The following is a 144,179-nucleotide window of genomic DNA, read 5'->3' as shown; positions in this document are numbered from 1 at the left end:
CCTCACGGGCTTATTAAACACCCATACCTGGGCATGGCAGAATGGGTTAGGTATGGCTTAGGTTCCCTGGCTTGGAGACTCCCACAAGGAATCACAGGAAGGACAGAGGGACAGGAAGAGAAGGTGGTGGAGGATGCCAGGATGGGTTTGCCAGGGAGAAAATTCAGTGCAGGGAGTCCAGCAGGAGCAGAGGCAGGAACCATGGAGGAAAGGGGCACACTGGCTTGCTCAGCTTGCTTTTTTCTACAACCCAGGGCCATTTCTCAGGGGTGGCACCACCCACAGTGTGCTGTGCCCTCCAACATCAATCATCAACTAAGAACGTACAGGTTCAGACATGTCTATAGGCAATTTCTCAATTGAGGATCTTTCTTCCCAGATGACTCCAGGTTTTATTAACTATAAACCATGCCAAACTTGTTTAAAGTGCAGGGAACTTTTGCTGTAAAAAAAAAAAAATGATAAATGTTAGAAGAAATATACTTATATTTGAACATTATACATTATGTTACTTTTGTGAGCAAAAATACAGTATTTTATTACTTTTGCCTTTATTTTTATTACTTTTACATCATAATCAAAGCTTTCCTTTCCTCCTATCCTACAAGTACCTCCTTCTAACCTACCCTCTCACCCATCCTCCCATCCTCCCTTTTTCCTCAGAAAAGAGGAGGCTTCCCATGGCTATCAACCAGCCTTGGCATATCAAGTTGCAGTAGGACTATGGCATCCTCTCCTATTGTGGTTAAACAAAGCAACCCCTTTAGGGGAAAGGGATCCAAGGCAGGCAACAGTCAGAGACAGCCCCTCCTTATGCTGTTAGAAGTCCCACATGAAGAACCAGCTGCATAACTGTTCCATATGTGCAGAGGACCTAGGTCTGTCCCATGCATACTCTCTGCTTGGTGGTTCAGTCTCTGTGAGCCCCTATGAGCCCAGGTTAGTTGATTCTGTAGGTTTTTTTCTAGTTCCCTTGAACACTTTGGCTTCTTCAATCCTTCCTCCTCCTCTTCCTAAGGATTCCCCAAGCTCAGCCTAATGTTTGGCTGTAGGTCATTGCATCTGTTTCCCATCAGTTGCGGAGTGAAGCCTCTTATAAAACAGATATGCTAGGTGCCTGTCTGTAAATATAGTCAAATATCATTAATAGTGCCAGAGGTGGGCACTCTCTCATAGCATCGGTCTCAAGCTTGGCCATTCCTTCAATTTCTGCTTCATATTTACCCCTGCACATCGAACAGGAACGACAAATCATTGCATAGAAAGTTTTGTGGCTGGGTTCGAGCAGGAGCTGTGGCTTGAGTTCTTGATCTTAGCCATTCTGAAGGGTTTAACATGCAATCTCAGTTATTATAATTTGCATTTTCCTCATGACTAAGGATATTGAACATTTCTTTAACTGCTTCTCAGCCATTAGCGATACCCCTGTTGAGAATTCTATGTTTAGATCTGTACTCCATTTTTAATTGGGTTATTTGGTGTGTCTGTGTTTGGTTTCTTGAGTTCTTTATAGATATTTGATACCAGCCATCAATGCAATGTAGGGTATAAAATGTGTTTTTATTTCAAAACACCACATCCATAAATATGTAAAGGTTTTAGGTGTCAGTGAAAATACTTAAAAGATATATAGGCACATACTCAAGCCATTTATCCCTTTCCCTGTTTTTGTGTAGAAGAAGATTAAGTTTAGTGGATATGTTACTAAGGGTACTGAAGATAGGCTTAAAGCAAAGTTGGATAATTAATGGAACAAGACTATGACTTTTAAAGTGTCCTCATTACTTAATTAGATTAATATTTCTGCAATGTGTTTTGATGAACACTAGTGCCTTGGAATGCACAGCACAGAAACATTCGTTAAGTGTGAAATAATGAATGCTAATTTGAGATTGAGCATCAGAAAGAGAAGTTGCTCAAAAGTTCAACAGGAGAAAAGCTGGTTTAATTTGATTTAGCTCAGGCTTACCTAAAATGTGAGTTTCCTCACATTGTTTAGGCACTTCTCTCTCTGAAATTGCAACAATGGTGTGTTTTAAACTGGCATATTAGTGAGAAGTGGAAAGTCATCTATTGAAGTCATGTCTGTCTCTTGACTCTCAGTGCACAGGGAGGCATATGTGTTCACTGTCAGGAGCACAGAGTTGAGAGGCCTGCAATCCACCTCAGTAAGGTCACTGGGAGATGAGACATGAGATATGACCAGGAGGTTGAGGAAAGACATCGTGCTTCATGGGAGAATCACAATGGAATCGTTCTTTTTTGAAGATGTAAGAAGAAAGCATTGCAGGCTGAGGAGATTTTGAAAAGCTCAGGGTGAGGATTTTATTAAAATCACTGATTGGTCTTTGGTTTTAGGTTAGGGTTATGAAACTGAAAGTTCTAAGATTTAAAATGTCTCTATGTAAAAGGAAACCTCTGCTCCATTTCATCCAGTCATCAAGTCATCCCAGAAGGCAACATTTGTAATATCTCTGTTTTATGCACAGGTTGACAATGTTGAGGATTAAACTGAAGCCTCCTGCATGGCAGGTAAACACAACTGACTACATCTTCAGGTTGTACATTTTCTAATTTAAAAGTTGAGTTTGGTTTGGGATGTGCATGTGGTGTATGTGCACAAGTGAGGGGGTTTACTCTGAATGTGCACACGTGTGGAGAGTTTTACAGGGGTGTATGTGCACACATGTGGAAGGTTTATTGTGCTGAGGTATATCCCTTTTATCCCTAAAATTCCCAATTCTTATTACCTGAATGGGTGCTGGATTTGGTCCAAAGGCCTTTTCTGCATCTAATGTGATGAGATGATCATGTGTTTTCCCTCTTTCAGTTTGCTTACATAGTGGATTCTATGTTTTGATTGTTGTTTAGTGAGCTATCCTTAATCTCTGGGATGCAGCCTACCTAATCATAGTGGATGTTCATTTTATGCATTCTTTGATGTAGTTGACAGGTATGTTGAGTCTTTTGCATCTATGTTCCTAAGGGAAAGAGTTCTGTGATTTTCTTTGTTTGTTGGATCTTTTGTAGTTTAGGTAAATGGATCCCTTCGCCTCATGAAAGGAATTGCACAATGTTCCTTCTGTTTCTAATTCTGGGATATATTGAGGAGTGTTACCTTTATCAGTTTGAAAGGATAGTAGACTTCTGTGCCAAAGTAAAATTTTCTGAAATTTTTGTTATTGTTTTTGTTTAGAGACCTATTTTTCAATACAGGGTTTTCCTGCCTAGATTTGTCTTGCCCTGGAATTGATTTGTACACCAGCAGGGCTTTGAGCTCAGAGAGGTTGATAGACATTTAGTTACTGTTTCTATTTCCTACCAGGTTATTGGTCTATTTCAATTCCTTGACTAGCCTTTATTTTACTTTGTTAAGTGCTCTGTATCCAGAAAATGATTTCTTTTAAGATTCTCCAACATGGTGAAAGGTTTTAAAAGCATGTCTTAGGATTCTCTGGGTTTCCATGCTGTCTGTGGTTATGTGCCCATTCTCATCTCCAATTTTGTTAGTTTTGATCCTGTCTCTCACCATGTAGTGAAACTGGGTAATGGTTTGTCATTCTTATGATTTTCTCGAGTAACGAACTCATATACCCCAGGGATATATGTGAGATTATTTTTCACCATCCATGAGTCTCAGAGACCATCTGGAAGAGGGGTGGAAAGATTTTAAGACCCAGAGGTCAGAGAGTTTAGAATAAAGCAGTGTCTCCTATATCTACATTACTGAACTCAGGAACTCACTCTGAGATCAAGGCAGTGACTATTCTAGCAGAGAAGAGAAAGGGTCTCACTGACCCCACCCCAAAGTGAGAAGCTGTTGACAGTTTGGTGGCTTCTAGAGGAGGCTTCAGGATTACAGGATCCCATTGTGAACCCTGAGATTCTGAACTGTGAAAACCTTTTTTTCAGGTGTGGAGTGGCTCAGCCCTAGCACCCACCTTTAATCTAAGAACTTTCTGTTTCTTGTAAACAGATGGCTGTGGTGTGGTTCAGCCCTGTCAAATAGCTTTAATCCAAAACCTTTCTGTAAGCAGGATTAAAGAAAGTTAACTCGGGAGCAATTCAACTGTAACAGCAATGCATCTAGAGATTCAAACTCTACTTTATTGGTGTGTTTAGGCCACTAGCTTTCTTGCATCAACCCCCCAACATTAAGTAGGAGAGAGAAAGTGTTAGTGGGTAGAGGGGACCCAGGCACCCTTACTTCTCCCGGCTATTTAGAGTCAAAGGGTTCTTTTAGGGCTCTCTACCTATCTCTGTCAATCACAGACACAGCAGCAGTCTCCTCCATGCTGCTGTGCCCTGGAGAGTTTCTCTCTCTCTGTCTGAACCACACCGGCACAGCATCTCTGGCCTCTGGTCTCTGCACACTGCTCCACAGCACAGGCCAAGAATGACCACCGCCACACACAGCACTTCTTCTCTTTCTCGGCCTCATATTTATACTGAGTCCTAGACCACGACCCTCTCTGTGCAGCAAGTGGAAGGCCCTTAGCAGCTGGCAAAGATCACACCCTCCAGGTGACAATTAACAGGTGTGGACAAACTATGGCCAACTAAAATCCCACTCTTGGAATGAAATTTAAAAAATAGAAAAAAAAAAAGAAATTTACAAAGAAACCAAACCTTCCTTTGCAGTAACCAGCTGACAGGGATTAACAGAAAGGCAGGACTTCTGAGGTCAAGGGTGTTTAAAGCACTATGGAGAAGGTGGTGGAGAAGAAGGTGCTTTAGCCTTTTTCCTCGGGACATGAACTGAGTAGAAAGGCCTCTTCCTTCTGGGAAATTGATTAGTCAGGAAGGTAAGCCAGGTGCTTTCATAGGGCTAGTAGTCTTTCACCTCAGCATATGGCTCCTGAGTCTTTAGGGGTAGAATCTAATGATTGGGACACTTGTTTTTAAACAACAGCCCTCTGAAGCTGGCCCAAATGTATTGCATTCAGGGTCTGCAAGCAGCTTTCCAGGAGGAGAGGCAGTGCCCTGTGACCCTCCCTGAACCTTCTGCTCCTCCTCTGCCTGCCAAGCCCTTCATCAGCATTCTCTAAAAGTTGCTCATCGGATATCTACACTGGAAGGGTAGATAGTAGCCTATCCAACAAGGAAATCTTATCTAGGCGAATGTAAGAGTGGATGAGGGTTCCTGCCTACTTTACCCATTGCACTATTGGTTATTGTTGTTTCTTAAGAAGGGCAAAGCTAAAACCCAAAAACAGATACATTGATCTGGATGATGAGGTCTGAGCATACAGATATTTATCTTACACGTGGAGCCTCCTACACTTGTGAGCAACCATCTCAGCCTGTTCTTAAGTAGTTCAAAGATTGAAAGGATCATTTAGAAACATAGGGTAATAGCCGAAATAAACATTTCAGGATGATCATGTTAGCATATGAAACTTATATTTATATTATATACACAGTGCTAAAACATTTCCAAGAAAGAATGATATAAGACTACAAGTCTTCAGAAACATTAAGAGTAGCATGGAAATCGATGTATTAATTTGGACAATTCTAGGTAGGCCCTGCAAGGGCTTAAGGAATCTCTGGCAATTCTGTCAGTGAGCATGTCCACAAACATGGCTTCAGAGGGGGATTTCAGGGTTGTTCATTACACATCTGCACTGAAGTTGTGTCTGGGTCATCACATTGTTAATCCACAGATGACTTGATGTTTCTGGTCAGCTCAGGTTGAGGACCAAAGTCAACAATGAGTACTCAAGTTGTCAGGACATGAGGGTTTGAACCATAATCTGGAAGTCTGTGCAGGTGATGGCACATATCAGACACCAAATCTGGTTGTTCTGGCTACAGTTTCCTCTGAGATCTTGCTGCTCACTAACACAGAGAAGATCTCTTGTCTTGGATCTCTTGAAAACAGCTGGACCCTATAACATTCCTGGATGGGGTCCACACACCAAGCATTCCAAAGTTTGCCCAGATGGTTTCTCTGCTGTGGTCCAGACTTGATGAAGACTATGTATTCTGCTTGTGGTTATAAACTGGAGCACAACTCCTGGGTAAGATGAAGACAACCCTTGAAGTTAAGCTGGACCCTGTGGACTCAGTAAAGAAGGAGTTGGCAGGACCCATTTGATGTCACTTTAAGGCCTTTGTCATTGTGTCATTCTTCAGACATCGACCTCATGGTGCTAAAGTGTGTCCATCCTCTCTGGCGTGGTGTGATACCTAAGTCAGAGTTGAGGTCAACTTGTTGTCCTTCATTTGTAGTGTTCCAGATAAGACCAGGACACACAGGGTTCCCTGGGTGCGGCCCACACACCCTTCTCCCAGTGTGCCCATGCTCTGTGATGTTTATGTGTGCTCCAGATTACTTAAAAGCCATGCTGTTGTCTTGAGACACTTGAGGTGAGAATGTTGTCTGAGGTGTTAGAATGGCAGGTACAGCCCACAAAACACACTGTACCAAAAGAGATTCTAGGTGAGTAATGATTGGCGTTCATTGCCAGGGTAGATGGCACTCATCAATGGTTAGTCCAGATTTCTGTTAACAATGCATGAAATTGGTAACTAATTAGGATGTGGCTGGTTTAAGAAAATCGATTGACATAAAGATAATGCCTGGTTTACACCAGGTCAGGGTCATGGTTTTGTCCATTTCAACTGGTCATTCAGATGTGGTTTTCCCTTTAAGGCCTGGCTCCTTGGTGGTGAAATGCATCCTGGGTAGGATAGAGAGGGTGCAGCCCACACACCCTTGTTGACAATATAGACCTAGGCTACTTGGGGTTCAGGGAGCTGCCAGGTGTCCTTGGAGGTCACACATGGTACTACACATGTGTTCATAATCAGGTCATTATCAATGTCTGCTTCTTGGAGGATAAAATTATTCCAGGTGTCAGTTCATTGAAACAAGGCCAAGTATGAGCCCATGGCTCTTGAAAGTTACAGAGAGGCCGAGAGCCATACCAATTCTGATTTTGGCCCAAGCCATTTCTAGGTTAGGGATAGGCCTTTGTCTTTTCTCTTTTGGGCCCAGGCCTCTTCAGGGATAGGGATAGGCCCAGGCCCTTGTCTATTCTCTTTTGGGCCCAGGCCTCTTCACGGTTAGGGATAGGCCCAGGCCCTTGTCTATTCTCTTTTGGGCCCAGGCCACTTCAGGGTTAGGGATAGGCCGAGGCCCTTGTCTCTTCTCTTTTGGGCCCAGGCCTCTTCTGGGATAGGGATAGGCCCAGGCCCACTTCTCTTCTCCTTTTGGCCCAGGCCTCCTCAGGGTTAGGGATAGGCCCAGGCCCTTGTTTATTCTCTTTTGGGCCCAGGCCTCTTCAGGTTCAGGGATAGGCCCAGGCCCTTGTCTCTTCTCCTTTGGGCCCAGGCCTCTTCCTGGATAGGGATAGGCCCAGGACCTTGTCTATTCTCTTTTGGGCCCAGGCCTCTTCAGGGTTAGGGAAAGGCCCATGCCCTTGTCTCTTCTCCTTTTGGCCCAGGCCTCTTCAGGGTTAGATATAGGCCCAGGCCCACTTATCTTCTCCTTTTGGCCCAGGCCTCTTCAGGGTTAGGATAGGCCCAGGTCCTAATCTCTTCTTTTGGGCCCAGGCCTTCTTCAGGGTTAGGGATAGGACCAGGCCCACATCTTTCCTTCTTAGCCCAGGCCCCATTAGTATTAGTGATAAAACCAAGCCCACATCTCCTTTTGGTTGGACCATGTGTTTCTCAGCTTTGTGGATAATTTCATGCCCACATTTTTTTTCTTCAAGTCTTCACTTCTTAAAGTCACAAAATTTTCTAGGCATACCCTTTTCTTAACTTTCCTAAATTGTGTCTTTCCTTAGAGGCACCCATGAAGCCCCTCATATGTATATTTTTGCATATTGTCATCCTTTCAGCCAGAATACTTGTTTTTCCTAAGGATTGAGGTACTGCATCCTTGTGAGGCCTCATAGATGTAAATATATTTCACCTTCATATATAGTCTATATTTTGGGGAAAAATAAAAGAAAGAGACATTAAATGATTGGAAGCTTTGTTTTCCTTGTATTTTAAGTAACTATGCTTTTGTTTTAATCTGAAGTGTGAGATTTCTGTTGGGCTATAGTTTGTCCACACCTGTTAATTGTCATGTATGGGTCATGATCTTTGCCAGCTGGTAATAGTTTTCCTTATGGGGCACAGACCCTGGTGTGGTCTAAGACTGAGTATTAACAAGGCCAAAAAAGAGACAGTGTGACATTCATTGTTGTCATGAGGTGTGTAGCAATTTGGAAAGACCAGAGAGTTTTGCAGTTTGGAGCAGACAAACAGAGAAATGCTTAGAGCACAGGGGCATGGAGGAGTCTCCTAGCTGTGTCTGCAAATGACAAAGATTGATAGAGACCCCTAAAAGATCCCCTTGATCCTAACTATCAGGGAGAAGTAAAAGGGGTCTGGACCCCCTCTCCCAACTAACCTATTCTCTTCTTACATGGGATTGGGGGGTTGGTGGAAGGGAGGCCTAAGCACCCCAAATAAAGTAGGGTTTGAAAAGACTGCTACAGGTGGCATTCTGCCACAAGTGTTCCCCAACATGGTTTAAGATAAAAAGGGCTAAGGAGTGACACCCAGAATGGTTTAAGAATGATGGGGAAATTGATTTTAGGAGCTCTACACAAGAGATGGCAAGTTCTGAAACAGTGAATGTGAGGTTTCAAGATGTCACTAAAAGTTTTATGGAAGCAGCTGCTGCCAGGTTCTCTCCTGATATTTTCCCAGGCGAAATATTATGTTTTGCTTTGCTTTCTTCCTATATTCTTTTTTTTAAATATTTAAATAATGATGGATGAGATAGGAAGACCAGAGGTGTCACTCAATTCTGTTGTTCTGGAAGGGATTACAGAGTTGGCAGTTCAATGGATAAGTTTATGGGTAGAAACTGAAGCTCTTGGAAAGCAAAAAGCTCCACTGAAAAATGGGAGTTTATCCTCTCTTGCTGCCTTGCCATACTCCATGAACCAGGTATTCAGAGTACTCCAAGGGGGGAGGGAAGAAAGGGAGCCCAACAGGCCAAAAGACCTCTGGAGCCAAGTGCTCCACTCTCAGCACAGGCAGCATCAGCTTCCCCAGTCTTTGTGCAACATATGCCTGCTAATGATGGTGGTGAGACTGAAAATGAGATGACATGGAGTCCAGTAGAAATGCTACATCGAAAGCAATTTATAAAGTCTATCATATGGTATGGAATGTATTCGATTTGGTTAAACAAATGTTAAATAACTAGACTATCAAATATAAACTTATTCCCCAAGATTTGAAAGGGTTGGTGTCACCTTGTGTTAGAAGCTGGTCAGCAGTGGAGGAGGAATGAAGCCATGAAATAGAGCAACAAAACATAGCAAGGGGCATAAATGTTGGTAAAGATCAACTGTTGGGTGAAGGGCGTTATGCTGACTTATGAGACCAAATCCATATCTAAGATGTAGAGATTGAACAATGTTGTGTTGCAGCTTTAAGAGCATGGGATGTGGTTGAGGAGCCTGGTAAAAGAACCACCTCATTTACTAAGGTAATTCAAGGCCCTGCAGAAGCCTTCACCAACTTCTTATAGAAACAGGGTTCAGCTCTGAATTGGGCATACCAGACACTGAGAGCGGACAGGTGTTGATAAGATCATTGCTTATGAGAATGCAAATATTAAATGTAACACAGTGCTTAGACCATTAAAAGTATGAGGAGCCCAAATAGACAAACGGATAAGAGGGACCACTGGCATTGCCTCTCAGGAACATCATGCCAATATCATAGGAGAGGCCGAAGCTAAAAGTCTCAAAGATCAAAATGCCCAGTACTTTAATTGTGGTAAATTTGGTTAAGTTCCAAGGAAATTATAAGGCTAAAAGATTCAAAGCTCAAAAAGCAAGAGTATTAACTCAGAGCAAACCAGCTGCATCTGGCTGCAATATTCAATTGCCCAGAATTACTGGAATATGTTGGCGTTGTAAGAATGGAAAGCACTGGAGTAATGAATGTATATCTAAATGGGATTCAGAAGGTCACCCCTCCTGCCACCATTAAACAGACAGAGGGGCCTGTCAGCTCAAAGCCTAAAAGCAAACATACACAGTTTATGAAAACAACTATTGGAGTCTTCCATGTATTGTAAAGGGAACACCAATTCCACAGCCTCCAACATTCTATACTGAGGCAAACAAGATGGCAATGGCAGGTTATAAATCAAACAAAATAAGCAAGGAGATCAAAATCCCATATTCTTCAGGCAAAAATCAGAATTGTATGTAATATCATGGTATTATTAGATTTTCCTAAACCTCTTAATATAATTACTGACTCTCAATATGCAGAAAGAGTTGTTTTGCATATAGAAACTGATGAATTAGTTCCTGCTAACTCAGAGTTAACTTTGTTATGCAATTGCCACAAGCCATCAGAAGGAGAAATTATCCAATATTGATTACTCATATTCAGTCTTCCACAGGTTTGCCAGGTCCATTAGCACAAGGAAATGAAGAAATTGACCAGTTACTAATAGGAAATGTATAAGAAGCTTCAAAATTTCATGGAAAAAAAAGCCATGTTAATGGTAAAACTTAAAGGAGTATAAATATGCAGTGGAGAAACACAGGGTGTGGCATTGTGTGGCATTGAGTATTGGTGTGTGGAGTGTAGCAGTTTGGTGAGACCAGAGACTGGAAACCAGAGACTGGAGAGCAGAGATGGTGTGGTGGTTTGGAGCAGAGAAAGGGAGAGAAACCATTCAGGATGCAACAGCATGAAGTAGACTGCTGTGCTTGTGGTTGTCAGAGATTGGTACCTAACCCTTAATGAACTTCTTTACCCTAAATAGCTGGGAGAAAATAAGGAGTCTAGGCCTCCTCTCCACAGGAACCTTTTCTCACTCTACTTAAGATTTTGGGGTTGGTGGAAGTAAGGAAGAGGCCTAACAACCCAAATAAAGTAGAGTTTTGATAAAGAGTACTACAAGTGGCATTCCACTACATTTAGACCTGTGGCTGTGTATACAGGAAAACCCTGGGTGTCCTTTTCTGGCATCTCAAATGTTCTCAGAGCATCATGACACTTACTACTGATATCCCATATGAAACAAGTCATACATCCAATACTTAGGGGAGAGAATGTTGGGAAAGATCCTTTCATTCCTCATGTGACTGTACATGGGATGGTTGGACCCGTGAGCACATGTGTAAAGACTGATGGTTCTAAGTTGTGAGACCCATGAGAGAGTCTCCAGAAGGCAGCACCTTGAGGCATTTCTTTCTTCTGTGGTGAGATCCCATGATGGAATATCACAGCTAGTTAGAGAAACAATAGATGTTAGTCCTCCAATGTCTACAGGTTGCCTTGCTAAGGACCTGGAGGCTGTGTCCATCTTCAGAATATGACCTCTTTCTGCTGTGTGGGGATGCTGTTCCATCTCACCAGTTATGCGAATCCACGCTCTGGGAGGGTGTCCCAGCGGTCCTTGCTACTGACCCTCTTCTCAGGTTCACATCTGTCCTGTATATTAGAAACCCTCAGACCTCGAATTATGCTTCTCTCACCCTTCATTAAAGCCACTTGACAAGTTCATACACTGATTTGAGTCACGTCTTCACCCACAGAATTTTCTGCACTGACTTACCTGAAAGGCATCTCTGCCGACCTCGTCCTGGTTTCAAACCCTAGCCCTAGCCCACTCTAGTAGGCTCTGATGCTTACAGACCTGGGACACACCCACAATCATGACAATGACTTTCATGTGAAGTCACAGAGGCCAAACCTCTCTCAGTTTGGGAAAGGTGAAAGGCTGCCAGGCACACAGTGTCTTTTGGACTGGTATTTGAAGACAATAGCTGAAGGCTTCACTTATGATTATTTCCTATTAACAGACTCACACCCAGTCCTCCTGTTCCTCCTAAGAAACGACTTTTGTGTCAAGCAAGGTCAGAGGGATGGGTCATCCTCACTCCAGTGAGCAACACCTAAGACTTGATCATTTCTGCTCTTCAGTTTATTAGCAAATTTCTCTTGTCATGAGACATGAAGTGTACCATCTTCAGCATTCTGGGTACCGAGAAGATTGAAAATTTGGCCTCCACACTCTCCATTCACCACCATTAAACACAGGGTTGAAGTAGGCATACCCAGATAGAAGCATATCCTGAAGTTGCCCTCCCTGACCCTACAGAGGTAGTCTGTGACTTCTGAGGATGTCATTCCCTGGAGAACAGCATGACAGAGAGCTTCATCCTGTCCCACTTTGGGAAATGGAGTCCTGTGATAGGTGCTGGCTCTGCCTCAGCTGCTGTCACCTATTCTCACAAATACAGGAGGACACTAGGAGAAAAGCACACCTGACACAGTCTCTGGCCCACACATGGGCACACACATTCATCCACAAATATGTTAATGCTTGTTTCCAAATGAAGTTATAAATATGAATTTAGATGGAGAGGGAAATCAGTGTGTGTGGCTGAGTAGAGAAGGGCCTGTGAGCTGAATGTCAAGATGGCTGTTTACAGGAAAGTTCATGTGTACTGCAGCCTGGGAGAAGGTCCCAGGGAAGCACTTCCCTCCCACTTCGAGATGCAAGTGTTGGCTGAGGGTGGTTGGTAGAAGCAGTTGGTCTTAACCTTCTGTGGGCTCCAACCGTGAGTCTTAGACCACGTACTCACTTGACAGTTTCTTCCAGAGGCCTCTCTTGATGGCTTGTGTATGGTGGCCTCTCCCTGAGACAGTATATGCATGGCACTCTGCAGACTTGCTTGTGCCCACTGAGGTTTCAGCTTCTTACCAGGTCTCCTGTGGTGTTACATAAGAAACATCTCAACAACTTCCTTGAGCCTGAGTCACAGCCATTTTGGTCTTTGCTTCTACTATTCCTAGCATGCCTTTGTACTTGAAGGCACACACATGCACACACTAACACACACAATTGCACCTAGATATATGCACAGTAAGTAATGTACAACTTAAATGGAAATGTGTAGAGTGTGCTGGCTTAGGTTGACTGCTCATAGTGTACAGGGTTAGGCAGAGTGTTGGTAGTCAGTGATTGTACACACCTTAAAATACAGCAATTGAGAGGCAGTAGCAGTTGTATCTCTGAGCATAAGGACAATCTAGGGGACAAAGAGAGTTCCAGGGCAGCCATGGCTACACGGAGAAACCTTATCTTGGAAAACAAGCAAGAAATATATACAATGTACAGAGTTAGGTAGAGTGCTAGAGTGCAGAGTCCTATAGAGTGCCTGCCTTCAATCATGCTGGGGACAACTCAGGGCAGAAATACAAGAGTCCTGCTGGGAAGAAGCTAACTCCCCTCAGAACCCCAGAAAGGAGGACTCTGTGGAGCATCTCCCACCTGCCCTGCACACTATGGCTGCCAGAGCTGACAGTTGCCCCTGTCTTGGGGCACAACAGCAGAGCTTCATCCTCTACCTGGCTATGGTCACCTGGGCATGATCATCACTTGGGCTCATTCTCTGTTGAGTTGTGTCATGTCAAAGTGTTTGCATGGCAAGTTCCTTGGCAAGCTCCCTGACAGTCACTGAACATGTCTACAGCTATAGCACAGGTGCAGTTAACTGTCACTTTGGGACATTGGGCCTCATACACTATCACCCTCCACTCCCCACCATAGAACACTGAGGTTAAATCAGGATTTCATCCCAGAAATCTGTATGTATTTGTCCTATCATATACCCCAAACTGTTTTGTACACCTGCAATTTCATTTGAATTTCAGCCCACACTGTAGACAGAGTTCCCTCACACCAACACCACAGCCTTTACCTTGGCAATGAGCTCTGGTATCAGGCAACAGAGTCCTGAGCACACCTGTCTCCAGCCTCTTCCAATGTGCCTGAGTGTGTTATGAGGAAAGACCATACTCTCCCACACTGTGCTGAGCACACATCAAAGTGGGAGGCTGTACTGTGGTGAGTTCCTCATCTTATTAACACAGCCTGAACATAGATTACTCTCTCATGTAACCATGTGAATATTTGTAGAGGAAGTTATGTGACATCTATGTACTTTCACACATATGGATGTGGACCTGCAGCCATGAGCAAACGTAGCAAGTGAAAATATGTCTATAAGTACAGAATGAGAGGGGAGAGGATTGCCGTGGTATTTCCTTTGTTAGGGACAGTGATGTTTATTTTTATATGTATCAGGTATCTGAATAGAAATGAAAAGTTTGCTACTGGCCAGGACTGAAAAATCACAGTTCAGTGCTAAGGGTTCTTTGTTTACTTTCCCTGGACAAGCAATGTGTGCTGGACAGATGTGGACATGACAACCTCAGGATATTATCCTTCCTCACCTAGGGTAGAGGACTGAGTCCCAATCCAGATACACCTGTGTGGCATCATTCTGAGGCCTCTCTTCCTCAGAGAGGAAGTCAAGTGATTCCTCTCCCTGTGGTCTTTAGAGGCCAGTCCCACTGCTATGGAACTTCTGATCCTGCTCTTCTGTTTCCTGCTCTTCCTATACTGAGAACCATCCCTCACGATTCAGTTCCCTCACAATCATGTCCTTATTTATACATGTCCCTCACCATGTTTAGTCTCCCCACCTCACAAAGACCCCAATGAAGAAGTGGCTCACACTGAGAGAGTAACTCACGTGATGAATTTCAGGTGGTGTCCATCCTAGGAAAAAGCCCACAGCTATGCAGACACAGGGGCTTGCTGTGAATCTCAGCCCTCCTTGCTGGACTCTGAGTTGTCCTCAGGCTAAGACCACAGCAATTCCTGTGGCAGGGATGTACCCTGTGAGGTCACAGAGACCTCACCTCACTTCATTCTGAGACTCACAAAGGCATCCAGGCCTCTGCTATCTCCGAGCTTGGTCCAGGCTTGTTGTCTATCAGCCTGTTATAAGCATCATTGGAAACAGTAGCTAGAAGTGTTTCTCAGTGACCCCTTCCAGGAATCATGTATCTCCTGTCAGCCCCCACTCCACCTACATCTTCCCATAGGTACATTCATCCTTGACAGGAGGAACAGGGTGGACATGCTTCTTCCTCAGTTCAAATGTCTGAACCTCACACTCTGCCTCATCATCCCAGATTCTCTTTCGCCATCGTGGTTTATTGCTGCTCCTTAGCCTACAGGATGCCATCATCTCCCCCTTGTATCTGGTTCCAGCAGTAAGCCTATCGCGTTTCCTACCTCACCTCCTTGCACCATCAATCTCAACCTGAGTTAGGCTGTGGGTTATTAGCTATTCCTTACCTGGCATGTCCACCCTCGCCCTCAGCTGCTTGCACCTTGGCCATAGCTCTCTACTCACTGCTGTGGCTTCCTCCCTGCTTCTCCCGGGAGCCTGAACTCCTGTTTCCATTCTATGGGACTCCCACTCGTGAATCTGGATGAAGCCTCCACTGCTCTCCTATGTCTGGCAAAGAGCATTTGATACAACTTTCTAAATATTTGGGCTTTTATGAGTAAACATCCGTGACTAACTTTTCTGTGGCTCAATTTGTACAGTCACCATTTCCTTCTTTTCTCTTAATCCCTTTGGAAACTAGAAAAGAAACCAATATCTAACTGTGACTGCTTGTCTCCCACACACTAGCCATCAAGCTCTACTTCACCTCTTAGGGGAAAATCCCAGACTGACCTTGAATTTCTGACCATCTGTGTCATCTCCAAGTGCTGAGGTTACCTGGGCTAGGGACACAACCCAGGGTTTTGCACACACTGGGCAAGTTTGACCAAGTGAGCTCTGCATTTGGATGACACACTTCTTTAGGACACACCGCTAACCTTGTGAATGTACATATTCAGTCATTCAGCAAATGTTTGCAGAACACCCACCTAGGCCTCTGACCTTCATACTAATAAAGTCGCTTGTTTTTCCCTCCAAGGTCTATGCTCACAATGTACACTAGAGGGCAGTGTGCTCCTCAAATACCAACTTACAGGGACAGCTCACCAGCGCTTTTCTGTATCCTTCATGTCCAGTCTATGAAGACTCCTAGACAACTTGCACTTTAAATGAGAAACGAAAGGCCGAGGATGTCTCTCAGGGGTAGAATACTTGCCTAGCATGCATCAGGCAATGGGTCAATCCACAGCGACCACCCCCCGCCAAAAAAAAAAAAACAGTTAAATACATTCCATCATGTCAATCAAGGACAGAAATGTCATAGCTCCCAAACAGATCTATTCAAAAAACACAACAGAGAGCCTTTATATTTTGGAGTTCTATAAAATTATGAAAGTAAAAGACTGTGTCCAGTCCAAATTTTTAAAAAGAAAACATCAATAATACAATGTCTTTAATTAAATGTTTACAGGACAACTAATTTAACCAATTGTTAAATAGTGGCTCAAAAAGATCACTATGCTTGAAAATATAATAGGTCTGATTTCATGAGGAGTGGAGTTTGCACCCCCAGAACCACATAAGAGATGAGTGTAATTGTGTCATCTGTAATCCTAGCACTGGAGACATGAGATAACACAGATGCAAGCAGATCCCTGGAACTTCACTAGAGCCCTCTAGCCAACCTAGCCAGTCAGTGAGTGCCAAAATCTCATGTGGAATGATAGAGGAAGACATCAGGTGCCCCTCTGCTCCCTGAAGTGAGGAACCCAAGGCAGGGTAGCTCTTACCCACTGATAAGGTCCTGACCCTGACTGGATGAAGCAAACGTTCCCAAGGGAGGCTGGTCAAGCAGCTAGGGTTCCCTGGGGGGTGAGGAGTCGTGTGTGAATTTCAATGTTCAATGTACATGCTGCCCTGCTGGGCTCAGGATTGGCAGGGGTGAGCCAGGTCTCCTCTCTGAAGAGCCCTTCAGGTGCCCCGTGTACCCATGTGCTTGACTTCAGATAATTCTTTTTATTCACTTGTTTTTATTTTCTCTGTCTGAGAGTTTTGCCTCCATTTGTGGATGTGCCCTTTGTCCATGCCTGGGGCTTGCAGAAGCAGCAGAGGCTGCTGGATCCCTGGAACTGGAGCTATGACACTTCTAAGGCTCTCTTAACTACTGAGCCAGCCTTCCAGTCCCAAGTTCAGATGCCTTTTACAATGAAAGCCTAAGCAGAAAACTGGGGTAGGAGTGACACCCCTCTCTCCCCCAGACTGTGGCTGAGTGTGGAGACCACAGCAGTTCCTGTGCACTAACCCACACAAGGAACATTTTGCAGGGAAAGCCAGGCCTGACCTCCATAAATCTGCCATATTACAGCTTCAACATGTAAGATGATTGTGGCTATTATGTTGAGCGAGTTAGAGGCTTTGAACCAATAGAACACATCTCTCCTTTTAGATGCAAACCATGTTCTAGTCTCTTATTTTCCAATTAATAAACATCAGCTCTAAAACAGAAACAATGTACATGAATGAATCACAAACACATTCACACCTGAGGCCAACTTACAAAGCCACTTGAGCATGTCTTTTTAAACACTCCACACAGAGAAGGGAATGCTGCTGAAGGTTTTGGAGCCGCCCAGGCCTCACTGGATCTCCATGGAGAAGATGAGTTCAGTAGCTTCACCCCTGCAGGCTAATCTTCGTGTGTCCAGCCACAGAGAAGCTGGTGGACCTTGAGCCACACCTGTCTGTACATGAAGGAAAAAAAAAGGCATCTTGAAGGAAGCACACTGAAGCTGTCTTCAGCCCAGGCCTGGGCTGCTCTCTGGACACACAGGAGGTGGCCTCTATTTGGGCCAGATGAATGCATGCCTTTCCTACAGTCTGCATGTATTGACATGTATGTTCTTGTTGGACCCTGAAAGCCTCCTGTTTTATAGACACAAATATCATCCACCCCAGGTCCCTTTCTTCCTCACAGTCAGGACTCTGTGGCTGTTTAAAACTTTTTCTTGGTTCACTGCAGAATTCTGGTTCTGGCCTTCAAAGGGAAGGTGCATCCCGTTGTGAAAGGGTCCTTAGAGGCATGAATGGAAACCAGGCAGCTGCAGCCACTGAGGAAAACCGATTTCTACAAGAGCCTGGAGCTCACAACTGTAGGGAGGGATGGAGAAAGAGAGACGAGGGAAGAGAGAGAGAAATAAGGAGGTTGTCAAAACATTTTCAGCAGTATAGTGAAAGAATTCAATGAGTGGAAATTTTCATTTAAGTTGTTGATGGCTTGTGAACACTGCCCCCTGCTGTTTATCTCTTGAGTTTGTAGTATTGCTTTTTGCCCAGTCTGAAAATGATAAAAGTTTTGGGAGTTTTGTTTATCGTGTGTTCCTGTGTTCCTGTGTTCGTGTGTGTGTGTGTGTGTTGTCCTTGCATGCACACGTGGACTTCTGGTTGCCAGAAGCTCCAAGATCTCCCGGTTTCTGCTATTCCATACTGGGATTATAGACACAAGCACTCACACTCAGATTTTTGTTTGTGTGCTGGGGATTCGAACTTAGGTTCTCATGCTTGCACAGCAAGTGTCCTTACCCACTGACGGCGAATATTCATCTCCCCAGCCCCAACAAGTGCTTTCTTTACGACTTCTTATTCTAGAGAGCCCTCCTTTCTCATCCACTGTTTTACAAACATGTTACCATGTCAACCCAAGAATCCAAACATGAGTGCCTAAGGCAGTTCCGTTCACAGTGTCCAAATGCAAAACATGAATGCCTATGGCAGTTTTGTTCACAGTGTCCAAATGCAGAGGAAACTCAGATAGCTTTTAGTGAGTGAATGGATAAAGTGAAATGTCGAGCACTAGAAATTAAAAAGAGATGAGTTAGCAAGGCACATGGGGCCCCAGAGGAAACTTCTGTGCATGCTGCTGAGTGAAAGAAGCTGATGGAGAAGGGCTCTGTGCCGAACAGCCACCACTCAGTGGCCTTGTGGAGAGGGCAACTCTGAAGACTTCTAAGATCTCCTGTTGTCAGAGACTTGGGGAAGTAGAGGGAGAAATGAGCAGTGCAGCATAGAGAAATCTATGGTAAAGAGATTCCGTCTCATTTGTGGGTTCCTTTTAGCCACTTGTCAGCACCCACAGAAGGGAAGACTCCAAGAATGACCCCTGGTGTAAAGCTTCAGATGTTAGTTAGTAGAACACATGAATATAATGTCATGGTCAGCAACAATGCTACATTAGTGCAACATGCTACTGATAAGAGAACCTTGAGGTCAAGGTGAGGAGGGAACCCCCTGCCCCTATACTTCCTGCTCAGAATTTCTGTAAATCTAACAGAGCTGGAGCTGAAGAGATAACTGCGGAACACTGGCTGCTTTTCAGAAGACCTGTGTTTCAATTCCCTGCACCCACATGACAGCTCACAACCATCTGTCACTCTAGTCCCAATACCTTCTTCTGGCCTCTGCAGGCACTGCAGCACAGGGTTCACATGCATGCTTCTGACAGAATCACCTACACACAGAAAAAAATATATGTAAAATAAATATAGAAAATGAATATTTGTAAAGACTGATTTTTAATAAAGTCAATTTATTAAAATAAGAACAGGATAAAAAGAGATGAGAAAAGGCAAGAATCAGGGTAACAAAGGTGAATAGAGTAGGGTGTTGAGAAGGGATGAAAAGAGGAGAAAAGAGGAAAAGAAAGTGGAGTGGGAGAGCAATGGTCACTCACATGTGGAAAGACTGCCAAGGTAGGCAAGCTGTCACCAGCTGACAATGTTGTGAGCGATGGGAAAATGTCTATTTTTATTTTTGTGTGTATGTATATCTGTGAGTATATGTGCACATGATTTAAAAAGACATTAGATCCCCTGGAGCTGGAGGTGCAGGAGGCTGTGAGCTGATGTAGGGTCTGGGGACCAACTTGGTTCCTCAGAAAGAGCAGAAAGCACTTGTAACTGCTCAGCCTTCTCCCCAGCTCCATGACTGAGTCTGAAATGACCACAGAGGCCTGATTCTAACATGAGAGGCTGACATTTCTTTCCCTGGCTGTCTACTGCAGCTTACATCAACATGAAGGCTTGTATCCTACCATGACCCTCTCAACACTGTGTTCTTCATCTGGTTCTCACTGGGGTTTATTGTTGTTTATGTATAAAACCTGTCTCTAGCTCCACTAATCTGCAATTTAAATCATAGGCAGACAGATGACAAATAAATGATAAATAGATTAGATATATGATACAATAAAGAGTTTCATTTCACAGAAATATATGTAACAGACATAGTAGCAGGGAAGACTTAAATAATTTGGAGCCTTAAATTATATGTCCTGTACTACTTAGTAAGTACAGTATTATTTAATAATATACCTACTTATTAAAATGTATAGCCTTATAACAATGATGTATGAAATTTTCTAAAGAAATACAAATAATAAGTCAATACTGGGCCTTTAATCCTAGTACTTGAGAGCAGAAACAGGCAGACAGACATTCATGAGCTTGTGGCCAGCCTGACTACATAGTGAGTTTCAGGTCAGCCAGGGCTGAAAAGAGAAAATCTGTCTCAATAATAATAAAAATAATAATAATTCAATAGAAGTGACAAAATGGAATCACAAAAATTGCTCATTTAATGCAAAAAAAGGGCAAAGTTGAGTCTAGAAAAGCCTACACGATGACGATTTTAATTCAAAAGTAGGGATAAGTACATTAAATGAATGGCCAGAATATTTAACACTATATTTAGTTAGACTATTAGAAAACAGGACCCATTTGTATGAACTTACATATCTCAGACATCTTGTTTTAGTGGTGGAAGGCTGACTAACATTGCTGAGAAGTACGTGGAATTACCACTCACTGTCAATGGAAATGTAAAACTGTACAGGCATTTACTGAAGAGGGGGAACTTGATCCTGGTAAATTTGCCCAGATCTGGAGATTATATGCATGAAGACTAAAAGAAGCAGTCATTATTTTCCATTTAAAGATGTGAATATCTACAACATGGTTTAAAAATTAAATCCTTTGCAAATGCTCTTGGTGAAAAATTGAGATTTAAAAGTAATTTTGATAAGTAAACAAAAGCGTCAAGATCAGTGCTTTGTAGAACCCACTACAAGTCCTCATCCAAGCATTTTCACAAAATTCATGGCAGTGGAAGGCTAGAAATCAACCCGAATTTTCACCACCAGTGGATGGAATACACATGCTGTTAGCATGCTGGCCCAGTGTAGGGACACACAGCCATGAAGATGAACAACCTGCACAGATGAGAATAACCTCCATGTAATCAAGTAAACCAAAGAACAGGCATTCTCTCCCCCAAAGAGGACAGAGTCCCATCTCATTTTCAACAAGTATAATCATGGAAAAAGTTGAAATTTTCCATTTTGCAGAGAACATCTATGGTACAAGAACTATAAAGAAAATAAGGGCATAGTGACCACAAAGGACAGACAGTGATTCCATCCTGGTGAACCAGACAGGAGAGCGTGGCAACCCAGCAGGAGGTCATGACAACCCAACAGAAAAATGAGACAACCCAGGAGGAATTTGGACATGATACAGACACTAATAATTAGTTATAAAAATGAACCCCTGCTGAAAATATTGAACAAACACCATTTAAACCAGAAGCATACCATGTTCTTTGTAGAAGCACGCTCTAGGATAATAATAGCCATTCTTTCAAAGCTAACACATTACATAGACTTTGAATGGTAATCTGTGCTTTCTGTGGATGAAATTTGATAGTCTGTGTTCACTGATTGTCTTAGGTAGGTTTAGTAATGCTGTGATGTAATACCATGTAATACCGTGGCCAAAGCAACTTGAGGAGAAAAGGGTTTACTCTGATAATGCATCCACATCACAGTCAATCAGCAAAGGAAGTCAGGACAGGAACTCAAGCAGGGCAGCAACCTGCAGGCAGAAGCTGATGGAAAGTCCCTGGAGGGGCTGTTTACATACTGGCTCCCCACTGCCTGCTCAGCCTGCTTTCTTAGAGAACCCATGATCATAAGTCCAGAGGTCTATCCACAATGTGCTGGACCTCCTCCATCAAACATCCATTAGGAATATCCACATAGGCTTGCCTCCAGTCCAATCCTATGAAGGCAGTTTCTCAGTTAAGGGTCTACCTCCACATCGATGAATCTAGCTTGTGTCAAGTTGACATAAAGTAGCCAGTACATTGATCTTTTTTCAGTGTTGGGAAGTCAAACCCAAATGGTACCTGTGACTCAGCACTAAATAACACTATAATAAATAGAGATTATGCCTTTTTAAAATGTTGCCTCTTCTTTATTAGGCATTCCAGAGAAAGACTTACACACTTTTCAGTAGTAAAGAAAAGTGGAAATATTCTGTATAGGGTGAACCCTACATAATTCAAAGTAGCAGCTCTGTAAAGGTCAAAACAATTATTGCACATGAAAGGGAAGCATCAATCATTTCAAAGTTCCCTAGGACGGTATTTATTAACCAAAAGGGACCTTTTAATTTTTTTTTGTATTTTTATTGTTGATTAAAGAGCCAGAAAAAGACTCATGTCCACCTGGGGCATAGTCAGCAGAGGTAAAAAGCAGGCTGTTCCCTAAGCTCCATTGTCAGGCCCAAGGTTCTGCCTGCTTCCCCAAGGAGTCCAGCTGGCATCAGGAACATCCAACTAAGAACATAAGAGCCAGGACAATATGGCACCACAAAAACTGAGATAGCATACTACAGCTAGGGATGGCCTAACACAGACAAAGCACAAGAAGATGAAATTAATTTCAACCTTATAAAAATGACAGAGTCTGACTGGCCTGCTCTTTAATTACCTCTCCCTGAGGGGGAAGCAGCATTACCAGGCCACAGAAGAAGACAATACAGCTACTCCTGATGAGACCTAATTGACTAGGATCAAAGGAAGGAAAAGAAGACCTCCCCTATCAGTGGACTTGGGGAAGGGCATTTATGCAGAGGGTGGAGGAAGGGAGGGAATGGGAAGGGAGGAGGGAGGGAACCACAGGGGGATACAAAGTGAATAAAATGTAATTAATACATAATTTTTTAAAATCATTAAAAAAAATGACAGAGGCCTTTAAAGAAGGAATAAACCCCTTAAAGAAATGCAGGAAAATACAATCAAATAGGTGAAGGAAATGAATAAAATTGTTTAAGGCCTAAAAATGGAAGTAGAAGCAATAAAGAATACAAAGACTGAGAAAATCCTAGAGATAAAAAAAACCTAGGGAAGAGAACAGGAATTACAGGTGCAAGTATCACCAAAAGAATACAAGAAATGGAGGACAGAAACACAAGTATAAAAGATGCAATTGAAGAAACCAATACATTGGTCAAAGAAAATACTAAATATATAAAGGTCTGACACAAAACATCTAAGAAATTTGGGACACTATGAAAATATTAAACCTATGACTAATAGGAGTAGAAAGAGACAACTCTCAGTTCCAAAGCCAAGAAAATATTATCAACAAAATCATAGAAGAAAATCTCCTCAACCTAAAGAAAGAGATGCCTATTAACATACAAGAATCATACAGAACATTAAATAGAGTAGACTGAAAAAGAAAAGTTGCTGGTACATTAATAGTCCAAACATTAAATGTACAGAACAAAGAAAAATATTAAAAGCAGCAAGGGGGAAAAGGCCAAGTAACGTTAGAGGCAGACTTATGAGCATCACACTTTACTTCTCAGCAGAATGTAACACCCAGAAGAGCCTAGGTAGACATATTTCAGATTCAAAGAGACCATAAATGTCAGCACACACTACTATACCCTGCAAAACTGTTAATTGCCATAGATGAAGAAAACAAGATATTCCATGACAAAATCAACTATAAACAATATCTATCTACAAATCTAGCCCTGCAGATGATACAAGTTGGAAAACTTCAAACCAAGGAGGTTGACTATAAACAAGAAAACAGGGAGATAAATAATTTCACGTGAGAAAAAAAGGGGGAAACACACACAATTATCACCAACATTAAAATAATAGGAATTAACAATAATTGATCATTACTATCCCTCAACATCATTGGACCCAATTTCCCAAAGGAAAAAACACAGGCTAACAAAATGAATGCAAAGACAGCATCCACCAATCCGCTGTATACAAGAAAGACACCTCAGTCTCAAAGATAGACATTACCTCAGAGTAAAGGACTAGAAAAAGAATTCCAAGAAAGTGGCCCCAAGAAGCAAGCTAGAGTAGCCCATCTAATATATAATAAAATAAACTTTCAACTAAAATTAACCTTCATATTCATCTAAGGAAAAATCCATCAAAATGACATCTCAATTTTGAATATGTATGCCCCAAATCGAGGGGCACCCACATTTCTAAAAAAAACATTACTAAAGCTGAAACCATGCATTGAACCACAAGCATTAATAGTGGGAGATTCAAACCCCCCACTCTCACCAAGGGACTAGTCACCAAGACAAAAACTAAACAAAATAATGAAAATAACAGACATTATGAATCAAGTGAACCAAACAGACATCTACAGAACACTTTACCCAAACACAGAAGAATATACATTCTTCTTAGCAACTCAGAGTCTCCAAGATTGACCATATAGTCAGTCACAAAGCAAGCCGCAACAGATACAAGAAAATTGAAACAACACCTTGTATCTTGTATCTTATAGACCACCATGGATTAAAGCTGGAATTCAACAACAACAAAAAGCCTACAAATTTCATATTCATGAAATTACACAACTCTCTACTCAATGACCACTTGATCAGGGAAGAAATAAAGAAAAATTAAGGACTTTCTAGAATTCAAGGAAAAGGAAATCACAACATACCCAACTTTATGGGACACAATAAAAGTAGTGCTAAGGGAATGCAAGATGGCAGCGAGCAGCGCACACCATGTTCAGAGGAGCTGGGAGCTGAAACTCCGAATTGGTGCGTCGAAAAGCTGTGGAACCCAAAACAACGGTACGAGGAGTACGGAGAGAGGAGGGACAAAGCCTGATCTGAATCTAATAGGACACAGGTCATCCACGGACATCTCCGTGAACTTCTCCTGGGGAATCGATTCCCCGACAGTTCCCCATAACGGGCAGAAGCAGTGGCGGAGGTAGCCAAGCCTGCAGCAGAGGAAGCTGTAGAGGTCCTGCAGCCAACAGGGAGGCAGTACCACAACTAGCAACTAGCAACTAGCAGCTGAAGCAGAGGAGGCACCCCGCAGTGCACACACAGCTTGCCTGCACACAGTGCTGTCTGCTCCAAGCACAGATCTCCCTCCTTGATATTTGAGACTAAGAACACTCAAACCCCCGGTTTTTCCCCCATGAACGCCGATCTCCAGCCTTGCTTGAAGGGGAGGCGGCAGAGGAAGCACAGAGCTCTTCTTAATTCAAATAGCAGAGCTCAGCTTGCTGTGCTCACAGCTTCGAGCTCAGAGCACAGGGCTGGGCACACAGAGCCCACAACAGAGTACTTGTCCCACCCACAGAGTCAGCCACAGACCTCAGAGTCCAGCCTGCAGAGCCCTCCACAGATTGGAGACCACTGGGTATTCAGGAAATCTGGGCAGGCGCTTTGTGCCCGCAATCTGCACTTGCTAACAGCACCAGCATCCACATACCCTCTGGCGCTTGCTCCCAAACTGGATACCCCAAGCACCTACACTCTCTAGCACTCTACTTCAAGACACACTTACACACACACACACACACACACACACTCACACACACACGCACGCTTACTCCCCCACAATAACGAATCTGCACCAGCAGCTTTTCCTCCCTCAGGTACGACTAAAGCAACAACACACACTCTCAAAACACTGGACCTCCCTGATATACCTGAAGAATACTCCAGAGACCAGAGAAAGACAGTTCCAGTCTGAAGTTCAGACTCAAGGAAAAAACAGGAAAGCTCACATAAATGCAAACGGTCTAAGGTAGACTTAAGAACTCACTCAACAAAAGTCAGGACACCATGGACCCGACAACAACCCCCAAAATCAATGGATATTTTAATTCAGCAGAAACACATGAAAATGGCTTTAAAGCTATGCTTATGCAGTTATTAGAGGAACAAAAAGAAAAAATGAACAGAGCTCTCAAAGAAATACAGAAGACTACAACTGCCCATGTACAGGAACAATTAGAGACATATAGAGAAGAAACAAACAAAAAAATAGGAGCCACATTCACTCAGATGAAGGAAATGGTGCAAAGCATAAAAACAGAATTAGAATCTACAAAGAAAACACAAACAGAGAAAACCCTGAAACTGAAGAACTTAGAGAAAAGATCAGGAAACACATGGATAAGCATCACCAATAGAATACAAGAGATGGAAGAGAGAATCTCAGGTGCTGAAGATACACTTGCTGAAATTTATTCCTCCCTCAAAGAAAAAGTAAAATCAGAAAAGTTCCAAACACAAAACATACAAGAAATCAAGGATGTCATGAAAAGACCAAACCTAAGAATAATAAGAATAGATGAAACATAGACTCCAAGCTCCAAGGACCAGAAAATATTTTTAAGAAAATCATAGAAGAAAATGTTCCCAACTTAAAAAGATGTCCATAAACATACAAAAGCCTATAGAACACCAAATAGACTAGACCAAAAAAGAAATACATCATAGTCAAAACACTAAACCTACAAAACAAAGAAAAAATATTAAAGACAGCAAGGAGAAAAGGTAAAGTAACATATGAAGGTAGATCAATCAGAATCACACCAGAATTCTCATCAGAAACTATGAAAGCCAGAAGGGCCTGAGCAGAGGTCATGCAGTCTTTAAGGGAACACAGATGCCAACCCAGACTACTATACCTAGCAAAGCTTTCAATCAACCTAGATGGAGAAAACAAAATATTCCATAATAAAACTAAATTTAAGCAATATCTACACAGCAACCCAGCCCTACAGAAGATACTAGAAGGAAAACTCCAATCCAATAAAAACAGCTACACCAAAGAAAATATAGGATACAGATAATTTCCCAACAAAAGTTAAAAGAAAAAAAATCAATGAATCATAGTAAGACTACCAACTCTATAATAAAAGAAACTAACAGTCATTGGTCACTATTATCTATCAGCATAAATGGACTCAACTCTCCAATGAAAAGACACAGACTAACAGAATGGTTGTGGAAATGGGGCCCAACATTCTGCTGCATTCAAGAAACACACCTATGTAAAAAAGATAAACACTACCTCAAAATAAAGGGTTGGAAAAATGTTTTTCAAGCAAATAGACCCAGAAAACAAGCTGGGGTAGTGATTCTAATATCTAATAAAATAGACTTTCAACCAAAAACAATCAAAAAAGATGAGGAAGGGTACTTCCTTTTCATCAAAGGAAAATTCCAACAGGAGGACATTATAATATTGAACATCTATGCCGCAAATAAAAGACCACCTACATTTGTAAATGAAACATTATTAAAGCTGAAATTACACATTGATCCCAACACCTTAATAGTGGGACACTTCAATACTCCACTCTCACCAACGGACAGGTTATCCAGTCAGAAGGAAAACAGGGGAACAAGGGCACTTACAGAGGCCTTAAATCAAATGGACCTAATAGATGTCTACAGAACTTTCTACCCAAAATCTAAAGAGTATACTTTCTTTTCAGCACCTCATGGAACCTTCTCCAAAATAGACCATATAGTTGGTCACAAAACAAACCTCAGCAGATACAAGAAGATTGAAATAACCCCTTGTAACCTATCTGACCATCATGGTCTAAAGCTGGACCTCAACAACAACAGAAACAGCAAAAAGCCTGCACATACATGGAAACTGAACAACTTGCTACTCAATGACAGCTTGGTTAGGGAAGAAATTAAACACTTCCTAGAATTCAATGAAAATGAAGGTACAACATACCCTAATTTATGGGACACAATGAAAGCAGTGCTCAGAGGAAAATTCATAGCATTAAGTGCCCTCAAGAAGAAATCTGTGACATCTCATACAAGCAACTTAATGGCCCAACAGAAAGCCCTAGAAAAAAAAAAAAAGCAAATACACCCAAAAGTAGCTGACAGCTGGAAATACTCAAACTCAGGGCGAAAAATCAATCAATTAGAAACAAATAAAACTATTCAAAGAATCAATGAAACCAAGAGCTGGTTCTTTGCGAAAATCAATAAGATAGACAAACCTTTAGCCAAACTAACTAAAAGGCAGAGAGAAACTATCCAAAATCAGCAAAATCAGAAATGAAAAGGGGGACATAACTACAGACACTGAGGAAATCCAAACTATCATTAGGTCAAACTACAAAAGCCTATACGCCACAAAATTTGAAAATATAAAAGAAATGGACAATTTTCTTGATAGATTCCATCTACCAAAATTAAATCAAGATCAGGTAGAAAGATTGAATAGTCCTATAACCCCCAAGGAAATAGAATCAGTCATCAATAGTCTCCCTTCAAAAACAAGTCCTGGGCCAGATGGATTCAGTGCAGAATTCTACCAGACCTTCAAAGAAGAGATAACTCCAGTTCTCTCCAAACTACTCCACAAAATAGAAACAGAAGGGACATTACCAAACTCATTCTATGAAGCCACAGTCACATTGATACCTAAACCACACAAAGACCCAACAAAAAAGAGAACTTCAGACCTATCTCTCTTATGAACTTTGATGCAAAAATACTCAATAAAATACTTGCAGACTGAATCCAAGAACACGTCAAAGATATCATCCACCATGACTTCCTCCCACTAGGCTTCATCTCAGGCATGCAAGGGTGGTTCCACAAATGGAAATCCATCAGTGTAATCCACCACATAAACAAACTGAAGGAGAAAAACCACATGATCATCTCCTTAGATGCCGAAAAAGCATTTGACAAAGTCTAACCCCCATTCATGTTTAAAGTCTTGGAGAAATCAGGAATACAAGGCACATACCTAAACATAGTGAAGGCAATATACAGCAAGCCTATAGCCAACATCAAACTCAATGGAGAGAAACTTAAATCAATCCCACTGAAATCAGGCACAAGGCAAGGTTGCCCACTCTCTCTATATCTCTTCAACATAGTACTTGAAGTCCTAGCTAAAGCAATAAGAAAACTAAAGGAGATCAAGGGGATACAAATCAGAAAGGAAGAGGTCAAAGTATCACTACTTGCAGATGATATGATAGTATACATGAGTAACCCCAAAATTTCAACCAGAGAACTCCTTCAGCTGATAAACACCTTCAGCAAAGTGGCAGGATACAAAATCAACTCGAAAAAATCAGAAGCCCTCCTGTATACCAAAGACAAAAGTCTGAGAAAGAAATCAGGGAAACAACACCCTTCACAATAGCCATTAATAACATAAAGTACCATTAAACAGATCACAACCAGATCCATGAATATGACAGCCAAAGTGAAGCCAAAGGGATTAAAACCCCCTCTGCCATGGCAATTTTTTTTTTTTTTTTTAGATACAGTTTAGGCCAAACTCTTGTCTAGAGGTTTGTCTGCTTACATTTCCTCTCTTTCCTGCCATGGCTACTGAGCTGAGGCAGCTGAGCCAGTATAAAGAAACCATGCTTGTTTACCCCTCATTTAAACTGCAGCAGCAGCCAGTTTTGTTATGGAAGTCTAAGGTCTGCCCACAGGAGGCTCTCTTTTGCTCCTGAGCCAGTTTAAGAATCAATCTTAAAGAGACAATAATTGACCTGGGAGTTTTTAGGTTTCCAGTTTGGTCTGTATCACTGGGAGCTTATCCCTCCCCCAAATTATGATAAAGTGAGATTTAAAGGGTTTGGATACTTGGATTAGTTGGGCGCCTTTTGTTGTATATGTTGATTAATATTTACTATTGATATATCTTCTGGTAATGCTGCTGTTAATCCTGAACAGCTGTATAACCAAATCACCACACAGAGACTGGGTTTATTTAGTTAACCTAGAACACAATGCTGGGTAATAGTTACTCTATCCTAAACCTCCAAACCCTCATAGTTTCCTAACATTTAGATTTCCTAAATTATACTTGCTTTTAGTGATATCTTAGATCCAGTCCATCTTTCCAAATAGTTCCAAGATCTGTTCCAGCTCTCTGTCCTCCCTCTCCTCTCACCCCTTCTCCTCCCACTCATTTCCTGTCCTCTAGCTCCTTCCCTCGTTCCTGTCCTCTGGCTCCTCCCAGCTCAACATTGTGTCTACTTGCTTTATTTTGGCCTGTTCACACAAGAGTTGAGACAGGATGATTAGGATGAGTATCACAATGCAATATCCGGATTGAAACAAGAGAGGGGGGGGAGAAATCAGCATTTGAATGAACAAGGGTAAGGTGTATACATTTTAAAAGAAAATTATACCAACAACAGAGATAAACAGAGAATTCTCTGTAGAGGAATATAGAATGACAGAGAAACACTTAAAGAGATGCTCAACATCCTTAGCCATCAGAGAGATGCAAATCAAAACGACCCTGAGATTTCACCTTACACCCATTAAAATGGCTAAAATACAAAACTCAAATGACAACAAATGCTGGAGAGGTTGTGGAGAAAGGGGAACTCCCCTCCATTGCTGGTGGGAATGTAAACTGGTACAACCACTTTGGAAATCAATCTGGTGCTTTCTCAGACAATTAGGAATAGTGCTTCCTCAAGACCCAGCTATACCACTCCTAGGCATATACCCAAAATTTGCTCAAGTACACATGGTTGACATTTGCTCAACCATGTTTGTAGCAGCTTTATTTGTAATAGCTAGAAACTGGAAACAACCCAGATGTCCATCAATGGAGGAATGGATACAGAAATTGTGGTATTTTACACAATGGAATACTACTCAGCAATCAAAAACGAGGAAATCATGAAACTTGGAGCCAAATGGTGGGATATAGAAAAGATCTCTCTGAGTGAGGTATCCCAGAAGGAGATAGACACACATGGTATATACTCACTTATATAGACATATAAGATATGATAAACATAATGAAATCTGTACACCTAAAGAAGATAAACAAGAAAGAAGACCCGGGTAAGATGATCAATCCTCACTAAGAAAGACAAATGGCATTGGACATAGGAGAAAAGAAGTAACAGGACAGAAGCCTATAACAGAGGGCCTCTGAAAGACTCTACCTAGCAGTGTATCAAAGCAGATACTAAGACTGCTAACCAAACCTTCAGCAGAATGCAGGGAATCATATGAAAGAAGCAGGAATTCATATGCCACGGAGAGGATAGTAGCTCCACAAGGACCAAATATATCTGAGCACAGGAGTCTTTTCTGAGACTGACACTCCACCAAGGACGATGTATGGATATAACCTAGAACCTCTGCTCAGACGTAGCCCGTTGTAGCTCAGTAACCAATTGGTTTTTTCCCTAGTAAGGGGAACAAGGACTATTTCTGACAGGAACTCAATGGCAGGCTCTTTGAACTCCCCACCCCGCAAGGGAGGAGCAGTTCTGCTAGGCCACAGAGGAGGTCTTTGGAGCCAGTCCTGAAGATACTTGATAAAACAGGGTCAGATGAAAGGGGAGGAGGTCCTCCCCAATCAGTGGACATGGAAAGGGGCAGGGAGGAGATGAGGGAAAGAGGGTGGAATGGGAGAGAATGAGGGAGGGAAGTACAGGTGGGATACAGAGTGAATAATAAAAATTTAAAACATGATTAAAAAAATACAAAACAAAACCTGGGCTCAAGGAAGAAGAGGTATGTGCCTGGGATTATCCCTAACCCTGAAGAGGCCTGTGCCCAAAGAAGAAGAGTTTTAGCAAGGGCCTATCCGTAACCCTGAAGTGGCATATCCCTAACACTGTGGAGACCTGGGGCCAAAGAAGATAAGGTGAGGACTTGGGCCAGTCCCTAACCCTGAAGAGACCTGGACCTAAGGAAGAAGAGATGTGGGCCTAGGCCAATCCCTAAACCTGAAGAGGCCTGGGGCAAAGAAGAAGAGGTGTGGAACTGAGCAAATCCCTAACTATGTTGAGACCTGGGCCCAAAGAAGGGATGGGTGCCTGTGCCTGTCCCTAAACCTGAGGAAGTCTGTGCCCAAAAGAGAAATATATGCCTGGGCCTATCCTATCCTTGAAGAAGTCTGGGAGAAAAAAAAGTGATGTAGGCCTAGGCCTATGACTGATCCTGAAGAGGCCTGGGGTGAAAGAAGAGGTATTGACCTGGGACTATCCCTAATACTGAAGACTCCTGGGTCAAAAGAAGAAGAGTTGTAGGCCTGGGCCTATCCCCAGCACTGAAGAGGCCTGGGCCTAAAACATAGAGATGTTGGCATGGCCCTATCCCTAACACAGAATAGGGCTGGGTACAAAGAACAGATGTTGGCCTGGGTCTATCCCTAACATGGAATAGGCCTGGGTACAAAGAAGAGATGTGGGCCTGGGCCTATCCCTACAACCGAAGGGTCATGAGCCTAAAGAAGAAGAAAGGTTCAGCATGTTAAAGACCTTGGTGAAAGCCATATACTCAGATGGGACCCTGGCCTGACCTCCAAACTCAACTTTCAGCCCTTGTTTCCAAGTGAGAAGAACTTCTGTCCCTCCACTGGGGATTACCCAGCAATCATTTGGATCCCTTCACCAACTGTCACACATACGACCTATGAACCCGGTGACAGTTCCTCACTGAACACCCATAGGTGACCGGTATCACACAGACCTAGCCATCTTCTGTGGACAAGAGCTCGGGTCCTACTCTCCAGAGACCTTGTCCCACACAATGAGGCTTCCAGGAAGCAGAGCCTGAAATGGCTCTCAATTGACAGGATGACAGTTATGAGGAAGGTTGCAGAGAGAGAGATTGTGTCTGCAAACAGCCCAGGACAGAGCCAGGACGACTCAGTATGTCTCAGGGTAGACCCCCCCCCTCCACTCAAATCCCTGGAAACCGTGAGCGCAAGCTACAACACAGAGCTCCTTGCTTCCCCTGGTCAGCTTCTGGTTACCATGAAGGGCAGGGATGTGGGGACCCCCAGGTATTGGAGATTGATCTGATGCTAATTACTGGCCTAAGTAAGTAGTCAACCTGCCTAAGTCATTATTCCTGATGGGCTTATTAAACACCTATACCTGGGCATGGCAGAACGGGTTAGGTATGGCTTAGGTTCCCTGGCTTGGAGACTCCCACATGGAATCACAGGAAGGACAGAGGGACAGGAAGAGAAGGAGGTGGAGGATGCCAGGATGGGTTAGCCAGTGAGAGAATCCAGTGCAGGGACTCCAGCAGGAACAGAGGCAGGAACCATGGAGGAAAGTGGCACACTGGCTTGCTCAGCTTGCTTTTTTCTACAACCCAGGGCCATTTCTCAGGGGTGGCACCACCCACAGTGTGCTGTGGCCTCCCACATCAATCATCAAGTAAGAACGTACTACTTCAGGCATGTCTATAGGCATTGAGGCAATTTCTCAATTGAGGATGTTTCTCCCCAGATGACTCCAGGTTTTATTAACTATAAACCATGCCAAACTTGTTTAAAGTGCATTGGGACCTTTTACTGTAAAAAAAAAAAATGATAAATGTTTGAAGAAATATACTTATATTTGAACATTATACAATATGTTACTTTTTTGAGCAAAAATGCAGTATTTTATTTCTTTTGCCTTTATTTTTATTACTTTTACATCATAATCAAAGCTTTCCTTTCCTCCTATCCTCCAAGTACCTCCTTCTAACCTACCCTCTCACCCATCCTCCCATCCTCCCTTTTTCCTCAGAAAAGAGGAGGCTTCCCATGGCTATCAACCAGCCTTGGCATATCAAGTTGCAGTAGGACTATGGCATCCTCTCCTATTGTGGTTAAACAAAGCAACCCCTTTAGGGGAAAGGGATCCAAGGCAGGCAACAGTCAGAGACAGCCCCTCCTTATGCTGTTAGAAGTCCCACATGAAGACCCAGCTGCATAACTGTTCCATATGTGCAGAGGACCTAGGTCTTTCCCATGCATACTCTCTGCTTGGTGGTTCAGTCTCTGTGAGCCCCTATGAGCCCAGGTTAGTTGATTCTGTAGGTTTTCTTGTAGTGCCCTTGAACTCTTTGTCTTCTTCAAGTCTTCCTCCTCCTCTTCCTAAGGATTCCCCAAGTTCAGTCTAATGTTTGACTGTGGGTCATTGCATCTGTTTCCATCAGTTGCTGAGTGAAGCCTCTTATAAAACAGATATGCTAGGTGCCTGTCTGTAAATATAGTCAAATATCATTAATAGTGCCAGAGGTGGGCGCTCTCTCGTAGCATCGGTCTCAAGCTTGGCCATTACCTCAATTTCTGCTTCATATTTACCTGTGCACATCGAACAGGAACGACAAATCATGCACAGAAAGTTTTGTGGCTGGGTTCCAGCATGAACTGTGGCTTGAGTTCTTGATCTTAGCCATTCTGAAGGGTTTAACATGCAATCTCAGTTATTATATTTGCATTTTCCTGATGACTAAGGATATTGAACATTTCTTTAACTGCTTCTCAGCCATTAGTGATACCGCTGCTGAGAATTCTATGTTTAGATCTGTACTCCATTTTTAATTGGGTTATTTGGTGTGTCTATGTTTGGTTTCTTGAGTTCTTTATAGATATTTGATACCAGCCATCAATGTGATGTAGGGTATACAATGTGTTTTTATTTCAAAACACCACATCTATAAATATGTAAAGGTTTTAGGTGTCAGTGAAAATACTTAAAACTTATATAGGCACATACTCAAGCCATTTATCCCTTTCCCTGTTTTTGTGTAGAAGAAGGTTAAGTTTAGTGGATTTGTTACTAAGGGTACTGAAGATAGGCTTAAAGCAAAGTTGGATAATTAATGGAACAAGAATATAACTTTTAATGTGTCCTCATTACTTAATTAGATCAATATTTCTGCAATGTGTTTTGGTGAACACTAGTGCCTTGGAATGCACAGCACAGAAACATTCGTTAAGTGTGAAATAATGAATGCTAATTTGAGATTGAGCATCAGAAATGGAAGGTGCTCAAAAGTTCAACAGGAGAAAAGCTGGTTTAATTTGATTTAGCTCAGGCTTGCCTAAAATGTGAGTTTCCTCACATTGTTTAGGCACTTCTCTCTCTGAAATGGCAACAATGGTGTGCTTTAAACTGGCATATCAGGGAGAAGTGGAAAGTCATCTACTGAAGTCATGTCTGTCTCTTGACTGTCAGGACACAGGGAGGCATATGTGTTCACTGTGATGAGCGTGGAGTCGAGAGACCTGCAATCCACCTCAGTAAGGTCACTGGGAGAGGAGGCATGAGATATGACCAGGAGGGTGAGGAAAGACATCGTGCTTCATAGGAGAAGCACAATAAAATCATGCTTTTTTGAAGATGTAAGAAGAAAGCATTGCAGGCTAAGGAAATTTTGAAAAGCTCAGGGTGAGGATTTTATTAAAATCACTGATTGGTCTTTGGTTTTAGGTTAGGGTTATGAAACTGAAAGTTCTAAGATTTAAAATGTCTCTATGTAAAAGAAAACCTCTGCTCCATTTCATCCAGTCATCAAGTCATCCCAGAAGGCAACATTTGTAATATTTCTGTTTTATGCGCAGGTTGACAGTGTTGAGGATTAAACTGAAGCCTCGTGCATGGCAGGTAAACACAACTGACTACATCTTCAGGTTTTACGTTTTCTAATTTAAAAGTTGAGTTTGGTTTGGGATGTGCATGTGGTGTATGTGCACAAGTGAGGGGGTTACTGTGAATGTGCACACGTGTGGGGAGTTTTACAGGGGTATATGTGCACACATGTGGGAAGGTTTATTGTGCTGAGGTATATCCCTCTTATCCCTAAAATTCCCAATTCTTATTACCTGAATCGGTGCTGGATTTGGTCCAAAGGCCTTTTCTGCATTGAATGTGATGAGATGATCATGTGTTTTCCCTCTTTCAGTTTGTTACATAGTGGATTCTGTTTTGATTTTTGTTTATTGAGCTATCCTTAGTCTCAGGGATGAAGCCTACTTCATTATAGTCAATGATTATTTTATGCATTCTTTGTTGACAGGTATGTTGAGTCTTTTCCATCTCTGTTCATAAGGGAAAGAGTTTGTGATTTTCTTTGTTTGTTGGATCTTTTGTACTTTAGGTAAATGGATCCCTTCACCTCATGAAAGGAATTCACAATGTTCCTTCTGTTTCTAATTCTGGGATATATTGAGGAGTGTTACCTTTATCAGTTTGAAAGGATAGTAGACTTCTGTGCCAAAGAATACTTTTCTGAAATTTTCGTTATTATTTTTAGAGACCTATTTTTCAATAAAGGGTTTTCCTGCCTAGATTTGTTTTGCCCTGGAATTGATTTGTACACCAGCAGGGCTTTGAGCTCAGAGAGGTTGAGAGACATTTAGTAACTGTTTCTATTTCCTACCAGGTTACTGGTCTATTTCAGTTCCTTGACTTGCCTTTATTTTACTTTGTTAAGTGCTCTGTATCCAGAAAATTATTTTTTAAATATTCTCCAACATGGTGAAAGGTTTTAAAAGCTTGTCTTAGGATTCTCTGTGTTTCCATGCTGTCTGTGGTTATGTGCCCATTCTCATCTCCAATTTTGTTACTTTTGATCCTGTCTCTCACCATGTAGTGAAACTGGGTAATGGTTTGTCATTCTTATGATTTTCTCAAGTAACGAACTCATATACCCCAGGGATATATGTGAGATTATTTTTCACCATCCATGAGTCTCAGAGACCATCTGGAAGAGGGGTGGAAAGATTTTAATATCCAGTGGTCAGAGAGTTTAAAATAAAGCACTGTCTCCTGTATCTGCAGTACTGAACTCAGGAACTCACTCTGAGATCAAGGCAGTGACTATTCTAGCAGGGAAGAGAAAGGGTCTCATTGACCACACCCCAAAGTGAGAAGCTCTTGATAGTTTGGTGGCTTCTAGAGGAGGCTTCAGGATTACAGGATCCCATTGTGAACCCTGAGATTCTGACCTGTGAAAACCTTTTTTTCAGGTGTGGAATGGCTCAGCCCTAGCACCCACCTTTAATCTAAGAACTTTCTGTTTATTGTAAACAGATGGCTGTAGTGTGGTTCAGCCCTGTCAAACACCTTTAATCCAAAACCTTTCTGTAAGCAGGATTAAAGAAAGTTAACTCGGGAGCAATTCACCTGTAACAGCAATCCACCTGGAGATTAAAACTCTACTATATTTGGGTTGTTTAGGCCTCTAGCTTTCTTACACCAACCCCCCAACATTAAGTAGGAGAGAGAAAGTGTTAGTGGGTAGAGGGTCACAGGCACCATTACTTCTCCTGGCTATTTAGGGTCAAAGGGTTCTTTTAGGGCTCTCTACCTGTCTCTGTCAATCACAGACACAGCAGCAGTCTCCTCCATGCTGCTGTGCCCTGGAGAGTTTCTCTGTCTGTCTGAACCACACCGGCACAGCATCTCTGGCCTCTGGTCTCTGCACACTGCTCCACACCACAGGCCAAGAATGACCACCACCACACATAGCACTTCTTCTCTTTCTCGGCCTCATATTTATACTGAGTCCTAGATGACGCCTCTCTCTGTGGAGAAAGTGGAAGGCCCTTAGCAGCTGGCAAAGATCACACCCTGCATGTGACAATTAACAGGTGTTTACAAACTATGGCCAACTAAAATCCCACTCTTGGGATGAAATTTAAAACATAAAAAAAAAAAAAGGAATTTACAAAGAAACCAAAACTTCCTTTGCAGTAACCAGCTGAAAGGGATTATCAGAAAGGCAGGACTTCTGAGTTCAAGGGTGTTTAAAGCACTATAGAGAAGGTGGTGGAAAACAAGGTGCTTTCGGCTTTTTCCTGGGGACATGAACTGAGTAGAAAGGCTTCTTCCTTCTGGGAAATTGATTAGTCAGGAAGGTCAGCCAGGTGCTTTCATAGGGCTAGTAGTCTTTCACCTCAACATCTGGCTCCTGAGACTTTAGGGGTAGAATCTAATGATTGGGACTCTTGTTTTAAAACAACAGCCCTCTGATGCTGGCCCAATGGTATTGCATTCAGGGTCTGCAAGCTGTTTTCCAGGAGTGGAGGCAGTGCCCTGTGACCCTCCCTGAACCTTCTGCTCCTCCTCTGCCTGCCAAGCCCTTCATCAGCATTCTCTAAAAGTTGGTGCTCATCTGATATCTACACTGGAGGGGTAGATAGCAGCCCATCCAACAAGGAAATCTTATCTCGGTGAATGTAAGAGTGGATGGGGGTTCCTGCCTACTTCACCCATTGCACTATTGGTTATTGTTGTTTCTTAAGAAGGGCAAAGCAAAAACCCAAAAACAGATACATTGATCTGGATGATGAGGTCTGAGCATAAAGTTATTTGTCTTAATCGTGGAGCCTCCTACACTTGTGAGCAACCATCTCAGCCTGTTCTTAAGTAGTTCAAAGATTGAAAGGATCATTTAGAAACATAGGGAAACAGACAAAATAAACATTTCAGGATGATCATGTTAGCATATGAAACTTATATTTCTATTATATACACAGTGCTAGGGAAAAGCCCAGGCCCTTGTCTCTACTCTTTTGGCCCAAGCCTCTTCTAGGTAGGGATAGGCCCAGGCCGACTTCTCTTCTCTTTTGGGCCGAGACCTCTTCCGGATAGGGATAGGCCCAGGTCCACTTCTCTTCTCATTTGGGCCCAGGCCTCCTCAGAGTTAGGGATAGGCTCAGGCCCTTGTCTCTACACTTTTGGGCCCAGGCCTCTTTCAGGATAGGGATAGGCCCAGGCCCACTTCTCTTCTCTTTTGGGCCCAGGCCTCTTCAGGGCTAAGGATAGGCCCAGGCCCACTTTTCTTCTCCTTTGGGACAGGCCCCTTCAGGGTTAGGGAAAGGCCCAGGCCCTTCTCTCTACTATTTTGGGCCCAGGCCTCTTCTGGGATAGGGATAGGCCCAGGCCCACTTCTCTTCTCCTTTTGGGCCAGGCCCCTTCAAGGTTAGGGAAAGGCCCAGGCCCTTGTCTCTTCTCCTTTGGGCCCAGGCTTTCAGTGTTAGGGATAGACCCAGGCCCACTTCTCTTCTCCTTTTGGCCCAAGCCTCTTCAGGGCTAGGGATGAGCCCGGGCCTACTTCTCTTCTCCTTTTGGGCCCAGGCCTCTTTAGGGTTAGGGAAAGGCCCAGGCCCTTGTTTCTACTATTTTGGGCCCAGGCCTCTTCTGTGATAGGGACAGGCTCAGGCCCACTTCTCTTCTCCTTTTGGGCCAGGCCCCTTCAGGGTTAGGGAAAGGCCCAGGCCCTTGTCTCTTCTCCTTTGGACACAGGCTTTCAGGGTTAGGGATAGACCCAGGCCCACTTCTCTTCTCCTTTTGGCCCAGGCCTCTTCAGGGTTAGGGATGAGCCCGGGCCTACTTCTCTTCTCCTTTTGGGCCCAGGCCTCTTCAGGTTTAGGGAAAGGCCCAGGCCCTTGTCTCTACTATTTTGGGCCCAGGCCTCTTCTGGGATAGGGAAAGGCCCAGGCCCTTGTCTCTACTATTTTGGGCCCAGGCCTCTTCTGGGATAGGGACAGGCCCAGGCCCACTTCTCTTCTCCTTTTGGCCCAGGCCTCCTCAGGGTTAGGGATAGGCCCATGCCCTTGTCTCTTCTCCTTTTGGCCCAGGCCTCTTCAGGATTAAGGAAAGGCCCAGGCCCACTTCTCTTCTCTTTTTAGTCCAGGCCTCTTCAGGGTTAAGGATAGGCCCAAGCCCACTTTTCTTCTAGTTTGGGCCCAGGCTTTCAGAATTAGGGATAGACCCAGGCCCACCTTTCTCCTCCTTTTGGCCCAGGCCTCTTCAGGTTTAGGGATTGGCCCAGCCCACTTCTCTTCTCCTTTGGGCCCATGTCTCTTCAGTGTTAGGGATAGGCCCAGGCCCACATCTTTGCTTCTTAGCCCAGGCCCCATTAGTATTAGTGATAAAGCCAAGCCCACATCTCCTTTTGGTTGGGCTCTGTGTTTCTCAGCTTTGTGGATAATTTCATGCCCACATTTTTTTTCTTCGAGTCTTCACTTCTTAAAGTCACAAAAATTTCTAGGCATACCCTTTTCTTAACTTTCCTAAAACGTGTCTTTCCTTAGAGGCACCCATGAAGCCCCTCATATGTATATTTTTGCATACTGTCATCCTTTCAGCCAGAATACTTGTTTTTCCTAAGGATTGAGGTACTGCATCCTTGTGAGTCCTCATAGATGTAAACATACTTCACCTTCATATATAGTCTATATTTTGGGGAAAAAGAAAAGAAAGAGACATTAGATGATTGGAAGCTTTGTTTTCCTTGTATGTTATGTAACTATGCTTCTGTTTTAATCTGAAGTGTGAGATTTCTGTTGGGCTATAGTTTGTCCACACCTGTTAATTGTCATGTATGGTTCATGATCTTTGCCAGCTGGTAATAGTTTTCCTTATGGGGCACAGACACTGGTGTGGTCTAAGACTCTGAATATTAACTAGGCCAAAAAAGAGACAGTGTGACATTCGTTGTTGGCATGAGGTATGTAGCAATTTGGAAAGCCCAGAGAGTTTTGCAGTTTGGAGCTAGACAGACAGAGAAATGTTTAGGGCACAAGGACATGGAGGAGTCTGCTATCTGTGTCTGCAGGTGACAAAGATTCATAGAGAGCCCTAAAAGATCCCCTTGATCATAACTATCAGGGAGAAGTAAAAGGAGTCTGGACTCCCTCTCCTTTTTTTAAAAATATTTAAATAATGATGGATGAGATAGGAAGACCAGAGGTGTCACTCAAATCTGTTGTTCTGGAAGGGATTACAGATTTGGTAGTTCAACAGAAAAGTTTATGGGTAGAAACTGAAGCTCTTGGAAAGCAAAAAGCTCCACTGAAAAATGGGAGTTTATCCTCTCTTGCTGCCTTGCCATACTCCATGAGCCAGGTGTTCAGAGTACTCCAAGGGGGGAGGGAAGAAAGGGAGACCAATAGGCCAAAAGAGCTCTGGAGCCAAGTGCTCCACTCTCAGAACTTCCTGTGGCTACACAGGCAGCATCAGGATTCCTAGTGTTGGTGCAACATGTGCCTGCTAATGATGGTGGTGAGACTGAAAATGAGATGACATGGAGTCCAGTAGAAATGCTACATTGAAAGCAAGTTATAAAGTCTATCATATGGTATGGAATGTATACGATTTGGTTAAACAAATGTTAAATGACTAGACTATCAAATATAAACTTATTCCCCAAGACTGGAAAGGGTTGGTGTCAGCTGTGTTAGAAGCTGGTCAGCAGTGGAGGAGGAATGAAGCCATGAAATAGAGCAACAAAACATAGCAAGGGGCATAAATATTGGTAAAGATCAACTGTTGGGTGAAGGGCGTTATGCTGACTTATGAGACCATATCCATACCTGAAGATGTAGAGATTGAACAATGTTGTGTTGCAGCTTTAAGAGCATGGGATGTGGTTGAGGAGCCTGGTAAAAGAACCACCTCATTTACTAAGGTAATTCAAGGCCCTGCAGAAGCCTTCACCAACTTCTTACAGAAACAGGGTTCAGCTCTAAATTGTGCATACCAGACCCTGAGACCAGACAGGTGTTGATAAGATCATTGCTTATGAGAATGCAAATGCTAAATGTAACAGAGTACTTAGACCATTAAAGCATGAAGAGCCCAAATAGACAAACGGATAAGAGAGACCACTGGCATTGCCTCTCAGGAACATCATGTCAATATCATAGGAGAAGCTGAAGCTAAAAGTCTCAAAGATCAAAATGCCCAGTACTTTAATAATGGTAAATTTGGTTAAGTTCCAAGGAAATTATATGGCTGAAAGATTCAAAGCTCAAAAAGCAAGAGTATTAACTCAGAGCAAACAAGCTGCATCTGTCTGCAATATTCAATTGCCCAGAATTGCTGGAATATGTTGGCGTTGTAAGAATGGAAAGCACTGCTGTAATGAATGTATATCTAAATGAGATACAGAAGGTCACCCCTCCTGCCACCATTAAACAGACAGAGGGGCCTGTCAGCTCGAAGCCTAAAAGCAAACATACACAGTTTATGAAAACATCTATTGGAGTCTTCCATGTATTGTAAAGGGAACACCAATTCCACAGCCTCCAACATTCTATACTGAGGGAAACAAGATGGCAATGGCAGGTTATAAATCAAACAAAATAAGCAAGGAGATCAAAATCCCATATTCTTCAGTCAAAAATCAGAATTGTATGTAATATCATGGTATTATTAGATTTTCCTAAACCTCTTAATATAACTACTGACTCTCAAAATGCAGAAAGAGTTGTTTTGCATATAGAAACTGATGAATTCGTTCCTGCTAACTCAAAGTTAACTTTGTTATTTATGCAATTTCCACAAGCCATCAGAAGGAGTAATTATCCAATACTGATTACTCATATTCAGTCTTCCACAGGTTTGCCAGGTCCATTAGCACAAGGAAATGAAGAAATTGACAAGTTACTAATAGGAAATGTATAAGAAGCTTCAAAATTTCATGGAAAAAAAAAGCCATGTTAATGGTAAGACTTAAAGGTCTAGGACTCTGGGAGTATAAATATGCAGTGGAAAAACACAGGGTATGGCATTGTGTGGCATTGAGTGTTGGTGTGTGGAGTGTAGCAGTTTGGTGAGACCAGAGACTGGAAACCACAGACTGGAGAACAGAGATGTTGTGTTGGTTCTAAGCATAGAGAGAAAAATCCTTCAGGGTGCAGCAGCGTGAAGGAGACTGCTGTGCCTGTGGTTGGCAGAGATTGGTACCTAACCCTTAATGAACCCCTTTACCCTAAATAGCTGGGAGAAAATAAGGAGTCTAGGCCTCCTCTCCACACAAACCTTTTCTCTCTCTACTTAAGGTTTTGGGGTTTTGGAAGTAAGGAAGAGGCCTAACAACCCAAATAATGTAGAGTTTTAATAGAGAGCACTTCAGGTGGCATTCCACTACATTTAGACCTGTGGCTGTGGATACAGGAAAACCCTGGGTGTCCTTTTCTGGTATCTCAAATGTTCTCAGAGCATCACAGACACTTACTACTGAGAGTCTAGATGAAACAAGTCATACATCCAATACTTAGGGGAGAGAATGTTGGGAAAGATCCTCTCATTCCTCATGGGACTGTACATGGGGTGGTTGGGCCTGTGAGCACATGTGTAAAGTCTGATGATTCTAAGTTGTGAGACCCAAGAGAGTCTCCACAAGGCAGCACCAAGAGGCATTTCCTTCCTTCAGTGGTGAGATCCCATGATGGAATATCACAGCTATTTAGAGAAATAATAGAGTTTAGTCCTCCAATATCTAGAGGAAGCCTTGCCAAGGACCTGGAGGTTGTGTCTGTCTTCACATGACCCCTTTCTGCTCTGTGGGGATGCTGTTACATCTCTGCAGTTACGCATGGCCATGCTCTTGGAGGGTGTCCCTGTGGTCCTTGCTACTGACCCTCTTCTCAGGTTCACATCTGTTCCTGTATATTAGAAACCCTGAGACCTTGAATTATGCTCTTCTCCCCCTTCTTTAAAGCTGCCTAACAAGTTCATACACAACTTCACCCAAAGAATTTTCTGCACTGACTTACCTGAAAGGCATCTATGCTGAGGTGTCCTGGTTTCAAACCCTAGCCCTATCCCACTCTAGTAAGCTCTGATGCTTACAGACCTGGGACACACCCACAATCGTGATAATGACTTTCATGTGAGGTCACAGAGGCCAAGGCTCTCCGTGTTTGGAAAAGCTGAAAGGCCGTCCAGGCACACAGTGTCTTTTGGACTGGTATTTGGGGGCAATAGCTGAAGGCTTCTCTTATGATCATTTCCTGTTAATAGACTCACACCCATTCCTCCTGTTCCTCCTAAGAACATTACTTTTGGGTCAAGCAAGGTCAGAGGGATGGGTCATCCTCACTCTAATGAGCAACACTTAAGACTTGATCTATCATTTGTGCTCTTCAGTTTATCAGCAACTTTCTCTTGTCATGAGACATGAAGTGTACCATCTGCAACATTCTGGGTACCGAGATGATTGAAAATTTGGCCTCTGCACTCTCCATTCACCACCATTAAACACAGGGTTATAGTAGGCTTGCCCAGATAGGAGGATGTCCTGAAGTTTCCCTCCCTGACCCTAAAGGGGTAGTCTGTGACTTCTGACGATGTCATTCCCTGGAGAACAGCATGACAGAGAGCTTCATCCTGTCCCACTTTGGGAACTGGAGTCCTGTGATAGGTGCTGGCTCTGCCTCAGCTGCTGTCACCTATTCTCACAAATACAGGAGGACACTAGGAGAAAAGCACAGCTCTGACACAATCTCTCGCCCACACATGGGCACACACATTCATCCACAAATATGTTAATGCTTGTTTCCAAATGAAGTTATAAGGATGAAGTTAGATGGAGAGGGAAATCCGTGTGTATGGCTGAGCAGGTAAGGGCCTGTGAGCTGAATGTCAAGATGGCTGTTTACAGGAAAGTTCATGTGTACTGCAGCCTGGCAGAAAGTCCCGGGGAAGCAATGCCCTCCCACCTCTAGCTGCAGGTGTTGGCTGAGGGTGGGTGATGGAAGCAGTTGGTCTTAACCTTCTGTGGGCTCCAGCCTTGAGTTTTAGACCAGGTACTCACTTGACAGTTTCTTCCAGAGGCCTCTCTTGATGGCTTGTGTATGGTGGCCTCACCCCGAGACAGTACATCCATGGCACTCTGCATACTTGCTTGTGCCCTCTGAGATTTCAGCTTCCTACCAGGTCTCCTGTTGTGTTACATAAGGAACATCTCAACAACTTCCTTGAGCCTGAGTCACAGCCATTCTGGCCTTTGCTTCTACTATTCCTAGCATGCCTGTGTACCTGAAGGCACACACATGCACACACACACACACACACACACACACACACACAATTGCACCTAGATATATGCACAGTAATAATGTACAACTTAAATGGAAATGTGTAGAGTGTGCTGGCTTAGGTTGACTGCTGATAGTATACAGGGTTAGGCAGAGTTTTGGTAGTCAGTGATTGTACCCACCTTCAATTCCAGCACTTGAGAGACAGTAGCAGGTGGATCTCTGAGCATAAGGACAATCGAGGGGACAAAGAGAGTTCCAGGGCAGCCATGGCTACACAGAGAAACCTTATCTTGGAAAACAAACAAGAAATGAAATGTATACAATGTACAGAGTTAGGTAGAGTGCTAAAGTGCAGAGTCCTATAGAGTGCCTGCCTTCAGTCATACTGGGGACAATCAGGGTGGAAATACAAGAGTCCTGCTGAGAGGAAGCTAACTCCCCTCAGATCCCCAGACAGGAGGACTCTGTGGAGTATCTCCCACCTGCCCTGCACACTATGGCTGCCAGAGCTGACAGTTGCCCTTGTCTTGGGGTACAACAGCAGAGCTTCATCCTCTACCTGTCTGTGGTCACCTGGGCATGGTCATTGCTTGGGCTCATTCTCTGCTGAGTTGTGTCCGTTCCAAGTCCTAGTTTGGCAAGTTCCTTGGCACACTCACTGACACTCACTGAACAAGTCTACAGCTATAGCACAGGTGCAGTTAACTGTCACTTTGGGACATTGGGCCTCATACACTATCACCCTCCACTCCCCACCATAGAACACTGAGGTTAAATCAGGACTTCCTCCCAGGAATCTGTATGTATTTGTCCTATCATACACCACAAACTTTCTTGTACACCTGCAATCCCTTCTGAATTTCAGCCCACATTGTAGACAGAGTTCTCTCATACCAACACCACAGCCTTTACTGTGGCAATGAGCTCTGGTTGAGGCAACAGAGGCCTGAACACACCTCTCTCCTGCCTCTTCCTATGTGCCTGAGTATTGTGTGAGGAACGACCATGTTCTCCCACACTGTGCTGAGCACCAGCAAAGTGGGAGGCTGTACCTGTGGTGAGGTCCTCATCTTATTAACACAGCCTGAACATAGATTACTCTGTCATGTAACCATGTGAATATTTGTAGAGAAAGTTATGTGACATCAATGTACTTTCACATATATGGATGTGGACCTGCAGCCATGAGCACACATACAAAGTGAAAATAAGTCTATAAGTACAGAATTAGAGGGGAGAGGATTGCCATGGTATTTCCTGTGATACTGACAGTGATGTTTATTTCCATATTGTATCAGGTATCAGAATAGAAATGAAAACTTTGCTACTGGCCAGGACTGAAGTATCAGAGTTCAGTGCTAGAGGTACTTTGTTTACTTTCCCTGGGCAAGCAATGTGTGCTGGACTGATGTGGACATGACAACCTCAGGATATTATCCTTCCTCACCTAGGCTAGAGGACTGAGTCCCAATCCAGATACACCTGTGTGGCATCATTCTGAGGCCTCTCTTCTTCAGACAGGAAGTCAAGAGGTTCCTCTCCCTGTGGTCTTTAGAGGCCAGTCCCACTGCTATGGAACTTCTGATCCTGCTGTTTCCTGCTCTTCCTATGCTGAGAATCATCCCTCACGATTCAGTTCCCTCACAATCGTGTCCCTATTTATACATGTCCCTCACCATGTTTAGTCTCCCCACCTCACAAAGACCCCAGTGAAGTAGTGGCTCACACTGAGAGAGTAACTCAAGTGATGAATTTCAGGTGGTGTCCATCCTAGGAAAAAGCCCACAGCTATGCAGACACAGGGGCTTGCTGTGAATCTCAGCCCTCCTTGCTGGACTCTGAGTTGTCCTCAGGCTAAGACCACAACTGTTCCTGTGGCAGGGATGTTCCCTTTGCGGTCACAGAGACCTTAACTCACTTCATTCCTGAATCACAAAGGGCTTCCAGGCCTCTGCTATCTCCCAGCTTGGTCCAGGCTTGGTGTCTATCAGCCTGTTATGAGCATCATGAGAAACAGTAGCTAGAAGTGTATCTCAGAGACACCTCCGTGGATTTATGTATCTCCTGTCAGCCCCACCCCACCCCCATCTTCCCCTAGGTGCATTCATCCTTGAGAGGAGGAATAGGGTGGACATGCTTCTTCCTCAGCTCAAATGTCTGAACCTCACACTCTGCCTCACCATCTCAGATTCTCTTTTGCCATCGTGGTTTATTGCTGCTCCTTAGCCTACAGGATGCCATCATCTCCTCCTTGTATCTGATTCCAGTATTAACCATATCTTGTTTCTTACCTCATTTCTGTGCACTATTAATCTCAACTTGAGTTAGGCTGTGAGTTTTTAGCTATTCTTTACCTGGCAAGTCCGTCACCCTGGGTATTAGAAGGAAAAGTTGTGGTGGTGGTGGTAGTGGTGGCCTGCCTGGTCAGTACTCAGATGGAGGGGTGTCCAGGACACTCACAACTCAGAGGCCTGGGATGGTATCTCAGTTCTGAGGTAGGACAGGGGTCTTTTCTGAGACTGATAATCCAACCAAGGACCATGAATGGAGATAACATCTGCACAGATCTAGCCGATGGCAGCTAAGTCTCCAATGGGTTCCCTAGTAATGGGAATAGGAACTGTCTCTGACATGAACTCAGTGGCTGACTCTTCTCACCTACCCCTGAAGGAGAGTAGCATTACCAGGCCACAGAGATGACAGTGCAGCCATTCCTGATGAGACTTGATAGGCTAGGGTCATAAGGAAGGGAAGGAGGACCTCCCCTTTCAGTGGACTTGGGGAAGGGCATGGCAGGAGATGAGGGAGGTGGCTCCAGCAGGGATGCAAAGTAAATAAACTGTAATTTATAAAAATATAAATAAATTAAAAAATAAGAGACTAGAACATGGTTTGCATCTAAAAGGAGAGATTTCTTCTCTTGGTTCAATGCCACTACTTCACTCAACATAATAGCCACTATCATCTTAAATGTTAAAGTTGAAATATGGAAGATTTATGGACGTTAGGCCTGACTTTCCCTGCAAACTGTTACTTGATTGTGTTAGGACACAGGAACTGCTCTGGTCTCCACACTCAGCTGCAGGCAGTCTCAGTGAGAGAGTGGTGTCACTCATACCCCAGTTTTCTGCTTAGGCTTTCATTGTGGTTTGTTTTTCTTTATTAATTACATTTTATTCACTTTGTATCCCCCCTATGGTTCCCTCCCTCCTCCTGTCCCAATCCCTCCCTTCCTCCACCCTCTGCATGCAAGCTCCTCCCCAAATACACTGATAGGGGAGGACTTCTTTTCTTTCTTTCTGATCCTAGTCAATTAGGTCTCATCAGGAGTGACTGCATTGTCTTCTTCTGTGGCCTGGTAATGCTGCTTCCCCCTCAAGGGGAGGTAATTAAAGAGCAGGCCAATCAGTTCATGTCAGAGACAGTCCCTGTTCCTATTATAATGGAACCCACATGCATACTGAACTGCCATGGGCTACATCTGTGCAGAGGTCTTCGGTTATCTCCATGCATAGTCCTTGGTTGGAATAGCAGTTTCAGGAAAAACCCCTGTGCTCAGATTTTTTGGTTCTGTTGCTCTCCTTGTGGAGTTCCTGTCCTCTCCAGATCTTACTGTTTCCCACTTCTTTCCTAAGATTACCTGCACTCTGCCCAAAGGTTGCCCATAAGTCTCAGCATCTATATTGATAGTCTGCAGGGCAGAGCTTTTCAGAGGTTCCTTGTGTCAGGCTCCTCACTTGTTCCCTCTTTTCACTTTCTTCTGATGTCCAGTCTCTTTGCCTTTCTGGATAGGAATTGAGGATTTTAGTGAGAGGCCTCCCTCCTAATTAGTTTCTTTAGGTGTACAGATTTTAGAAGGTTTATCCTATATTATATGTCTATATGAGTGAGTATATACCGTGTGTATCTTTCTGCTTCTGGGATCACTCACTCAGGATGATCTTTTCCAGATTCCACCTTTACCTGCAAATTTCATGATTTCCTTGATTTTATTGCTGAGTAATATTCCATTGTGTAGATATATCACAATTTGTGCATCCATTCCTCCACTGAGGGGCATCTGGGCTGTTTCCAGCTTCTGGCTATTACAAATAAGGCTGCTACAAACATGGTTGAGCAAATGTTTAGGCTTTCATTGTAAAAGGCGTCTGAACTTGGAACTGGAAGGCTGGCTCAGTAGTTAAGAGAGCCTTACAACTGTCATAGCTCCAGTTCCTGGGCATCCAGCAACCTCTCCTGCCTCTACAAGCCCCAGGATTGTGCAAAGGGCACAAAACACATGGAGGCAAAACACTCAGACAGAGAAAATAAAACCAAATGAATAAAAAGAATTACCTGAAGTAAAGCACACAAGTACACGGGCACCTGGAGGGCTTTTCAGTGAGGAGACCTGGCTTACCCCTCCCAGTCCTGAGCCTGGCAGGGCAGCATGCAGAGGCAGACAGCACCCAGGTTCCACTAAGTGCTGTGGCTTTGCCTAAGTCTTACCATTGTTTGGCTAGCTAGCTCCATGGGTTCTGTGGAGACAAGGTCTACCCAGGTGAGAAAAACCTAAGCCTGGTTTAGGTTTTTCTCAGAAGCCAGGGCACCGTGCCCTTTCTTAACTAGAAAGGTTAACACTTGAGGGACAAGTGTCCCTTTACAACCTGATGGAGGCTATGGACCTTCTCCTAGGAGAACTCACATACCCATGTGACTCTCACAATGCCAGGCAGATTCAGGAGCCTCCAGAATCCAGATTAAAGACCTCAACCCTGGGATTTTATGTGCCATCCTGTCCTTACTCCATACAAGTGTGTTTCTCTCCTCCTGGTCTCCTCTTGTTTGTGATAAAGAAAGCTGAGGCTGAGCCCCTTATAGTCCATCCATCCCTTCTTCCCAGTCTTAAAGGTACACCTGATTTGTAGAACCTGGCTTCCCTCCCCAGACATTTCCAAGGCTCCTGAGCTTGGTTTCTTTTTTCCTTTTTGTGTCTGTCAGACTGTGACATTTTACAAAGGAGCCCTCAGCTTAGTCATGGCTCTACTTCACTGTGGAGTCTCAAGGGGAGGTTGGACTGCTGAATGGATCGTAAATCATTTTCTCTGTCTATCCCAGAGAGAAAGAATCCTGCTTCCATTAGCCACATGCTGGCCAGGTGATCAGCTCCAGGCAGGTGTCACCTGGGACAGTGAGGGTAGAGAGGCAACAGAGCCCAGCACATGGTGCTTGTGGGTCTAGGCAGTGGGAGATGCCAGTGGAGGATTGTATGTGTCCATAAATGAGCAGAGGTATAAGAAGCAAGTGTGGGTCTTGGCCCACTGCTGATCAAGGACTCATATCTTCACATGTGAGCAGGTCATTTGGGAGCCCACAAATGATTCCCTCCTTCCCTAGAGTGAAACACTGGTTAGGAAAAGAGAAAGCTCTTTCCTACCAGGGCTTGGTAGATCCTGTGGATTCCTGACCTGGGGTCTTACTGTCTGTATCCCCCATGCATTTGGGGTTATTGATTCTTACTGAAACCCTATCCCTTATTCTGGGGTCACCGAATACTCAAAGAGATCTGAGAAAGGGTAGGCACTCCCCATCCCCAGGAGCTTCTATGCTCCTCCTTTCCTTGGCTAACTTACTGAAGCTCTTACCATGGTCCTCAGCTAACTGCCCAGCTTGTCTCTTCCCTGCTATAATTGACCAGGCCTTCGCCTGTACTGCTCTGAAATGTTCTTCCCCACCCTCAACCCTCCCTTATTCACCAGAGCTAGGTTCCAAGCCCAGGCTCCTTTGTAAGAGTACTCACGTTAACACAAGGTGGCTCCCTAGATTGTTATGTGCTGTTTAGTCCTGTGCTTGTCTCTTCTGTATGTGTGTGTATATGTGCTGTGTGTACTCATGTGCACCCTGAGTCCCCAACTAGACTGTGAGCTCCCTGAGGGCAAGGGGCTGTCATTTCTTCTTCACCACCTAATAAGTCCAGCACAGAGCTGAAATCCCAGCTCTCAAAAAGACAGTTGTCAACAGGCTGATGAAACAAATGCTGGAGGTTGTTGTGGGGGGGGGGGTGGAGATTGTGTTCAAGGGGAGAATACACATGGGTTAGCTAGGTTGAGTTAGGTTGTGGGTTGACTCCTTGGATCCATAATGGATGTTCAAGGCCTCTGTTCCTTGCATATTGGAGTTGGTTGGAGCAGGAGCGACATCCTACCAGACACAATACACACATCATAGCTACACAGGAGTGCACATGAGTGGACTTCCAGGTTGGGTGTTTCTGGGCACCCCTGACATAAAAAAAAGTGACTCAAATAAATGTTCTCTTCAACAGTTGCCATTTGGAGCAGCCCTTAGGGACAAGGCTGTGGGAGGGTACTGGCTTATAGCTCAGCCTGTATCTCAGCCTCCATCACTTCTGGGGAGTATTTTATTCAAGGTCACATGAACTTGGTGTTCATTACTTTGTTCTTTCCTGTTTTTTTCTTCAAGACTCAGTTTCTCTGTGTAACAGCCTGGCTGCTCTGGACTTTCTTTGTAGAGCAGGCTGGCCTCAAACTCACATAGACCTACCTGCCTCCCTAGTGCTGGGATTAAAGGCCCTGCGCAGCTACATGTACTTGTTTTTAAAGTGGAGCTGTAGTCAAAGACTACAGGAAGCAGATCACAAGCTACAGCAGAGTTAGCTCAGGCCTCCTTGTCCAGATAGTCACTGTTGTTTGGGTCTAGCAAACAGATCCCAGCTTCTGCCCAAACGGAACAGCACCTGTTCAGAAGCTTTGAGGTGATTTTCACTTGCATTCAAGAGGTGGGGTGTTAGTATAACTTTTTATACTATTTTATTTTGGTTTCTTATGACTCGTCCTCCCTTCACCCCAACACCAGGTAGAAGAAAAGGAACAATAATGGGGAGAGGGTGTGGAGTTCTCTTTAGCTATTTCCTGCCTGTTAGGGTCATTGGGTTCCTTAGAGCATTCCAATCTTTGTTTCAGGATTTCTTCAACTTATCTCATCCAACTGCATCCACAGCAACCAGGAGCAGCAGGGGGAGCACTAGCAGACTTCTTCTTTCTCTGAGCTCTCTTCTCTCTCTGGGCCCTGGCATTTATTCCATCTCCAGAGTCCTCAGATTTAAACTGTCTGCACCTGGCAAAGAACTCTCTCAGCCTGCACCAGACAAATACTTTGCTGCTGTGGACAGTCTGAGGCAGCCCCATATCCCACTCCTGGGATCAAATAAAAAACTTATTTACAGCCACAACAGTGGGCCACCAAGAAGATTTGAGTCAGGGGATTGGCCTCCAAGGTGGGCCATCTCCAATGGAAAATTGGGCCAGTCACATCTCTTTTGACTATAACCCTCACAGATCCTGCTTTCTGTCCTCACAGAGATCTGAGAGTCATACATAATTGATTCAAATTCAGAGCACAGCCTCACCTACATGATTGCCCTAGGGTGAAGCCTGTCACTGGCCACATCTGTAGTGCAAATGCTTAACAGCAACTTGATGTCAGGTGGCGACACCTAGAGACACACATAAGCCCTTCAGGCCTCATTAGTGTGTAGGGTATGGACCCAACCCTCCTGTCATTAGCCAAGGAGGGTCATGAGTGGGAAGTCACTCTGGGCTATTGTCTTTGGTACTTGGCACTATGGTGAGGGATGGGGAGTGCCCTAGGCAGGGTTGGTGTGTTCTTTTCACATTGCCTGACCTGAAGGTGACAGCAGGGCCCCTCCTCCTCTTCTTCTGTTCCCTCAGCTGCCAGCGCAGAAGCAGGAGATGTAGCCCAGCCTCTGTTGACCCAATCAGGTTCTGTTTGTGAGCTTCACACAGGGTTTCAGACCTGGCTCAGCCTGAGCTCTGGCCTGGGGAGGACATTATGGATGACTGGATGACAACCCTTCACTGGGCCCTACCTGTCAGCCACAGTGTGAGGTTGGGAGCAAAAACTCACAGTTGTTTGGATGGTGGTAAATCCCAGGAGGTGATCATGTTGTGCCCAGTTCTCAAACACACAAAGACCAGGAATAGACTCCAATGAAAATACATGAGGATTTTTAATTGTATATGTGTTCCAACAGGGGACACAAACCCCCTGTGGAAAGAAGTGAAAAATGTGGCACCACGATCTAGGGGAACAAGATTTTTATATGGCAAAAACTACAAGCAGGGACTTACATGCTTTGGTATTACATGATTGGTAAGGGAAATTGACTTATGAAATGATTGGTCCACTTTAGGCTCCAAGACCACAAACAGTTCTGGCTCGGTTTCATAGGCTAGTTTCCTAGCAACTGTATTAGTGGGTGGGGGAAAAATGCATTAAATCTAGTTGTTTTTGTTTTTGTTTTACCCACGTGGCTGTAGCTTTTAACTTTAAAACAATACCCACTGATTCTTAAATCTTTTGTTTCTCATTCCCCCCCCCTCACCATGATCATTTGAACCCCAATCTTCGGTCTTCCAGATATGACCCCTGGAGTCCTTCAGATTTACCTTTCCACAATGGGATCTCAGTACCTTACTGCATTGCTCCCAAACATTACTTTATTAAAGCCTTCAAGTGATTTAAAATACAAGGCCCAGAGATAAAAATCAAAATGAATAGGGGGTCCCTTCAGGGTGGATATAGAGGAAGGAAGCCAAGCAGAACTATTATGCCAAGATTTAAACCATCCTCTGGAATCTTTTCTCTCTAGTGTCTCTAAAGCCTGCAATACTAGTTCCTGCTCCAGCTAAGCAGGTTCCCAAGATAATAGCTAATGTCAGGGAGCCCCTTTTGACTTAGCATTTCAGCCTGTTAGGTGGAATTTTGGAGTGAAGACTCTTCTTCTGAAGTTGCTTCAGTGCTGACAATAAGGCCATGGCCATCAGGGGCTAGGACAGCTGAAATGCCAGTCAAAGGCTGGACAGTAGAGCAGTCTTCAGAAGCATCTGGTTATTTGATCCATATGAAGAGACATGGAGCCATCACATCAGCTGGACCGGTTTACTTCAGCTTCAAGCAAGTTCAGATTTCAGCTGGTAGTCAGTAGTTGATCCCGGAATAGAGGCAACCAGGTAAAAATCTGCTGGGATAAATTCAGATTAGAGTCACAAGTTAATTTTTTTTCTATTAAATGGTAAAAGGGAGGAATCCCAAGACCAGGGAGAAAACTCATCTGGGGTCCATTTGAACTATGGCAGTTCCAGGTCTCATGACTTTTTGATTTCCTGAAACTCATATGAGTTTTTAGTTTACAAAAGAAATATATTTTTTTAAAGACCTCAGAAAAGTAATGTATCAGCAAATCTAATGTAACAACATTTTGAGAGTAACAGGTAAAACTGCATCCAAGAGAATGAATATCAGTTCTTCTTAGCTATTTGTTTTGTAACTTTTATAAACAGAGTGTGTCCACGGTCTGAAACTAACACTTTTTCTGTGGGCACAGATGTTGGTAATCAGCCACCAATGGAGCTCAGCCACTTTTTGTACACTCAGCATCTACTTTTATCCCCCACCTCCATGTCACACTGGAAAGTTAGGCAGAAATGCATTAATGGTTTTGGTGCTAAACCCTGGACGCTTGGACTGTCCTTAACAAAGCAACTAGAAAAATAGGCTTAAGATATTCCTAAATAGTATGTCAAAGCCTACCTCAGAAATGGCCAATATGAGAAATACCATAGTAAACACTATGGCTTTTGGGTCAGAAATACACATTAGACAGATGTTTTTAGCAAGATGAGATGTGCCTTTAAGTCAATCTCAGAGGACGACCAAAAGAAATTACAATCTCAAGCTTATGACTGGATAATAAGTTCCAACAACTTATCAGAATTCTGTTGATCAATGTGAAAACTCTGAACTTCTGAAGTCTTACAGCAACACAAGCACAACAATAGCAGAGAGGGGGTAAAAATCTGAAATATCTCCCATTTCTATTTTTAATGTGTCTTAAATCACTTTTGTGTATGATTATAACTCACATTCACATACCTTTAAGACACCTACCTAGGCCTACCAATCTTTCTTGCATTTGCCAACTTGAAAACATTTTTCCAGACCATCAGACATCATTCTCTAGATACTCAAAATGGAAATTCCTATATCCTCAGACCCTACATAAATTCCATATCTTTCTATCCAGCTATTCACCATAGGACACAGACAACTAACATGAAGCCTGTGAGCAAGGCAAACCTGTTTGCCTTTCTAAATAAAGGATCTAGTAACTACTAGTTCTAACTAGCTAATGAACGGACCAATGAACTAACAGTGGATCTAAATGTTCTTTAGCTGCAAAGCTACCATTAGCTTAGCTTAGCTGTCAATGTGATCAGAGACTTGAGAAGGATAAATTATAAGCTAAATTAATGTACCAATCCATGTACTGTGAGACCCCAGGTCTTACATTTTTGGTGCGTTTGGCCGGGAAAGGGCGTGCCCCTTCCCCAACCCTCATCAGACTGAACTCGGAGGTCGAGCTCGGAACACGTTAGTCTGTTTCTGTCTTACCGATCTGTTTCTTGTCAGAGATGGCTGCCATGAGGCAGCCTCTCAATTAGATTTCTGTGGTACCAATCTGTTTCAGTTTAGGCGCCTATCTGGACCTTTTTGGTCATCTGATCAGTCATTGCGATTGACAGACATGTCAAAATATCGCTTGACTGGGAACTGGGGATGCCCACTTTCCGTTTGGTAGGTTGGATCTGAGACGGTCCTCCTCCCATCTGATTTTCGTAGAGAATGACTGCCACCAGGCAGCCGTTCTATCAGAGCACTGTGGTACCACTCACAAGGGTGTCCTTGTTTGATTACTTGCCTGATTCTTTGTGTTTCTGTTGTTGTTGCCTCTCTGACTCTTTTGACAGGGAGATGGTCTAGCTTGAGATCATCTGTAGAAGGGGTTCGAGTCCCCTGAGTGGTTGGAGGCCACTTGCCTGGAACGGTTTCATTAAGGCAGACAGACATGTCATTAATGCCAAGTCCATGGGACATCCTGTAGGACACTCAGCTTGCCCCTTTCTGTGAACAGGGAGGAGCAGAGAGATTCTGCTCCCCCAGCAATTTAAATCCTGTGTTTCTCATGTATGTATGTATTTTTCTATGTCTGTTTCTTGGTAGACTTGGACTGATAAAAATTTGGACAGAGGATAGTTAAAATTAGAACTTGGCCCGGGAGTGTACATGGCTGCATGGCAGGACACCAAGCAGTGTGCTCTCCCTCCCCAGGGAGCCAAGGAGGGAGTGCTTTCGGGTGGCTGGGGAGACATGTGGAGCTTTGGCTGGAGCTTGGGCAGGCAGTGCTCAGGCACTTGAGCATCTGTGGAATAACAATGAGCACCCAGCAGGGCATGGGCTTGATGTGGCCCCTTGTTGCCATGGGACAGCCAAAGAGCACGGGGGAGGGGAGAGGCCCAGGCAGGAAGCAGGTTCAGGACCTTCAGGGGAGGTAATCTAGAGTAAAGCTCACAAGGGAGCAAAGGGAGTAGGCAAGGCTCATGGGCTTGCTGGGTGGAAGTCCTTAGACATGGCTAGGCGGGGATTGGCACCGTAGCTGCTCCATGATAGGAGCTGCTCTGGCTGCTGAGAGTGAGGAAAAACTCCTCCCCCTTGCCTTCATGCCAGCTTAGCAGGGAAGTGGGCAGCAAGAGCTCACCATGCCCTCTTGCACCTCTCTTCCCTCCTCCCACCTAGGGGGCTTGCAACTTACAGATCAAACAGTAATTAAAAAAAAAAAAACTGCACTTGCTGTAATGTTTAGAATTACAGCTGAGTCTGTCTGTTTAAATATATGGCCATTATACAATTGTTTTCAACTGGTCTTAAATGGTTGATATGATAAAAAAATAATTGGGTATGTTTTAAGGTTAAATTCAAATTCTTGTTTTAAACACGTATATGTGCCTATGTGTTTGTAGGGTCTATAAATGCATATGTTTAAATAACAACAATGTAAATTGCCACATGGTGTGGCTCAGGAAAAGAACAAAGGTTGCAAAATCTCTGAGTCAAAGTGATTTTATTTCCTTTTAGGATAAGAAGAAAGTCTTATTCTAAGTTGATATTGGTTCTGAATATTGGGTTGTTTTCACTGATAAATTTTGGTCTTAAAATCTGGTTTCGACTTTTAAAATTATGGTTATGCTTTGTAAATTCACTCCTAAAAAAGATACTTTGCTTTGATATTGCAGGGATGAGTTTTAAAAATTGTTTAGATGTTTAAGAGGATAAAACATCTACAGTTTATCAGATTTTTTAAGCAATAACTCTTGGGCAGTCTAACAACGAACTTAAAACAGTTTCCCAACCCTTAGAAAAAAAAATTAATGAGAGTTTTCCTGTTGTCTAAAAAAAAAATAGAGTGAGCAAGAGATATTAAAAAAAAATAGCTTGTCTAAAGCAAAAATGTCGGTTAAGCCAGAAAAAGAAAGCTAGAAACCTGAAGGTATATAGGATGTTGCAGAAGGTTATTGGATGTATTATATAAAGCCAGAGAGTTAATATAATTAAAAAAAATACTGTATTTAAATATGTTATAATTCATTTAAAAGGCTGGTGATTCTTCATTGCAAAATGTTTTTTTTATGCTCTTTTAAGGGGAAAAAATTCTGGCTGATAGGTTTGGTATGGCTAAAATAATTCAGTTTAAAACAGTTTAAAAGTGTTCTGTACTGTTTTGTTATGCAGTTGGTTCTAAAACTTATTTGATCACTATGTTAAAACTTTTGGTTGTGGGGGATTATGGATGCTCCACAGTGTTTGCTGTATCATCAACAGCACCTAATGGCTATTTTTGGTATTGTCAGTCACAGCCTGTGCTAACACATGGCTAGCTGCCATGATGGTTCAGGGATAGAGAGCACATGAAGCTGTAGTTTTGCTGCCATATTTGTTTAGGACTTCCAGCTGAGTTCAGTTACACGTGGCCAGCCGCCATGCTGGTTCAGAGATAAAGAGGGTGGAGACACGAGTTTACCACCATTTTGTTTAGGTCTCTCAGTTATGTTCAGTCCTCTGATTAGTGTTAAGTGCAAAGCTTTTTACTGTTCAATTTTAATACAAAGTGGTAGGATCAGCAAGATTTGCTAGCCCCTCTATAAACTGTATCTGATTAAAATGTTTGCTTTAATTTTAGTTCAGAAAGAGCAGGCTTAAAGCTATGCTAACGACTGCAGTTGGATAAGATGTTGAGCTCTACCTAGTGTCTTTGTATAGGGTTTTTTTTTAAGGTTAAGCCTAGGATGGGTAACTATAAAGTTTGCCTATTTGTCTTAAAATATATAGTTCTAAAACATGCATCTCAGAAATATGCTAAAACTAGATTAAATAACATTCTGTTTTATAGGACACAGTTTAAAACAGATGATAAAAACAAACAGTAACTCAGATATGCTGGCCCTCAAGTTTATCAGAGATCTGATAAATATGGCATTTTAACATATGTAAGTTTATTGTGACAGAAAGTCCCAAAATCCTGGCAGTAGCTCCCCAAGGTTTCCGAGAAGATTTGAACAACGACAGATGACTGCAAGTCTGGATTGTGGTATGCTAACCACTGGGCAATACTGCCCCAACTTGGCCACTGCTAGGGCCCAGCCTAAACTGTGGACAAAGCCGGGGACACCTGAAGAGCCATTGTCTCACATTGTGAGAGGCAAGATTTTCACCTGGTTGACTCTGGGCTGCAAACTGAAATCTGGACTTGTTGGAAGCGGACATGACTGCTCCCTGTCTCTTCAATTGGATCAACTAACCAGAGACTGTTAAGGAATGCCTCATTGACCAGCCTTTGACTGGCTCCTAGTAATCTTTACCCATGTACTCTCCCCAACTTTTGACCAGCATTTCAGCCTCTTTTAAACTGAGATTTCAATGATCCATCATCAGCATGAAGAAATTCCAGAAGACTGATCATCGGCCCATTGTCCCATTCTACAGGCTGAAATGTTGAGTCAAAAAAATATTTTTTTCTTAAGATAAAATTCTCACTCTGCAGCTGCTTCATGATTGAAGCAGTTACAAGGAGAAGGGGGATATGAAAGGGTTAGACTAACTTTGTAACCTATATGTCTTCTAAAGCCTATAGTTTTGAGTTTTAGGTCCAGGTTAAGCTAAAGCCTCTTAGTACCTTTCCAGAGAGTGAAGGAATGTGACCCTATCTGTGAGGACAGATATAAAAAAAGGGCAAGCAAACAATGACCTTCACTCAGCCAAAGAAGGACCAAACCCTTGTCCTTGAGATAGTGTTTCTTAGCAACGAACCTAGACTTCTTCTGAGTAGCTTTTGACCTCCGGCCAAGAGTCCGTAGCCCTAATCTTCAAGGATGAGCTAACCACCCCCACCTTAAAGTGCAGCTGCATCCACACTTGGCAGGACTGGCCAAGTTTGAGCACCTAAGACTAACCAATTATCTTACTTTATAGCTTCCTCATCCAATCCTAAATTGCCAAAACTAAAACTTCAAATTTCCCACAATTTTTCTTTTAAAAACCTAAAGGCCTTTGTCTCCTGGTGCCACTCTTTGCTGACCAGCGGGGGTGACCCCATTGTACAATAGTAAATAAACCTCTTGCTTTTGCAACGAGTCTTGGTCTGGGGGAGTTTCTGGGAAGGGCACGATTGAACTCCTGAGCTGTGAGACCCCAGGTCTTACAGTACCAACCAAAATGACAGAGATGACTAGCTAATTCATCACCTAACTGGTGTCCCTGGCTCCTGTGGTCTCATGGCACCATGAGCAGAAGCAGTCCAGCCATTAGGGACAGAGGATGAGAGACTACTTCTGTGGAGTAAGACATTGACCTCACCTCATCCACAGCAAAGTGAAACAATGACTCTCCAGGTGTCCACAGCTTTGTCCACAGTTTAAGCTGGGCCCTAGCAGTGGGCTGGTTGGGGAAGTCTTGTCCAGTGGTTAGCATACCACAATCCAGAGTCGCAGTCATTTGTTGTTGTGCTCAAATCTCAGAAACCATGAGGTAGCTTCTGCCTGGATTTTGGGATCTTCTCTCACAATAAACTTACATATATTAAAGTGTCATATTCATCAGACCTCTGACAAGCTTGAGGGCCAGCACATCTGAGTTATTCTTTGTCTATTTTTATCATCTGCTCTGCATTGCACCCTATAAAACAGAATGGTATAATCTCTAATTCTGGCATATACCTTCCATGCATGTTTTAGGACTATATTTCAAGTAGATATACATAGGCAATCTTCATAGTTACCCACCCTAGGCTTAACCTTAAAAAAACATAACCAATGAGACTAGGTAAAGCTCAATCTTGTACACAACTGCAGTTCTTAGCATAACTTTAAATCTCTTTTTTCTGAACTAAAATCAAAGCAAAATTAGACACAGTTCATAAAAGGGCTATCAAATCGTGTTGATCCTACCATACTGCATTAAAACTGAACGTCAAAAAGCTTGAAGGACAAAAGTTGCAGTTAGCACTATTCAGGGAACTAAACATAGCTGGTAGCCCTAAACAAAGATGGCGGCAAAACCTGTAACTCTTCTTTCATTATGGGCCACTGATCTTGCCACACTGGTCTGTTTGAAAACCACTTTGGATGCAAAGCTGTGGTATTTCAGCAGTGGCCCCTCATAAATTTGGAAACTCAATCCCTGTGATGTCCTGTGCTTGGACAGTGGGCACAGCTTGTGATTGTTCTTGATTACACATATCAATACCTTCCACAGAGGCCTCTACAATTTCACCCCTAATTTCATCATTGGCTGTCTCTTGAATTGCAGGAATATTAGTTTGTGTACCCCATTGTTGCAAAAGCTCTCTTCCCCACAAATGTATGGATATGTCAGCCACATAGGTCTCAATTCTCTGGTTGCCATTCTGGCCCCACACATTTTAGTACTGTACAACACTTTGTCTTACTTAAGACAATTTAGTAATTTCTATAAATGGTGGAGAAATCTGAAGTGGCCATTCTTGTTTCCAAGACCTTTGATGTCCACTCTTGTATCTATCAAACCTTACATTTCAACATCATTCATTTGTACCATTAACCACTGTTGCCAGAACACATGTTTTTTAGTATTCCCAAAGGCACCTGTTCTTTCTATGGGATCGACTTTGCCCTTGACGTGAAGATATAGTAACAGCTGAGCGATTCTACCCCCTGTATTAATTTGCATCTCATGTGTTACATATGTCATGATTTTATATTCTTCCTTACACTCCCCATCTACAATACCTGGATGCACAATAAATCCTTGAGAAGTTAATCCACTTCTTCCCGAGATCATCCCTTCTGTCCCTGAAGGAAAAGGACCATAAACACCAATGGTTATTTTGTAACATCCAAATCTTGCTGAAAGGGTAAGAGGGGGTATTTGTGGCCAGATCCAAAGCCCTGCTGGATTCAGCATGGGTGAGATCAGCAATTTTTCATTTTGCTCTTCCCCCTGCTTGGCATCAACTGGCTGACCAAAGCAGGACATTTCCTATTTTTCCTGTGGGGCCTAGAGATGATAGGCCCCTCTGCCTTTTTAATGGTGGCAAGAAGTGAGCTTCTGAATCCCATTTAAATATAAACTCATTATTCCAATGCTTTCCCTTCTTACAATACCTACAAATTCCAGAGAATCTACCAATTGATCATTGTATCCATAAGCAGCTTCTTCGCCTTATGATTGAAGCTTCTAGCCTTATGATTTCTTTGGAAATTCACCAAATTCACCACAATTAATGCACCGGGCATTTTGATTTTTGAGACTTTTAGCTATGGCTTGTCTTATGATTCTGGCATGATGTTCCTGAGAGCCAATGCCACTGGTCTCTCTTATCCATTTGTCTCTTTGGGCTCCTCATGCTTTTAATGGTCTAACTTCTCTGTTACATTTAGTATTCACATTCTCACAAGCCATGATGTGTGTCAATGCCTGTCTGTTCTCAGGATCTGGTTTGGCTCAATTTAGAGCTGAACCCATTCTCTGTAAGCAGTTGGTGAAGGCTTCTTCATGGCCTTGATTTACCTTAGTAAATGAAGTGGTTCCTTTACCAGACTCCTCAACCATATCACATGCTCTTACTGCTACAAAATGACATTATTCAATCACTCCATCTTCAGATGGGATTTGTTTTCATAGTCAGCATAATGACACTCACCAAACGATTGATCTTTATCAACATTTTTCCACTTTGTTGTATTTTGTTGTTCTATTTTTGTAGCTTCATTCCTTCAAAACAATTATGATTTTAACTACTGACCAGCTTTTAACCGAGCTAAAACCGATCCTTTCCACTCTTGGAGAATAAGTCTATTTTTAATAGTCTAGTTATTTAACATTTGTTTAACCAAATTTGAATGTATTCCATACCGTATGATAGACTTCTAAGTTTCTTTTGATCTAGCATTTCTACTGGAATCTATGTCATCTTACCATCAGCCTCACCACCATCATTAGCAGGCATATGATGCACAAACCCTGGGAAAGCTGATGATGCCTGTGTAGCCACAGTCAGTTTCTGTAGTGGAGCCCTTGGCTCCAGAGCTTTTCTGGCCTGCTGGGCTTCCTGTTCTTCCCTGTCCCCTTGCAGTACTCTGAACACCTGGCACATGGAGCAGGGCACAGCAGCAAGAGAGGGTAAACTTCACTTTCTCAGTAGCGCTTTTTGCTTTCCAAGAGTTTCAGTCTCTACCCATAAACTTTCCTATTGAACCACAAGGTCCATAATCCTTTCCAGAACAACAGAACTGAGTGACACTTCTGGTCTTCCTATCTCATCTGTCATTCTTTCAAACTTCTAAAAAACAGAACACTGGAAGGAAACAAAGCAGCAACAGAAAATTCTATCTGCCTGCATTTCAGGAGAAAAATCGGCACCACCTGCTGCTTTTAGTGACATCTTGAAATATTGCATTCACTCTTTCAGAACTTGCTATCTCCTGTGTACAGCTCCAAAACCAAGTTCCCCATTATTCTTAAGCCATGTCTGGGTCTCAGGTGATAGCCCTTTTTATCTTAAACCATGTTGGGCACCACCTATGGCAGAATGTCACCTGTAGCAGTCTTTTCAAAACTCTACTTTATTTGGGGTGCTTAGGCCTCCCTTCCACCAAACCCCGAACTCTATGTAGAGAGAAGAGAGGTTAGTGGGGAGCAGGGGTCCAGACCCCTTTGCTTCTCCCTGATTGAGTCAAGGGGTTCTTTTAGGGCTCTATAGAATTCTTTGTCAACTGCAGACACGGCTAGCAGGCTCCTCCATGCTGCTGTCCCCCGAAGCATTTCTCCCAATCTGTCTGCTCCAAACTGCGACAACATCTCTGGTCTCTTGTCTCATCAAATGGCTACAAGCCACATGCCAATACTAAATGTCACACTGTCTCTTTTTTGGCTTCATTTATACTCAGAGTCTCAGATAACACTCCTGTCTGTGCCCCTCAAGAAAGGCTATTAGTAACTGGCAAAGATGATGACACACACATGACAATTAAAAGGTATGGACAAACTATGACCTAGCTGATCTCACACTTCAGATTAAAACAAAAGCATAGTGACATAACATACAAAGACACCAAAAACTTCCATTACATCTACTGTTTCTCTCTTTTTCCAAAACTTGGGCCCAAGGAAGAAAGGATATGTGCCTTGGACTATCCCTAACACTGAAGAGGCCTGTGCCCCAAAAAGAAGAGTTTTGGCAAAGGCCTATCCCTAACCCTGAAGTGACCTATCCCCAACACTGAGGAGCCCTGGGATCAAAGAAGAAGTGGTGAGGCCTTGGACCAATCCCTAACCATGAAAACACATGGACCTAAGGAAGAAGAGATGAAGAAGAGATTTGGCCTGGGCCAATGCCTAAACCTGAAGAGGCCTGGGCCCAAAGAAGAAGAGGTGTGGAACGGAGCCAATCCCTAACTATGTTGAGACCTGTACCCAAAGAAGGATGGGGGCCTGGGCATGTCCCTAATCCTGAAGAAATCTGTGCACAAAAGAGAGATATATGCCTGGGCCCAAAGATTAAGAAGTGTGGGTCTGGGTCAATCCAGAACCCTGAAGAGTCATGGACCCAAGGAAGAAGATATGTGTGCAGGGGCTATCCATAACACTGTATAGGCCTAGGGCCAAAGAAGAAGTGTGGGCCTTTGCCCATCACTAACCCTGAAGAGTCCTGTACACAAAAAAGCAATGGTGAACTTGGGATGTCCCTAAACCTGAATGGGTCCGAGCATAAAGAAGTGATGTGATCCTGGGCCTCTATCTAACTGTGAAGAAGCCTGGGCCTCCAGAGTAAGAGATGTGGACCCTGGCCTATCCCTAAAGCTGAAGGGGCCTGGGGCCAAAGAAGAAGAGGTGTGGGCCTGGGTCTACCCCTAACCACAAAGTGGTCTGGGCCCAAAGATGAAGAGATATGGGACTGGGCCAATCCTTAACACCTAAGAAGCCTGGGCCTAAAGAAGAAGTGTGGGTTTGGGCCAGTCCTTGATCCTGAAGAGACCTGGGCCCTAGGAAGAGGAGATGTGGGCCTTGGCCTACCTCTAAATCTAAAGATGCCTGGAAACAAAGAAGAATGTCTGTGGACGTGGGCCTATTTCTTAACCTGAATAGGCCTGGGCCCAAAGAAGAAGTGATGTAGGCCAGGCCTATCTCTAACACTGAATAGGCCTGGGCCCTAAGAAGGGATGGGAGCCTGTGCCTGTCCCTAACCTGAAGGGGCCCAGGCCTCACGTTGAAGAGATGTGGGACTGGGCTTGTCCCTATCCCTGAAGAGGCTTGCACCTAAGGAAGAAGAGATGTGGGCCTAGTTCTATCTCTAAGAATGAAGAGGCCTGGGCCCAAACAAGACATGTGGGCCTAGGCTTATCCTATCCCTGAAGAGGCCTGGGCCCTAGAAGAGATGGGTGGCTAGGCCTATCTCTAAACCTGAAGAAGTCTGTGCATAAAAGAGAGATATATGCCTGGGCCTATCCTATCCTTGAAGAAGTCTGGGAGAAGAAAAGTGATGTAGGCCTAGGCCTATGACTGATCCTGAAGAAGCCTGGGGTGAAAGAAGAGGTATTGGCCTTCGTCTATCCTTAACACTGAAGAGGCCTGGCTGCAAAGAAGAAATTTGGGCCTTGGCCTCTCCCTAAACCAAGAAGCCAGGGCCTAAAGAAAAAGAGTTGTGGTACTGGGACTATCACTAACCATAAAGTGGCCTGGGCCCAAAGAAGATGAGGTATGGACTTGGACCTAACCCTAAAACTGAAAAGGCCTGGGCCCAAAGAAGAAGAGTTGTAGGACTGGGCCTATCACCAGGCCTGAAGAGGCCTGGGCCTAAAAAGTAGAAATGTTGGCCTGGGTCTATCCCTAACACAGAATAGGCCTGAGTACAAAGAAGAGATGTGGGGCTGGGCCTATTCCTACACCTGAAGTGTCCCAAGCCTAAAGAAGAAGAAATGTTCAGAATGGTAAAGACCTAGGCGAAAGACATACAGTCATATAGGACCCTGGCCTGACCTCCAAACTCAACTTGCAGCTCTTGTTTCCAGGTTAGCGGAACTACTGTGCCTCCCCTGGGGGTTACCCAACGAGCATTTGGATCCCTTCACCAACTGTCACACATATGACCTATGAACCTGGTGACAGTTCCTCACTGAAGACCCATGGGTAAGCAGTATCACACAGACCTCGTCTTCCTCTGTGGACAAGAGCTTGGGTCCTACTCTCCAGAGACATTGTCCCACACAGTGAGGCTTCCAGGAAGCAGAGCCTGAAATGGCTCTCCCTTGACTGGATGACAGTTATTAGGAAGGTTGCAGAGAAAGAGAGTGTCTGCAAACAGCCCAGGACAAAGCCAGGATGACTCAGTATGTCTCACTGTAGACACCCTTCCACTCAGTTCTCTGGAAACTCTGAGCACAAGATACAACACAGAGCTCCTAGCCTTCCCTGGTCAGCTTCTCGTTACCATGTAGGGCAGGGTTGGGGGGACCCCCAGGTGTTGGAGATTGGTCTGATGCTAGTTACTGGCCCTCTGTGTCAAAGTGCCTAAGTCAGTATTCCTGATGAGCTAATTAACAGTCTATACCTGGGCATGGCAGAACAGGTTAGGCATGGCTGAGGTTCCCCGGCTAGGGAGAATGCCACAAGGAATCACAGGAAGGACAGAGGGACAGGAAGAGAAGGAGGAGGAGCATGCCAGGATGGGTTACCCTATTTACAAGCAAAGGATCACATATCAAACCCCCTGAAAAAAAATGATTATTGTTACATTCAAAAGTTGACTTGTGACAACTCTGCACTTAGATGTCCTATGTCTAATTAATGTAGGAGGCTTGACTAGTTCACACTCTTCTGCATAGAGTTGTTATCTGGGAGAAAAGCTGATGCCATCCCTGCTTCCTAGCTGCCAAAACCTAGCAGGATATCAACAATTTGATCATCTACCTTGTATGCTGAGTCAACCATGAAATAGGATGCCGAAATGGAAAGTTAGGAGTACATGTCTATAAACATTCACCACCTTTTATTCTAGCCTCTAGGTTTCTTTTCCTTCCTTTTTTCCCTCAATCCTTCCTTTCTTCCCTCCTTCTTTCCTTTCCTTCATTCTTTATTCCTTTTGGATATACTAAATTCCCACATTACAGTGGGGCTCATGTAGCTGCAACCTCAGAATCAAATGGGAACTTGTTGTAAATGGGAATCTTGGCTCTATTCAGACCTAGTGAATCAGAATCACTGGGGAGTGAGTCTAGCAGTCTGTTTTAACAAGGCCTTTAAGTCAAGCTAATGAATACTAAAGGACACATCTGGAGGGAAAGGGTGGTGAGTGTCCTAGGTTAAGGTTAGGAGTTCCTGTATCTCTAGCTCTGTGCAATTGCTAAACATAATGACCTGGTCATTTTCTTTAAAGGTTTTGGCCTGGTTTGCTTTCTATTGTTTTTTGTTTTTTGTTTGTTTGTTTGTTTGTTTTGTTTTTCAGTTTTCAATTACTTTAGTATTTTTCTTTTTTTATTTTTTATTTAACTTTTATTAATTACACATTATTCATTTTGTATCCTCCCATAAGCTCCTCCCTCCTCCCCTCCCGATCCCACCCTCCCCCCTTTCTGCATGCAAGCCCCTTCCCAAGTCCACTGATAGGGGAGGTCCTCCTGAAAGCCTCTGTCTTGCAGACTGTCCAAGCAGATGATGAGCCTGATGGCCAAATGTCAGGCAGAGTGAATGGAATTTTATGTAAGAAGTGGGAAATAGTAAGAGCTGGAGAGGACAGGAACTCCACAAGGAGAGCAACAGAACAAGAAAATGTGAACACAGGGAACTTCCCAGAGACTCATACGCCAACCAAGGACTATTCATGGAGATAACCTAGAACCCTGACAATGCAACCACTTCTGATGAGATCTGATAGGCTTTCTATTATTTTGACAAAAGACAGATCAAAACCAAGTTAGGTGTAGAAAGGATTTATTCTACCTTACAATTTTCAGAACATCATCCACCAGTGAGAGAATCCAGTGCAGGGACTCCAGCAGGAACAGAGGCAGGAACCATGGAGGAAAGTGGCACACTGGCTTGCTCAGCTTGCTTTTTTCTACAACCCAGGGCCATTTCTCAGGGGTGGCACCACCCACAGTGTGCTGTGCCCTCCCATATCAATCATCAAGTAAGAATGGACTGCTTCAGGCATGTCTATAGGCACTGAGGCAATTTCTCAATTGAGGATCTTTCTTCCCAGATGACTCCAGGTTTTATTAATTATAAACCATGCCAAACTTGTTTACAGTGCATTGGGAACTTTTGCTGTAAAAAATGATAAATGTTTGATGGGATACACTTACATTTCAACATTATACAATATGTTCCTTTTTAGAGCATAAATTCAGTATTTTATTTCTTTTGCCTTCATTTATTTATTTTTTAAATATGTAAGGTTAGTTTTATTTTTATTTTATTTTCTTATTAATTACATTTTATTCACTTTGTATCCCACCTGTAACTCCTTCCATCCCTCTATCCCACCCATACCCCTTCGACAGTCCACTAATAGGAGAGGACTTCCTCCCCTTTCTTCTGATCCCAGTCTATCAGATATCATCAGGAGTGGCTGCATTGTCTTCCTCTGTGGCCTGGTAAAGCTGCACCCCCCTGAGGGGGAGGTGATCAAAGAGCAGGCCAATCAGTTCATGTCAGAGACATTCACTGTCCCCATTACTATGGAACCCACTTGGACACCAAACTGCCATGGGAAACATCAGTTCAGGAGATCAAGGTTACCTCCATGAATGGTCCTTGGTTGGGGTATCAGTCTCAAAAGAAAAAAAAAAAAACTGCCCAGAATTTTTGGTTCTGTTGCTCTCCTTATGGAGCATTTAAAAACAAGGAAATCATGAAATCTGCAGGTAAATAGTGGGAACTGGAAACGATCATCCTATGTGAGGTATCCCAGAAACAGGAAGACACACAGGGGCTATACTCACTCATAAGTGGATATTAGACATATAACATAGGAGAAACGTACTAACATCTATAAAACTACAGAAAGTTATCAAGGACGAGGTATCTAATCAAGAAGGATCATCTGGGTAAGATGCTCAATCCTCCTTCAGAAAGGCAAAGAGGATGGACATCTGAAAAGGAGAAAATAGGGAACAGGACAGGAACTTACCGCAGAGGGCCTCTGAAGGTCTCTACCCTGAAGGAGATCAAAGCAGATGCTGAGACCTATAGACAAATTTGGGCAGAGTGTGGGGAATCTTATGAAAGAATTGGAAAAAGGACAGGAGCTCCAAGAGGAGAGCAACAGAACTATTTATTTATTTTTATTATTTTTACATCATAATCAAAGCTTTCCTTCCCAACTTTCTTCCAAGTACCTCCTTCTCACAAAACCTCTCACCCATCCTCCCATCCTCGCTTTTTCCTAGAAAAGGAGGAGGCTTCCCATGGATATCAACCAGCCTTGGCATATCCAGTTGCAGTAGGACTAGGACATCTTCTCCTATTGTGGCTAAACAAAGCAACCCTGTTAGGGGAAAGGGATCCAAGGCAGGCAACACTCAGAATGACTCTCCTTGCGCTGTTAGGAGTCCCACATGAAGACCCAGCTGCATAACTGTTCCATATGTGCAGATTGCCTAGGTCTGTCCCATGCATACTCTCTGTTTGGTGGTTCAGTCTCTGTGAGACCCTATGAGCCCAGGTTAGTTGATTCTGTAGGTTTTCTTTTAGTGTCCTGGGTCTAATTGGCTTCTTCAATCCTTCCTCCTCCTCTTCCTAAGGATTCCCCAAACTCAGCCTAATTTTTGGCTGTGGGTCATTGCGTCTGTTTCCATCAGTTGCTGAGTGAAGCCTCTTATAAAACAGATATACTAGGTTCCTGCCTGTAAATACACTCAAATATCATTAATAGTGAAAGGGGTGGGCTCTCTCTCATATCATGGGTCTCAAGCTTGGCCATTCCCTCAATTTCTGCTCCACATTTACCCCTGCACATCTAACAGGCAGGACAAATCGTGGATAGGTTTCCCCCTACTGGAAGTCTTGTGTGATTACAGAAGATGGCCATTTCAGGTTCCATATCTATATTGCTAGGGGGCTTAGCTAGGGTCACCCTCACAGATTCCGGGGTGCTCCAATTGTTCAAGTTTTCTAGCTTTTCCCATAGATGCCACCCAAATGGTTCCACTTCTCTTACCCAGTACTCTTTTCCTCTGTCCTCCCCAAACCAATTTCCTCCTGCTCTCCTCCCCAACCCTTCCCTACCCAGTCTGCCCCCTTCATCTACCCCTGATGTCGATTCTATTTCCTCTTCTTAGTGAGATTCAAGCTTCCCCCCTTGGGTCCTCTTTCTTAGTTAGCTTTGTTGGTCTCTCAACTGTAGCATGGTTATCCTATATTTGATGGCTAATATCTACTTATTAGCATATACCCTGTTGTCTTTCTGGGTCTGGGTTACCTCACTCAGGATCATCTTTTCTAGTTCTATTCATTATCTGTAAATTCCATGAGGTTTCTGTTTTTAATAGGTGAATAGTATTCATTGCAGAAATGCACCACCTTTTCTTTATTCATTCTTCAGTTGAGGAACTTCTAGGTTGTTTCCAGTTTGGGGCTATTAGAAGTAAAGCTGCTTTGAACAGAGTTGAGCACGTGTCCTCATGGTTTGGTTGAGCATCCTTTGGGTATATGTCTAGGAGTGGTAGAGCTGAGTTGTGAGGTAGAAGTGTTACCAATTCTGAAAAATGACCAGATTGATTTTCAAAGGGATTGTACAAGTTCGCACTCCCACCAGCAATGGGAGTGTGTTCCCAGTGTTCCAATCCTCACCAGCATGAGCAGTGGCTTGAGTTCTTGATCTTAGCCATTCTGAAGGTTTTAACATGCAATCTCAGTTATTATAATTTGCATTTTCCCAATGACAAAGACTATTGAATATTTCATTAACTGCTTCTCAGCCATTTGTTTAGATCTGTACCTCATTTTTAATTGGGTTACTTGGTGTGTTGATATTTAGTGACTTGAGTTCTTTATATATATTGGATACCAGAAATCAAGGGAGGGTATACAATGTGTTTTTATTTCAATATACCACATCTATAAATTTGTAAAGGTTTTACGTGTCAGTTATAGGCACATCCTCAAGCCATTTACCCCTTTGGCTGTTTTTATGTAGAAGAAGGTAAGTTCAGTGGATTTGTTACAAAGGGTACTGAAGATAAGCTTAAAGCAAAGTTGGATAATTAATGGAACAAGAATATGACTTTTAATGTGTCCTCATTACGTAAAGAATTAGACCAATATTTCTGCAGTGTGTTTTGATGAACACTAGTGCCTTGGAATGCACAACACAGAAACATTTGGTTAAACGTGAAATAATGAATGCTGATTTGTGATTGCGCATCAGAAGGGGAAGGTGCTCAAAAGGTCCACAGGAGAAAAGATGTTTTAATTTGATTTAGCTCAGGCTTGCCTAAAATGTGACTTTCCCCACATTGTTTAGGCACTTCTCTCTCTGAAATGGCAACAATGGTGTGTTTTAAAATGGCATGTTAGTGAGTAGTGGAAAGTCATCTATTGAAGTCATGTCTGTCTCTTGACTATCAGGACACAGGGAGGCATATGTGTTCACTGTCAGGAGGGCAGAATTGTGAGAGCTGTAATCCACCTCAGTAAGGTCACTGGAAGAGGAGGCATGAGATATGACCAGGAGGTTGAGGAAAGACATCATGCTTCATAGGAGAAGCACAATAAAATCGTGCTTTTTTGAAGATGTAAGAAGAAAGCATTGCAGGCTAAGGAAATTTTGAAAAGCTCAGGGTGAGGATTTTATTAAAATCACTGACTGGTCTTTGGTTTTAGGTTAGGGTTTTGAAACAGAAAGTTCTAAGATTTAAAATGTCTCTATGTCAAAAGAAAACCTCTGCTCCATTTCATCCAGTCATCAAGTCATCCCAGAAGGCAACATTTGTAATATCTCTGTTTTATGCGCAGGTTGACAGTGTTGAGGATTAAACTGAAGCCTCGTGCATGGCAGGTAAACACAACTGACTACATCTTCAGGTTGTACGTTTTCTAATTTAAAAGTTGAGGTTGGTTTGGGATGTGCATGTGGTGTATGTGCACAAGTGAGGGGGTTTACTGTGAATGCGCACACGTGTGGGGAGTTTTACAGGGGTGTATGTGCACACATGTGGGAAGGTTTATTGTGCTGAGGTATATCCCTCTTATCCCTAAAATTCCCAATTCTTATTACCTGAATAGGTGCTGGATTTGGTCCAAAGGCCTTTTCTGCATCTACTGTGAAGAGATGATCCTCTGTTTTCCTTCTTTCAGTTTGCTTACATAGTGGATTCTATGTTTTGATTGTTGTTTAGTGAGCTATCCTTAATCTCTGGGATGAAGCCTACCTGATCATAGTGGATGATCATTTTATGCATTCTTTGATGTAGTTGACAGCTATGTTGAGTCTTTTCCATCTCTGTTCATAAGGGAAAGAGTTTTGTGATTGTCTTTGTTTGTTGGATCTTTTGTACTTTAGGTAAATGGATCCTTCGCCTCATGAAAGGAATTGCACAATGTTCCTTCTGTTTCTAATTCTGGGATATATTGAGGAGTGTTACCTTTGTCAGTTTGAAAGGATAGTAGACTTCTGAGAGCCAAAGTAAACTTTTCTGGAGTTTTTGTTATTGTTGTTGTTTAGAGACCTATTTTTCAATACAGGGTTTTCCTGCCTAGATTTGTCTTGCCCTGGAATTGATTTGTACACCGGCAGGGCTTTGAGCTCAGAGAGGTTGAGAGACATTTAGTTACTGTTTCTATTTCCTACCAGGTAATTGATCTATTTCAATTCCTTGACTTGCCTATATTTTACATTGTTAAGTGCTCTGTATCCAGAAAATGATATCTTTTAAGATAATCCAACATGGTGAAAGGTTTTAAAAGCAAGTCTTACGATTTTCTGGGTTTCCATGCTGTCTGTGGTTATGTGCCCATTCTCATCTCCAGTTTTGATACTTTTGATCCTGTCTCTCACCATGTAGTGAAACTGGGTAATGGTTTGTCATTCTTATGATTTTCTCAAGTAACGAGCGCATATATATACCCCAGGGATATATGTGAGATTATTTTTCACCATCCATGAGTCTCAGAGACCATCTGGAAGAGGGGTAGAAAGATTTTCAGATCCAGAGGTCAGAGAGTTTAGAATAAAGCAGTGTCTCCTGTATCTGCAGTACTGAACTCAAGAACTCACTCTGAGATCAAGGCAGTGACTATTCTAGCAGGGAAGAGAAAGGGTCTCACTGACCACACCCCAAAGTGAGAAGCTCTTGACCCTTTGGTGTCTTCTAGAGGAGGCTTCAGGATTACAGGATCCCATTGTGAACCCTGAGATTCTGACCTGTGAAAACCTTTTTTTCAAGTGTGGAGTGGCTCAGCCCTAGCACCCACCTTTAATCTAAGAACTTTCTGTTTATTGTAAACAGATGGCTGTGGTGTGCTTCATCCCTGTCAAATAGCTTTAATCCAAAACCTTTCTGTAAGCAGAATTAAAGAAAGTTAACTCAGGAGGAATTCACCTGTAACAACAATGCACCTCGAGATTAAAACTCTACTTTATTTGGGGTGTTTAGGCCTCTAGCTTTCTTGCACCAACCCCCCAACATTAAGTAGGAGAGAGAAAGTGTTAGTGGGTAGAGGGTCACAGGCACCATTACTTCTCCTGGCTATTTAGGGTCAAAGGGTTCTTTTAGGGCTCTCTACCTATCTCTGTCAATCACAGACACAGCAGCAGTCTCCTCCATGCTGCTGTGCCCTGGAGAGTTTCTCTCTGTCTGAACCACACCGGCACAGCATCTCTGGCCTCTGGTCTCTGCACACTGCTCCACACCACAGGCCAAGAATGACCACCACCACACAGAGCACTTCTTCTCTTTCTTGGCCTCATATTTATACTGAGTCCTAGACCATGCCCCTCTCTGTGCAGCAAGTGGTAGGCCCTTAGCAACTGGCAAAGATCACACCCTTCAGGTGACAACTAAAAGGTGTGGACAAACTATGGCCAACTAAAATCCCACTCTTAGGATGAGATTAAAAACAAACAAACAACAAAAAAAAAGAATTTACAAAGAAACCAAAACTTCCTTTACAGTAACCAGCTGACAGGGATTAACAGAAAGGAGGGACTTCGTTCAAGGGTGTTTAAAGCACTATGGAGAAGGTGGTGGAGAAGGTCCTTTCAGGTTTTTCCTCTGGGACATGAGCTGAGTAGAAAGGCTTCTTCCTTCTGGGAAATTGATTAGTCAGGAAGGTCAGCCAGGTGCTTTCAAAAGGCTAGTAGGCTTTCACCTCAACATCTGACTCCTGAGACTTCAGGGGTAGAACCTAATGATTGGGACTCTTGTTTGTAAAACAGCAGCCCTCTGATGCTGGCCCAAGTGCATTGCATTAAGGGTCTGCGAGCTGCTTTCCAGGAGTGGAGCCAGCGCCCTGTGACCTGCCCTGAACCTTCTGCTCCTCCTCTACCTGATGTCGGCACTGGAAGGGGTAGATAGCAGCCCATCCAAACAGGAAATCTTATCTCAGTGAATGTAAGAGTGGATGAGGGTTCCTACCTACTTCACCCATTGTTGTTTCTTAAGAAGGGCAAAGCTAAAACCCAAAAACAGATACATTGATCTGGATGATAAGGTCTGAGCATAGTTATTTGTCTTACTCGTGGAGCCTCCTACACTTGTGAGCAACCATCTCAGCTGTTCTTAAGTAGTTCAAAGATTGAAAGGATCATTTAGAAACATAGGGAAAGAGCCGAATTAAACATTTCAGGATGATCATGTTAGCATATGAAACTTATATTTATATTATATACACAGTGCTAGGACATTTCCAAGAAAGAATGATATAAGACTACAAGTCTTCAGAAACATTAAGAGTAGCATGGAAATCGATGTATTAATTTGGACACTTCTAGGTAGGCCCTGCAAGGGCTTAAGGAATCTTTAGCAATTCTGTCAGTGAGCATGTCCACAAACATGGCTTCAGAGGGGGATTTCAGGGTTGTTCATTACACATCTGCACTGAAGTTGTTTCTGGGTCATCACTTTGTTAATCCACAGATGACTTGGATGTTTCTGGTCAGCTCAGGTTGAGGACCAAAGTCAACAGTGAGTACTCAAGGTGTCAGGACATGAGGGTTTGAACCATAATCTGGAAGTCTGTGAGGGTGATGTCACACACCAGACACAAAATCTGGTTGTTCTGGCTATAGTTTCCTCTGAGATCTTGCTGTTCACTAACAGAGATCTCTTGTCTTAAATCTCTTGAAAACAGCTGGACCCTACAACATTGCTGGGTGGGGTCCACATACCCAGCATTCCAAAGTTTGCCCAGATGGTTTCTCTGTTGTGGTCCAGACATGATGAAGGCCATGTTTTCTGCTTGTGGTTCTAAACTGGAGCACAACTTCTGGGTAAGATGAAGAGAACCCTTGAAGTTCAGCTGGACCCTGTGGACTTGGTAAACAAGGAGTTGGCAGGACCCATTTGATGTCACTTTATGGCCTTTGTCATTGTGTCATTCTTCAGACATCCACCTCATGGTGTTAAAGTGTGTCCATCCTCTCTGGAGTGGTGTGTTACCTAAGTCAGAGCTGAGGTCAATTTGTTGTCCTTCATTTGTAGTGTTCCAGATAAGACCAGGACACACAGGGTTCCCTGGGTGTGGCCCACACACCCTTCTCCCAGTGTGCCCATGCTCTGTGATGTTTCTGTGTGCTCCAGATTACTTAAAAGCCATGCTGTTGTCTTGACACTCTTGAGGTGAGAATGTTGTCTGAGATGTTAGAATGGCAGGTACAGCCCACAAAACACACTGTACCAAAAGAGATTCTAGGTGAGTAATGATTGGCGTTCATTGCCAGGGTAGATGGCACTCATCAATGGTTAGTCCAGATTTCTGTTAACAATGCATGAAATTGGCCACTAATTAGGCTGTGGATGCTTTAAGAAAATTGATTGAAATAAAGATAATGCCTGGCTTTACACCAGGTCAGGATCAAGGTTTTGTCCATTTCAACTGGTCATTCAGATGTGGTTGGTCCCTTTAAGGCCTGACACTTTGGTGGTGAAATGCATCCTGGGTAGGATAGAGAGGGTGCAGCCCACACACCCTTGTTGACAATATAGACCTAGGCTACTTGGGGTTCAGAGAGCTGCCACGTTTCCTTGAAAGTCACACATGGTACTACACATGTATTCATAATCAGGTCATTATCAATGTCTCCTCCTTGGAGGATAAAATTATTCCAGGTGTCAGTTCATTGAAACAAGGCCAAATATGAGCCCATGGTTCTTGAAAGTTACAGAGAGGCCAAGAGCCATACCAATTCTGATTTTGTCCCGAGCCATATCTAGGTTAGGGATAGGCCCAAGTCCTTCTCCCTTCTCTTTTGGGCCCAGGCCTCTTCCAGGATAGGGATAGGCCCAGGCCCACTTCTCTTCTCTTTTGGACCCAGGCCTCTTCAGGGTTAGGGATAGGCCCAGGCCCACTTTTCTTCTCTTTTGGGCCCAGGCCATTTCAGGATTAGGGATAGCCTTGACCCTTGCCTCTTCTCTTTTGGGCCCAGGCCTCTTCAGGGATAGGGATAGGCACAGGCCCACTTCTCTTCTTCTTTGGCCCAGGCCTCTACAGGGTTAGGGATAGGCCCAGGCTCATGCCTCTTCTCTTTTGGCCCAAGCCTCTAGAGTGTTAGGGATAGGCCCAGGCCCTTGTCTCTTCTCTTTTGGGCCCAGGCCCCTTCAGGGTTAGGGAAAGGCCCAGGCCCTTGCCTCTTCTCTTTTGGGCCCAGGCCTCTTCAGGGTTAGGGCTAGGCCCAGGCCCTTGTATCTTCTCCTTTGGGCCCAGGCTTTCAGGGTTAGGGATAGGCCCAGGCCCTTGTCTCTTCTCTTTTGGGCCCAGGCCCCTTCAGGGTTAGGGAAAAGCCCAGGCCCACTTTTCTTCTCTTTTGGGCCCAGGCCTCTTCAGGGTTAGGGATAGGCCCAGGCCCTTGCCTCTTCTCTTTTGGGCCCAGGCCTCTTCAGGGATAGGGATAAGCCCAGGCCCACTTCTCTTCTCCTTTTGGCCCAGGCCACTACAGGGTTAGGGATAGGCCCAGGCCCTTGACTCTTCTCTTTTGGGCCCAGGCCTCTTCAGGGTTAGGGAAAGGCCCAGGCCCTTGTCTCTTCTCTTTTGGCCCCAGGGCTCCTCAGGGTTAGGGAAAGGCCCAGGCCCTTGTCTCTTCTCTTTTGGGCCCAGGCCTCTTCAGGGTTAGGGATAGGCCCAGGCCCTTGTCTCTTCTCCTTTTGGCCCAGGCCACTTTAGAGTTAGGGAAAGGCCCAGGCCCTTGTCTCTTCTTCTTTGGGCCCAGGCCTCTTCAGGGTTAGGGATAGGCCCAGGCCCACTTCTCCTCTCCTTTTGGCCCAGGCCTCTACAAGGTGAGGGACAGGCCCAGGTCCTTGTCTCTTCTCCTTTTGGCCCAAGCCCCTTCAGGGTTAGGGAAAGGCCCAGGCCCTTGTCTCTTCTCCTTTGGGCCCAGGCCTCTTCAGGGTTAGGGATAGGCCCAGGCCCTTGTCTCTTCTCTTTTGGGCCGAGGCCTCTTCAGGGATAGGGATAGGCCCAGGCCAACTTCTCTTCTCCTTTTGGCCCAGACCTCTTCAGGGTTAGGGAAAGGCCCAGGCCCTTGTCTCTTCTCCTTTGGGCCCAGGCCTCTGCAGGGTTAGGGATAGGCCCAGGCCCTTGTCTCTTCTCTTTTGGGCCCAGGCCTCTTCAGGGATAGGGATAGGCCCAGGCCAACTTCTCTTCTCCTTTTGGCCCAGACCTCTTCAGGGTTAGGGATAGGCCCAGGCCCTTGTCTCTTCTCCTTTGGGCCCAGGCCTCTACAGGGTTAGGTATAGGCCCAGGCCCTTATCTCTTCTCTTTTGTGCCCAGGCCTCTTCAGGGATAGGGATAGGCCCAGGCCATTGTCTCTTCTCTTTTGGGCCCAGGCCTCTTCAGGGTTAAGGTTAGGCCCAGGCCCACTTCTCTTCTCTTTTGGGCCCAGGCCTCTTTTGGGTTAGGGATAGGCCAAGGCCCTTGTTTCTTCTCTTTTGGGCCCAGGCCTCTTCAGGCTTAGGGATAGGCCCAGGCCAACTTTTCTTCTCCTTTTTTCCCAGGACTCTTCAGGGTTAGCGAAAGGCCCAGGCCCACTTCTCTTCTCCTTTTGGCCCATGTCTCTTCAGAGTTAGGGATATGTTCAGGCCCACATCTTTCCTTCTTATCCCAGGCCCCATTAGTATTAGTGATAAAGCAAAGACCACATCTCCTTTTGGTTGGGCCCTGTGTTTCTCATCTTTGTGGATAATTTCATGCCCACATTTTTTTTCTTTAAGTCTTCACTTCTTAAAGTCACAAAATTTTCTAGGCATACCCTTTTCTTAACTTTTCTAAATTGTCTTTCCTTAGAGGCACCCATGAAGCCCCTTTTATGTATAGTTTTGCATACTGTCATCTTTTCAGCCAGAATACTTGTTTTTCCTAAGGATTGAGGTACTGCATCCTTGTGAGGCCTCATAGATGTAAACATATTTCACCTTCATATATAGTCTATATTTTCGGGAAAAATAAAAGAAAGAGACATTAGATGACTGGAAGCTTTGTTTTCCTTGTATGTTATGTAACGATGCTTTTGTTTTAACCTGAAGTGTGAGATTTCTGTTGGGCTATAGTTTGTCCACACCTGGTAATTTTCATGTGTGGGTCATGATCTTTGCCAGCTGGCAATAGTTTTCCTTATGGGGCACAGACACTGGTGTGGTCTAAGACTGAGTATTAACAAGGCCAAAAAAGAAACAGTGTGACATTCATTATTGGCATGAGGTATGTAGGCTAAAAGATTCAAAGCTCAAAAAGCAAGAGTATTAACTCAGAGCAAACAAGCTGCATCTGGCTGCAATATTCAATTGCCCAGAATTGCTGGAATATGTTGGCGTTGTAAGAATGGAAAGCACTGGAGTAATGAATGTATATATAAATGGGATTCAGAAGGTCACTCCTCCTCCCACCATTAAACAGACAGAGGGGCCTTCCAGCTCCAAGCCTAAAAGCAAACATACACAGTTTATGAAAACATCTATTGGAGTCTTCCATGTATTGTAAAGGGAACACCAATTCCAGAGCCTCCAACATTCTATACTGAGGCAAACAAGATGGCAATGGCAGGTTGTAAATCAAACAAAATAAGCAAGGAGATCAAAATCCCATATTCTTCAGTCAAAAATCAGAATTGTATGTAATATCATGGTATTATTAGATTTTCCTAAACCTCTTAATATAACTACTGACTCTCAATATGTAGAAAGAGTTGTTTTGCATATAGAAACTGATGAATTTATTCCTGCTACCTCAGAGTTAACTTTGTTATTTATGCAATTTCCACAAGCCATCAGAAGTAGAAACTATCCAATACTGATTACTCATATTCGGTCTTCCACAGTTTTGCCAGGTCCATTAGCACAAGGAAATGAGAAAATTGACCAGTTACTAATAGGAAATGAATAAGAAGCTTCAAAATTTCATGGAAAAAAAAAGCCATGTTAATGGTAAGACTTAAAGATCTAGGACACTGGGAGTATAAATATGCAGTGGAGAAACACAGGGTGTGGCATTGAGTGTTGGTTTGAGGAGTGTAGCAGTTTGGTGAGACCAGAGACTGGAAACCAGAGACTGGAGAGCAGAGATGTTGTGTTGGTTTGAAGCAGAGAGAGAGAAAACCTTCAGGGTGCAGCAGTGTAAAGGAGACTGCTGTGCCTGTGGTTGGCAGAGATTGGTACCTAACCCTTAATGAACCCCTTTACCCTAAATAGCTGGGAGAAAATAAGGAGTCTAGGCCTCCTCTCCACACGAACCTTTTCTCTCTCTACTTAAGGTTTTGGGGTTGCTGGAAGTAAGGAAGAGGCCTAACAACCCAAATAAAGTAGAGTTTTAATAAAGAGCACTACAGGTGGCATTCCACTACATTTAGACCTGTGGCTGTGGATACAGGAAAACCCTGGGTGTCCTTTTCTGGCATCTCAAATGTTCTCAGAGCATCACAACACTTACTACTGATATCCCATGTGAAACAAGTCATACATTCAATACTTAGGGGAGAGAATGTTGGGAAAGATCCTTTCATTTCTCATGTGACTGTACATGGGATGGTTGGACCCGTGAGCACATGTGTAAAGACTGATGGTTCTAAGTTGTGAGACCCACGAGAGAGTCTCCAGAAGGCAGCACCTTGAGGCATTTCCTTCCTTCTGTGGTGAGATCCCATGATGGAATATCACAGCTAGTTAGAGAAACAATAGATGTTAGTCCTCCAATGTCTACAGGTTGCCTTGCTAAGGACCTGGAGGCTGTGTCCATCTTCAGAACATGACCTCTTTCTGCTATGTGGGGATGCTGTTCCATCTCACCAGTTATGCATATCCATGCTCTGGGAGGGTGTCCATGCGGTCCTTGCTACTGACCCTCTTCTCAGGTTCACATCTGTCCAGTATATTAGAAACCCTCAGACCTCGAATTATGCTGTTCTCACCCTTCTTTAAAGCCACTTGACAAGTTCATACACTGATTTGAGTCACGTCTTCACCCACAGAATTTTCTGCACTGACTTACCTGAAAGGCATCTCTGCCGACCTCGTCCTGGTTTCAAACCCTAGCCCTAGCCCACTCTAGTAGGCTCTGATGCTTATAGACCTGGGACACACCCACAATCATGACAATGACTTTCATGTGAGGTCATAGAGGCCAAGGCTCTCTGTGTTTGGAAAAGCTGAAAGGCTGTCCAGGCACACAGTGTCTTTTGGACTGGTATTTGGGGACAATAGCTGAAGGTTTCTCTTATGATCATTTCCTATTAACAGACTCACACCCAGTCCTCCTGTTCCTCCTAAGAAATTTACTTTTGTGTCAAGCAAGGTCAGAGGGATGGGTCATCCTCACTCCAGTGAGCAACACTTAAGACTTAATCTATCATTTGTGCTCTTCAGTTTATCAGCAACTTTCTCTTGTCATGAGACATGAAGTGTACCATCTGCAGCATTCTGGGTACCAAGATGATTGAAAATTTGGCCTGCACACTGTCCCTTCACCACCACTAAACACAGCTTGAAGTAGGCTTGCCCAGATAGAAGCATGTCCTGAAGTTTCCCTCCCTGACCCTACAGGGGTAGTCTGTGACTTCTGAGGATGTCATTCCCTGGAGAACAGCATGACAGAGATCTTCATCCTGTCCCACTTCAGGAAATGGAGTCCTGTGATAGGTGCTGGTTCTGCCTCAGCTGCTGTCACCTATTCTCACAAATACAGGAGGACACTAGGAGAAAAGCACACCTGACACAATCTCTCGCCCACACATGGGCACACACATTCATCCACAAATATGTTAATGCTTGTTTCCAAATGAAGTTATAAATATGAAGTTAGATGGAGAGGGAAATCAGTGTGTGTGGCTGAGCAGGGAAGGGCCTGTGAGCTGAATGTCAAGATGGCTGTTTCCAGGAATGTTTATGTGTAGTGAAGCCTGGGAGAAGGTCCCAGGGAAGCAATTCCCTCCCACCTTGAGCTGCAGGTGTTGGCTGAGGGTGGGTGGTGGAAGTAGTTGGTCTTAACCTTCTGTGGGCTCCAGCCTTGAGTCTTAGACCAGGTATTCACTTGACAGTTTCCTCCAGAGAGCTCTCTTGATGGCTTGTGTATGGTGGCCTCTCCCCGAGACAGTATATGCATGGCACTCTGCAGACTTGCTTGTGCCCACTGAGGTTTCAGCTTCTTACCAGGTCTCCTGTTGTGTTACATAAGGAACATCTCAACTTCCTTCAGCCTGAGTCACAGCCATTTTGGTCTTTGCTTCTACTATTCCTAGCATGCCTTTGTACTTGAAGGCACACACATGCACACACACACACACACACACACACACACACACACACAATTGCACCTAGATATATGCACAGTAAGTAATGTACAACTTAAATGGAAATGTGTAGAGTGTGCTGGCTTAGGTTGACTGCTCATAGTGTACAGGGTTAGGCAGAGTGTTGGTAGTCAGTGATTGTACACACCTTCAATTCCAGCACTTGAGAGACAGTAGCAGGTGGATCTCTGAGCATAAGGACAATCTAGGGGACAAAGAGCGTTCTAGTGCAGCCATGGCTACACAGAGAAAACTTATCTTGGAAAACAAACAAGAAATGAAATGTATATAATCTACAGAGTTAGGTAGAGTGCTAGAGTGCAGAGTCCTATAGAGAGCCTGCCTTCAGTCATGCTGGGGACAACTCAGGGTGGAAATACAAGAGTCCTGCTGGGAAGAAGCTAACTCCCCTCAGAACCCCAGATAGGAGGACTCTGTGGAGCATCTCCCACCTGCCCTGCACACTATGGCTGCCAGAGCTGACAGTTGCCCCTGTCTTGGGGCACAACAGCAGAGCTTCATCCTCTACCTGTCTGTGGTCACCTGGGTGTGGTCATTGCTTGGGCTCATTCTCTGCTGAGTTGTGTCATGTCCAAGTCTTTGTATGGCAAGTTCCTTGGCACACTCACTGACACTCACTGAACATGTCTACAGCTATAGCACAGGTGCAGTTAAATGTCACTTTGGGACCATATTGGGCCTCATACACTATCATCCTCCACTCCCCACCATAGAACACTGAGGGTAAATCAGGACTTCCTCGCAGGAATCTGTAAGTATTTGTCCCATCATAAACCGCAAACTGTTTTGTACACCTGCAATTTCATTTGAATTTCAGCCCACACTGTAGACAAAGTTCCCTCATACCAACACTACAGCCTTTACCTTTTCCAATGAGCTCTGGTATGAGGCAACAGAGGCGTGCCACACCTCTCTCCGGCCTCTTCCAATGTGCCTGAGTGTGTCATGAGGAACGACCATGCTCTCCCACACTGTGCTGAGCACACAGCAAAGTGGGAGGCTGTACCTGTGGTGAGGTCCCCATCTTATGAACACAGCCTGAACATAGATTACTCTCTCATGTAACCATGTGAATATTTGTAAAGAAAGATATGTGACATCGATGTACTTTCACACATATGGATGTGGACCTGCAGCCATGAGCACACAAAGTGAAAATATGTCTGTAAGTACAGAATTAGGAGGGAGAGGATTGCCATGGTATTTCCTGTGATACTGACAGTGATGTTTATTTCCATATTGTATCAGGTATCTGAATAGAAATGAAAACTTTGCTACTGGCCAGGACTGAAGTATCACAGTTCAGTGCTAGGGGTACTTTGTTTACTTTCCCTGGACAAGCAATGTGTGCTGGACAGATGTGGACATGACAACTTCAGGATATTTTCCTTCCTCACCTAGGCTAGAGGATTGAGTCCCAATCCAGATACAACTGTGTGGCATCATTCTGAGGCCTCTCTTCCTCAGAGAGGAAGTCCAGTGATTCCTCTCCCTGTGGTCTTTAGAGGCCAGTCCCACTGCTATGGAACTTCTGATCCTGCTGTTTCCTGCTCTTCCTATGCTGAGAATCATCCCTCACAATTCAGTTCCCTCACAATCATGTCCCTATTTATTCATGTCCCTCACCATGTTTAGTCTCCCCACCTCACAAAGACCCCAGTGAAGAAGTGGCTCACACTGAGAGAGTAACTCACCTGATGAATTTCAGGTGGTGTCCATCCTAGGAAAAAGCCCACAGCTATGTAGACACAGGGGCTTGCTGTGAATCTCAGCCCTCCTTGCTGGACTCTGAGTTGTCCTCAGGCTAAGACCACAGCAGTTCCTGTGGCAGGGATGTACCCTGTGAGGTCATAGAGACCTTACCTCACTTCATTCTGAGAATCACAAAGGGCATCCAGGCCTCTGCTATCTCCCAGCTTGGTCCAGCCTTGTTGTCTTACCAGGCTGTTACAAGCATCATTAGAAATAGTAGCTAGATGTGTTTCTCAGAGACCCCTTCCAGGAATCATGTATCTCCTGTCAGCCCCACCCCATCCCCCTCTTCCCATAGGTACATTCATCCTTGAGAGGAGGAACAGGGTGGACATGCTTCTTCCTCAGTTCAAATGTCTGAACCTCACACTCTGCCTCACCATCTCAGATTCTCTGTTGCATTTCATTTATCGCTGCCCCTTAGCCTGCTGGATGCCATCATCTCCCCCTTGTATCTGGCTCCAGCAGTAACCATATCTTGTTTCCTACTTCAACTCTGTGCACCATCAATCTCAACTTGAGTTAGGCTGTTAGTTTTTAGCTATTCTTTACCTGGCAAGTCCATCACCCTGGGTATTAGAGGGAAAAGTGGTCCTGGTGGTGGTAGTGGTGGCCTGCCTGGACAGTACTCAGATGGAGGGGTGTCCAGGACACTCACAACTCAGAGGCCTGGGAAGGTATCCCAGCTCTGAGGCAGGACAGTATCCCTAGGGCATCCTGAGGCACAGGAGCCCAGGAACCTCTCTGAGAGGAGGCCTCCTCAGCAGAGACACTGCAGCTCCCAGGAGAGGGTTGCTCCAACTCTGATGAGCTGGGGAGCTTTGGAGCCTGAGTGCTGCTCATTTTTGTTTCTTTATTCTTCTATTCTTCTTCCAATAAGTGAGTCACAGTAGTACATGTCTTAAAAGAAATTTATTGGAGGGATGAGACCAGCAGTGGCTGCCTCTGCTCCTGTGGAAAAGCAGCAGGGAACTGGGCAGACATGGCCTTTATATAAGATTTCTATGGGGTTGAGCTATCTAGGGGAGGGCTGTGCAGAGTGTGGATTGGTTTGACTTTGACTTCAAGTCCTGAGCTTGGAAATGACAAAACAATGAAAACAGAAAAAAAAAAAAAAAAAAAAAAAAAAAAAAAAACAGGTCAGTGGTGAACTTGGTTCGGGGCAAGAGGTGTAACTAAGGGGAGCATGGAGGATTTTCAGGGCAGTCACCCAGGTGAGCACATGGTGCCTCTGTCAAAACCCACAGAACATCCAACATCCAAGAGTGAACTCTGATGGAGATCTCTGACATGAAGATACATGGACCAGATTGGTGGGGATGCTACAACAGGACAGCTGGAGAGTGTGCAGGGGGAAAAAAACTGTACACTTTGTTCTCAACTTTGCTGTGAGCATAAATTGCTATACAAAGTAAAGGCTGATTTTTAACGATCTATTTCATTCTCAACTCTCCAATGTGTGGCAAAGAGCCTTTGATACAACTTTCTTCGGTAGTATTTAGAAAACTTCTCAATTTTCCAGTAAACATAGAAACGTGGCCTCCCCTGTCAATCAGGACAGCTATAATGATCATGTGGATCGATGATTTAGAGAGATTGTTTTTATACTCACCCACATATAAATAAGAAAGGGGCCCTCTAATCCTCTCCCCCACCTTTTAGCCATCTTGGTTTTTTAGACCAAAGAAAATGGCCTGAAATCAAAACTTCAAATCAACCAACATTTCCTCTCTGTAGGTTTTTCAAGAATAGGAAAGGAGAGTTTTCAAAGGGAAGAGAAGGTCATACAAAAATATTTTCATTTACATCGGAGAATTTCTGACATGGGACAGTATCAAAGCAACTTGAGCCCTCAGTTAGCTGTCACTCACCTCCTAAACTGTCAAAATATCATCAGGGATGTCCCAGCCTCACCCACACCCAGAGAATTTCAAAGCGTCCCCTATTTCACCCAGTTCATATTCTGAATGAAGACATGAGAACAACAGAAGCATAACTAAGAAAAGCTAATAATCCCATAACAGAAAAGATCTAGGCGGTGCCGAATTTCTCCACTAACTTCTCTGTGTTCAACACTGCCCGTGCATGAAGGCAGCCATTACAATGTGTCTGCTTGTTGCTGGCTTCGCCTGTTCCTCCTGTGGCTCTCACACTCCTGCAGGCCACTGAGGCCTCCAGCACAGTTACTGGCACCTGGATGTTTACAGTGTTTTTTTCTGGTTAGGGCTGGTTTGTAGACTGAGTGTTTGTTTGTCTGTGTGTCTGTCTGTTTTGAGTACCTGAGTCTTGAACCTACTGCCTCGCACATGCTGGCCAAGTGCACTCGGCCTTGGAGCTGTCTCTCCTGCTCCTAAATATTTGGGCTTTTTTGAGTAAACATTGGTGACTGGCTTTTCTGTGGCTCAATTTGCAGAGTCACCATTTCCTTCTTTTCTCTTAATCCGTTTGGAAACTAGAAAAGAAAGTGATTTCTAACTGTGACTGCTTGTCTCCCACACACTAGTCATCAAGCTCTACTTCACCTCTTAGAGGAAAATCCCAGACTGACCTTGAACTTCTGACCATCTGTGTCATCTCCAAGTGCTGAGGTTACCTGGGCTAGGGACACAACCCAGGGTTTTGCACACACTGGGCAAGTTTGACCAATTGAGCTGTGCATTTGGATGACACACTTCTTTAGGACACACCTCGAACCTTGTGAATGGACATATTCAGTCATTCAGCAAATATTTACAGAACACCCACCTAGGCCTCTGACCTTCATACTAATAAAGTAGCTTGTTTCTCCCTCCAAGGTCTATGCTCAAAATGTACACTAGAGGGCGGTGTGCTCCTCAAATACCAACTTCCAGGGACAGTTCACCAGCGCTTTTCTGTATCCTTCATGTCCAGTCTATGAAGACTCCTAGACAAATGAGTCTTTAAATGAGAAATGAAAGGCTTGCACTTTAAATGAGAAATGAAAGGCTGAGGATGTCTCTCAGGGGTAGAATACTTGCCTAGCATGCATGAGGCAATGGGTCAATCCCAGCGTCCACCCCCCCCCCAAAAAAAAAAGACAGTTAAATAAATTCCATCATGTGAATCAAGGACAGAAATGTCATAGTTCTCAAACAGATCTATCCAAAAAACACAACAGAGAGCCTTTGGATTTTGGAGTTCTATAAAATTATGGAAGTAAAAGACTGTGTCCCATCCAATTTTTTTAAAAAGAAAACAGCAATAATACAATGTCTTTAATTAAATGTTTACAGGACAACGAATTTAACCAATTGTTAAATAGTGGCTCAAAAAGATCACTATTCTTGAAAATATAATAGGTCTGATTTCATGAGGAGTGGAGTTTGCATTCCCGGAACCACATAAGAGATGAGTGTGATTGTGTCATCTGTAATCCTAGCACTGGAGACATGAGGTGACATGGAGGCAATCAGACCCCTGGAGCTTCACTAGAGCCCTCTAGCCAACCTAGCCAGTCAGTGAGTGCCAAAATCTCATGTGGAGTGATAGAGGAAGACATCAGATGCCCCTCTGCTCACTGAAGTGAGGAAACAAGGCAGGGTAGCTCTTACCCACTGATAAGGTCCTGACCCTGACTGGATGAAGCAAACGTTCCCAAGGGAGGCTGGTCAAGCAGCTAGGGTTCCCTAATTATATGTCCTGTACTACTTAGTAAGTACAGTATAATCTAATAATATACCTACTTATTAAAATGTATAGCCTTATGCCAATGATGTATGAAAATTTCTAAAGAGATACAAATAATAAGTCAATACTGGGCCTTTAATCCTAGTACTTGAGAGCAGAAACAGGCAGACAGACATTCATGAACTTGTGGCCAGCCTGACTACATAGTGAGTTTCAGGTCAGCCAGGGCTGAAAAGAGAAAATCTGTCTCAATAGTAATAAAAATAATAATAATTCAATAGAAGTGACAAAATGGAATCACAAAAATTGCTCACTTAATGCAAAACAGGGCAAAGTTAAGTCTAGAAAAGCCTACACGATGACAATTTTAATTCAGAAGTAGGGATAAGTACATTAAATGAATGGCCAGAATATTTAACACTATATTTAGTTAGACTATTAGAAAACAGGACCCATTTGTATGAACTTACATATCTCAGACATCTGGTTTTAGTGGTGGAAGGCTGACTAACATTGCTGAGAAGTACGTGGAATTACCACTAACTATCAATGGAAATGTAAAACTGTACAGGCATTTACTGAAGAGGGGAACCTGGTCCTGGTAAATTTGCCCAGATCTGGAGATTGTATGGATGAAGACTAAAAGAAGCAGTCATTATTTTCCATTTAAAGATGTGAATATCTACAACATGGTTTAAAAATTAAATCCTTTGCAAATGCTCTTGGTGAAAAATTGAGATTTAAAAGTAATTTTGATAAGTAAACAAAAGCATCAAGATCAGTGCTTTGTAGAACCCACTACAAGTCCTCATCCAAGCATTTTCACAAAATTCATGGCAGTGGAAGGCTGGAAATCAACCCGAATTTTCACCATCAGTGGAGGGAATACACATGCTGTTAGCATGCTGGCCCAGTGTAGTGACACACAGCCATGAAGATGAACAACCTGCACAGATGAGAATAACCTCCATGTAATCAAGTAAACCAAAGAACAGGCATTCTCTCCCCCAAAGAGGACAGAGTCACATCTCATTTTCAACAAGTATAATCATGGAAAAAGTTGAAATTTCCCATTTTGCAGAGAACATCTATGGTACAAGAACTATAAAGAAAATAAGGGCATAGTGACCACAAAGGACAGATAGTGATTCCATCCTTGTGAACCAGGCAGGAGAGCATGGCAATCCAGCAGGAGGTCATGACAACCCAACAGAAAAATGAGACAACCCAAGAGGAATTTGGCCATGATACAGTCACTAATAATTAGTTATAAAAATGAACCCCTGTTGAAAATATTGAGCAAACACCGTTTCAACCAGAAGCATACCATGTTCTTTGTAGAAGCACGCTCTATGATAATAATGGCCATTCTTTCAAAGCTAACACATTACATAGACTTTGAATGGTAATCTGTGCTTTCTGTGGATGAAATTTGATAGTCTGTGTTCACTGATTGTCTTAGGTAGGTTTAGTAATGCTGTGATGTAATACCATGTAATACCGTGGCCAAAGCAACTTGAGGAGAAAAGGGTTTACTCTGATAATGCATCCACATCACAGTCAATCAGCAAAGGAAGTCAGGACAGGAACTCAAGCAGGGCAGCAACCTGCAGGCAGAAGCTGATGGAAAGTCCCTGGAGGGGCTGTTTACATACTGGCTCCCCACTGCCTGCTCAGCCTGCTTTCTTAGAGAACCCATGATCATAAGTCCAGAGGTCTATCCACAATGTGCTGGACCTCCTCCATCAAACATCCATTAGGAATATCCCCATAGGCTTGCCTCCAGTCCAATCTTATGAAGGCAGTTTCTCAATTAAGGGTCTACCTCCACATCAATGAATCTAGCTTGTGTCAAGTTGACATAAAGTAGCCAGTACATTGATCTTTTTTCAGTGTTGGGAAGTCAAACCCAAATGGTACCTGTGACTCAGCACTAAATAACACTATAATAAATAGAGATTATGCCTTTTTAAAATGTTGCCTCTTCTTTATTAGGCATTCCAGAGAAAGACTTACACACTGTTCAGTAGTAATGAAAAGTGGAAATATTCTGTATAGGGTGAACCCTACATAATTCAAAGTAGCAGCTCTGTAAAGGTCAAAACAATTATTGCACATGAAAGGGAAGCATCAATCATTTCAAAGTTCCCTAGGACTGTATTTATTAACCAAAAGGAACCTTTTAATATTTTTTGTATTATTATTGTTGATTAAAGAGCCAGAAAAAGACTCAAGTCCACCTGGGGCATAGTCAGCAGAGATAAAAAGCAGGCTGTTCCCTAAGCTCCATTGTCAGGCCCAAGGCTCTGCCTGCTTCCCCAAGGAGTCCAGCTGGCACCAGGAACATCCAACTAAGAACATACTCAATAAGAGCCAGGGCAATATGGCACCACAAAAACTGAGATAGCATACTACAGCTAGGGATGGCCTAACACAGCCAAAGCACAAGAAGATGAAATTAATTTCAACCTTATAAAAATGACAGAGTCTGACTGGCCTGCTCTTTAATTACCTCTCCCTGAGGGGGAAGCAGCATTACCAGGCCACAGAAGAAGATAATGCAGCTACTCCTGATGAGACCTAATTGACTAGGATCAGAAGGAAGGAAAAGAAGACTTCCCCTATCAGTGGACTTGGGGAAGGGCATTTATGCAGAGGGTGGAGGAAGGAAGGGAATTGGACGGGAGGAGGGAGGGAACCGGACGGGAGGAGGGAGGGAACCACAGGGGGATACAAAGTGAATAAAATGTAATTAATAAATAATTTTTAAAAATCATTAAAAAAATATGACAGAGGCCTTTAAAGAAGGAATAAACCCCTTAAAGAAATGCAGGAAAATACAATCAAATAGGTGAAGGAAATGAATAAAATTATTTAAGGCCTAAAAATGGAAGTAGAAGCAATAAAGAATACAAAGACTGAGAAAATCCTAGAGATAAAAAAAACCTAGGGAAGAGAACAGGAATTACAGGTGCAAGTATCACCAACAGAATAGAAGAAATGGAAGACAGAAACACAAGTATAAAAGATGCAATTGAAGAAACCAATACATTGGTCAAAGAAAATACTAAATATATAAAGGTCTGACACAAAACATCTAAGAAATATGGGACACTATGAAAATATTAAACCTATGACTAATAGGAGTAGAAAGAGACAACTCTCAGTTCCAAAGCCCAGAAAATATTATCAACAAAATCATAGAAGAAAATTTCCTCAACCTAAAGAAAGAGATGCCTATAAACATACAAGAGTCACACAGAACATTAAATAGAGTAGACTGAAAAAGAAAAGTTGCTGGTACATTAATAGTCCAAACATTAAATGTACAGAACAAAGAAAAATATTAAAAGCAGCAAGGGGGAAAAGGCCAAGTAACGTTAGAGGCAGACTTATGAGCATCACACTTTACTTCTCAGCAGAATGTAACACCCAGAAGAGCCTAGGTAGACATATTTCAGATTCAAAGAGACCATAAACGTCAGCACACACTACTATACCCTGCAAAACTGTTAATTGCCATAGATGAAGAAAACAAGATATTCCATGACAAAACCAACTATAAACGATATCTATCTACAAATCCAGCCCAGCAGATGATACAAGTTGGAAAACTTCAAACCAAGGAGGTTGACTATAAACAAGAAAACAGGGAGATAAATAATTTCACGTGAGAAAAAAAAGGGGGAAACACACACAATTATCACCAACATTAAAATAATAGGAATTAACAATAATTGATCATTACTATCCCTCAACATCAATGGACCCAATTTCCCAAATGAAAAACACAGGCTAACAAAATGAATGCAAAGACAGCATCCAACAATCCACTGTATACAAGAAAGACACCTCAGTCTCAAAGATAGACATTACCTCAGAGTAAAGGACTAGAAAAAGAATTCCAAGAAAGTGGACCCAAGAAGCAAGCTAGAATAGCCCATCTAATATATAATAAAATAAACTTTCAACTAAAATTAACCTTCATATTCATCTAAGGAAAAATCCATCAAAATGACATCTCAATTTTGAATATGTATGCCCCAAATCGAGGGGCACCCACATTTCTAAAAAAAACATTACTAAAGCTGAAACCATGCATTGAACCACAAGCATTAATAGTGGGAGATTCAAACACCCCACTCTCACCAAGGGACTAGTCACCAAGACAAAAACTAAACAAAATAATGAAAATAACAGACATTATGAATCAAGTGAACCAAACAGACATCTACAGGACACTTTACCCAAACACAGAAGAATATACATTCTTCTTAGCAACTCAGAGTCTCCAAGATTGACCATATAGTCAGTCACAAAGCAAGCCGCAACAGATACAAGAAAATTGAAACAATACCTTGTATCTTGTATCTTATAGACCACCATGGATTAAAGCTGGAATTCAACAACAACAAAAAGCCTACAAATTTCATATTCATGAAATTACACAACTCTCTACTCAATGACCACTTGATCAGGGAAGAAATAAAGAAAAATTAAGGACTTTCTAGAATTCAAGGAAAAGGAAATCACAACATACCCAACTTTATGGGACACAATAAAAGTAGTGCTGAGGGAATGCAAGATGGCAGCGAGCAGCGCACACCATGTTCAGAGGAGCTGGGAGCTGAAACTCCGAATTGGTGCATCGAAAAGCTGTGGAACCCAAAACAACGGTACGAGGAGTATGGAGAGAGGAGGGACAAAGCCTGATCTGAATCTAATAGGACACAGGTCATCCACGGACATCTCCATGAAATTCTCCTGGGGAATCGATTCCCCGGCAGTTCCCCATATCGGGCAGAAGCAGTGGTGGAGGTAGCCAAGCCTGCAGCAGAGGAAGCTGTAGAGGTCCTGCAGCCAACAGGGAGGCAGTACCACAACTAGCAACAAGCAACTAGCAGCTGAAGCAGAGGAGGCACCCCGCAGTGCACACACAGCTTGCCTGCACACAGTGCTGTCTGCTCCAAGCACAGATCTCCCTCCTTGATATTTGAGATTAAGAACACTCAAACCCCCGGTTTTTCCCCCATGAAAGCCGATCTCCAGCCTTGCTTGAAGGGGAGGCTGCAGAGGAAGCACAGAGCTCTTCCTAATTCAAATAGCAGAGCCCAGCTTGCTGTGCTCACAGCTTCGAGCTCAGAGCACAGGGCTGGGCACACAGAGCCCTCAACAGAGTACTCGTCCCACCCACAGAGTCAGCCACAGACCTCACAGTCCAGCCTGCAGAGCCCTCCACAGATTGGAGACCACTGGGTATTCAAGAAATCTGGGCAGGCGCTTTGTGCCCGCAATCTGCACTTGCTAACAGCACCAGCATCCACATACCCTCTGGCGCTTGCTCCCAAACTGGATACCCCAAGCACCTACACTCTCTAGCTCTCTACTTCAAGACACACTTACACACACACACACACATACTCACACACACTCACACACACACACACACGCACACGCTTACTCCCCCCACAATAACGAATCTGCACCAGCAGCTTTTTCTCCCTCAGGTACAACTAAAGCAACAACACACACTCTCAAAACACTGGACCTCCCTGATCTACCTGAAGAATACTCCAGAGACCAGAGAAAGACAGTTCCAGTCTGAAGTTCAGACTCAAGGAAAAAACAGGAAAGCTCAAATATAAGCAAATGGCCAAAGGTAGACTTAAGAACTCACCCAACAAAAGTCAGGACACCATGGACCCAACAACAACCCCCAAAATCAATGGATATTTTAATTCAGCAGAAACACAGGAAAATGGCTTTAAAGCTATGCTTATGCAGTTATTAGAGGAACAAAAAGAAGAAATAAATGAACAGAGCTCTCAAAGAAATACAGAAGACTACAACTGCCCACGTACAGGAACAATTAGAGACGTATAGAGAAGAAACAAACAAAAGAATACGAGCCACATTCACTCAGATGAAGGAAATGGTGCAAAGCATGAAAACAGAATTAGAATCTACAAGGAAAACACAAACAGAGAAAACCCTGAAACTGAAGAACTTAGAGAAAAGATCAGGAACCACATGGATAAGCATCACCAATAGAATACAAGAGATGGAAGAGAGAATCTCAGGTGCTGAAGATACACTTGCTGAAATTTATTCCTCCCTCAAAGAAAAAGTAAAATCAGAAAAGTTCCAAACACAAAACATACAAGAAATCAAGGATGCCATGAAAAGATGAAACCTAAGAATAATAGGAATAGATGAAAGATAGACTCCAAGCTCCAAGGACCAGAAAATATTTTTAAGAAAATCATAGAAGAAAATGTTCCCAACTTAAAGAAAGAGATGTCCATAAACATACAAGAAGCCTATAGAACACCAAATAGACTAGAACAAAAAAGAAATACTTTATGTCACATCATAGTCAAAACACTATACCTACAAAACAAAGAAAAAATATTAAAGACAGCAAGGAGAAAAGGTAAAGTAACATATGAAGGTAGACCAATCAGAATCACACCAGACTTCTCATCAGAAACTATGAAAGCCAGAAGGGCCTGAGCAGAGGTCATGCAGTCTTTAAGGGAACACAGATGCCAACCCAGACTACTATACCTAGCAAAGCTTTCAATCAACATAGATGGAGAAAACAAAATATTCCATAATAAAACTAAATTTAAGGAATATCTACACAGCAACCCAGCCCTACAGAAGATACTAGAAGGAAAACTCCAATCCAATAAAAACAGCTACACCAAAGAAAATATAGGATACAGATAATTTCCCAACAAAAGTTAAAAGAAAAAAAATCAATGAATCATAGTAAGACTACCAACTCTATAATAAAAGAAACTAACAGTCATTGGTCACTATTATCTATCAGCATAAATGGACTCAACTCTCCAATGAAAAGACACAGACTAACAGAATGGTTGTGGAAATGGGGCCCAACATTCTGCTGCATTCAAGAAACACACCTATGCAAAAAAGATAAACACTACCTCAAAATAAAGGGCTGGAAAAATGTTTTTCAAGCAAATGGACCCAGAAAACAAGCTGGGGTAGTGATTCTAATATCTAATAAAATAGACTTTCAACCAAAAACAATCAAAAAAGATGAGGAAGGGTACTTCCTTTTCATCAAAGGAAAATTCCAACAGGAGGACATCATAATATTGAACATCTGTGCCCCAAATACAAGACCACCTACATTTGTAAATGAAACATTATTAAAGCTGAAATTACACATTGATCCCAACACCTTAATAGTGGGACACTTCAATACTCCACTCTCACCAAGGGACAGGTTATCCAGTCAGAAGGAAAACAGGGGAACAAGGGCACTTACAGAGGCCTTAAATCAAATGGACCTAATAGATGTCTACAGAACTTTCTACCCAAAATCTAAAGAGTATACTTTCTTTTCAGCACCTCATGGAACCTTCTCCAAAATAGACCATATAGTTGGTCACAAAACAAACCTCAGCAGATACAAGAAGATTGAAATAACCCCTTGTATCCTATCTGACCATCATGTTCTAAAGCTGGACCTCAACAACAACAGAAACAGCAAAAAGCCTGCACATACATGGAAATTGAACAACTTGCTACTCAATGACAGCTTGGTTAGGGAAGAAATAAAGAAATTAAACACTTCCTAGAATTTCAATGAAAATGAAGGTACAATATACCCTAATTTATGGGACACAATGAAAGCAGTGCTCAGAGGAAAATTCATAGCACTAAGTGCCCTCAAGAAGAAATCTGTGACATCTCATACAAGCAACTTAATGGCCCAACAGAAAGCCCTAGGAAAAAAAAAAGCAAATACACCCAAAAGTAGCCGACAGCTGGAAATACTCAAACTCAAGGTGAAAATCAATCAATTAGAAACAAATAAAACTATTCAAAGAATCAATGAAACCAAGAGCTGGTTCTTTGCGAAAATCAATAAGATAGACAAACCTTTAGCCAAACTAACTAAAAGGCAGAGAGAAACTATCCAAAATCAGCAAAATCAGAAATGAAAAGGGGACATAACTACAGACACTGAGGAAATCCAAACTATCATTAAGTCATACTACAAAAGCCTATACGCCACAAAATTTGAAAATATAAAAGAAATGGACAATTTTCTTGATAGATTCCATCTACCAAAATTAAGTCAAGATCAGGTAGAAAGATTGAATAGTCCTATAACCCCCAAGGAAATAGAATCAGTCATCAATAGTCTCCCTTCAAAAACAAGTCCTGGGCCAGATGGATTCAGTGCAGAATTCTACCAGACCTTCAAAGAAGAGATAACTCCAGTTCTCTCCAAACTACTCCACAAAATAGAAACAGAAGGGACATTACCAAACTCATTCTATGAAGCCACAGTCACATTGATACCTAAACCACACAAAGACCCAACAAAAAAAGAGAACTTCAGACCTATCTCTCTTATTAACCTTGATGCAAAAATACTCAATAAAATACTTGCAGACTGAATCCAAGAACACGTCAAAGATATCATCCACCATGACTTCCTACCACTAGGCTTCATCTCAGGCATGCAAGGGTGGTTCCACAAATGGAAATCCATCAATGTAATCCACCACATAAACAAACTGAAGGAGAAAAACCACATGATCATCTCCTTAGATGCCAAAAAAGCATTTGACAAAGTCTAACCCCCATTCATGTTTAAAGTCTTGGAGAAATCAGGGATACAAGGCACATACCTAAACATAGTGAAGGCAATATACAGCAAGCCTATAGCCAACATCAAACTCAATGGAGAGAAACTTAAATCAATCCCACTGAAATCAGGGACAAGGCAAGGTTGCCCACTCTCTCCATATCTCTTCAACATAGTACTTGAAGTCCTAGCTAAAGCAATATGACAACTAAAGGAGATCAAGGAGATACAAATCAGAAAGGAAGAGGTCAACGTGTCACTACTTGCAGATGATATGATAGTATACATGAGTAACCCCAAAATTTCAACCAGAGAACTCCTTCAGCTGATAAACACCTTCAGCAAAGTGGCAGGATACAAAATCAACTCGAAAAAATCAGAAGCCCTCCTGTATACCAAAGACAAAAGTCTGAGAAAGCAATCAGCAAAAGAACACCCTTCACAATAGCCATTAATAGCATAAAGTACCATTAAACAGATCGCAACCAGATCCATGAATATGACAGCCAAAATGAAGCCAAAGGGATTAAAATCCCGTCTGCCATGGCAATTTTTTTTTTTTTTAGATGCAGTTTAGGCCAAATTCTTGTCTAGAGGTTTGTCTGCTTCCATTTCCTCTTTCCTGCCATGGCTACTGAGCTGAGGCAGCTGAGCAGTATAAAGGAACCATGCTTGTTTACCCCTCAGTTAAACTGCAGCAGCAGCCAGTTTTGTTATGGAAGTCTAAGGTCTGCCCACAGAAGGCTCTCTTTTGCTCCTGGGCCAGTTTAAGAATCACTCTTAAAGAGACAGTAATTTCTCTTCAGACAGAAAAGGGATCTTGGAACTACAGCCACCATTGTTACTACCATCTCACTGGCGGCTGTTGGAGCTACCACCGTGGCATTAGCCATGAGTCATACTGGGCAGACTGCTCAGACCCTGAATAATCATTTAGCCAATGTAGCTCATGCCTTAGTTGTACATAAAGGAAATAATGCTCAACTAAAAGGAAGCTTGATGGTGTTCAATCAGAGGATTGACCTCGTGCAGGAGCAAATTGATACCCTATGGCAAATCACTCAACTTGGCTGTCAATGAAAATATGCTGGACTTTGAGTCACTAGCATATAACATGAGAATTTTTCCTGTGCTGCAAATCTGTCTAAACAATTGTCGAGCTATATTTTAGGTAATTGGACTAGAGAATTCGATACTACGATGGAGCAGCTGAGAGTGGCCATTGCCACAGTAAATTCTACCAGAGTGGACACAGGACTAGCCACAGGATTATCATCATGGATTGCTGCAACCATGAATCATCTGAAGGAATGGGTGGGCATGGGAGTGTTAGCAGGCCTTCTGGTGTTGGTCTCCTTGGTTTGCCTGTGGTATATATGCAAGATTAGAGTCTGACAACAGTGTGATGCAGCCATGATCATTCAGGCCTTTACAGCCATTGAAGCAGGACATTCTCCCCAAGCATGGTTGGATACCATAAAAAGCTAAAATGTTACACTCAGGATGCGAAGCTAAGCACTGCACTCAGGGTCAGCCGCTTTGGACCCAGAGAAGAGCATGTCTGATTGCACGTGGTTTGATGCCCCAGGTCCCGCCTCTGAGAAAAAGGTATCGGACGGGTCTGATGCTCTTTGGGTGGATGACACCTAAATGAACATCGGTACAAAGTCCCAATTTATTTCTAATATCAGAGATCAGACCTCTACTCTTGCCTGATGCATCTAAAACAAAAAGGGGGAATTGTAGAGAGCTGCGGAATGCTATGCCTTAAAGACGGAGCTGGTTTCTGCCTTCCACCTTCCCGATGGTGAGTGCTCTCTGTCACGAACAATTCCACATTTGGCTAAGGCTGAGGATCTGGCTTGCTTCCATGTATGTGGACCTATCTGCATTGCCCACGTGGCATGCCTGGGTTGGCTACCCAGAGGCTATTTAAGCTGTGGGCTGGCTTTCCCCAGGGTCCGAGGATTGTTCAAGGTTCCTGAATAAACTGCATTGAAAAAAAAAAAAAAAGAGAGACAGTAATTGACATGGGAGTTTTTAGGTTTCCAGTTTGGTCTGTATCACTGGGAGCTTATCCCCCCCTCAAATTATGATGAAGTGAGATTTAAAGGGTTTGGATACTTGGATTAGTTGGGCGCCTTTTGTTGTATATGTTGATTAATATTTACTATTGATATATCTTCTGGTAATGCTGCTGTTAATCCTGAACAGCTGTATAACCAAATCACCACACAGAGACTGGGTTTATTTAGTTAACCTAGAACACAATGCTGGGTAATAGTTACTCTATCCTAAACCTCCAAACCCTCATAGTTTCCTAACATTTAGATTTCCCAAATTATACTTGCTTTTAGTGATATCTTAGATCCAGCCCATCTTTCCAAATAGTTCCAAGATCTGTCCCCAGCTCTCTGTCCTCTCTCTCCTCTCACCCCTTCTCCTCCCACTCATTTCCTGTCCTCTAGCTCCTTCCCTCGTTCCTGTCCTCTGGCTCCTCCCATCACAACATTGTGTCTACTTGCTTTATTTTGGCCTGTTCACACAAGAGTTGACACAGGATGTTTAGGATGAGTATCACAATGCAATATCAGGATTGAAACAAGAGAGTGGGGGGAGAAATCAGCATTTGAATGAACAAGGGTAAGGTGTATACATTTCAAAAGAAAATTATAACAACAACAGAGCTAAACAGAGAATTCTCTGTAGAGGAATATAGGATGACAGGGAAACACTTAAAGAGATGCTCAACACCCTTAGCCATCAGAGAGATGCAAATCAAAACAACCCTGAGATTTCACCTTATACCCATTAAAATGGCTAAAATAAAAAACTCAAATGACAACAAATGCTGGAGAGGTTGTGGAGAAAGGGGAACTCTCCTCAATTGCTGGTGGGAATGTAAACTGATACAACCACTTTGGAAATTAATCTGGTGCTTTCTAAGGCAATTAGGAATAGTGCTTCCTCAAGAGCCAGCTATACCACTCCTAGGCATATACCCAAATTTGCTCAAGTACACATGGTTGACATTTGCTCAACTGTGTTTGTAGCAGCTTTATTTGTAATAGCTAGAAACTGGAAACAACACAGATGTCCATCAATGGAGGAATGGATACAGAAATTGTGGTATTTTTACACAATAGAATACTACTCAGCAATCAAAAATGAGGAAATCATGAAATTTGCAGGCAAAGGGTGGGATCTAGAAAAGATCTCTCTGAGTGAGGTATCCCAGAAGGAGATAGACACACATGGTATATACTCACTTATATAGACATATAAGATATGATAAACATAATGAAATCTGTAAACCTAAAGAAGATAAACAAGAAAAAAGACCCGGGTAAGATGATCAATCCTCACTAAGAAAGACAAATGGGATGGGCATTGGACATAGGAGAAAACAAGTAACAGGACAGAAGCCTATCACAGAGGGCCTCTGAAAGACTCTACCTAGCAGTGTATCAAAGCAGATACTAAGACTGCTAACCAAACCTTCAGCAGAGTGCAGAGAATCATATGAAAGAAGGGGGAATTAGTATACCATGGAGAGGATAGTAGCTCCACTAGGACCAAATATATCTGGGCACAGGGGTCTTTTCTGAGACTGACACTCCACCAAGGACCATGTATGGATATAACCTAGAACCTCTGCTCAGATGTATCCCGGGGTAGCTCAGTAACCAATTGGTTTTTCCCTAGTAAGGGGAACAAGGACTATTTCTGACAGGAACTCAATGGCAGGCTCTTTGATCTCCTCACCCCCAAGGGAGGAGCAGTTCTGCTAGGCCACAGGACTCTACAGCCAGTCCTGAAGATACCTGATAAAACAGGGTCCGATGAAAGTTGAGGAGGTCCTCCCCAATCAGTGGACATGGAAAGGGGCAGGGAGGAGATGAGGGAAGGAGGGTGGAATGGGAGAGAATGAGGGAGGGAGGTACAGGTGGGATACAGAGTTAATAATAAAAATTTAAAACAAGATTAAAAGAATACAAAACAAAACCTGGGCCCAAGGAAGAAGAGGTCTGTGCCTTGGACTATCCCTAACCCTGAAGAGGCCTGTGCCCAAAGAAGAAGAGTTTTGGCAAGGGCCTAGCCCTAACCCTGAAGTGGCCTATCCCTAACACTGAGGAGACCTGGGGCCAAAGAAGAAGAGGTGTGGACTTGGGCCAGTCCCTAACCCTGAAGAGACCTGGACCTAAGGAAAAGAGATGTGGGCCTAGGCCAATCCCTGAACCTGAAGAGGCCTGGGCCCAAAGAAGAAGAGGTATGGAACTGAGCAAATCCCTAACTATGTTGAGACCTGGACACAAAGAAGGGATGGGTGCCTGTGCCTGTCCCTAAACCAGAGGAAGTCTGTGCCCAAAAGAGAAATATATGCCTGCGCCTATCCTATCCTTGAAGAAGTCTGGGAGAAAAAAAGTGATGTAGGCCTAGGTCTATGACTGATCCTGAAGAGGCATGGGGCAGAAGAAGAGGTATTGGCCTGGGCCTATCCCCAACACTGAAGAGGCCTGGGCCTAAAAAGTAGAGATGCTGGCATGAACCTATCCCTAACACAGAATAGGACTGGGTACAAAGAACAGATGTTGGCCTGGGTCTATCCCTAACATGGAATAGGCCTGGGTACAAAGAAGAGATGTGGGCCTGGGCCTATCCCTACAACCGAAGGGTCCTGAGCCTAAAGAAGAAGAAAGGTTCAGCATGGTAAAGACCTTGGTGAAAGCCATATAGTCAGATAGGACCCTGGCCTGATCTGCAAACTCAACTTGCAGCCCTTGTTTCCAGGTGAGAAGAACTTCTGTGCCTCCACTGGGGATTACGCAGCAATCATTTGGATCCCTTCAACAACTGTCACACATATGAGCTATGAACCCGGTGACAGTTCCTCACTGAACACCCACAGGTGAACAGTATCACACAGACCTAGCTATCTTCTGAGGACAAGAGCTTGGGTCCTACTCTCCAGAGACATTTTCCCACAAATGAGGCGTCCAGGAAGCAGAGCCTGAAATGGCTCTCAATTGACAGGATGACAGTTATGAGGAAGGTTGCAGAGAGAGAGATTGTGTCTGCAAACAGCCCAGGACAGAGCCAGGACGACTCAGTAGACACCGTTCCACTCAGTTCCCTGGAAACATTGAGCGGAAGATACAGCACAGAGCTCCTAGCCTCCCCTGGTCAGCTTCTGGTTACCTTGTAGGGCAGGGTTGTGGGGACCCCCAGGTATTGGAGATTGGTCTGATGCTAATTACTGGCCTAAGTAATTAGTCAACCTGCCTAAGTCATTATTCCTGATGGGCTTATTAAACACCTATACCTGGGCATGGCAGAACAGGTTAGGTATGGCTGAGGTTCCCTGGCTTGGAGACTCCCACAAGGAATCACAGGAACGACAGAGGGACAGGAAGAGAAGGAGGTGGAGGATGCCAGGTTGGGTTAGCCAGTGAGAGAATTCAGTGCAGGGACTCCAGCAGAAGCAGAGGCAGGAACCATGGAGAAAAGTGGCACACTGGCTTGCTCAGCTTGCTTTTTTCTACAACCCAGGGCCATTTCTCAGGGGTGGCCCCACCCACAGTATGCTGTGCCCTCCCACATCAATCATCAACTAAGAATGTACTGCTTCAGGCATGTCTATAGGCATTGAGGCAATTTCTAAATTGAGGATCTTTCTTCCCAGATGACTCCAGGTTTTATTAACTATAAACCATGCCAAACTTGTTTAAAGTCCATTGGGAACTTTTGCTGTAAAAAAAAATGATAAATGTTTGAAGAAATATACTTATATTTGCACATTATACAACATGTTACTTTTTTGAGCAAAAATACAGTATTTTATTTCTTTTGCCTTTATTTTTATTACTTTTACATCATAATCAAAACTTTCCTTTCCTCCTATCCTCCAAGTACTTCCTTCTAACCTACCCTCTCATCCATCCTCCCATCCTCCCTTTTTCCTCAGAAAAGAGGAGGCTTCACATGGCTATCAACCAGCCTTGGCATATCAAGTTGCAGTAGGACTATGGCATCCTCTCCTATTATGGCTAAACAAAGCAACCCCTTTAGGGGAAAGGGATCCAAGGCAGGCAACAGTCAGAGACAGCCCCTCCTTATGCTGTTAGAAGTCCCACATGAAGACCCAGCTGCATAACTGTTCCATATGTGCAGAGGACCTAGGTCTGTCCCATGCATATGCTCTGCTTGGTGGTTCAGTCTCTGTGAGCCCCTATGAGCCCAGGTTAGTTGATTCTGTAGGTTTTCTTGTAGTGCCCTTGAACTCTTTGGCTTCTTCAAGTCTTCCTCCTCCTCTTCCAAAGGATTCCCCAAGTTCAGCCTAATGTTTGGCTGTGGGTCATTGCATCTGTTTCCATCAGTTGCTGAGTGAAGCCTCTTATAAAACATATATGCTAGGTGCCTGTCTGTAAATACAGTCAAATATCATTAATAGTGCCAGAGGTGGGCGCTCTCTCGTAGCATGGATCTCAAGCTTGGCCATTCCCTCAATTTCTGCTTCATATTTACCTGTGCACATCGAACAGGAACGACAAATCATTGCATAGAAAGTTTTGTGGCTGGGTTCGAGCGGGAGCTGTGGCTTAAGTTCTTGATCTTAGCCATTCTGAAGGGTTTAACATGCAATCTCAGTTATTATATTTGCATTTTCCTGATGACTAAGGATATTGAACATTTCTTTAACTGCTTCTCAGCCATTAGCGATACCCCTGCTGAGAATTCTATGTTTAGATCTGTACTCCAGTTTTAATTGGGTTATTTGGTGTGTCTGTGTTTGGTTTCTTGAGTTCTTTACAGATATTTGATACCAGCCATCAATGCAATGTATGGTATACAATGTGTTTTTATTTGAAAACATCACATCTATAAATATGTAAAGGTTTTAGGTGTCAGTGAAAATACTTAAAAGATATATATAGGCACAAACTCAAGCCATTTATCCCTTTCCCTGTTTTTGTGTAGAAGAATGTTAAGTTTAGTGGATTTGTTACTAAGGGTACTGAAGATAGGCTTAAAGCAAAGTTGGATAATTAATGGAATAAGTATATAACATTTAATGTGTCCTCATTACGTAAAGAATTAGGTCAATATTTATGCAATGTGTTTTGGTGAACACTAGTGCCTTGGAATGAACAGCACAGAAACATTTGATAAGTGTGAAATAATAAATGCTAATTTGAGATTGAGCATAGGAAAGGAAGGGAAGGTGCTCAAAAGGTCCACAGGAGAAAAGCTGATTTAATTTGATTTAGCTCAGGCTTGCCTAAAATGTGAGTTTCCTCACATTGTTTAGGCATTTCTCTCTCTGAAATGGCAACAATGGTGTGTTTTAAACTGGCATATCAGGGAGAGGTGGAAAGTCATCTATTGAAGTCATGTCTATCTCTTGATGTCAGGACACAGGGAGGCATATGTGTTCACTGTCAGGAGCACAGAGTTGAAAGGCATGTAAACAACCTCAGTAAGGTCACTGGGAGAGGAGGCATGAGATATGACCAGGAGGGTGAGGAAAGACATCATGCTTCATAGGAGAAGCACAATAGAATCATGCTTTTTTGAAGATATAAGAAGAAAGCATTGCAGGCTAAGGAAATTTTGAAAAGCTCAGTGTGAGGATTTTATTAAAATCACTGACTGGTCTTTGGTTTTAGGTTAGGGTTTTGAAACTGAAAGTTCTAAGATTTAAAATGTCTCTATATCAAAAGAAAACCTCTGCTCCATTTCATCCAGTCATCAAGTCATCCCAGAAGGCAACATTTGTAATATCTCTGTTTTATGCCAGGTTGACAGTGTTGAGGATTAAACCGAAGCCTCGTGCATGGCAGGTAAACACAACTGACTACATCTTCAGGTTGTACATTTTCTAATTTAAAAGTTGAGTTTGAAAGATGGAGCTGGTTTCCACCTTCCACCTTCCCAATGGTGAGTGCTCTCTGTCACAAACAACTCCATGTTTGGCTAAGGCTGAGGATCTGGCTTGCTTCCAGGTATGTGGACCTATCTGCATTGCCCACGTGGCACGCTGGGGTTGGCTACCCAGAGGCTATTTAAGCTGTGGGCTGGTTTTTCCCAGGGTCAGATAATTGTTCAAGGTTCCTGAATAAACTGCATTGAAAAAAAAAAAAAAGTTGAGTTTGGTTTGGGATGTGCATGTGGTGTATGTGCACAAGTGAGGGGGTTTACAGTGAATGTGCACACATGTGGGGAATTTGACAGGGGTATATGTGCACACATGTGGAAAGGTTTATTGTGCTGAGGTATATCCCTCTTATCCCTAAAATTCCCAATTCTTATTACCTGAATAGGTGCTGAATTTGGTCCAAAGGCCTTTTCTGCATCTAATGTGATGAGATGATCATGTGTTTTCCTTCTATCAATTTGCTTACATAGTGGATTCTATGTTTTGATTGTTGTTTATTGAGGTATCCTTAATCTCTGGGATGAAGCCTACTTGATTATAGTGGATGATCATTTTATGTATTCTTTGATGTAGTTGACAGTAATGTTGAGTCTTTTGCATCTATGTTCGTGAGGGAAAGAGTTTTGTGATTTTCTTTGTTTGTTGGATCTTTTGTACTTTAGGTAAATGGATCCTTCGCCTCATGAAAGGAATTGCATAATGTTCCTTCTGTTTCTATTTTCTGGGATATATTGAGGAGTATTACCTTTATCAGTTTGAAAGGATAGTAGACTTCTGAGCCAAAGTAAACTTTTCTGGAGTTTTTGTTATTGTTGTTGTTTAGAGACCTATTTTTCAATACAGGGTTTTCCTGCCTAGATTTGTCTTGCCATGGAATTGATTTGTACGCCAGCAGGGCTTTGAGCTCAGAGAGGTTGAGTGACATTGAGTTACTGTTTCTATTTCCTACCAGGTTATTGCTCTATTTCAATTCCTTGACTTGCCTTTATTTTACATTGTTAAGTGCTCTGTATCCAGAAAATGATATCTTTTAAGATAATCCAACATGGTGAAAGGTTTTAAAAGCAAGTCTTACAATTCAATGGGTTTCCATGCTGTCTGTGGTTATGTGCCCATTCTCATCTCCAGTTTTGTTACTTTTGATCCTGTCTCTCACCATGTACTGAAACTGGGTAATGGTTTGTCATTCTTATGATTTTCTCAAGTAACGAACTCATATACCCCAGGGATATATGTGAGATTATTTTTCACCATCCATGAGTCTCAGAGACCATTTGGAAGAGGGGTAGAAAGATTTTCAGATCCAGAGGTCAGAGAGTTTAGAATAAAGCAGTGTCTCCTGTATCTGCAGTACTGAACTCAAGAACTCACTCTGAGATCAAGGCAGTGACTATTCTAGCAGGGAAGAGAAAGGGTCTCACTGACCACACCCCAAAGTGAGAAGCTCTTGACACTTTGGTGGCTTCTAGAGGAGGCTTCAGGATTACAGGATCCCATTATGAACCCTGAGATTCTGAACTGTGAAAACATTTTTTTCAGGTGTGGAGTGGCTCAGCCCTAGCACCCACCTTTAATCTAAGAACTTTCTGTTTCTTGTAAACAGATGGCTGTGGTGTGGTTCAGCCCTGTCAAATAGCTTTAATCCAAAACCTTTCTGTAAGCAGGATTAAAGAAAGTTAACTCAGGAGGAATTCACCTGTAACAACAATGCACCTCGAGATTAAAACTCTACTTTATTTGGGGTGTTTAGGCCTCTAGCTTTCTTGCATCACCCCCGAACATTAAGTAGGAGAGAGAAAGTGTTAGTGGGTAGAGGGTCACAGGCACCATTACTTCTCCTGGCTATTTAGGGTCAAAGGGTTCTTTTAGGGCTCTCTACCTATCTCTGTCAATCACAGACACAGCAGCAGTCTCCTCCATGCTGCTGTGCCCTGGAGAGTTTCTCTCTGTCTGTCTGAACCACACCGGCACAGCATCTCTGGCCTCTGGTCTCTGCACACTGCTCCACACCACAGGCCAAGAATGACCACCACCACACAGAGCACTTCTTCTCTTTCTCGGCCTCATATTTATACTGAGTCCTAGACCATGGCCCTCTCTGTGCAGCAAGTGGAAGGCCCTTAGCAGCTGGCAAAGATCACACCCTTCAGGTGACAACTAAAAGGTGTGGACAAACTATGGCCAACTAAAATCCCACTCTTAGGATGAAATTAAAAACAAAAAAAAAAAAGGAATTTACAAGAAACCAAAACTTCCTTTACAGTAACCAGCTGACAGGGATTAACAGAAAGGAGGGACTTCGTTTAAGGGTGTTTAAAGCACTATGGAGAAGGTGGTGGAGAAGGTGCTTTCGGGTTTTTCCTCTGGGACATGAGCTGAGTAGAAAGGCTTCTTCCTTCTGGGAAATTGATTAGTCAGGAAGGTCAGCCAGGTGCTTTCAAAAGGCTAGTAGGCTTTCACCGAAACATCTGAGTCCTGAGACTTCAGGGGTAGAACCTAATGATTGGGACTCTTGTTTGTAAAACAGCAGCCCTCTGATGCTGGCCCAAGTGCATTGCATTAAGGGTCTGCAAGCTGCTTTCCAGGAGTGGAGCCAGCACCCTGTGACCTGCCCTGAACCTTCTGTTCCTCCTCTACCTGATGTCGGCACTGGAAGGGGTAGATAGCAGCCCATCCAAACAGGAAATCTTATCTCAGTGAATGTAAGATTGCATGAGGGTTCCTACCTACTTCACCCATTGTTGTTTCTTAAGAAGGGCAAAGCTAAAACCCAAAAACAGATACATTGATCTGGATGATAAGGTCTGAGCATAGTTATTTGTCTTACTCGTGGAGCCTCCTACACTTGTGAGCAACCATCTCAGCTGTTCTTAAGTAGTTCAAAGATTGAAAGGTTCATTTAGAAACATAGGGAAAGAGCCGAATTAAACATTTCAGGATGATCATGTTAGCATATGAAATTTATATTTATATTATATACACAGTGCTAGGACATTTCCAAGAAAGAATGATATAAGACTACAAGTCTTCAGAAACATTAAGAGTAGCATGGAAATCGATGTATTAATTTGGACACTTCTAGGTAGGCCCTGCAAGGGCTTAAGGAATCTTTGGCAATTCTGTCAGTGAGCATGTCCACAAACATGGCTTCAGAGGGGATTTCAGGGTTGTTCATTACACATCTGCACTGAAGTTGTGTCTGGGTCATCACATTGTTAATCCACAGATGACTTGATGTATCTGGTCAGCTCAGGTTGAGGACCAAAGTCAACTATGAGTACTCAAGGTGTCAGGACAAGAGGGTTTGAACCATAATCTGGAAGGCTGTGCAGGTGATGGCACATATCAGATACCAAATCTGGTTGTTCTGGCTACAATTTCCTCTGAGATCTTGCTGCTCACTAACACAGAGAAGATCTCTTCTCTTGGATCTCTTTAAAACAGCTGGACCCTATAACATTCCTGGATGGGGTCCACACACCCAGCATTCCAAAGTTTGCCCAGATGCTTTCTCTGCTGTGGTCCAGACATGATGAAGACTATGTATTCTGCTTGTGGTTCTAAACTGGAGCACAACTCCTGGGTAAGATGAAGAGAACCCTTGAAGTTAAGCTTGACCCTGTGGACTTAGTAAAGAAGGAGTTGGCAGGACCCATTTGATGTCACTTTATGGCCTTTGTCATTGTCATTCTTCAGACATCCAACTCATGGTGCTAAAGTGTGTCCATCCTCTCTGGAGTGGTGTGTTACCTAAGTCAGAGTTGAGGTCAATTTGTTGTCCTTCATTTGTAGTGTTCCAGATAAGACCAGAACACACAGGGTTCCCTGGGTGCGGCCCACACACCCTTCTCCCACAGTGTGCCCATGCTCTGTGATGTTTATGTGTGCTCCAGAGTACTTAGAAGCCATGCTGTTGTCTTGACACACTTGAGGTGAGAATGTTGTCTGAGTTGTTAGAATGGCAGGTACAGCCCACAAAACACACTGTACCAAAAAGAGATTCTAGGTGAGTAATGATTGGCCTTCATGGACTGGGTCTGATGGCACTCATCAATGGTAGGTCCAGATTTCTGTTAACATTTTATGAAATTGATAACTAATTAGGATGTGGCTGGTTTAAGAAAATCAATTGACATAAAGATAATGCCTGGCTTTACACCAGGTCAGCGTCATGGTTTTGTCCATTTCAACTGGTCATTCAGATGTGGTTGGTCCCTTTAAGGCCTGACTCCTTGGTGGTGAAATGCATCCTGGGTAGGATAGAGAGGGTGCAGCCCACACACCCTTGTTGACAATATAGACCTAGGCTACTTGGGGTTCAAGGAGCTGCCAGGTTTCCTTGGAGGTCCCACATGCTACCACACATGTGTTCATAATCAGGTCATTATCAATGTCTGCTTCTTGGAGGATAAAATTATTCCAGGTGTCAGTTCTTTGGAACAAGGCCAAGTATGAGCCCATGGTTCTTGAAAGTTACAGAGAGGCAGAGAGCCATACCAATTCTTATTTTGGCCCAAGGCATTTCTAGGTTAGGGATAGGCCCAGGCAGTCTCTTCTCTTTTGGGCCCAAGCCTCTTCCCGGAAAGGGATAGGCCCAGGCCCACTTTCTTCTCCTTTGGGCCCAGGCCTCTTCTGGGTTAGGGATAGGCCCAGGCCCACTTCTCTTCTCCTTTTGGCCCAGGCCTCTTCAGGGTTAGGGATAGGCCCAGGCCCTTGTCTCTTCTCTTTTGGGCCCAGGCCTCTTCATAGTTAGGGATAGGACCAGGCCCTTGTGTCTTCTCTTTTGGGCCCAGGCCTCTTCAGGGTTAGGGATAGGCCCAGGCCCTTGCCTCTTCTCTTTTGGGCCCAGGCCTCTTCTGGGATAGGGATAGGCCCAGGCCCACTTCTCTTCTCCTTTGGGCCCAGGCTTTCAGGGTTAGGGAAAGTCCCAGGCCCTTGTCTCTACTCTTTTGGGCCCAGGCCTCTTCCAGGATAGGGATAGGCCCATGCCCATTTCTCTTCTCTTTTGGGCTCAGCCCTCTTCAGGGATAGGGATAGGCCCAGGCCCACCTCTCTTCTCCTTTTGGCCCAGGCCTCTTCAGGGATAGGGATAAGCCCAGGCCCACTTCTCTTCTCTTTTGGGACCATGCCTCTTCAGGGTTAGGGATAGGCCCAGGCTCTTGTATCTTCTCTTTTGGTCCCAGGCCTCTTCAAGGTTAGGAATAGACCCAGGCCCACTTCTCCTCTCCTTTTGGCCCAGGCCTCTTCCGGGTTAAGGATAGGCCCAGGCCCACTTTTCTTCTCCTTTTGTCCCAGGCCTCTTCAGGGTTAGGGATAGGCCCAGGCCCAGGCCCACATCTTTCCTTCTTAGCTCAGGCCCCATTAGTATTAGTGATAAAGCCAAGCCCACATCTCCTTTTGGTTGGGCCCTGTGTTTCTCAGCTTTGTGGATAATTTTATGCCCACATTTTTTTTCTTCAATCTTCACTTCTTAAAGTCACAAAATTTTCTAGGCATACCCTTTTCTTAACTTTCCTAAATCGTGTCTTTCCTTAGAGGCACCCATGAAGCCCCTTATATGTATATTTTTGCATACTGTCATCCTTTCAGCCAGAATACTTGTTTTTCCTAAGGATTGAGGTACTGCATCCTTGTGAGTCCTCATAGATGTAAACATACTTCACCTTCATATATAGTCTATATTTTGGGGAAAAATAAAAGAAAGAGACATTAGATGATTGGAAGCTTTGTTTTCCTTGTATGTTCAGTAACTATGCTTTTGTTTTAATCTGAAGTGTGAGATTTCTGTTGGGCTATAGTTTGTCCACACCTGTTAATTGTCATGTATGGGTCATGATCTTTTCCAGCTGGTAATAGTTTTTTTTTTTTTTTTTATGGGGCACAGACACTGGTGTGGTCTAAGACTCTGAGTATTAACGAGGCCTAAAAGAGACAGTGTGACCTTCATTGTTGGCATGAGGTATGTAGCAATTTGGAAAGACCAGAGAGTTTTGCAGTTTGGAGCTAGACAGACAGAGAAATGCTTAGGGCACAAGGACATGGAGGAGTTTGCTAGCTGTGTCTGCAGGTGACAAAGATTCATAGAGAGCCCTAAAAGATCCCCTTGATCCTAACTATCAGGGAGAAGTAAAAGGGGTCTGGACCCCTTCTCCCAACTAACCTAGTCTCTTCTTTCATGGGATTGGGGGGGTTGGTGGAAGGGATGCCTAAGCACCCCAAATAAAGTAGAGGTTTGAAAAGACTGCTACAGTTGGCATTCTGCCACAGGTGTTCCCCAACATGGTTTAAGATAAAAAGGGCTAAGGAGTGACACCCAGAATGGCTTAAGAATGATGGGGAACTTGGTTTTAGGAGCTCTACATAGGAGATGGCAATTTCTGAAACAGTGAATGTGAGGTTTCAAGATGTCACTAAAAGGTTTATAGCAGCAGCTGCTGCCAGGTTCTCTCCTGATATCTTCCCAGGCGAAATTTTATATTTTGCTCTGTTTTCTTCCTATATTCTTTTTTTTTATATTTAAATAATGATGGATGACATAGGAAGACCTGAGGTGTCACTCAATTTTGTTATTCTGGATGGGATTACAGAGTTGGTAGTTCAATGTAAAAGTTTATGGGTAGAAACTGAAGCTCTTGGAAAGCAAAAAGCTCCACTGAGAAATGGGAGTTTATCCTCTCTTGCTGCCTTGCCATACTCCATGAGCCAGGTGTTCCGAGTACTCCAAGGGAGAGGGAAGAAAGGGAGCCCAAAAAGCCAAAAGGGCTCTGGAGCCAAGTGCTCCACTCTCAGAACTTCCTGTGGCTACACAGGCAGCATCAGCTTTCCCAGTGTTTGTGCAACATATGCCTGCTAATGATGGTGGTGAGACTGAAAATGCGATGACATGGAGTCCAGTAGAAATGCTATATCGAAAGCAATTTATAAAGTCTATCATATGGTATGGAATGCATTCGATTTGGTTAAACAAATGTTAAATAACTAGACTATCAAATATAAACTTATTCCCCAAGACTGGAAAGGGTTGGTGTCAGCTGTGTTAGAAGCTGGTCAGCAGTGGAGGAGGAATGAAGCCATGAAATAGAGCAACAAAACATAGCAAGGGGCATAAATGTTGGTAAAGATCAACTGTTTGGTGATGGGCGTTATGCTGACTTATGAGACCAAATCCATATCTGAAGTTGTAGAGATTGAAAAATGTTGTGTTGCAGCGTTAAGAACATGGGATGTGGTTGAGGAGCCTGGTAAAAGAACCACCTCATTTACTAAGGTACTTCAAGGCCCTGCAAAAGCCTTCACCAACTTCTTACAGAAACAGGGTTCAGCTCTGAATTGAGCATACCAGACCCTGAGACCAGACAGGTGTTGATAAGATCATTGCTTATGAGAATGCAAATATTAAATGTAACACAGTCCTTAGACCATTAAAAGCATGAGGAGCCCAAATAGACAAACAGATAAGAGAGACCACTGGCATTGCCTCTCAGGAACATCATGCCAATATCATAGGAGAAGCTGAAGCTAAAAGTCTCAAAGATCAAAATGCCCAGTACTTTAATTGTGGTAAATTTGGTTAAGTTCCAAGGAAATTATAAGGCTAAAAGATTCAAAGCTCAAAAAGCAAGAGTATTAACTCAGAGCAAACCAGCTGCATCTGGCTGCAATATTCAATTGCCCAGAATTGCTGGAATATGTTGGCGTTGTAAGAATGGAAAACACTGGAGTAATGAATGTATATCTAAATGGGATTCAGATGGTCACCCCACTTGCCACCGTTAAACAGACAGAGGGGCCTGTCAGCTCGAGGCCTAAAAGGAAACATATGAAGATGGCGACTAGCACACACAGTTTCTGAGCAGTGGGATACCTGAACTTCTGAGTTGGTGAATGGAAGGACCCCTAACCCAGGAAAACCATGGTGAGGCTTTCTGAACAACAGGGAACATTGCAGGAGGTGAAAACTTTGGTCTCCGGTCACCCAGGGACGTGTTTAGGGAAGGAGAGAAATGATCCTTTGATCTTGTGGCACTCCCTTCCTCCAGACCTCCTTCCTCCTTGGCACAGCGGCACAGCGGACTCATCTTTCTCGGCGCAGACCTAACTGCCTGGGGTATACAGCTGCTGAGACAGAGCCCCAAGCACTTTAGCAGCAGACAAAAGCCAGCAGTATGTGTCCCGGAGTCTTGCAGCCTGCACTGTGGCTGCACCATCCTCCCAGGGCGCAAATCTGCTAGACACCATACTAGCTCCGCAGGATCGCCATCACTGACGGTACGGCCCGCCCAATCCCACAGTGACAGAGAATACGCTATATACTCACCAAAAACAGGCAGGAACATCATACAACCTGGACACACCAGGCGCTGGGCCTCCCAAGCTTTGAGAGCACAACGAAGAGACCCCAGGACTTCCCAGAAAGCATCTGGAGTAGCGACCCAGTCTCCAGTTACAGCGGGACATGGCGGCGAAGCAGCACTGAACTGGCGGGGCACCACAGCCCTCCAGTTTAAGACTAACCAGGGACAAACCAGAGAACAGAGAGCCTGGTTACCCCATCCCTGCTGAAGTGACCACCCTGAAATCTCCAGCTGCAGAAAGACCTCAGAACCTGGCAGTGACAGCAGCACAGAACTGGTGGAGCACATCAAAGAAGCAGGGCCAAACCAGAGAGCAGAGAGCCCCGAATACCACCATCTCTGCCAAGAGACCTGCCTGTAAGTGAGTGCACCCTTGAGATTCTGCAGTTCCCCAGATCCTGGGTCCTTCTAAATCAGAAGCCAGGCATCGAACCCCCCTCCCACCCACATACCCACTTTGGGAAACAGAGGGGCACTAGGGACATTGAAGTTCCTGCCCTGTGGGCCTAATTGAGGAGTTAGGTAGTTAATGCCAGAAATTGCGCTGTGATCATCATTAGCGCCTGCGACATATACAGTGCAGAGCCCCTCCCACACACTCAAGGGTTCAACATTAGCCATCACTCTGTCCCTCGAGACACGCGTCCACACACTTACACACACAGAAACACACATGCGCGCACGCGCACACATGCTTGCATTTGCCCCGTTTACGCCTGCGTACTTTCCTCTCACAGGAACAGCTAGTCCTCAGCACACGCTGAGAGTACTCAGCTTCCTGAAGAACTCTCCAGATACCAGAGAGAGACAGCACCAGTCTGATCTGCAGAATCCAAAAACAAACAGGGAAGGTTTCAGATAAGCCAATGGCCAGGGGTAGGCAAAAGAACACTTCCAACATAAATCAGGACATCATGACTTCACCAGCAAACCCCAAAATCGATGGATACTCCAATTCAGCAGAAGCACAGGAAAATTATTTTAAAGCCATGCTTACCCAATTATTTGAGGCTCATAAGGAGGAAATGAAAAAGTCATTCAAAGAGATGGCCAGTCAACTGGAGGCAAAGAAAGAAGAAATAGACAATATCCTTAAAGAAACACAGGCAAACATAGCCAAACAAATAGATACACAAGTAGAGGAAAAATTAGTGGCATATAAAAAGGAAATGAAAAAATAAATAGAGGCCATTGTAGAGAGACAGGAATCAAATTCAAACACATGAAAGAAATGGTGCAAGGCATGAAAATAGAATTAGAATCAATAAAGAAAACACAAAATGAGAAAATCCTTGAGCTGGAGAACTTGGAGAAGCAAACATATACAGTTTATGAAAACAACTATTGGATTCTTCATGTATTGTAAAGGGAACACCAGTTCCAGAGTCTCCAACATTCTATACTGATGGAAACAAGATGGGAATGGCAGGTTATAAATCAAACAAAATAAGCAAGTTAATAAAAATCCCATATTCTTCAGTTCAAAAATCAGAATTGTATGTAACAGAATGGTATTATTAGATTTTCCTAAACCTCTTAATATAACTACTGACTCTCAATATGCAGAAAGAGTTGTTTTGCATATAGAAACTGATGAATTTATTCCTGCTAACTCAGAATTCACTTTGTTATTTATGCAATTGTCACAAGCCATCAGAAGGAGAAACTATCCAATATTGATTACTCATATTCGGTCTTCCACAGGTTTGCCAGGTCCATTAGCACAAGGAAATGAAGAAATTGACCAGTTACTAATAGAAAATGTATAATAAGCTTCAAAATTTCATGGAAAAAAAAGCCATGTTAATGGTAAGACTTAAAGGTCTAGGACTCTGGGAGTATAAATATGCAGTGGAGAAACACAGGGTGTGGCACTGTGTGGCATTGAGTGTTGGTGTGTGGAGTGTAGCAGTTTGGAGAGACCAGAGACTGGAGAGCAGAGATGTTGTGTTGGTTTGAAGCAGAGAGAGAGAAACCCTTCAGGGTGCAGCAGCGTGAAGGAGACTGCTGTGCCTGTGGTTGGCAGAGATTGGTAGCTAACCCTTAAGGAACCCCTTTACCCTAAATAGCCGGGAGAAAATAAGGAGTCTAGGCCTCCTCTCCACACAAACCTTTTCTCTCTCCTACTTACGTTTGCGTGGTTGATGGAAGGAAGAGGCCTAACAACCCAAATAAAGTAGAGTTTTAATAAAGAGCACTACAGGTAGCATTCCAATACAGTTAGACCTGTGGCTGTGTATAAGGAAAGCCCTGGAGGTCCTTTTAGGGCATCTCAAATGTTCTCAGAGCATCAGAGACACTTACTACTGAGAGTCGAGATGAAACAGGTCATACATCCAATACTTAGGGGAGAGAATGTTGGGAAAGATCCTCTCATTCCTCATGTGACTGTATATGGGCTGGTTGGGCCCATGAGCACTTGTCTTAAGACTGATGATTCTACGTTGTGATACCCACAAGACAGTCTCCACAAGGCATTTCCTTCCTTCTGTGGTGAGAGCCCATGAAAGAATATCACAGCTAGTTAGAGAAACAATATATGTTAGTCCTCCAGTGTTTAGAGGATGCCTTGTGAAAGAACTGGAGGCTGTGTCCATCTTCATATAACCGCTTTCTGCTGTGTGGGGGTGCTCTCCCATCTCTGCAGTTATGCATGGCCATGCTCTGGGAGGGTGTCCCTGTGGTCCTTGCTATTGACCCATTTTTCAGGTTCACATCTGTCCTGTATATTAGAAGCCCTCAGACCTCGAATTATGCTGTTCTCACCCTTCTTTAAAGCCACTTGACAAGTTCATACACTGATTTGAGTCACTTCTTCACCCACAGAATTTTCTGCTCTGACTTACCTGAAAGGCATCCCTGCCGACCTTGTCCTGGTTTCACCCCTAGCCCTAGCCCACTCTAGTAGGCTCTGATGCTTACAGACCTGGGACACACCCACAATCATGACAATGACTTTCATGTGGGGTCACAGAGTCCAAGCATCTCTCTGTTTGGGAAAGCTGAAAGGCTGAACAGTCACAGAGTGTCTTTTGGACTGGTATTTGGGGGCAATAGCTGAAGGCTTCTCTTATGATCATTTCCTATTAACAGACTCACACCCAGTCCTCCTGTTCCTCCTAAGAACCTTACTTTTGGGTCAAGCAAGTACAGAGGAATGGGTCATCCTCACTCCAGTGAGCAACACTTAAGACTTGATCTATCATTTCTGCTCTTCAGTTCATCAACAACATTCTCTTGTCATGAGACATGAAGTGTACCATCTGCAGCATTCTGGGTACCAAGATGATTGAAAATTTGGCCTCCACACTCTCCATTCACCACCATTAAACACAGCTTGTAGTAGGCTTGCACAGGTAGCAGGATGTCATGAAGTTTCCCTTCCTGACTGTAAAGAGGTAGTCTGTGACTTCTGCGGATGTCATTCCCTGGAGAACAGCATGACAGAGAGCTTCATCCTGTCCCACTTTGGGAACTGTAGTCCTGTGATAGGTGCTGGCTCTGCCTCAGCTGCTGTCACCTATTCTCACAAATACAGGTGGAGAGTAGTAGAAAAACACCTGACACAATCTCTCGCCCACACATGGGCACACACATTCATCCACAAATATGTTAATGCTTGTTTCCTAATGAAGTTATAAGGATGAAGTTAGATGGAGAGGGAAATCAGTGTCTGTGGCTGAGCAGGGAAGGGCCTGTGAGCTGAATGTCAAGATGGCTGTTTCCAGGAAAGTTCATGTGTAGTGCAGCCTGGGAGAAGGTACCCGTGAAACACTTCCCTCCCTCCTTGAGCTGCAGGTGTTGGCTGAGGGTGGGTAGTGAAAGTAGTTGTTCCTGAACATTCTGTGGGCTCCAGGCTTGAGTCTTAGACCAGGTACTCACTTGACAGTTTCTTCCAGAGGCCTCTCTTGATGGTTTGTGTATAGTGGCCTCTCCCCGAGACAGTATATGCATGGCACTCTGCAGACTTCCTTGTGAGCACTGAGGTTTCAGCTTCTTAGCAGATCTCCTGTTTTGTTACATAAGGAACAGCTCAAGAACTTCCTTGAGCCTGAGTCATAGCCATTCTGGTCTTTGTTCCTACTATCCATAGAATGTCTATGTACCTGAAGGCACACACATACACACACACACACACACTTGCACCTAGATATATGCACAGTAAGTAATGTACAACTTAAATGGAAATGTGTAGAGTGTGCTGGCTTAGGTCGACTGCTCATAGTGTACAGGGTTAGGCAGAGTGTTGGTAGTCAGTGATTGTACACACCTTCAATTCCAGCACTTGAGAGACAGTAGCAGGTGGATCTCTGAGCATAAGGACAATCTAGGGGACAAAGATAGTTCCAGGGCAGCCATGGCTACACAGAGAAACCTTATCTGGAAAAATAAACAAAAAATGAAATGTATACAATGTACAGAGTTAGGTAGAGTGCTAGAGTGCAGAGTCCTATAGAGTGCCTGCCTTCAGTCATGCTGGGGACAATCAGGGTGGAAATACAAGATTCCTGCTGGGAAGAAGCTAACTCCCTTCAGAACCCCAGATAGGAGGACTCTGTGGAGCATCTCCCAACTGCCCTGCACACTATGGCTGCCAGAGATGACAGTTGCCCCTGTCTTGGGGCACAACAGCAGAGCTTCATCCTCTACCTGTCTGTGGTCACCTGGGTGTGGTCATTGCTTGGGCTCATTCTCTGCTGAGTTGTGTCATGTCCAAGTCCTAGTTTGGCAAGTTCCTTGGCACACTCAATGACAATAACTGAACATGTCTACAGCTATAGCACAGGTGCAGTTAAATGTCACTTTGGGACATTGGACCTCATACACTATCACCCTCCACTCCCCACCATAGAACACTGATGTTAAATCAGGACTTCCTCCCAGGAATCGGTATATATTTGTCCTATCATACACCCCAAACTTTCTTGTACACCTGCAATTCCTTCTGAATTTCAGCCCACATTGTAGACAGAGTTCCCTCACATCAACACCACAGCCTTTACCTTGGCAATGAACTCTGGTATGAGGCAACAGAGTCCTGAGCACACCTCTCTCCGGCCTCTTCCAATGTGCCTGAGTATGTCATGAGGAACGACCATACTCTCCCGCACTGTGCTGAGCACACAGCAAACTGGGAGGCTGTACTGTGGTGAGGTCCTCATCTTATTAACACAGCCTGAGCATAGATTACTCTCTCATGTAACCATGTGAATATTTGTAGAGGAAGCTATGTGACATCGATGTACTTTCACACATGTGGATGTGGACCTGCAGCCATGAGCACACATACAAAGTGAAAATATGTCTATAAGTACAGAATTAGGAGGGAGAGGATTGCCATGGTATTTCCTGTGATACTGACAGTGATGTTTATTTCCATATTGTATCAGGTATCTGAATAGAAATGAAAAGTTTGCTACTGGCCAGGACTGAATTATCACAGTTCAGTGCTAGGTGTTCTTTGTTTACTTTTCCTGGGCAAGCAATGTGTGCTGGACAGATGTGGACATGACAACTTCAGGATATTATCCTTCCTCACCTAGGCTAGAGGATTGAGTCCCAATCCAGATACAACTGTGTGGCATCATTCTGAGGTCTCTCTTCCTCAGAGAGGAAGTCAAGTGGTTCTTCTTTCTGTGGTCTTTAGAGGCCAGTCCCACTGCTATGGAACTTCTGATCCTGCTGTTTCCTGCTCTTCCTATGCTGAGAATCATCCCTCACGATTCAGTTCCCTCACAATCGTGTCCCTATTTATACATGTCCCTCACCATGTTTAGTCTCCCCACCTCACAAAGACCCCAGTGCAGAAGTGGCTCACACTGAGAGAATAACTCACCTCATGAATTTCAGGTGGTGTCCATCCTAGGAAAAAGCCCACAGCTATGCAGACACAGGGGCTTGCTGTGAATCTCAGCCCTCCTTGCTGGACTCTGAGTTGTCCTCAGGCTAAGACCACAACTGTTCCTGTGACAGGGTTGTTCCCTGTGAGGTCACAGAGACCTTAACTCACTTCATTCCTGAATTACAAAGGGCAACCAGGCCTCTGCTATCTCCCAGCTTGGTCCAGCCGTGTTGTCTACCAGCCTGTTACAAGCATCATTAGAAACAGCAGCTGGAAGTGTTTCTCAGAGACACCTCTGAGGATTCATGTATCTCCTGTCAGCCCCACCCCACCCCCATCTTCCCCTAGGTACATTCATCCTTGAGAGGAGGAACAGGGTGGACATGCTTCTTCCTCAGCTCAAATGTCTGAACCTCACACTCTGCCTCATCATCTCAGATTCTCTGTTGCCATTGTGGTTTATTGCTGCTCCTTAGCCTACAGGATGCCATCATCTCCTCCCTGTATCTGACTCCAGTATTAACCATATCTTGTTTCTTACCTCACCTCTGTGCACCATTAATCTCAACTTGAGTTAGGCTGTGGGTTTTTAGCTATTCTTCACCTGGCATGTCCATGACCATGGGTATTAGAGGGAAAGGTTTTGGTGGTGGTGGTAGTGGTGGCCTGCCTGGTCAGTACTCAGATAGAGGGGTGTCCAGGACATTCACAACTCAGAGGCCTGGGAAGGTATCTCAGCACTGAGGTAGGACAGGGGTCTTTTCTGAGACTGATAATCCAACCAAGGACCATGAATGGAGATAACATCTGCACAGATGTAGCCGATGGCAGCTAAGTCTCCAAATGGTTCCCTAGTAATGGGAATAGGAACTGTCTCTGACATTAACTCAGTGGCTGGCTCTTTGATCACTGACCCCTCATTGGGGAGTAGCATTACCAGGCCACAGAGGATGGCAGTGCAGCCATTCCTGATGAGACTTAATAGGCTAGGGTCATAAGGAAGGGGAGGAGGACCTCCTGTTTCAGTGGACTTGGGGAAGGGCATGGGAGGAGACTAGGGAGGTGGCTCCAGAAGGGATACAAAGTAAATAAACTGTAATTTATAAAAATATAAATAAATTTAAAAAATAAAAAACTAGAACATGGTTTGCATCTAAAAGGAGAGATTTCTTCTCTTGGTTCAGTGCCACTACTTCACTCAACATAATAGCCACTATCATCTTAAATGTTAAAGTTGAAATATCGAAGATTTATGGATGTTAGGCCTGAATTTCCCTGCAAACTGTTACTTGATTGTCTTAAGGCACAGGAACTGCTCTGGTCTCCACACTCAGCTGCAGGCAGTCTCGGTGAGAGAGTGATGTCACTCATACCCCAGTTTTCTGCTTAGGCTTTCATTGTGGTTTTTTTTTTCTTTATTAATTACACTTTATTCACTTTGTATCTCCCCTATGGTTCCCTCCCTCCTCCTGTCCCAATCCCTCTCTTCCTCCACCCTCTGCAGGCAAGCTCCTCCCCAAATCCACTAATAGGGGAGGACTTCTTTTCCTTCTTTCTGATCCTAGTCAATTTGGTCTCATCAGGAATGGCTGCATTGTCTTCTTCTGTGGCCTGGTAATGCTGCTTCCCCCTCAGGGGGAGGTAATTAAAGAGCAGGCCAATCAGTTTATGTCAGAGACAGTCCCTGTTCCTATTACAATGGAACCCACATGCATACTGAACTGCCATGGGCTACATCTGTGCAAGGGTTTTCGGTTATCTCCATGCATAGTCCTTGGTTGGAATAGCAGTTTCAGGAAAAACCCCTGTGCTCAGATTTTTTGGTTCTGTTGCTCTCCTTGTGGAGTTCCTGTCCTCTCCAGATCTTACTGTTTCCCACTTCTTTCCTAAGATTACCTGCACTCTGCCCAAAGGTTGCCCATAAGTCTCAGCATCTATATTGATAGTCTGCAGGGCAGAGCTTTTCAGAGGTTCCCAGTGTCAGGCTCCTGACTTGTTCCCTCTTTTCTCCTTCTTCTGATGTCCAGTCTCTTTGCCTTTCTGGATAGGAATTGAGCATTTTAGCAAAAGGCCTCCCTCTTAATTAGTTTTTTTAGGAGTACAGATTTTAGTAGGTTTATCCTATATTATATGTCTATATGAGTGAGTATATACCGTATGTATCTTTCTGCTTCTGGGATCACTCACTCAGGATGATCTTTTCCAGATCTCATCATTTACCTGCAAATTTCATGTTTTCCATGTTTTTATTGCTGAGTAATATTTCATTGTGTAGATATATCACAATTTATGCATCCATTCCTCCACTGAGGGTCATCTGGGCTGTTTCCAGCTTCTGGCTATTACAAATAAGGCAGCTACAAACATGGTTGAGCACATGTTTAGGCTTTCATTGTACACGGCATCTGAACTTGGGGCTGGAAAGCTGGCTCAGTAGTTAAGAGAGACTTACAATTGTCATAGCTCCAGTTCCTAGGGATCCAGCAACCTCTGCTGGATCTGCAAGCCCCAGGATAGTGCAAAGGGCAAAAAACACATGGAGGCAAAACACTCAGACAGAGAAAATAAAACCAAATGAATAAAAAGAAGTACCTGAAGTAAAGCACACAAGTACACGGGCACCTGGAGGGCTTTTCAGTGAGGAGACCTGGCTCACCCCTCCCAGTCCTGAGCCTGGCAGGGCAGCATGCAAGGGCAGACAGCACCCAGGTTCCACTAAGTGCTGTGGCTTTGGCTAAGTCTTACCATTGTTTGGCTAGCTAGCTCCATGAGTTCTGTGGAGACAAGGTCTACCCAGGTGAGAAAAACCTAAGCCTGGTTTTCCCACACTCTCCCCAGAAGACAGGGCACCATGCCCTTTCTGAACTAGAAAGGTTAACATTTGAGGGGCAAGTGTCCCTTTACAACCTGATGGAGGCTAAGGACCTTCTCCTAGTAGAACGCACATACCCATGTAACTCTCAGAATGCTAAGCAGTATCAGGCACCTCCAGAATCCAGATTAAAGACCTCAGCCCTGGGATTTTATGTGCCATCCTGTCCTTACTCCATACAAGTGTGTTTATCTCCTCCTGGTCTCCTGTTGTTTGTGATAAAGAAAGCTGAGGCTGAGCCCCTTTTAGTCCATCCATCCCTTCTTCACAGTCTTAAAGGTACACCTGATTTGTAGAACCTGGCTTCCAGCCCCAGAGATTTCCAAGGCTCCTGAGCTTGGTTCCTTTTCTCCTTTTTGTGTCTGTCAGACTGTGACATTTTACAAAGGAGCCCTCAGCTTAGTCATGGCTCTACTTCATTGTGGAGTCTCAAGGGGAGGTTGGACTGCTGAATGGATCGTAAATCATTTTCTCTGTCTATCCCAGGGAGAAAGAATCCTGCTTCCATTAGCCACATGCTGGCCAGATGATCAGCTCCAGGCAGGAGTCACCTGGGACAGTGAGGGTAGAGTCACCAGAGCCCAGCACATGGTGCCTGTGGGTCTAGGCAGTGGGAGACACCAGTGGAGGAGTTGTGTGTGTCCCTAATTGAGCAGGGGTATAAGAAGCGAGTGTGGGTCTTGGCCTACTGCTGATCAAGGACTCATATCTTCACATGTGAGCAGGTCATTTGGGAGCCCACAAATGATTCCCTCCTTCTCTAGAGTGAAACACTGGTTAGGAAAAGAGAGCGCTCTTTCCTACCAGGGCTTGGTAGATCCTGTGGATTCCTGACCTGGGGTCTTACTGTCTGTATCCCCCATGCATTTGGGGTTATTGATTCTTACTGAACCCCTATCCCTTATTCTGGGGTCACCGAATACTCAAAGAGATCTGAGAAAGGGTAGGCACTCCCCATCCCCAGGAGCTTCCATGCTCCTCCTTTCCTTGGCAAACTTAGTGAAGCCCTTACCATGGTCCTCAGCTAATAGCCCAGCTTGTCTCTTCCCTGCTGTAACTGGACCAGGCCTTACCCTGTATTGCTCTGAAATGTTCTTCCCCACCCTCAACCCTCCCTTATTCACCAGAGCTAGGCTCCCAGCCCAGGCTCCTTTGTAAGAGTACTCACGTTAACACAAGGTGGCTCCCTAGATTGTTATGTGCTGTTTAGTCCTGTGCTTGTCTCTTCTGTATGTGTGTGTATATGTGCTGTGTGTACTCATGTGCACCCTGAGTCCCCAACTAGACTGTGAGCTCCCTGAGGACAAGGGGCTGTCATTTCTTCTTCACCCCCTATTGAGTCCAGCACAAGGCTGGGATCCCAGCTCTCAAGAAGACAGTTGTCAACAGGCTCATGAAACAAATGCTGGAGGTTGTTGGGGGTTGGTGGGGTAGGAAATTGTGTTCAAGGGGAAAGTACACATGGGTTAGCTAGGTTGAGTTAGGTTGTGGGTTGACTCCTTGGATCCATAATGGATGCTCGAGGCCTCTGTTCCTTGCATATTGGAGTTGGTAGAAGCAGGAGCAACATCCTACCAGACACAATACACACACCCTAGCTACACAGGAGTGCACATGAGTGGACTTCCAGGTTGGATGTTTCTGGGCACCCCTGATTAAAAAAAATTTGACTCAAATAAACGTTCTCTTCAACAGTTGCTATTTGGAGCAGCCCTTAGGGACAAGGCTGTGGGAGGGTACTGGCTTATAGCTCAGCCTGTATCTTAGCCTCCATCACTTCTGGGGAGTGTTTTATTCAAGGTCACATGAACTTGGTGTACATTACTTTGTTCTTTCCTGTTTTTTTTTTTTTTTCAAGACTCAGTTTCTCTGTTGAACAACCCGGCTTCTCTGGACTTTCTTTGTAGAGCAGGCTGGCCTCAAACTCACATAGACCTACCTGCCTCCTTAGTGCTTGGATTAAAGGGCCTGCGCAGCTATGTGTACTTGTTTTTAAAGTGGAATAGTAGTCAAAGACTACAGGAAGCAGATCACAAGCTATAGCAGAGTTGGCTCAGGCCTCCTTGTCCAGATAGTCACTGCTGTTTGGTTCTAGCAAAAGATCCCTTCTTCTGCCCAAACGGAACAGCACCTGTTCAGAAGCTTTGAGGTGATTCTCACTTGCATCCAAAAGGTGGGGTGTTAGCATAACTTTTTATACTATTTTATTTTGGTTTCTTATGCCTCTTCCTCCCTTCACCCCAATCTCTTCCAACACCCCAACACCAGGTAGTAGAAAAGGAACAATAATGGGGAGAGGGGATGAAGTTCTCTTTAGCTATTTCCTGCCAGTTAGGGTCATTGGGTTCCTTAGAGCATTCCAATCTTTGTTTCAAGATTTCTTCAACTTATCTCATCCAACTGCATCCACAGCAACCAGGAGCAGCAGGGGGAGCACTAGCAGACTTCTTCTTTCTCTGAGCCCTCCTCTCTCTGGGCCCTGGCATTTATTCCATCTCCAGAGTCCTCAGATTGAAACTGTCTGCACCTGGCAAAGAACTCTCTCAGCCTGCCACAGACAAATACATTGCTGCTGTGGACAGTCTGAAGCAGCCCCATATCCCACTCCTGGGGTCAAATAAAAAACTTGTTTACAGCCACAACAGTGGGCCACCAAGAAGATTTGAGTCAGGGGATTGGCCTCCAAGGTGGGCCATCCCCAATGGAAAATTGGGCCAGTCACATCTCTTTTAACTTTAACCCTCACAGATCCTGCTCTCTGTCCTCACAGAGATCTGAGAGTCATACATAATTGATTCAAATTCAGAGCACAGCCTCACCTACATGATTGCCCTAGGGTAAAGCCTGTCACTGGCCATATCTCTAGTGCAAATGCTTAACAGCAACTTGATGTCAGGTGGTGACACCTACAGACACACAAAAGACCTTCAGGCCTCATTAGTGTGTAGGGTATGGACCCAACACTCTTGTCATTAGCCAAGGAGGGTCATGAGTGGGAAGTCAATCTGGGCTATTGTCTTTGGTACTTGGCACTAGGGTGAGGGATTGGGAGTGCACTAGGCAGGGTTGGTGTGTTCTTTTCACATTGCCTGACCTGAAGGTGACAGCAGGGCCCCTCCTCCTCCTCTTCTGTTCCCTCAGCTGCCATGGCAGATGCAGGAGATGTAGCCCAGCCTCTGTTGACCCAATCAGGTTCTGTTTGTGAGCTTCACACAGGGTTTCAGACCTGGCTCAGCCTGAGCTCTGGCCTGGGGAGGACATTATGGATGACTGGATGACAACCCTTCACTGGGCCCTACCTGTCAGCCACAGTGTGAGGTTGGGAGCAAAAACTCACAGTTGTTTGGATGGTGGTAAATCCCAGGAGGTGATCATGTTGTGCCCAGTTCTCAAACACACAAAGACCAGGAATAGACTCCAATGAAAATACATGAGAATTTTTAATTGTATATGTGTTCCAACAGGGGACACAAACCTCCTGTGGAAACAGGTGAAAAATGTGGCACCACGATCTAGGGGAACAAGATTTTTATAGGGCAAAAACTACAAGCAGGGACTTACATGCTTTGGCATTACATGATTGGTAAGGGAAATTGACTTTTGAAATGATTGCTCCACTTTAGGCTCCAAGACCACAAACAGTTCTGGCTCGGTTTCATAGGCTGGTTTCCTAGCAACTGTATTAGTGTGTGTGGGGGGAAATGCATTAAATCTAGTTGTTTTTGTTTTTGTTTTACCCAGGTGGCTGTAGCTTTTAACTTTAAAACAATACCCACTGATTCTTAAATCTTTTGTTTCTCATTCCCCCCCCCCACCATGATCATTTGAACCCCAATCTTCGGTCTTCCAGATATGACCCCTGGAGTCCTTCAGATTTATCTTTCCACAATGGGATTTCAGTACCTTACTGCATTGCTCCCAAACATTACTTTATTAAAGCCTTCAAGTGATTTAAAATACAAGGCCCAGAGATAAAAATCAAAATGAATAGGGGGTCCCTTCAGGGTGTATATAGAGGAAGGAAGCCAAGCAGAACTATTATGCCAGGATTTAAACCATCCTCTGGAATCTTTTCTCTCTAGTGTCTCTAAAGGTTGCAATACTAGTTCCTGCTCCAGCTAAGCAGGTTCCCAAGATAATAGCTAATGCCAGGGAGCCCCTTTTGACTTAGCATTTCAGCCTGTTAGGTGAGATTTTGGAGTGAAGACTCTTCTTCTGAAGTTGCTTCAGTGCTGACAATAAGGCCATGGCCATCAGGGGCTAGGACAGCTGAAATGCCATTCAAAGGCTGGACAGTAGAGCAGTCCTCAGAAGCATCTGGTTAGTTGATCCATATGAAGAGACATGGAGCCATCACATCGGCTGGACCGGTTTACTTCACCTTTAAGCAAGTTCAGATTTCAGCTGGTAGTCAGTAGTTAATCGCCGGAATAGAGGCAACCAGGTAAAAATCTGCTGGGATAAATTCAGAGTAGAGTCACAAGGTGATTTTTTTTCTATTAAATGGTAAAAGTGAGGAATCCCAAGACCAGGGAGAAAACTCATCTGGGGTCCATTTGAACTATGGCAGTTCCAGGTCTCATGACTTTTTGATTTCCTGAAACTCATATGAATTTTTAGTTTACAAAAGAAATATATTTTTTTAAAAACCTAAGAAAAGTAATGTATCAGCAAATCTAATGTAACAACATTCTGAGAGCAGGTAAAACTGCATCGAAGAGAATGATTATCAGTTCTTCTTAGCTATTTGTTTTGTAACTTTTATAAACAAAGTGTGTCCACGGTCTGAAACTAACACTTTTTCTGTGGGCACAGATGTTGGTAATCAGCCACCAATGGAGCTCAGCCACTTTTTGTACACTCAGCATCTACTTTTATCCCCTACCTCCATGTCACACTGGAAAGGTAGGCAGAAATGCATTAATGGTTTTGGTGCTAAACCCTGGATGCTTGGACTGTCCTTAACAAAGCAATAGAAAAATAGCCTTAAGATATTCCTAAATAGTATCTCAAAGCCTACCTCAGAAATGGCCAATATGAGAAATACCATAGTAAACACTATGGCTTTTGGGTCAGAAATACACATTAGACAGATGTTTTTAGCAAGATGAGATGTGCCTTTAAGTCAATCTCAGAGGACAACCAAAAGAAATTACAATCTCAAGCTTATGACTGGATAATAAGTTCCAACAACTTATCAGAACTCTGTTGATTAATGTGAAAACTCTGAACTTCTGAAGTCTTACAGCAACACAAGCACAATAGCAGAGAGGAGGTAAAAATCTGAAATATCTCCCATTTCTATTTTTAATGTGTCTTAAATCACTTTTGTGTATGATTATAACTCACATTCACATACCTTTAAGACACCTATCTAGGCCCACCAATCTTTCTTGCATTTGCCAACTTGAAAACATTTTTCCAGACCATCAGACATCATTCTCTAGATACTCAAAATGGAAAGTCCTATATCCTCAGACCCTACATAAATTCCATATCTTTCTATCCAGCTATTCACCATAAGACAACTAACATGAAGCCTGTGAGCAAGGCAAACCTGTTTGCCTTTCTAAATAAAGGATCTAGTAGCTACTAGTTCTAATTAGCTAATGAACTGACCAATGAACTAACAGTGGCTCTAAATGTTCTTTAGCTGCAAAGCTACCATTAGCTTAGCTTAGCTGTCAATGTGATCAGAGACTTGAGAAGGATAAATTATAAGCTAAATTAATGTACCAATCTATGTACCAACCAAAATGACAGAGATGACTAGCTAATCCATCACCTAACTGGTGTCCCTGGCTCCTGTGGTCTCATGGCACCATGAGCAGAGGCAGTCCAGCCATTAGGGACAGAGGATGAGAGACTACTTCTGTGGAGTAAGACATTGACCTCACCTCATCCACAGCAAAGTGAAACAATGACTCTCCAGGTGTCCACAGCTTTGTCCACAGTTTAGGCTGGGCCCTAGCAGTGGGCTGGTTGGGGAAGTCTTGTCCAGTGGTGAGCATACCACAATCCAGAGTCGCGGTCATATGTTGTTGTGCTCAAATCTTCTCAGAAACCATGAGGTAGCTTCTGCCTGGATTTTGGGATCTTCTGTCACAATAAATTTACACATATTAAAGTGTCATAGTCATCAGACCTCTGACAAGCCTGAGGGCCAGCACATCTGAGTTACTCTTTGTCTATCTTTATCATCTGCTCTGCATTGCACCCTATAAAACAGAATGGTATAATCTCTTAATTCTGGCATATACCTTCCATGCATATAGTTTTATGAAATATAGTTTATAGAAATATAGTTTTTAGGACTATATTTCAAGTAGATATACATAGGCAATCTTCATAGTTACCCACCCTAGGCTTAACCTTAAAAAACCATAACCAATGAGACTAGGTAAAGCTCAATCTTGTACACAACTGCAGTTCTTAGCATAACTTTAAATCTCTTTTTTCTGAACTAAAATAAAGCAAAATTAGACACAGTTCATAAAAGGGCTATCAAATCGTGTTGATCCTACCATACTGCATTAAAACTGAACGTCAAAAAGCTTGAAGGACAAAAGTTGCAGGTAGCACTAATCAGGGAACTAAACATAGCTGGTAGCCCTAAACAAAGATGGCGGCAAAACCTGTAACTCTTCTTTCATTATGGGCCACTGATCTTGCCACACTGGTCTGTTTGAAAACCACTTTGGATGCAAAGCTGTGGTATTTCAGCAGTGGTCCCTCATAAATTTGGAAACTCAATCCCTGTGATGTCCTGTGCTTGGACAGTGGGCACAGCTTGTGATTGTTCTTGATTACACATATCAATACCTTCCACAGAAACCTCTACCATTTCACCCCTAATTTCATCATTGGCTGTCTCTGGAATTGCCGGGATATTAGTTTGTGTACCCTATTGTAAAATATCTCTTCCCCACAAATGTATGGATATGTCAGCCACATAGGTCTCAATTCTCTGGTTGCCATTCTGGCCCCACACATTTTAGTACTGTACAACACTTTGTCTTACTTAAGACAATTTGCTAATTTCTATAAATGGTGGAGAAATCTTCTGAAGTGGCCATTCTTGTTTCCAAGACCTTTGATGTCCCCTCTTGTATCTATCAAACCTTACATTTCAACATCATTCATTTGTACCATTAACCACTGTTGCCAGATCACATGTTTTTTAGTATTCCCAAAGGCACCTATTCTTTCTATGGGATCGACTTTGCCATTGACGTGAAGATATAGTAACAGCTGAGCGATTCTATCCCCTGTATTAATTTGCATCTCATGTGTTACATATGTCATGATTTTATATTCTTCCTTACATTCCCCATCTACAATAGCTGGATGCACAATAAATCCTTGAGAAGTTAATCCACTTCTTCCCAAGATCATCCCTTCTGTCCCTGAAGGAAAAGGACCATAAACACCAATGGTTATTTTGTAACATCCAAATCTTGCTGAAAGGGTAAGAGGGGGTATTTGTGGCCATATCCAAAGCCCTGCTGGATTCAGCATGGGTGAGATCAGCAATTTTTCATTTTGCTCTTCCCCCTGCTTGGCATCAACTGGCTGACCAAAGCAGGACATTTCCTATTTTTCCTGTGGGGCCTAGAGATGATAGGCCCCTCTGCCTTTTTAATGGTGGCAAGAGGTGAGCTTCTGAATCCCATTTAAATATAAACTCATTATTCCAATGCTTTCCCTTCTTACAATACCTACAAATTCCAGGAAATCTAGCAATTGATCATTGTAGCCAAAAGCAGCTTCTTCGCCTTATGATTGAAGCTTCTACCCTTATGATTTCTTTGGAAATTCACCAAATTCACCACAATTAATGCACCGGGCATTTTGATTTTTGACACTTTTAGCTATGGCTTGTCCTATGATTCTGGCATGATGGTCCTGAGAGGCAATGCCAATGGTCTCTCTTATCCATTTGTCTCTTTGGGCTCCTCAGGCTTTTAATGGTCTAAATTCTCTGTTACATTTAGTATTCACATTCTCATAAGCCATGATCTGTGTCAATGCCTGTCTGTTCTCAGGATCTGGTTTGGCTCAATTTAGAGCTGAACCCATTCTCTGTAAGAAGTTGGTGAAGGCTTCTTCATGGCCTTGATTTACCTTAGTAAATGAAGTGGTTCCTTTACCAGACTCCTCAACCATATCATATGCTCTTACTGCTACAAAATGACATTGTTCAATCACTCCATCTTCAGATGTGATTTGTTTTCATAGTCAGCATAATGACACTCACCAAACAGTTGTTTGGTGTTGTTCCCCTTTGTTGTATTTTGTTGTTCTATTTTTGTACCTTCATTCCTTCACAACAATTATGATTTTAACTACTGACCAGCTTTTAACAGAGCTAAAACCAATCCTTTCCACTCTCAGAGAATAAATCTATTTTTAATAGTCAAGTTATTTAACATTTGTTTAACCAAATTTGAATGCATTCCATACCATATGATAGACTTCTAAGTTTCTTTAGATATAGCATTTCTACTGGAATCCATGTCATGTCATTGTCAGCCTCACCACCATCATTAGCAGGCATATGATGCACAAAGCCTGGGAAAGCTGAAGCTGCCTGTGTAGTCAGAGTCAGTTTCTGTAGTGGAGCCCTTGGCTCCAGAGCTTTTCTGGCCTGCTGGGCTTCCTGTTCTTCCCTGTCCCCTTGCAGTACTCTAAACACCTGGCTTGTGGAGCAGGGCACAGCAGCAAGAGAGGGTAAACTTCGCTTTCTCAGTAGCTTTTTTTGCTTTCCAAGAGTTTCAGTGTCTACCCATAAACTTTCCTATTGAACCACAAGGTCCATAATCCTTTCCAGAACAACAGAACTGAGTGACACTTCTGGTCTTCCTATCTCATCTGTCATTCTTTAAATCTTCTAAAAAACAGAACACTGGAAGAAAACAAAGCAGCAACAGAAAATTCTATCTGCCTGCATTTCAGGAGAAAAATCAGCACCAGCTGCTGCTATAAACCTTTTAGTGACATCTTGAAATATTGCATTCACTCTTTCAGAACTTGCCATCTCCTGTGTACAGCTCCAAAACCAAGTTCCCCATTATTCTTAAGCCATGTCTGGGTCTCAGGTGATAGCCCTTTTTATCTTAAACCATGTTGGGCACCACCTATGGCAGAATGTCACCTGTAGCAGTCTTTTCAAAACTCTACTTTATTTGGGGTGCTTAGGCCTCCCTTCCACCAATCCCCCAACTCTATGTAGAGAGAAGAGAGGTTAGTGGGGAGCAGGGGTCCAGACCCCTTTGCTTCTCCCTGATTGAGTCAAGGGGTTCTTTTAGGGCTCTATGGAATTCTTTGTCACCTGCAGACACGGCTAGCAGGCTCCTCCATGCTGCTGTCCCCCGAAGCATTTCTCCCAATCTGTCTGCTCCAAACTGCAACAACATCTCTGGTCTCTTGTCTCATCAAATGGCTACAAGCCACATGCCAATACTAAATGTCACACTCTCTCTTTTTTGGCCTCATTTATACTCAGAGTCTCAGATAACAGTCCTGTCTGTGCCCCTCAAGAAAGGCTATTAGTAACTGGCAAAGATGATGCCACACACATGACAATTAAAAGGTATGGACAAACTATGGCCCAACTGATCTCACACTTCAGATTAAAACAAAAGCATAGTAACATAACATACAAAGACAGCAAAAACTTCCATTACATCTACCGTTTTTCTCTTTTTCCAAAATTGGGCCCAAGGAAGAAAGGATGTGTGCCTTGGACTATCCCTAACACTGAAGAGGCCTGTGCCCCAAAAAGAAGAGTTTTGGCAAAGGCCTATCCCTAAACCTGAAGTGACTTATCCCCAACACTGAGGAGGCCTGGAATCAAAGAAGAAGTGGTGAGGCCTTGGACCAATCCCTAACCATGAAGAGACCTGGATCTAAGGAAGAAGAGATGTGGGCCTGGACCAATCTCTAAACCTGAAGAGGACTGGGCCCAAAGAAGAAGAGTTGTGGAACGGAGCCAATCCCTAACTATGTTGAGACCTGTGCCCAAAGAAGGATGGGGGCCTGGTTATGTCCCTAATCCTGAAGAAATCTGTGTGCAAAAGAGAGGTATATGCCTGGGCCCAAAGATTAAGAAGTGTGGGTCTGGGCCAATCCATAACCCAGAAGAGTCATGGACCCAAGGAAGAAGATATGTGTGCAGGGGCTATCCCTAACACTGTATAGGCCTAGGGCCAAAGAAGAAGTGTGGGCCTTTGCCCAGCACTAACCCTGAAGAGTCCTGGGCACAAAAAAGCAATGGTGAACTTGGGCTGTCCCTAAACCTGAATGGGTCCGGGCATAAAGAAGTGATGTGAGCCTGGGCCTCTATCTAACTGTGAAGAAGCCTGGGCCTCCAGAGTAAGAGATGTGGACCCTGGCCTATCCGTAAACCTGAAGAGGCCTGGGGCCAAAGAAGAAGAGGTGTGGGCCTGGGTCTACCCCTAACCACAAAGTGGTCTGGGCCCAGAGATGAAGAGGTATGGGACTGGGCCAATCCTTAACACCTAAGAAGCCTGGGCCTAAAGAAGAAGTGTGGGTTTGGGCCAGTCCTTAATCCTGAAGAGATTAAGGCCCTAGGAAGAGGAGATGTGGGCCTTAGCCTAACTCTAAATTTAAAGGATCCTATTTCTTAAATTGAATAGCCCTGGGCCCAAAGAAGAAGTGATGTGGGCCAGGCCTAACCCTAACACTGAATAGGCTTGGGCCCTAAGAAGGGATGGGAGCCTGTGCCTGTCCCTAACCTGAAGGGGCCCAGGCCTCACGTTGAAGAGATGTGGGACTGGGCTTGTCCCTATCCCTGAAGAGGCTTGTACCTAAGGAAGAAGAGATGTGGGCCTAGTTCTATCTCTAAGAATGAAGAGGCCTGGGCCCAAACAAGACATGTGGGCCTAGGCTTATCCTATCCCTGAAGAGGCCTGGGCCCTAGAAGAGATGGGTGGCTAGGCCTATCTCTAAACCTGAAGAAGTCTGTGCATAAAAGAGAGATATATGCCTGGGCCTATCCTATTCTTAAAGAAGTCTGGGAGAAGAAAAGTGATGTAGGCCTAGGCCTATGACTGATCCTGAAGAAGCCTGGGCTGAAAGAAGAGGTATTGGCCTTGGTCTATCCTTAACACTGAAGAGGCCTGGCCACAAAGAAGAAATTTGGGCCTCGGCCTCTCCCTAAACCAAGAAGCCAGGGCCTAAAGAAAAAGAGTTGTGGTACTGGGACTATCACTAACCATAAAGTAGCCTGAGCCCAAAGAAGATGAGGTATGGACTTGGACCTAACCCTAAAACTGAAAAGGCCTGGGCCCAAAGAAGAAGAGTTGTAGAACTGGGCCTATCACCAGGCCTGAAGAGGCCTGGGCGTAAAAAGTAGAAATGTTGGCCTGGGTCTATCCCTAACACGGAATAGGCCTGGGAACAAAGAAGAGATGTGCGGCTGGGCCTATCCCTACACCTGAAGTGTCCCAAGCCTAAAGAAGAAGAAAGGTTCAGAATGGTAAAAACCTAGGCAAAAGACATACAGTCATATAGGACCCTGGCCTGACCTCTAAACTCAACTTGCAGCTCTTGTTTCCAGGTTAGCAGAACTACTGTGCCTCCCCTGGGGGTTACCCAATGAGCATTTGGATCCCTTCACCAACTGTCACACATATGACCTATGAACCTGGTGACAGTTCCTCACTGAAGACCCATGGGTAAGCAGTATCACACAGACCTCGTCATCCTCTGTGGACAAGAGCTTGGGTCCTACTCTCCAGAGACATTGTCCCACACAGTGAGGCTTACAGGAAGCAGAGCCTGAAATGGCTCTCCCTTGACAGGATGACAGTTATTAGGAAGGTTGCAGAGAAAGAGAGTGTCTGCAAACAGCCCAGGACAAAGCCAGGATGACTCAGTATGTCTCACTGTAGACACCCTTCCACTCAGTTCCCTGGAAACTCTGAGCACAAGATACAACACAGAGCTCCTAGCCTTCCCTGGTCAGCTTCTGGTTACCATGTAGGGCAGGGTTGGGGGGACCCCCAGGTGTTGGAGATTGGTCTGATGCTAGTTACTGGCTCTTTGTGTCAAAGTGCCTAAGTCATTATTTCTGATGAGCTAATTAACAGCCTATACATGGGCATGGCAGAACAGGTTAGGCATGGCTGAGGTTCCCCAGCTTGGGAGAATGCCACAAGGAATCACAGGAAGGACAGAAGGACAGGAAGAGAAGAAGGAGGAGGATGCCAGGATGGGTTACCCTATTTACAAGTAAAGGATCACATATCAAACCCCCTGAAAAAAAATGATTATCGTTACATTCAACAGTTGACTTGTGACAACTCTGCACTTAGATGTCCTATGTCTAATTAACGTAGGAGGCTTGACTAGTTCACACTCTTCTGCACAGAGTTGTTATCTGGGAGAAAAGCTGGTGCCATCCCTGCTTCCTAGCTGCCAAAACCTAGCAGGATATGAACAACTTGATCATCTACCTTGTATGCTGAGTCAACCATGAAATAGGATGCTGAAATGGGAAGTTAGGTGAACATGTCTATGAACATTTATCACCTTTTATTCTAGCCTCTAGGTTTCTTTTCCTTCCTTTTTTCCCTCATTCCTTCCTTTCTTCCCTCCTTCTTTCCTTTCCTTCATTCTTTATTCCTTTTGGAGATACTAAATTCCCACATTACAGTGGGGCTCCTGTAGCTGCAACCTCAGAATCAAATGGGAACTTGTTGTAAATGTGAATCTTGGATCTACTTCAGACCTCGGGAATCAGAATCACTGGGGAGTGAGTCTAGCAGTCTGTTTTAACAAGGCCTTTAAGTCAAGCTAATGAATACTAAAGGACACATCTGGAGGGAAAGGGTGGTGAGTGTCCTAGGTTAAGGTTAGGAGTTCCTGTATCTCTAGCTCTGTGCAATTGCTATACATAATGACCTGGTCATTTTCTTTAAAGGGTTTGGCCTGGTTTGCTTTCTATTGTTTTTTGGTTTTTGTTTGTTTGTTTGTTTTGTTTTGTTTTTTGTTTTGTTTTTCAGTTTTCAATTACTTTAGTATTTTTTTCTTTTTTTATTTTTTATTTAACTTTTATTAATTACACATTATTCATTTTGTATCCTCCCATAAGCCCCTCCTTCCTCCCCTCCCTCTCCCACCCTCCCCCCTTTCTGCATGCATGCCCCTTCCCAATTCCACTGATAGGGGAGGTCCTCCTGAAAGTCTCTGCCTTGCAGACTGTCCAAGCAGATGATGAGCCTGATGGCCAACTGTCAGGCAGAGTGAATGGAATTTTATGTAAGAAGTGGGAAATAGTAAGAGCTGGAGAGGACAGGAACTCCACAAGGAGAGCAACAGAACAAGAAAATGTGAACACAGGGAACTTCCCAGAGACTCATACTCCAACCAAGGACTATTCACGGAGATAACCTAGAACCCTGACAATGCAACCACTTCTGATGAGATCTGATAGGCTTTCTATTATTTTGACAAAAGACAGATCAAAACCAAGTTAGGTGTAGAAAGGATTTATTCTACCTTACAATTTTCAGAACATCATCCACCAGTGAGAGAATCCAGTGCAGGGACTCCAGCAGGAACAGAGGCAGGAAGCATGGAGGAAAGTGGCACACTGGCTTGCTCAGCTTGCTTTTTTCTACAACCCAGGGCCATTTCTCAGGGGTGGCACCACCCACAGTGTGCTGTGCCCTCCCACACCAATCATCAACTAAGAACGTACTGCTTCAGGCATGTCTATAGGCATTGAGGCAATTTCTCAATTGAGGATCTTTCTTCCCAGATGACTCCAGGTTTTATTAATTAAAAAAATATGCAGAACTTGTATAAGTGCATTCGGAACTTTTGACTGAAAAAATGATAAATGTATGATGGGATACACTTACATTTGAACATTATATAATATGTTCCTTTTTAGAGCATAAATTCAGTATTATATTTCTTTTGCCTTCATTTATTTATTTTTTAAATATGTAAGGTTAGTTTTATTTTTATTTTCTTTTTTTCTTGATTACATTTTATTCACTTTGTATCCCACCTTTACCTCCCTCCATCCCTCTATCCCACCCATAACCCTTCCCCAATCCACTAATAGGAGAGGTCTTCCTCCCCTTTCTTCTGATCCCAGTCTTTCAGATATCATCAGGAGTGGCTGCATTATCTTCCTCTGTGGCCTGGTAAAGCTGCACCCCCCTGAGGGGGAGGTGATCAAAGAGCAGGCCAATCAGTTCATGTCAGAGACATTCACTGTCCCCATTACTATGGAACCCACTTGGACACCAAACTGCCATGGGAAACATCAGTGCAAGGGATCAAGATTACCTCCATGAATGGTCCTTGGTTGGGGTATCAGTCTCAGAAAAAAAAACCTGTGCCCAGATTTTTTGGTTCTGTTGCTCTCTTTATGGAGCAATTAAAAACAAGGAAATCATGAAATCTGCAGGTAAATGGTGGGAACTGGAAAAGATCGTCCTGTGTGAGGTATCCCAGAAACAGAAAGACACACAGGGTATATACTCATAAGTGGATATTAGACATATAACATAGGATAAACATACTAACAGCTGTAAAACTACAGAAACAACTGAAGAAGGAGGTACGTAATCAAGAAGGAGATTGGGTAAGATGCTCAATCCTCCTTCAGAAAGACAAAGAGAATGAACATCAGAAGAGGAGAAAATGGGGAACAAGACAGGAGCCTACCACAGAGGGCCTCTGAAGGTCTCTACCCTGAAGGGGATCAAAGCACATGCTGAGACCTATAGCCAAACTTTGGGCAGAGTGCAGGGAATCTTATGAAAGAAGTGGGAAAAGGACAGGAGCTCCAAGAGGAGAGCAACAGAACCATTTATTTATTTTTTATTATTTTTACATCATAATCGAGGCTTTCCTTCCCTCCTTTCTTCCAAGATACCTCCTTCTCACAAAACCTCTCACCCAACTTCCCAACCTCCCTTTTTCCAAGAAAAGGGGGAGGCTTCACATGGATATCAACCAGCCTTGGCATATCAAGTTACAGTGGGACTAGGACATCTTCTCCTATTGTGGCTAAACAAAGCAACCCTGTTAGGGGAAAGGGATACAAAGGCAGGCAACATTCAGAGTGACCCTCCTTGTGCTGTTAGGAGTCCCACATGAAGACCCAGCTGCATAAGTGTTACATATGTGCAGATTGCCTATGTCTGTACCATGCGTGCTCCCTGCTTGGTGGTTCAGTCTCTGTGAGCCCCTATGAGCCCAGGCTAGTTGATTCTGAAGGTTTTCTTGTAGTGCCCTCAAGCTCTTTGGCTTCTTCAATCCTTCCTCCTCCTCTTCCTAAGGATTCCCCAAGCTCAGCCTAATGTTTGGCTGTGGGTCATTGCATCTGTTTCCATCAGTTGCTGAGTGAAGACTCTTGTAAAAGAGAAATGCTAGGTGCCTGTCTGTAAATACAGTCAAATATCATTAATAGTGAGATGGGTGGGCTCTCTCTCATAGCATGGGTCTCAAGCTTGGCCATTCCCCCAGTTTCTGCTCCATATTTACCCCTGCACATCTAACAGACAGGACAAATCGTGGATAGGTTTCCCCCTACTGGAAGTCTTGGGTGGTTACAGAAGATAGCCATTTCATGTTTCATATCCATATTGCTAGGAATTTTAGCTAGGGTCACCCTCACAGATTCCGGGGTGCTTCCATTGTCCCAGTTTTCTAGCTTGTCCCATAGATGCCGCCCAACTCGTTCCAGTTTTCTTACCCAGTACTCTTTTCCTCTGTCCTCCCCAAACCTAATTCCTCCTGCTCTCCTCCCCAACCCTTCCCTACCCAGTCTGCCCCCTTTATCTACCCCTGATGTCGATTCTATTTCCTCTTCTGAGTGAGATTCAAGCTTTGCCACTTGGGTCCTCTTTCTTAGCTAGCCTTGTTGGTCTGTCAATTGTAGCATGGTTATCCTATATTTGATGGCTAATATCTACTTATGAGCATATACCCTGTTGTCTTTCTGGGTCTGGGTTACCTCACTCAGGATCATCTTTTCTAGTTCTATTCATTATCTGCAAATTCCATGAGGTTTTTGTTTTTAATAGGTGAATAGTATTCATTGCAGAAATGCACCACCTTTTCTTTATTCATTCTTCAGTTGAGGAACTTCTACACTGTTTCCAGTTTGGGGCTATTACAAGTAAAGCTGCTTTGAACATAGTTGAGCAAGTGTCCTTATGGTATGGTTGAGCATCCTTTGGGTATATGTCTAGGCGTGGTAGAGCTGGGTTGTGAGATAAAACTGTTACCAATTCTGAAAAACTACCAGGTTCATTTTCAAAGGGATTGTACAAGTTTGCACTCCCACCAGCAGTGGGAGAAGTGTCCCCAGTGTTCCACATCCCCACCAGCATGAGCTGTGGCTTGAGATCTTGATCTTAGCCATTCGGAAGGGTTTACCATGCAATCTCAGTCATTATGATTTGCATTTTCCCTATGACTAAGGATATTGTACATTTCATTAACTGCTTCTCAGCCATTAGAGATTCCTCTGTTTAATTCTATGTTTAGATCTGTACCTCATTTTTAATTGGGTTACTTGGTGTGTTGATGTTTAGGTTCTTGAGTTCTTTATACATATTGGATACCAGCAATCAATGCAATGGAGGGTATACAATGTGTTTTTTTTCAAAACACCACATCTATAAATATGTAAAGGTTTTAGGTGTCAGTTAAAATACTTAAAAGATATATAGGCACATACTCAAGCTATTTGTCCCTTTGGCTGTTTTTATGTAGAAGAAGGTTAAGTTTAGTGGATTTGTTACAAAGGGTACTGAAGATAGGCTTAAAGCAAGGTTGTATAATTAATGGAACAAGAATATGACTTTTAATGTGTTCTCATTACTTAAAGAATTAGACCAATATTTCTGCAGTGTGTTTTGGTGAACACTAGTGCCTTGGAATGCACAGCACAGAAACATTTGGTTGAACGTGAAATAATGAATGCTGATTTGAGACTGAGCATCAGAAAGGGAAGGTGCTCAAAAGTGCCACAGGAAAAAAGCTGGTTTAATTTGATTTAGCTCAGTCCTACCCAAAATGTGACTTTTGCCACATTGTTTTGGTCACTTATCCTTTTGAAATCACAACAATTTTTTGTAATGCTAAATGTATTCCTTAGTCGTGTGTTTTAAGATGGCATATTAGTGAGTAGTGGAAAGTCATCTATTGAAGTCATGTCTGTCTCTTGACTGTCAGGACACAGGGAGGCATATGTGTTCACTGTCAGGAGGGCATATTTGAGAGGCCTGCAAACCACCTCAGTAAGGTCAATTGGAGAGGAGGCATAGAGATATGACCAGGAGGGTGAGGAAAGACATCGTGCTTCATGGGAGAAGCACAATAAAATCGTGCTTTTTTAAAGATGTAAGAAGAAAAAGCATTGCAGGCTAAGGAAATTTTTAAAAGCTCAGTATAAGGATCTGATTAAAATCATTGATTGGTCTTTGTGTTTAGATTAGTGTTTTGAAACTGCATGTTCTAAGATTTAAAACATCTTCATGTCAAAAGGAAACCTCTGCTCCATTTCATCCAGTCATCAAGTCATCACAGAAGGCAACATTTGTAATATTTCTGTGTGGGGAGTTTTACAGGAGTGTATGTGCACACATGTGGTAAGGTTTTTTTTGCTGAGGTATATCCCTCTTATCCCTAAAATTCTCAATTCTTATTACCTGAATAGGTGCTGGGTTTGATCAAAAGGTCTTTTCTGCATGTAATATAATGAGGTGATCATGTGTTTTCCTTCTTTCAGTTTGCTTGCATAGTGGACTCTATGTTATGATTTTTGTTTATTGAGCTATCCTTAATCTCTGGGATGCAGCCTACCTGATCATAGTGGATGATCGGTTTATGCAATCTTTGAAGTAGTTGACAGTACGTTGAGTCTTTTCCATCTATGTTCGTGAGGGAAAGAGTTTTGTTATTGTCTTTGTTTGTTGGATCTTTTGTAGTTTAGGTAAATGGATCCTTTGCCTCATGAAAGGAATTGCACAATGTTCCTTCTGTTTCTAATTCTGGGATATATTGAGGAGTGTTACCTTTATCAGTTTGAAAGGATAGTAGGCTTCTGTGCCAAACTAAACCTTTCTGAAATTTTTGTTATTGTTGTTGTTTACAGACCTATTTTTCAATAAAGGGTGTTCCTGCCTAGATTTGTCTTGCCCTGGAGTTGATTTGAACACCAGCAGGGCTTTGAGCTCAGAGAGGTTGAGAGACATTTAGTTACTGTTTCTATTTCCTACAGGTTATTGGTCTATTTCAATTCCTTGACTTGCCTTTATTTTACTTTGTTAAGTGCTCTGTATCCAGAAAATGATTTCTTTTAAGATAATCCAACATGGTGAAAAGTTTTAAAAGCATGTCTTAGGATTCTCTGGGTTTCCATGCTGTCTGTGGTTATGTGCCCATTCTCATCTCCATTTTTGTTAATTTTGATCCTGTCTCTCACCATGTACTGAAACTGGGTAATGGTTTGTCATTCTTATGATTTTCTCAAGTAACGAACTCATAAAACCCAAGGATATATGTGAGATTATTTTTCACCATCCATGAGTCTCAGAGACCATCTAGAAAAGGGGTAGAAAGATTTTAAGATCCAGAGGTCAGAGAGTTTAGAATAAAGCAGTGTCTCCTGTATCTACATTACTGAACTCAGGAACTCACTCTGAGATCAAGGCAGTGACTATTCTAGCAGAGAAGAGAAAGGGTCTCACTGACCACACCCCAAAGTGAGAAGCTGTTGACACTTTGATGGCTTCTAGAGGAGGCTTCAGGATTACAGGATCCCATTGTGAACCCTGAGATTCTGACCTGTGAAAACCTTTTTTTCAGGTGTGGAGTGGCTCAGCCCTAGCACCCACCTTTAATCTAAGAACTTTCTGTTTATTGTAAACAGATGGCTGTGCTGTGGTTCAGCCCTGTCAAATACCTTTACTCCAAAACCTTTCTGTAAGCAGGATTAAAGAAAGTTAACTTGGGAGGAATTCACCTGTAACAACAATGCACCTAGAGATTAAAACTCTACTTTATTTGCGGTGTTTAGGCCTCTAGCTTTCTTGCACCAACCCCCCAACATTAAGTAGGAGAGAGAAAGTGTTAGTGGGTAGAGGGGACCCAGGCACCCTTACTTCTCCCAGCTATTTTAGGATCAAAGGGTTCTTTTAGGGCTCTCTACCTATCTCTGTCAATCACAGACACAGCAGCAATCTCCTCCATGCTGCTGCACCCTGTAGCGTTTCTCTCTGTCTGTCTGAACCACACCGGCACAGCATCTCTGGCCTCTGGTCTCTGCACATTGCTCCACACCACAGGCCAAGAATGACCACCACCACACACAGCCCTTCTTCTCTTTCTCGGCCTCATATTTATACTGAGTCCTAGTCCACGCCCCTCTCTGTGCAGCAAGTGGAAGGCCCTTAGCAGCTGGCAAAGATCACACCCTGCATGTGACAAATAACAGGTGTGGACAAACTATGGCCAACTAAAATCCCACTCTTAGGATGAAATTAAAAAAAAAAAGAAAAAGAAAACAAGGAATTTACAAAGAAACCCAAACTTCCTTTACAGTAACCAGCTGACAGGGATTAACAGAATGGAGGGACTTCGTTCAAGGGTGTTTAAAGCACTATGGAGAAGGTGGTGGAGAAGGTGCTTTCAGCTTTTTCCTCTGGGACATGAGCTGAGTAGAAAGCCTTCTTCCTTCTGGGAAATTGATTAGTCAGGAAGGTCAGCCAGGTGCTTTCAAAGGGCTAGTAGGCTTTCACCTCAGCATCTGGCTCCTGAGTCTTTACTGGTAGAATCTAATGATTGGGACTCTTGTTTTTAAAACAGCAGCCCTCTGATGCTGGCCCAAGTGCATTGCATTAAGGGTCTGCAAGCTGCTTTCCAGGAGTAGAGGCAGTGCCCTGTGACCTGCCCTGAACCTTCTGCTCCTCCTCTACCGGATATCAGCACTGGAAGGGGTAGAGAGCAGCCCATCCAAACAGGAAATCTAATCTCAGTGAATGTAAGAGTGGATGAGGGTTCCTGCCTACTTCACCCATTGTTGTTTCTTAAGAAGGGCAAAGCTAAAACCCAAAAACAGATACATTGATCTGGATGATGAGGTCTGAGCATGCAGATATTTATCTTACTCATGGAGCCTCCTACACTTGTGAGCAACCATCTCAGCTGTTCTTAAGTAGTTCAAAGATTGAAAGATCATTTAGAAACATAGGGTAAGAGCCGAATTAAACATTTCAGGATAATCATGTTAGCATATGAAACTTATATTTATATTATATACACAGTGCTAGGACATTTCCAAGAAAGAATGATATAAGACTACAAGTCTTCAGAAATATTAAGAGTAGCATGGAAATCGATGTATTAATTTGGACACTTCTAGGTAGGCCCTGCAAGGGCTTAAGGAATCTTTGGCAATTCTGTCAGTGAGCATGTCCACAAACATGGCTTCAGAGGGGGATTTCAGGGTTGTTCATTACACATCTGCACTGAAGTTGTATCTGGGTCATCACATTGTTCATCCACAGATGACTTGATGTTTCTGGTCAGCTCAGGTTGAGGACCAAAGTCAACAAGGAGTACTCAAGGTGTCAAGACATGAGGGTTTTAACCATAATCTGGAAGTCTGTGAGGGTGATGTCACACACCAGACACCAAAATCTGGTTGTTCTGGCTACAGTTTCCTCTGAGAGCTTGCTGTTCACTAACACAGAGAAGATCTCTTGTCTTAGATATCTTGAAAACAGCTGGACCCTACAACATTCCTGGATGGGGTCCACACACCCAGCATTCCAAAGTTTGCCCAGATGGTTTCTCTGCTGTGGTCCAGACATGATGAAGGCCACGTATGCTGCTTGTGGCTCTAAACTGGAGCACAACTCCTGGGTAAGATGAAGAGAACCCTTGAAGTTAAGCTGGACCCTTTGGACCTGGTAAACTAGGAGTTGGCAGGACCCATTGATGTCACTTTAAGGCCTTTGTCATTGTGGCATTCTTCAGACGACATCCACCTCATGGTGTTAAAGTGTGTCCATCCTCTCTGGAGTGGTGTGTTACCTAGGACAGAGTTGAGGTCAATTTGCTGTCCTTCATTTGTAGTGTTCCAGATAAGACCAGGACACACAGGGTTCCCTGGGTGCGGCCCACACACCCTTCTCCCAGTGTGCCCATGCTCTGTGATGTTTATGTGTGCTCCAGACTACTTAAAAGCCATGCTGTTGTCTTGACACACTTGAGGTGAGAATGTTGTCTGAGGTGTTAGAATGGCAGGTACAGCCCACAAAACACACTGTACCAAAAAGAGATTCTAGGTGAGTAATGATTGGCCTTCATGGCCAGGGTCTGATGGCACTCATCAATGGTGAGTCCAGATTTCTGTTAACAATGCATGAAATTGGTCACTAATTAGGATGTGGCTGGTTTAAGAAAATCGATTGACATAAAGATAATGCCTGGCTTTACACCAGGTCAGGGTCATGGTTTTGTCCATTTCAACTGGTCATTCAGATGTGGTTTTCCCTTTAAGGCCTGACTCCTTGGTGGTGAAATGCATCCTGGGTAGGATAGAGAGGGTGCAGCCCACACACCCTTTTTGACAATATAGACCTAGGCTACTTGGGGTTCAAGGAGCTGCCAGGTTTCCTTGGAGGTCACACATGGTACTACACATGTGTTCATAATCAGGTCATTATCAATGTCTGCTTCTTGGAGGATAAAATTATTCCAGGTGTCAGTTCATTCAAACAAGGCCAAGTATGAGCCCATTGCTCTTGAAAGTTACAGAGAGGCCAAGAGCCATACCAACTCTGATTTTGGCCCAAGCCATTTCTAGGTTAGGGATAGGCCCAAGCCCTTGTCTCTTCTCTTTTGGGCCCAGGCCTCTTCAGGGTTAGGGATAGGCCCAGGCCCTTGTCTATTCTCTTTTGGGCCCAGGCCTCTTCAGGGTTAGGGATAGGCCCAGCCCCTTGTCTATTCTCCTTTGGGCCCAGGCCTCTTCACGGTTAGGGATAGGCCTAGGCCCTTGTCTCTTCTCCTTTAGGCCCAGGCCACTTCAGGGTTAGGGATAGGCCTAGGCCCTTGTCTCTTCTCTTTTGGGCCCAGGCCTCTTCTGGGATAGGGATAGGCCCAGGCCCACTTCTCTTCTACTTTTGGCCCAGGCCTCTTCAGGGTTAGGGATAGGCCCAGGCCCTTGTTTATTCTCTTTTGGGCCCAGGCCTCTTCAGGGTTAGGGATAGGCCGAGGCCCTTGTCAACTCTCCTTTGGGCCCAGGCCTCTTCCAGGATAGGGATAGGACCAGGCCCTTGTCTATTCTCTTTTGGGCCCAGGCCTCTTCAGGGTTAGGGAAAGGCCCAGGCCCTTGTCTCTTCTCTTTTGGACCCAGCCCACTTCAGGGTGAGGGATGGGCCCAGGCGCTTGTCTATTCTCTTTTGGGCCCAGGCCTCTTCAGGGTTAGGGATAGGCTCAGGCCCTTGTCTATTCTCTTTTGGGCCCAGGCCTCTTCAGGGTTAGGGATAGGCCCAGGCCCTTGTCTCTTCTCCTTTGGGCCCAGGCCCCTTCAAGGTTAGGGATAGGCCCAGGCCGTTGTCTCTTCTCTTTTGGGCCCAGGCCTCTTCCAGGATAGGGATAGGCCCAGGCCCACTTCTCTTCTCCGTTTGGCCCAGGCCTCTTCAGGGTTAGGGATAGGCCCAGGCCCACTTCTTTTCTCTTTTTGGCCCAGGCCTCTTCAGGGTTAGGGATAGGCCTTGGCCCACTTCTCTTCTCCTTTGGGCCCAGACCTCTTTAGGGTTAAGGATAGGCCCAGGCTCACGTTTCTTTTTTGGGGGGGGGGCCCAGGCCTCTTCAGGTTTAGGGATAGGCCCAGGCCCTTGTCTATTCTCTTTTGGGCCCAGGCCTCTTCAGGGATAGGGAAAGGCCCAGGCCCTTGTCTCTTCTCTTTTGGGCCAGGCCTCTTCAGGGTTAGGATAGGCCCAGTCCCTTTTCTCTTCTCTTTTGGGCCCAGGCCTCTTCAGGGATAGGGATAGGCCCAGGCCCTTGTCTCTTCTCTTTTGGGCCCAGGCCTCACAGGGTTAGGAATAGGTCCAGGCCCTTATGTCTTCTCTTTTGGGCCCAGGCCTCTTCAGGGTTAAGGATAGGCCCAGTCCCACTTTTCTTCTCCTTTTGGCCCAGGCTTTCAGGGTTAGGGATAGGCCCCGGCCCACTTCTCTTCTACTTTTGGCCCAGGCCTCTTCAGGGTTAGGATAGGCCCAGGCCCTTGTCTCTTCTCTTTTGAGCCTGGCCTCTTCAGGGTTAGGGATAGGCCCAGGCTCTTGTCTCTTCTCTTTTGAGCCAGGCCTCTTCAGGTTTAAGGATAGGATCAGGCCCACATCTTTCCTTCTTAGCCCAGGCCCCATTAGTATTAGTGATAAAACCAAGCCCACATCTCCTTTTGGTTGGGCCCTGTGTTTCTCAGCTTTGTGGATAATTTCATGCCCACATTTTTTTTCTTCAAGTCTTCACTTCTTAAAGTCACAAAATTTTGTAGGCATACCCTTTTCTTAACTTTCCTAAATCGTGTCTTTCCTTAGAGGCACCCATGAAGCCCCTCATATGTATATTTTTGCATATTTTCATCCTTTCAGCCAGAATACTTGTTTTTCCTAAGGACTGAGGTACTGCATCCTTGTGAGTCCTCATAGATGTAAACATACTTCACCTTCATATATAGTCTATATTTTGGGGAAAAATAAAAGAAAGAGACATTAGATGATTGGAAGCTTTGTTTTCCTTGTATGTTATGTAACTATGCTTTTGTTTTAATCTGAAGTGTGAGATTTCTTTTGGGCTATAGTTTGTCCACACCTGTTAATTGTCATGTATGGGTCATGATCTTTGCCAGCTGGTAATAGTTTTCCTTATGGGGCACAGACCCTGGTGTGGTCTAAGACTGAATATTAACAGGGCCAAAAAAGAGACAGTGTGACATTCATTGTTGGCATGAGGTGTGTAGCAATTTGGAAAGACCAGAGAGTTTTGCAGTTTAGAGCAGACAAACAGAGAAATGCTTAGAGCACAGGGGCTTGGAGGAGCCTGCTAGCTGTATCTGCAGATGACAAAGATTCATAGAGAGCCCTAAAAGATCCCCTTTATCCTAACTATCAGGGAGAATTAAAAGGGGTCTGGACACCCTCTCCCAAAAAACCTATTCT

Source organism: Meriones unguiculatus, chromosome 3 (genome assembly GCF_030254825.1).
Source record: "Meriones unguiculatus strain TT.TT164.6M chromosome 3, Bangor_MerUng_6.1, whole genome shotgun sequence".
NCBI lineage: Eukaryota > Metazoa > Chordata > Mammalia > Rodentia > Muridae > Meriones > Meriones unguiculatus.
The sequence above is the reverse complement of the archived record's forward strand: the minus strand, read 5'-3'. Positions refer to the sequence as shown.